This window comes from Osmerus eperlanus, chromosome 5 (genome assembly GCF_963692335.1).
Source record: "Osmerus eperlanus chromosome 5, fOsmEpe2.1, whole genome shotgun sequence".
NCBI classification, from domain to species: Eukaryota; Metazoa; Chordata; class Actinopteri; order Osmeriformes; family Osmeridae; genus Osmerus; species Osmerus eperlanus.
The window spans coordinates 15,424,642-15,563,237 of NC_085022.1; the positions used below are offsets into that span (position 1 = coordinate 15,424,642).

Below are 138,596 nucleotides of genomic sequence, written 5' to 3' on the forward strand. Positions count from 1 at the left end.
CCCAAAAAGGTGATTAGGCCCAATTCCAGACTAAACAGAACCTTGAATGCAGGTCCCCCTTTGCAAAGACTTGAGTCTAAAAAAGAGGATTAAACTCATGGCTATGATCATTGAATATGACTGTCCATTGACTTGACAGTATGTCATGCATGTGTAATGTAAGGAGACTGGAAAAGAGGTTCGAATCCATCCATCATAAGGAGGGGGGTTTTAATCTGTACTGCAACAGTTTGAATGTTTGAGCTGGAGGTTCTGAAGGCGATGATCCCAGCGTCTTACCTCCAGGGGGTACCCGACTCCTCCGAGGCCGTGTTCGGAGCCCTCGGACGAGGCGTTGCAGCGGCCCCAGTGGAAGGTGATCCGGCCCACCTTGAACCTAGACCGCAGCCCCCCTCCGCTGATGTAAAACTCCCCGTCTACATTGACCGCCACTGCAGGGAGAGACACCCAACAGGGGGGGGGGTCAAGTGAACCCATAATCCCACCCAGGGAAGGCATATTCATTTCACATGCACGCACTAAAAAAGGACGCACATCTACGACCCTTTCAGACGCGCACACGCAAGAATTGGGAACAGACAAGATCAAACAGTATGACTCAGTCAGCACTTTGGAGGCACACTGACAATAAGGCTTAGCTTACACTGAACAATTACCACGACTGTATAATGAACATAGAGGGGTGTTACATTTCATAGCACTTAAGGAAAGAGAAGATAAGAGGCCTTGTACCTCCTCCAACCAGAAACTGGTAATTGTATCCCGACCCTCAAATGATAATGTGTACAATTAGGGAAATATGTGTGAGTCAGTGCCTCATCTGGTGTCTAATATTCCACCAAATTGAACGTAACCGAAGAACAAAGAAAAGGGAGGGAGGGGAGGAAGGATGGATAGATGAGTACAAGGAAGGACTCTTTTCTGTATGGCTGGCAGAAGACTGATGTGAAAATCCTAGCATACAGCCATAGTCACACAGGTCACAAACACAGCATGGACGGCAGGTCTCTGTCAGACAGTGTCCGTAATTGGTATCATCTACGTCAGTGTTAACCAGTGTTCCTCACCGGTCTTCCCGTCGTTCTGGATGATGGTCTTGTCGGTGGTCTCCCGCTCCCAGCCTTCAAAGCTCAGCTTCTGGAACTGCAGCTTGACCTGCGCCAGCTCCTCCTCAATGTTGATGGGAGACTGCTTGGCATTGTTGCATGATGGGTACTTCTTGGCCCAGTTGTTTTGGTTGAGAGTTCCTGGCATAGTGAGAGAGCGAAAAGGAGAGAGACCGAGAGAAAAAGGAGAGAAAGAAAAGGGAGAGAGAGAAAAAGGGGAATGTTACACTTAAATGATCAAATATTTGCACTCATGGATAGGCCTATAGCCAATACATGTTGAACTATTAAGATCTATTGCAATGAGTAATTCTATGTTTGAATTAATAAACAGAATTTTTTTTACGTCAAGCAAATTTATTTCCACACAACAGACTGACCCTAGACACCAGCTTCTGCATCAACCCCACCTAAAGCCTACTGTGCAAAACATGCTTAAAAATGTGGAAACTCTTGTCTAGGTGCAGCGCTAGTTTGGCCATTTGGACAGCAAACTGCTCCCATCCTCCTCTCACTCCCTAATTAGGTGCTGACCAGTTGCAGGTGTGCGGCTCTGGTATAGTCTACGCCAACGAGCTAACCACCTCCAGGTGTGACTGCAGGCCCTAATAGTGCAGTTAAACCTTTCCAAATTAAAATATTGAAGGGTCAATATGTTACCCATTGAAATTGCTTGGAAAGTCTATTTCATCAGGCCTCATTTCCCAAGATTTATTTTGTAAATGTCAGAAGTCAGTTAGCCTAATGTTCATTTCCAGGTCAATACGGTGACGGTTTGTTGCAGGGTCATAACATAATGACCTAAAGGTTTTCAAGTCACTGAAAGCTGGAAAGTCATGGAAAGTTTAATATACATTTACCTATACAACATCTAGACAAAAAACGAAGGACTAACTGCAAGCTTTGCTTTCAAAAAAGCTTTTGGATAAAATGCTGGCTAACACCTACTACCCATCATGCTTAGCCTATACTTATATTTCATGTTATGACTTCAAGACTATGTGGGCATAGGGATCTAGTATCTACAGTTCAACATCTGCTCATGGTTATTCTTTACTTTGAATGTGGAAACTGTTTGCAGGGGTCCTTGCCATTTGATCAAAAAGGCATGTCTACAGGTTACAATGTTACAAGGCAATAGTTTTCTTATAAAATAGTATGCTGACTTTTGCTGTTTTAATGGTCTTTTATTGATTCTCATTGCATCATTTCATACTTTGATAAAATACAATGTTACGAAAACTCGTACAGACAGCACTGTTTAGAGCTGTATACAGTTGAATTGAATGTGTTTAGGTCGTGTGCGTAACATACAGTTCAATGTAGCTTATTGCTGCTACAGTGAATAGTGAATAGTAGGAGCTCAGCTTTGCTTGATGATTTAACAGGAAAAAGTTTATTTTTCTATTCAATCAATCAGTTTATTCAAACTGTCATTTGAACAAACCATTATCATCTCAGCTGGACATGGTGATCGTTTGTTCGCATATTTCCAGCAATTTTACAATTACGTAATTACTGAAAAATTGTGTGATTTACACCATCTGGTTTTGGGATGAACTACAGTACTTACCTTCCATTAGCGTATAAACACACACACACACAGGTACATACATGATTGTCAGCGTCTGGTCAACATGTGGGAAGCATTGGGAAACAATGGTCGTGAACAAGGTCAGATTTGCAAGTGGGTCAGAGCAATTAGCATATCAATGCTGGCTTCCACTCCCAGTGGATGGGATCCCACCACACTGTTGGTCAGCTGGGACCACAACTGAGGCTCAACTACAGGAGAGATGTTATCATACCTAGTAAAATGTAAAGTATAAGTGTGTACTCAGCCTGATATCCTGAAAGGGGAGGGGTCTGGGGTTTATATTGTACATTAACAATACACAGATATCATAGTTCTCTCACTTTCTCTCACTCTCCTGGATTACTGAATATTCTAACAACCAGTCCCAGTACAACCACTATACTACTTCCCAAATATGTACTACAAATCAAAAACAACCAAGACCAAACTAGAACATCGTCACATCTTTATTTCATTCTTTACTACATCCCCTCAGACAAGTTTAGACTCACACCTGTTGCTGGCACTGTCATATACCTTGACTGAGCCCATTACCTACAGGGCACATTTTGCCCTCCAAATCCTATTCTTTCTTCTGTTTAGATTTTACACAAAGAATGATTCTTTTTTACAATACTGTAACGCCACAGGGGAGTATGGCTTACGGAGCAGACAGAATGATCAGTCTAAGCTACTGATCTTCAGGGTAAAAGGAAAGAAGGAGTCTATTCATGTTGCCTGTCATGATGAGGTGTTTACAGTGTTCATGGTTGGTTTTGCTGTCCCAGCGTAGCTTCAGAAGAAGGAAAAAGACAGAGGGAAAGAGGTGGGGAGCAAAGGAGAGACAGAAAGAGGGGGAGTCTATTGTGTCTCGCATGGCCTATTGTGGTTTGAGAATGAGAGGAAGCAGGAGATAAAAGGAAGCATCACTGACAGCAGACAGCCTAGGGAACACCCAGCATACTCCCACTCAGGGCTGTTAGCCCTGCCAAATATTGTGAAGGAAGTTTCTGAGAGGTGCTTTTCTTGTGATTACGTACATATGTGTGCATCTTTGAATTGCGCACTTTGATGTGTTCTTTCACAAATATCCACTTTCTCAAAGCCCACTGCATGACACAGACACACTCCCAGACACAGACGCCCCCAGCACACGTCTGTGTTGAAGACGTTGAGGCTGAGGGGAGCCACACTGCAGGGGGCTGGTTGGGCTTTCATTGGGGCTCTCTGTATTGCGCCTTAACAAAAAATGTAAAAAATGTAGTTTGGAACTGGTCCAAGTACGCATCCCAGACAGTCCCAATACAGACAGGAACACAACAACATGACTGCCCACTAGTTGAACGAACTCAACTCAAACTGTTATGACTGAAAAAGTACTTATGAACCACAAAATGAAATCAATAGGTGGTTACAATTTGCTCGAAACCAGCAACATGTCGGTCGAATGTGTCGCAGAGGGTTCGATCAACACTCGCATGTTCGTGGGGCACGACAAACTGCGTTGCAGTTATTATTGCTGGACCTATTACTGTATAAGGACAGTCAATGGTTGGGGGGTTACAGGCGTTGGGAATGGGGGGGGGGGCGGGGGGGGTTATAGGGCACAGGGGTATCATTCGGGTGGTATTGGGAGTGGGTAATCGGGCCAGTGAAAAACAATTTCCCCTGTCTGCCCGCCTGTGTCCGCTCATCCCCTGTAGAATGGCCCCATTGTTGTCCCAGCCTCCTACCGTGTCACCCACTTTCAGTTAGTTGTGACGCCAACCAGGGGTGAGAAGGAGGAAGAGAGTGGGGTAGAGGGTGAGAGAGAGGGGAAGTGGGGGGTAAGAGAGATAAAGAGTGGGGTAGAGGGTGAGAGAGAGGGGAAGTGGGGGGTAAGAGAGATAAAGAGTGGGGGTTCAGAAAGGAGTGGGGGGTGAGAGAGAGAGAGAGAGAGAGAGAGAGAGAGAGAGAGAGATGAGAGAGAGAGAGAGAGAGAGAGAGAGAGAGAGACAGTGGGGGGGTCAGAGAGAGAAAGCATGTGTGTGGGGGGAGATTAAGAGAAAAAGAAAGAGGAGTGAGGGCAGCGACAACAGATGGAGAGAGAGAGAGAGAGAGAGAGAGAGAGAGAGAGGTACTTGAGAGCAACAGGAGGAGAAAAGAGAAAAAGGGTGATGGATTCAGGCGGGTGTGAGGCAGAGAAGAGAGTGAGCGTGGGTGCCATGGAAAGACGAGGTGCGGGAGAGGTACATCGAATGAAGAAAACCACAGAAGAACGAGGGAGTCTGGATTCGAGTTTTCCTCATGTGCCAGGCAGAGACTGAGGGATGGATTTGGATCAAACATCGCTGCCTGTGGCTGTATGTAAATATTCAAAGTAAACGTCCATGCCAAAATATGTATCTCTTTGGTTGGTTCATTTTGTGGCACCGCAGACTGTTTTGGCAACACTGTTGTTGAAAAAATCACCACACCAATAAACTATTTCAAGCCCAAATTGAAGAACATAGTTTTTTGCTACGCACACTATTCCACCAATGCCAAAACAGGCACTGAATTACAAATATAACACTCACAAACAAGACACGCCAAAAACATGTCCCCAATGCACAATGCAGTTTTTTTTCTTGTGAGTACAGTAACATTCCCAAGGCAAAACGCCCTAACCTAAAAAGAGTCTCTTTGGCGTGCAGAAAAATTGATAAAATAAGGAGATGGAGAGAAATTCACTGGGTTTTGAATTGGCACACCTTTGTGGTCATCATTAATGGAAGGGAAATAGCTACCAGCTTGTTTACATTTTTCATATTTTACCGCCAAAGCATGCTACTGTGTCTAAATAAACCCAGAAATGCTTGGTAACATAAGCCTATATCATAAATTTATAGTTACGTTTTTAAGAGGAAAGGACACTAGTATTATTACAAGGCCACTTTTAAGTGAGCCACCAACCACTAACCATAAACCTTACTAGATTCAGAAGAACAAAGGATTCTCGGAGGGAGAACATTTTGAAATGCAAATCCTGAAAATCGGCAGAGGGCGAATTTGGAGAGGGATCCGATAATCATCTCCTCTGAGAGAGGGGGAGACACGTGAATGTTTGCAACATAATATTTTCAAATAGGCTCTTTTTTGTATTCATATAATACGTTTTATGGCCTCTGTATTCAAACTACATTCATGAGACTGAACTTTTCTTAATGACCCGGAATTGTATAAGTACTGTAGACTCTAAAAAATTAATTTAAAAAATACTGTACATATTTTAATTCCAAGATAAAAATACAAACACTGCTTTTATGCACCCCATACACACGCACGCACACACAAATCCTCTCTACAAAAGACAGAGAGATATTAGGGATGTTCCCTCAGAAGGAAATACTAGTCTCTTTTCCCTCTCTTTTGAAAAGGAGAGGTAGAGCTTTTATGACTGGGGGCTATTTTTCGACACACGAGACACATTTAACCACCTCCGTTACAAGGCAAGACCAGTCACGTCTTATAGGCTTGGTGAAGGCCAAAACGGGTCTGTGTCCCATGCTGATAGAGGGAGAGCTAAGCCGTTCTGATATTTCCCACAGGCATAGACACGACTTCCTTAAGTATCTGTTGATAGTGGTCCCACACACGCATATACCATAGGGCAAGCAAGCGGGACTACAGTTGATTGAGGGTGTGATGACCTACCACTGCACCAAACAGTACAAATAATGCATCTCCATTCTGAGCAGGGAGAACCAACATGTCCAATATCTAGCAGCTGCAGAGACAGGTGAGTTTCTGGTATAGTGGGTCAAATAAGACTGGAAAGTCGTAACTTTGAACAACCTACATCAAGCACTTGTTCTACCTTTGTCACACATACACACACACACACACACACACACACACACACACACACACACACACACACACACACACACACACACACACACACACACACACAGAGGATTATTTTATTTTGCTTTGAGGTCACCAAGTGACTGTCCACAACACATCAAAGTGGCACCTCCATTAAAGTTCCACTTCAGGCCACCTGGGGGGGTTTTTGAAACAGAAGGGCAATCCAATATATAGAGGAAAAACATCAATAAGCCAAAGCTCGAATCCTTTGAAGATGACTTGAATCTGAATCTTTACACGTGATGGACCACACTAACATATCTACTTTTTCCACTGTAGATCTATCATCCACGATTTCCCGTCTCAGCTCCAGATTGAATCGGACGGGGGTGCATTTGGTTTGGAGGGGTGGGGCGGGGTTCAGAAGATCCTTCGATTGAAAGAGTGCAAGAGTGATTCTATATCCAAACTAGACCGGGTGTTATCTTTACTCACCTGCGTAAGACCAGTCAATGTCTTCAGAGAACTTGCGCTGGTTCCTGTAGCCGTAGCCTTTAACCACTTCAGCTGCAACAGAGACAGAGGCAATATATCAAAACAAGTTCTGTTGACTTCCAAAGATTTAACATTGTTAATTTTAGGATTAACAATATCAACAAAACAATTGGTGCATTTTGTCAGGCTTTCAAAACATTAATATCCATGTTGGGATTAGGAGGTTTTGAGTTTGATGTGATCTTGTAATGCTTTTAGATTTGACCACTGATCTTCCAGGGATTAAAAAGGGAAACATCATGCAAGGGCCAATTCTGAATCTTCGAGGATAAAAACATCAAATGTCATATTTATTGTATTGTAGTACTCTTCAAACAAACACCCAAAACAACTCTGCTGGCTCAAGAACAGCTGGTCTTAAACCATTTTATTTTTACTAACACCAGTGAATTCTTAACCAGATTTTGTTTTCAGACCTCTGCTTTGAAACCACACAGCATAATGGTGTGGATTTAGTATCATTAAAATGAGACACGCTTTGCTGGAGTCCGGGAGATGCAATTGGGGCTGGAGCCCTCAAGGAAACAGGTCATTAAGGAATAGTCACCGTCAGGACCAAAAATGACTCATTAGTCTAGCTAGTACAGTAAATGCACAAAACCCCTGTTACTGTAGCTATAGTGTGTTACACCAAACGCTGCAGCAAGCATTAGGCCTACACGGAATGAGCGGTGAGAACTTCACCCCTTTGTAGGAACCAACAGCATCTTGCTATCCAGTACCCAACCAGTTAAACATTTTCCCATGAGGTTCACATGGACTAGCAATATGGTTGTGCAGCTTTACAACCACCAAGATCCAAGTGAACACTCCGCACCACACGTTGGATTTAATGTGAAATCAAATGACTTAAGATGTCACGAACCAATTCATGACCGGATTTGACTGCTACAGGACATGCAGTCACGCAGTTTTTGTACAAAAGGGTACTCAATGTAGAATGAATCTTGTTAAGATGCAAGCTGGGCTTGCACATTGACAAAACTGATAATACAGCTGGTCAAACTCTGGCTGGCTACAGTACACCATGAATCAATCCACCTTGGGGGACGGGGGACCCCCCCCCCACAGTACAGTATACAGATCTGTAGTCCTACAGTGTACTATACAGTATAAACGGTAGTACTTAAGTACAGTATACTAACCAAACTCCTAACCCTGTCTTACATTTTAGTCAAGTCTTTGGCATGGAGGCTAAATGTCAAGTTAAGGTTTCCTGTTCATAGTGGGATGCTGATTGGGCTACTGCATTTTCACCTTTCTCCAGTGACCACAAATAACTTCTGAACGGTGCCAGCTTCCGCCAGTTTACTTTGCACATATATCTGGTACAGAAGTTCAAGGTCTCCAGATGACTTCCATTCCTTCTCTCACGTCTTTCACTCTCTCTGCGCTTCACGCACACTCGCTGCTTTTCACATTTCCGTATCAATTCATTCCTCTCAATCAACTATTCTTTCTTCATTTAGAGATGAGAATTTGACAGTGTCAGTCTTTCACCTCCCTTTGTCTCTCTCTCTCTCTTTCCTTCTTGCTGATCCAGGCATTAGCTCTCACAGTACAGTGCGCTGTGATTGATGGTGTGTGTTCTGGTTAAGAGAGAAAGGAGACTGCTAAACTAACCTTAATCTTTTTCAATGGAAATGGAAACTATAGAGTTTCAACAATGGCTTTGACATGAAACACCTGTCTTGCTTCCCTGTAGGGCTGTTCAGTGAATAATATTATTTTACACTGTTTTTTTTTTTTTTACAGTGTATGTGTGTGTGTTTGTGCAGTAAGTAAAGGGCACCACCTCTGTGCTTAGTATCAACAGTGGATAATCATCCAGGATCTATTTACTTCTGCTTTGTCTCCTTATTGTCTCAAATGAATCACCTTACCTTTCCTCTTTCAGGATCAGTTGGCACCAGGTAAGCTTAAGAATAGAAAAGACCTGGTATGTAAAATCCTACGTAGACGTAGGAGTCAGAAACACTTTTTCTTAGTTGTGGAATTTTGCAGACAATAAAACAATCGAAAGAATTGAATGTGTTTCTGTCTCTTTCCCAGTCCGGCCACTTTTTATGACCTCAGACTGATGTGCCTATCTGTGGCTGGTTCAATCATGAACATTCTTGACAATCCTTTCACATTCTTAGATCCTTCTTAGATATTTTACAGATTCACCAAACACTTAAATGGAAAATGAAGTCCACTTTGTTGACAAACAGCCAAATCTTATGCTAATATGTACACCCACCATATTATACCATCCTTAGGGCCAAGATTTTGTTTTGGCTGTGTGCAACAAGCATGGGCCACACAGCAGCAGATGTCGGTGGTACATTTAACACACATTATTTTAAAGATTGGCAGTGTTTCAGATTTCGACAATTAAACAGTTGTGAATAAAAGTTGCTGCTTTTTCCCTTCTCTATTTACAAACCCAACCCAGATTCAGGCTGAGTTGCTCGTCTTACAGTTCGAACATCGGTATCTCAACACCACACTCCCACTAAGTTCAAAACAAGACAAAAGTTTGAAATGTTGGAGTACCTCCTTGTAAGACAGTCTGACACCTTAAGTAACTGAGAGCAAGCTGCTCTCCAGGAGAGTGTCCTAACTGCTAGACAGTTCCTCATGGCGACGTCTCACATACAACGTCCCCCTGATTGCCTGTCTGGGCTACGGCCTCTTAAATTTCACTTCAATCAGCGAAGGCTTTTTTGTGCCGCTTCCAGCTTATGCCAGGACCACGTTTAGGGTTTCCTGTCTGTGGCGTGTACTTTTTTTCTCTTTTTCTTTTGTCGAGGTAGACAAACAAAGCACAACGCACATACATGTAGAGATGAAAGGGTCTCTAGGCTTCGGTTACAGGCAACCTTGGTCATCACAAAGAAGACATTGGAAGAGACTGGGTCGGCTATTGTGGCAGAGGCAACAAAGACCACACCTGCTCAGATGAGTGGGCCCATGCTTCGAATGAAATATTAATGCACGTTATAAACAAAAACGTTGTCTACAAAAATGGGTCAACTATCATGACCACTTCATCACCTGTTTTATCTAACAGCTTCATTCTGCTTCCTTTATTAATACCAAATGACATTCAATATCTGATATTTTGACATTGTTAAGACAGGCAGTGCAGCTCCACATAATTTAAAGTTGGCCACTGGGTTTGTGTTGGTGAAACATGAATAGATGCTGACAGTCTCATTGTACAGTGGTCATGAATAACCAAAAGGTTTACTTTGAACAAGTAGTCAGACCAGTTGAGCGATGAGAAGTAAGGAAAGAACTGCAGTATCACTGTACTGCTCTGACACTACACCTAAAACAAGCCTTTTAACCATAATGTAACTGCAATTACTTAATTAAATTGCAACTCCCCTTTCCCTACTGGAAACAGATCTCTAGATCATGTTTAATTGATTGCCGCTCAACCACAGCATCGACAAACCCTCTGAAGCATTCAGAAACACTGAAGGATTAGGTTCACATGTCGACCAAAGGTAGTGAATTCATACAAGAGGCTTTTAAAGAGCACTCGCTAAGCATGTGGAAACCCTTCACACAGTATTTAGACCAAACGTACACTAACAGACTAAGGAGTCTAACCCCTCAGTCTGTTTTCGTGCAATCGGCAGCATGTTAGACAGAGCGAGACCACTACCACACCAGTGTTTATCATTCGGCGACCGGGCAGACCTGTCTGTGTTTACGTATTTAAGAGGGGTTCTGGGCCTGCGAGACATCCAGTTATCCAGTCACCCAGTCGTCTGGTGAGTAAGAGGATTAACTGAGCTCTGGGAGAGACTGGGCAGGCCCGTGGAGAGGGGGGGTGGGGGGGATCATGAGGGATCGTGACCGCAGCCCAAGCCAAAATGTGTAGCACCCACCCCCAATCCCTGATGCCAGGCACAGGGGGTGTCTGAGGGGTACGGGTGGGGGCAGTGCCCACTTCTCTGAGGGGGAGCTAACTCTGTCCTGGCTCCTGAGGGCTCAGACTGCATGGTTGGACCCCGACAAAAGTCTGGTTTCTTTCAAGGTTTCATCTTTGTTCCTTTACTTCCCTTCCTTTACTCTCCCTCAGATTAAGTCTGGTCCCTAAAAGGCATTAGCTTATCCAAGTGAAATTATCTCAGCGTTAGTTGTTGGTAAGAACCGATGGCTATCTCCCCTGACATTGTCAACGAGGTATAATGATGGGAAAGGCCATAGAACATCCTGTACTGCATAACAGACTTTTTGGAAGTTGAGTCAAAATGTCACCCCACCCCCTCACACACCCCAATTGGCCACCATCACCAACCCATCCCCATTCCGGATCTGGAAACGAAGGAAAGAGGTTGAAAATCCCCTATGGAGCGATGCCACCCAAACCAACAACGGCCGGCATCAACTCAAAAGGGATTACCAAAGACTGAGAAAGACAATGTGGCATTTTGCTATATTGAAAAAAAGCAGGAAAGATGGTCCTCCCAAGGAAGTTTGTGTGTGTGTGTCCAGCTGCTGATCCGAGATCTCTAATGTGCCACAGTTATTAGCCGTGTGAATGGCTTTGTCCACAGCCTAAGCTGTTAATGTGGATGAACAGCTGGACACTTACCACAAGGCTACATCTCCAAAGGGGAATGGAAGATCTTCCACATTAAAATGTTCCCATAGCCTAACCACTGGGGACCTACACCCTAATACGTAAAAATGGTTTTAAGAAGAAAAAAAAGAAGCAAGCTAAACAATATGTATTTATGGCCTTACAATGATGCTAGATTGTCACAATGTGCTGTACATACAAGACTAACGCTAATTATTCTTCAATCCAATATCTCATCATTTACATTGAAAGCACAGAAGTTGTACACATACTATCCATGTTGCTAAGTAATTTAATCCACGATGCTTGTGCATATATATATCTAGCACACATATTTACATTAATATTCAACAAAAATTTGACTCAACCACAAATGAAATCATGAAACTGTTGTGACAACAACAGAACAACAATCGAATCCATATATTCCTTGACAATGAGCCAGCATACAACAATCATCTACAATAAAATAAAAACATAAACCTCTTCCTGATCTACTGTGGCTGTTTAACACGGGTGCAGACAGAGTATGAAGGTAAGGACCTAAGGGACCTTGTCCCCAGAGATGCTTCCCAGGACCACAGAAATTAGATAAATGAAAACCCCACTTCACACAGAGACATCAGACAACCGCCGGGACAGAAAACAGAGAGGATGTAGTCTGGGATTAAACTCTGCATTCAGATTTGAATGTTCTTTTCCTCTAAATCACCTGTGGTAAATCACTGACTGACTTCTTAAAAAAAAAAAACCTGCTTAAGTATTATCTGAAGCCCCACTGCCAACTTTACCAAGGCTGTTAGTATACGCAATGGTAGCACGCGTAGCTGCATAAATGAGACTGCTTTTCATTGAGGTTGTGGATGAAGACGAGTGGAAATATCACAGGTCTCCTGTCACCCATGAGTTGGGTCAGTTGCTTTTGTGCGTCTTCGTGGGCGCATGTTGTGAGACTGGCATGCTGGCGCCCCATCGAGGTTGGCACTCCCTCTGATTGTGCCCAGTTAGAGTGGGCCTGGAGAGTGTCCGGGTGGCATGGGGACACCACACCGTGTGTGTGCCAAAGACGAGGGAGGGAGAGGGGATGTGTGAAATGAGAGCGGGAGGGAGTTACGTTGCGAGTTCTCACTTTTAATTGCCATTTTTGCTTCCAGTCTTTTTGTCCTCCACCAGGTCCTATCTATCAGGGTGATGAGACAGCGAGGCTCAGTGCGTGTGTGCTAGTGTGTGCCGATGCGTGCGAGAGGGAGCGTGCGTTCATTTCATGCAAGTGTGGTAGAGAGAGGATAAAGGAGAACAACACTGTGATTGCGGGTGAGTGCTGGATGCGTAGACACGTGTACAATAGTCGATTCAGCATAATGATACACCCAGGGAGAGAGTCTCCCTGATTGAGGATGAGTAATGCATCTGGCCGTTTAAGGTTTCCATCGCCACCCTCCTGGACTCGGACCAAAACACGCAGCCAGACGGACAGGCCATGTTTGTTTAGACAGTCCGTCTGATGAGTCATTTCAACGTTTTGGAAAACGTTTCAACCGAACTGCATGACAATGAGGAGAGGTAGAGGTCAGAACACTGGCTGGTCATTTCCCACTATGGCTGCTCTCGTGGTTCAAATCAGCATGCAAGAAACGTGGCTTCAAAGTCCCAAGAAAACAAGAGGAACCCCATACGGCCACCAGCCAAAGTGACTTCCCCTGGACACTGACAACATTGCCATGGTCACAGATTGAGTGTGTTTCCTTTTCCAGCCGGTCTAAAAGAGAGAACAGCTATGATCGCCCTGTGTACCCGTTTTCTCCTTTTCTTTCCAAAGTGTGCACACATGCTATCTTTCGGTTGTCCCATTTCAAGCAGCTACCACTTAGACCAGCTCACAGTAACATCAGTGGGTGCTTCCTGTGAAGGATGGAAAAGTCTTTTTTTTTGCTCCGGTCAGTGCTTCCTCCGCCAAGCATTGCTAAACATTTAGAGTGGGATTTGGGAGGTTTTAAACAAGACGCTTGTACTGACCTAGTTGTTTAGAGGAAGAGAAAGATTGAGCGGGATCAAAAGAAGATGGATTTGTCATCACGATTTAGGGAAACGTTTTTTTTTTTTTTACCCAACCATTATACACCCTAAAGAGGACGAAACTGAACATAAACACTGATGTATAGAGTCTGGTTCATGGGCAAAGACATTTAAAAGCACTGTAAAATATCTTTAGTGTGGTGGGCTCTACGATATGAACATCCCTGGGGATATAAATACAAAGGAAAACTGAGGGGGGTTTTTTCCTACTAAATCCACAGTAAATCTCATTCAAATTACACAAAATGTCTTCCTAAGGCAAACTAACCCCACTAAGAAAAAATCCAGACACAGAACACAGCTTCTTCTCAGAAGTCCACACCCACCACACTTGAAACTTAAAACAAAAGAATCTGCCTACTTGCACCTATTTTGTTTTTCTGTCATTTCAATAGAACGTATCGAGTAATGATAGAAGGTGGGAGAAAGAGTCATCATTGTGACATTGGGACTGTGCTCACCATGAGACAGAGACTGAACATTGACACGATCTTCCTCAGTGTACACAGGAGTACACGGGCTCATTCATTGACGGTATCTAAATGCTAAGCGGGGTTCGAACATGATAGCACTCCGTATTCTAATTGAGAAGATCCGATCTGTGTGTGTGCATGCGTATGTGTGGTTGTGTGTGTGAGCGAGCGCCTAGAATGACATACAGGACTGTGTGAAGGACTGTCTGTGAGCCATCCGGAACACCATTATCAGGACCATCTCTGTCTTTTCTTGAGAATATTATTGGCTGAGCAGTGGACTGCAGACCGAGACAGTCACTGTCCTGACATCCATCTGAAGGGTTAAAAGGTAACCAGATTAAAATGCTAAAAGTTATCATCTTAATCTCCTCTGCTATGTTTAGGTTGAAAAACATCTCATTGAGTGGGCACATATGATATAAACTTTACTTTCTAACAAATGTTTACATCCATGTATGTGCATACTTACATAGATACACACACAACCTGCAAACCCGCCATGTCATTAAAATCGGAGCATGATAAATAACCACTGACACCAGAAATTGTGTTTCCTGTTCCATCAAAGCACATGACAATGGGATGAACCGTTGAAGAGGCTGTCTCACTTCATCAAAGTGTCGGCTTCCCACAACTGTGGCAAATCATTTTAACCAGATTTCCACATGCATAAAGGATTCGTTCTGAACATGGGACACCATTTTGGCTTGGCTTCATGTAGATGTGGGCCTAATCTAATAGAGCACACAGATTATGCCCTATGTCGTCCAAGGATAGGAATAAACACAACTGAAGAGTGACAAACCACATCAATGCCAGATGTTTAAAGACAAGGTTCAGTAACAAGTAACAAGGTCTGTCACATATACATGCATACAGTACCTCTAACAAGTACTTTAAAAGGATTTTCGCCTGATCTTTTCCAACGACAATCATCACTACATAATTACCCATCGTACACCATTTTAGGACAAAGAGATTACTAATGTTATACTTGTCAAAATAACCAATTCAAATGTAACTTAAACCCACTTTAAGAAACCTAAGATTCCTCCTGTCGATCGCTGAAAGGTCTCTCACATACAAATACAATGCTTTTTCAAATAGGATGAGATTGGATTGCATCCCTTGCCACCCCCTCACATGCTGCAAACACAGAGGGAGGTCTAGCAGGATGCTGCCTGCCTCAGCCAAGCATGACTGTGTTCCAGCAACACCCTCTCCCAGGGTCCCCCCTCCCCACAGTTGACATGGGCTGACACAGGTGACCAGTGGTGCAAGGAGGACTGTCATGTTCTGCTTGTCCCTCCAAGCTTTTGATCTGCTAGCCCTTTTCTAGTCTCTCTCTGGGCCTTCCTACAGCCTGTCTTCCTTCTTTCAATATCATCGTCTTTCAAGGTTGATTTGTTTGTTATTATGGTCCGAGCTACACTGGTATGCCGCTAATTGCATACTTCCTTAACCTTTGTATCTGAGCAAACTTGACAAGTCCTCCCTGGTGAACTTCATGCTAATTGTTTTTTCACCTGCGTTTATCTAATCTGGTTGTCCCTTGTAAGTCCATCCAGGTGTGTGTTGGCACTATTAAAAACTCATTAACAATCAGACATTTCATCGTAATATTGCCTCAGGGAGTAAGTCTATTTTGAGGGATAACCTAATTGAAAATGAACAGGATCTGGGAATGGGTGGGGGCTTGAAAACTGATGGAAGGAGGATGGGGGTTCTGGTTCTACAGGAGAGCATTGTTCTTGACTAACCTTGACACACTTCTCGGGGAACAGATATCAAGCTCTCATACTGAATTGATTCTGGAAGTCTGAAGTTGACAAGTCTCAGGGTCTTATTTTTCAGACTGTGAAAAATCGATGACAAGACGTGACTGTAAGAAAACCTCATGCTGACTGAGCAATTTATCTTAATACACCCATTCAAAATGTACAGGGTCAAAAACATCTTCTAAGTGAAATCTTCATATTCTTGGCTATCTATCGTGACTAGATGAGACTAGTTGGATGGTTTAAAGGCTACTCCAGATTTACCCAAGCATGGGGCTGGACCCCTGGGGCTGGGGCTGCATTAGCACCGGACACCCGCTGTCTGGTACCCCCCACCAGCTGAGACCAGCTGCCACCATCCACTCTTGTCCTGTGCCAGTCGGCCAATGGGCAAAGAATGGGCACACTGAAAGGGGAAATGTATCATTAGATTTCAGGGTGATTGTCTCATGAGTGCTGTACCTAGCTGAACGCCCATCAATAAGGGAAAACATGAAACAAACAAGGCATTAAGTTTATATTTTTACGAACCTGCCCATTGTTGGTGATGCACAAGGTGTACAATGTAGAGAGGGAAATTATATAAATGTTTTATACCATTATATATTTGGGATTAAAAATGGATGTCTAGGAAACCGCTTGGTCAGGGGACATATTTTATGGCTAGGATAATACATTAATTACCAGACTAGACTGTAGAATCGAGATATTACACCTCTAACAGACCCTTGATAATTGTATCACAAGATGAGCGATGAATGGAGGAAAAGAAGTGGGAAGTGTCCTCAAAATCCAATAACAAAAAAGCACCCTTACCAATTGCAATCCTCACACAAGCTCACCGGGCCTTTTTCCTTTGTCACTTTGAGATTTCAGATTCAATGTCCTCAGACAAGGGCCATCGATATCGAGCACAGTTAAGAGAGACCACACACTAACAGGCAGCTGAAGAGAGAGAAAACGAGAGAGAGAGACAGAGAGAGAGAGAGAGAGAGAGAGAGAGAGAGAGAGAGAGAGAGAGAGAGAGAGAGAGAGAGAGAGAGAGAGGAATTGTATAGCTCTCTACCAGCCACTCTAGGGAAGTCTTGTGCTCTTCAATGGGCTAACGGTGTGAGCAACCCTTTATCAAGGGCACGATGGGCCCCTTTATCAAGGGCACGATGGGCCACCCGGATCTGCTCCGTCATCCAATACAGCCGTCCAGAGTTGGGAAGAGGACCAGGCTGGCAGCATGCCAGGCAGAGGAAACCAGCAGTGCCTGGTTGTCACGCCAGACGAGATGGTTGGCTAACCAAGAGAGACCCCCCCCCCCCAAAGAGAGAGAGACAAACGAGGAGAAGAAGAATAGGTAAGGGGGTAGAGACTGAAGTTGGAGGAAGCAGATGAGCAGAAAGCCTGAAAAGGGGAGAATGACAGAGGAGAATGAGAACAATTTAGGGTGAGATTAAAAGTGAGACGCGTGGGGAGGGACAGTGGGTTGAAAAAATCAGATGGAACTGTAAAAAGAGAGTGCAGGGAGGGAATGTAAAGAGAAATGAAGACTCTGTGGAGGAAAAATGGGGGGGGGGGAGAGGTAGAAAAAGACTGACACAAGACTAATGACAACAGAAGTGCTGCTCAACCTCTCCATAGCTCTTTTAGTGGTTTGCCGTGGGTGGGGTGGATGCAGAGGGGTCAGGGGTGGGCCGGGAGCCAGCCCACTAGTGTGTTGCCGTGACAGTTTCATGCCGGTCGTGACTCGTTGCGCTCTCACACTTCCCCTCCAGACACAGCATGAAAGCGTCCTGCCGACCACCAGGCACCGCCTGTGCCATCCCGGCTACAAACCGACTCTATGTCTGATGTCACGCACATAGTCACTTACCCCCCCCCCCCAACCTCCTTGTTGCTGCGTACTCAAACACATTGTCTTACTTCGCTGCTACACCCCCACCACCACCACCCACCAACACACATCAATCTCACTCTCACAAACAAATCTTCCTTCTGACAGCATAATTCGCAGAGGGCGCAGAGTTGGGGTGGAGGACAAGGGAGAGGAGCTGCAGCCCCAGGCGTTAGCTGGATGTCTCCCCCTGTCAGCCCAGCCCTATTCAGCTGCTGCTGCTGTAGAAAGAGGGCCAGCTTGGAGGATTCAGTGTGGCCCCTGTGCATGCTTGAATGAATGCTGTTGAGCCTAATACCGACTAATCTGGTCATCAAATACTCCCGCTGCCACCGATTGGAAATCTGCTATGCTTTTTACCAGCAACCAGGGGGTGGCTAAGAAAGTCTATGCCAAGACGGTCTGGCTAGGGGGTCATACAGCTCCCTCATAGTCAGAGACAGAGAGAGGGGGGGGGGGATTTGACAGAAAAAGAGAGGGGCAAAGTGAGGCAAAGAGAGACACAGAGGGAGAGAGGGAGAAAGAGAGGGAGAGAGAGACAGAAAGAGAGAGAGAGAAAGACTTGGTCAATAAAGAAGAGGACACAGGAGGAAAAAAGCGTTTAGAGAGAGAGGAAGACAGGAAGCACTACACAGATGGGGACAAAAATGGTATTATGCCTCAGCAAAACCAAATGTACTGCTGGTCACAATGGTAACCATGTTGTGCAGATAAGTCATTCTAAAACTAAAGCTAGTTTGACCCATTTACCGCAATTGTTTCACTAGATTATGCAAATAAACTGATTAAGCAAAATGTGATGTGTGGTCTCAAGTGTATGAAAGCGTCACTGAGCAGGCAAACTACCAGGAGATGCTATAACTCTGAGAAGAAATGTTTTTTTTAAATGTACTGGTTCCGCTATCTTATGAGTGGCGGTTGTACCAGAATGCAACACCATCCAATCACAGGTGGACTTCACAAGAAGTGAGAGGAAGGGGAGGGTCCCACAGAACCCCCACTGACAAACCCCGCACCCGACTGACTGACAAAGTATGATGACCATCTGCCACAAACCTCCCTGCTCCATAACAACAGGACTAGGGACTTCCTCTGCACACAGAGACAGAGGAGGGCAAGGTTGGCGATGCCCATTGAAAAATGTCCTGTCTTGTAAGAAGGACAGATGGCAATGGAGCCTGTGTGGCATTCACTTCACCCGTGTGTCTTTTTTTTCCCAACCATCCATTCCTCTGCTGCCCTATCCATCTCCAGCAAACGGGCACATCCTTTGTGCTCCTCGTTTCATCAAAGCCTCATTTAAAGACCCTAGCTGAAAAGGAGGGCAAAAAAAGAAGGGATGGGAAGAGAGTAAGGGAAGTAGTGGTGGTGGTGGCGGGGAGGAGGGGGTGGCAGGGGTACATGTGGTGAGGCATTGAGCAGGTACCAACCCATTTTATTTCCCAGCTCACAAGCCCAGTTACAAAAGAAGCTTCCCGTCTTTTAAGCAAACTGGCTTTCGCCAGCTTTCTTTGTCTTGCAACTTTCCCAAAAGATTAAACCAAGCATATCCTTGGTCTCCTCCTTGGCACTTTCACGCAGTGAAAGCCACAGTAAAGCAGAGGAGCAGGCCAACTGGAAGAATTAAAAAGAATAAACTTTTTTCACTTAGTACTGACAGAATATACATAAATTGTTGATTAAAGTATTCAGCTGTATTGTCATCTGACCTTGTGGTACAGCAGCATACTGATAACCTAGTCCAGTTTCTGCATTCTTCAATTTAAATGACAATACCAACAAAACAACTGTGAAAATTGTGTGAAACGTGAGTGTGATATCTCAAGACATTAAGACCTTTAGAACTCCTAAGACTATAGTAGACAATAAAACCTGTTTTAGCTAATAGGAAGACATCATGTTTTACAATAAAAACCTAAACGTTAGCCTCAACTGGTAGTTTCCAAGCATTTTGAGGCGATCAAACTATTCATAAAAGTAGCACCATTCAACTAAACACTGCAAGGCCCCTTGCCAAAAAAAAGAGCGCTTGATTTACTAATAACAGTCAGACTACCGTGGCGAAACCATCTTTTCATGCTTGACAGGTTCAGTTGGACGTGACGGACCAAATAGATAGGCGAATCTCGACTGGTGAGAACATATTAATTTCAAGACAAAGATGACGTTGCTTCACCTGATAAGTGTATGCAAGCTTCACAATTGAACTTCGCCTATTGGAATCAACGACTGTCTTATGTTAATACAATAGCCTACGTCAGAACTGATAAACTAAAAACATGATATAGTTACTGTAAATCCTAAAGTTAATTCTGCTAGCAGTGCTCTCTAGATCAATAGCGCGTGACGCACCAGTTTTAACCTGAATTTTGCACCGAAAGAAGACAATTCGTCAATGAGTGAATCCCAATAATAATGCTAAAGATAGCCTAACCCGTCCCAACAACAAAAAAATATGTATGAAATGGTCGCCTTTTCATAAACAAGAATCTTCAAGCGCACAGCCCACAGTTCCAGAGCTGTAGCTGTTGGAGTAATTATCAGAGCTGTGTTAACAGCACACAGCTCTGATAATTGAGCCATAGCATATAATGAAACGGTACACAAAAACACAGCCAAAGCATATTTTGTCATTAATGGAATGAAAAAGTAAGTGTCTTTACCTAATTGACAGACCAGTAGAAGTGCCAGTAAAGTAATGCGTCTTGAAGTAAATGTTTCCATGTTTTTTGTTGTTGTTTTTTTTACTTCGTAAATATTAGATGATACGATACTTAAAGAACGTGTACGGTTGTTGGGAAAGGTACTCCCGATTAGTCTTAGGGTTTCACATTTGATTCATTCTGGTTTAATTGCTATCGCCCTTGTATTCGTTTCTCCCAACGCATCTATTTCAAGGTATCTCCGGTGCGGCTGGTGCTTTTCAGAGAGTGACGGGCGGTCGGTGAATGAGAGGGGCAATGTTTGAGGAGATCGCGCGCCTCCCATAGACCATAACATCGCACGAGATGAGGGGAAAAAAGGTTCACGTAAGCAATAAGTGAAAGACTGCCTCAAATTCAGTCGCTGTGTCACATGTTTACTTTTACAAGTTAACAAATGTTTAAAAAATAATATTTAAAAAAGTGATAGGCTACTTTATGTTTGCAATTTTCTGATAACTGTAAAACACAAATTGAATCAGTTATCAGAGCTTTTGGAATTATTTGTATACGTGAAAATAAAAAATCACTTGCACTTGATTCGTAGGTACAGCCTACAACATTTTGTGAAGGGAAAGAAGGAGCTATATGGTGCCAATACAGAGCATAATTGAGGACGATTTGGAGGGAGGACTACTTTTTGTGAGATGGGGGGTTTAAGCTAATGACCTTTTGACTTCAAGGAGTGGGTTAAACTCTGCTGAAATGGAGACAAGCACATCACCAGTGACCCTGAAAGCACAATTCAGTTAGGGAATGTGGGACAAGTGCATGATGTGTGTGTGAGAGTGTGTATGCGTGCGTGTGTGTATGGTAGTTGTGATATGGGAACATCAGTTAAAGTGGAGGGGGGTATAATTTAAGGCTTGTGTGGCTCAACAAAATGGCTAACAATCTCTTTTGAGGATGGGGAGGGGTGGGGTGTTGACTGCGTCATTCACAACTGACACTGAACTCTGAGGCCACTTATACTTAAGCATTATCACGTGAAGCTAAGACTACTCAATTGTTGGTCGACTTTCATAGACGATATACAAGACATTAGAGCTGAAAGACCACATAAAATAAGGCAAAAGCAAAACCCTTTTTGGATCTTCTTTATTTTATCTTCTCCCCCTCAGATAAAAAGACTAAACATCCACAAAAAAAGAACATGTCCCAAGCAAGTGTGCACTTGATTTCAGTTTTCATCCATTTGGGGTATTTTCAAGTTCAATAAGGTGAACCCCCCCCCCCCCCCCCCCCCCAACACACACACAAACCCTCATACCCTGAGAATGTATTTGCATAATTTGTTCAGGATTATCTTTAATTCATGCAGAAGCAGCTTCACACTTGTTCCTCACATGTTTCCAGAGGGCCTAATAAAATTACTTTTATACCCATAGAGCTCCCATTGTGTGTGTGTGTGGTGTATGTGTGTGTGTGTGTTTCTCTCAAGAAGCTCCTATAATACTTAGGGCAACTCTGAGTACTACACAACTTTAAATCTGAAGGAGTTGAACTGAAACTTCATGTCTGGGCCCTTCCATGACCCTTCTGAGAATATTTTCATTCTCTCTCCTCAAAATAATCTCAAGCAATGCTCCAGGAACTAGTGCTGCAAGCCAACAGTACAGACATCTGAAAAAGCTACTTTTCCCCAGGAAAATACCACCCAGGAAAGGAAACATTCATTTTCAAACTATACACATAGAGTTTTAAAGTATTTCTTGGAGTGGAAAATTGCCCTTGATTGTCATTGAGTTTTGGGGCGAGTGGGTAGAGAGACACTGGGTGTCCATCAGTAAATCAATACAAGAAAGGAACTTGATATGATATAAACTCATCAGAGTGAGAAGATGTGCTTTGTTGTATGTTTTCTCACTCTCACAGTGCTGGTAAACTAGTATAATCGAGAAATAACTCAAATAAAGGAACATTTGTAGTTCCGTTAACAGGTCTTACTGCAACAAGTAAACTTTCTATTCTGAAGCTCCTCCCATGGATGTTACAGGGGAAACTGTAAACTTCAAACAAATCAAGAAAAACACTTCCCGAAGGATTTTCCTGTTCAGTTTTCCAGGGCATCAGATAAACTAGATAATATGTCATTTATGCACATTTTATTGTCTAATAAATCTGTGCTCTCAATCATTTAAACTCTTGAGTGGTGGAGGGCATCAATGATTAAGTAAGCACACAAAAATAACATCAAATGTACTCCATGCCAAATAAATTGAATGTAAATATAACATATTAAATATTACAAATATATATAGTTCAAATTTATGGGTAATCATTTAAAAAAGTGAATGTGAATGAGAGTAGTTGAGAACGCCTGTAAACTAAAGGGACACAGGGCAGAGATGAAAGGAAGATATTGGCTGGGTGGTGGGGGCCATTTTAGGGACAGACCTGGCCAAATCCAGCATCCTCATGCCCCAGATTTAGCTGTCCGACGATCTAATAGGAATTTGGATGTGCTGTGTTGCTGCCAAGGTTGCTGTGTATGGTCCAATCAGTTCACAGGATGTGCTACAGCAGCCAATCAACTGCCCCTGGGTCAAACTGAGGGAAGGTTTGGAGTTTTTCTATGTAATAATCACCACACTCACAACTATTAATATTAGTCTGCCCCTCAGTTATTACCAATCATTATCAACTACTAAAGAACCACCAACGGATTTTCAGTCAGAATAATGGTTTGTCTTTAACCGCTGAAATACTAGTATATATATTCTGATATTTCTGATTCTGATTTATTTATTCAAGGGTTATTCACTGTTTATTTAAATGTCAACATGTTGTAACTACTCAGCATATGTGTTGGTAAATGCTACTATAATAGTGATTCCTCTGTCTTTTGCTCTATACATGACACAGTTACACAGGTCTTTTCTGTTATTATGTGTTATCGCCTGCTTTCTAATGTAGTCTCTGTGGGGATTAAGGTAACGAGGTCACATCGCAAATTACAGAGGGTTTAACATTTACTCCCCCTGCCCCTTGTTTTACAAGCACACACACATATGCCCCCCCCCCAACACACACAGACTCACACATACATGCCCATACATCCACACATAATTTGACCTACACAGACACTACCCTGTAATGTTTTCCATCACATCAGAAGGAAAGAGCATGACACTAGTATCATTATTGACAAAAAACCCAAGTGCCAATAACCCACTAGGCCAACCAGTAACACCATAGATCGATGACTTGTCATTGTTGATGGCAGTTAGCCTTGACTGTGACTGAGGAATGTGTTTGGCTGCTGGTGACCATGGTATAGACCACCTTTGACATACAGTAGGCTAATGCATCTCAAATGCTCAGAGTCTTCCAAACCATAAGTGAGTCGGTAGGGGCAAGCATGTGGAAGTAGAATTGTTCACTTTCTGCATGGAAACCAACATTGGCTGCTGATACAAAAAAGGGATTTTAAGTCTTAAATAGGTTATCACTATGTATCATGAAAACTATAATTACGTACTGATCATTCAGTTAGCCAGCAACACACACCAATAATTTGGATTTGGTGGTCATGGTTGTGGACTTGAGTGGTAGAGGTATTAACTTGATGGACCAAAAATGTAGAAGATTGTTTTAGGATTTTTAAATGGGATTTTTTGTAATTGTCTTCCCCTTTTCACCCTAGGCTGGAAATGTAGGCCAACATTAAGCAATTAAGGCCTCATTAGTGGGCCCTGAGTAATAACCCATGTTTCCTCATAAGTCATAAATAATTCACAGCAATTTGCTTCTAGGTGCTTTCTCATATAGCAATAACAACATATTTGCATATCCCCTTTCTAACTGACCTTTAAATAACAATGTATTGACATAGCAAACATAAAGTCCATATTCTTCAGACTGCTATGTTTTTTTTGTTGCATGATAGGCCCAAATGAGTTGTAAGCCATGGTAACCGTTGAGTCTTTATGAAGATTAACTGTTTTTATGGTGGTCTTTGTGTGATTTGTGAGTCCCTCCGTTCTGCTTACCAGGTTCAAGGCCTGGGAGTGGAGGCCAGGGTGGTGGAGAGCTTTCTGCATACCACACCAGAACAAAATGCTCCTTCAGCCACTCCAATGGAGGGGTTTAAATCAAAAGGGACTCAGAATGACATCAGGTTCTTTGGGTCCACTCTCTGCCTCACATACGCACAAACGCACACACATGCCCGCGCACGCACACACACACACACACACACACACACACACACACTAGGGTACTGACATACCCCCTGCTGTTGCACACACACACACACACAGATATACAGGTTTTCTGAGTCCAGAAAATGCACACAGTCACTCAAAAACACACACGCCTAGGTTCCCCCAAGTCCATAGACAAGAGAAGAGAGGGTCAGTAAGCAGTCTCTCAACTGGACCTCTTTGACATGGCCGTCCCTCTCTTGTCTGTGCCACTCTAGGCGCCTGTTCAGGGACAGACGATGTGCAAAAAACACATTTGTACACGCACACACACAGACACATCCACACACACACACACACACACAGAAAATGAACAAATAGAAGTGTTTTTAGGACACGCAAGGTCCTGTCGCAGATCACCTTCATGGAATTTGTTGAATCCCTACAATTGAACTGGCATTCAGGTTTGGTCCCACACAAAACTGTCTGCTGGTATTGCTCAGACACTCACACACATTTGGTGTCTCTCATTCACACAGTCACTCACGCCTCTAATGAGTTGCCATTCATGCTCACTCTCACTTCTATTTGAAACATATGTGCCTTTATACTACAACACACGGACAACCACTGACACACACATCAGCAGCTCAGCATTCAAACTCAAGGGAATGTTCTTGGAACACAAACAGTCAAATTTATAGAATAGGCCATGAGCACAATATGTCATCAAGGACTTTCTTTTCTCTGATAGTGTGCTTTTTTCTTTCTGTCTCTCTGTTTGTTGCACATTAGATTTGATGTCTGCTTTCATCGAATGAGAAAGGAGAAGATAGTATTTCAACTCATTGCTTTGGCTAAAGCTGATTGCAATGTTGCTTCAACACGGTACTGGATTGGAAGATGGGTACTTGTTGACTAAGTTGAGAGCATGAACAGAAATAGAGTTCCTGACACCAATGTGTGTCAGACCTCACATTGTTCTTCTCCTGTACTAATAAAAAGAGCTTGTAGCCCTAATCATGTTCATTGCATACACCTCAGGCATAATGACTGCTGCTAATTAGGGAATATTGATTGATGCTAGTTTTGCTGTTGGTGACAAATGGGGCCTAGTTAATGACAGTGGTATCTGGGCCATATTCAGAATGCTCCTAACCCTTTCCCCCCACTTCCTAATCTCACAGTGACTAGATTGAGACAGGGTAGTGTGTTTTAGACTTATCTGATGCCCATACAGGTATGTCAGATTAGAAACCACTCCTGATGAAGGAAAGAGGGAAAGACTTGGAGGTGGACTCATTCGGACAGAAGTGTCTGCTAAACAACAAAAAATGTGGGGTAGGTGGAACAGGGTCTTGAACATACAAAAGAGAGCAGCTATTTGTTATTTAGTGTCACATTTGTATCCTGTGAAGTGGTTGGAAACAGATTGAGGTGGGAGCAGAGAGGTTGTCCTTGTTTCTAAATAATCAGATCGACTTTGTTTGGGTGAAAGTGCTAACCAACAACTCTTAAAAACAGTGTCAGGGGAGTCGATTACTGTTTTGTAGCTGGTTTCACCCAGTAAACAGGTTTAAATGCAACTCATTCACTCATAAAGCTAGTTGGAGCATACTTTAAGGAAAGATACAGACGTCCTAATTAGATTGATTATCTAACTCAACGACTGTGTAGACTGGATTCTCTTAAACTTTCACACCAGACAGATTCAAAGAAATGTTTGCTTGCTACTTAAAGCACAACAGGGCCACCAGGACACTGCCAGCGACCAAAAAATCCACACTGACTCCAAACTGCTTACACAGTGTTAAGAAAGCTGGTCGGCTTTCATGTACGCTGTCTACAATTGAGCAAAAGGGGAGCCAGGCAAGTCCAGGGAGAAACACTAAGCAGTCACTAAGAGTTTCCTAGCAACCCAGTAAGTGAGAGAGATGGTCCGAGAGGAGAGTGAGGCCCAAAAGTTCGGAGTTTGCTAGACTAATGATGAGAGACTAAAGGAGGCGTGTCTTGAAGTGCAAAGTCATTAGCTACTTTTTACAATGCGAATGCAGCCTTGTTATGTATGCTCTGTACATTCTCACTGACAGCACACACACACATGCACGTGAGGCCAATTCCCATGGATATGTTTAAGAAAACATGCACACACATATAGGATGGATTTACATAAACTAAAGTTCTGCATATGGCACTTATTCATCCATTCTCTTGTTATACTGTATCTATCCTCTCTCCTTCTGTAACATGTTGAATAGAAACTGAAGAAGAAGAAAAAACATCTCACAATTCTCCCTTTTCTCCCAAACGACCCTCCCAAAGACCAAAACAAAAGCACGAATGCATAATTAATACAGTGAAGCTGTATTTTTAATTGTTGTTCATCTTCAAAGTTGCCCACTTGCATTGTCCACAGGTTGGGTTGGCCGCTTCCGATGGCATTCACTCATTCAGAGAGCTCATGAGTAGAAGCATGGAGTGCACAACAGCCCCAAACTCCCTCTTTCTCAGGGTGTCTGCTCTCACAATAGACTTCCTTAACCCCTGATACAAAAGAGCCAGGCGCATAAAAAAACAGCCAAATTCAATGGCATTCCTTCCCACAATGCACCGGCTGGAATATGCACTTTTTCTCTCTCTTTTGAACCCTCTTCCACTCTGTATAATTTGGAGTTTAGGGAGTTGAGTGAGAGTGTAAGTTGCAAAGAAATAAACACAACAGCGTCTGTTCATGGTGAGATTCAACAATTACAAGCAAGGTCAAGGTGATGAATCCTCAAACCAGTGTTTATCACCTCGCCCCTCCATACTTACGTACAACTCTGTCCCCCTCTGCCTTGTGCACAAACACCTTCCATTGTTGCCCTCAGCGCCCCCAACACGACAACCACCACCAAACCAACAACAACCAGCTTCCCTATCACATCCTCTGTCTGGCCTTGAGGAGATGGTGGTGTTGGATACGAGAGGTGGGGATGTGGGGGAGAAGAGCGTCAAAAAAGGCTGGGAGGGTGCAAGAGCATTGTCACGGTGTACAACGGGCCCCATTGGCGAAGCCGGCAGCTTACCACCCTTAGGCTGTCCGGCCACAATGGTGGCTGGGGGGAGTTGTTGGAGAAGGGTAAAAAGGAGAGATCGCTGTACGTGACACACACCCAAGGCCTAATCCTCTTGCCCCGTACATCTGCGCGGGGCGGTTTTGCATTGCGAATCAAAAGCCAGACCCCTCTTTTTTGTGGGGGGGGGCAGAACCCCCCCCCTTTCTGTCTCTTTCACTGTTATTCCTCACCAGAGAAAGGACAGCCTTTTGTCTAATTCCAAGGCCTGTAGTGTAACGAAGCTGGGAGATTCAGGCAGCCAGTCACTAAATGGACGCCTTGCTTTCAGAAGGCTTACTTTGCTCATGTTAAGTTGGAAGTGGGCTTTCATTTAAGTCTCTGTGGCTGTTTTTTTCTTTGGGTTGAGCAAGTAAAAAGACTTGAGACAAGACATGAAAGCTGCCTCTTCAAATGAATACTATTGACTTTGAAAGCAGTCTTTTCTGTGCTTTCAGGCATGTTTTTGAGGGTCCCAGTGATGCCTTAAAATTGTATTTGTCTGCAGATCTAAAGTATTTTTCAACACCTTCTGTTTCACAAGTTAAATGGGACACCAAAAAATATACTTCCACAATGTTTTATTATCTCTCAGGGTGCCAGGCTTAAAAATTAGGTAGGACTTAGTTGAACTTATCTCAAAACCAGTTCACTCTGTCTTGTTTATGTTACGCGCAGGTATAATTTGTTTCTCAGAGGATTCTCACCTTGAGAGTTACTCTTACTGTACAAACTAATTATGACTATTACACTAATACCAGTTGGTGTTAAAAAATTCATGACTTTTTGAAACCAAACTCCTGCATTATTTAATACTTTTGGCGAAGGGATACTGCAAAACAAATGTGAGTGAAGTGGTGTGTTTACACTGTCTTTGTGTTATTTGACCTACATCTGTGCAAGGAGATCATTTCACAAAGTTATGGCAAAATGCAATAGTGAATTGTAAAAAACGACAACATCCATTACAGATCATTTGACTGTCGTTCTTCAGATTTGTGTTGACAATCCCCGGTTACATTTATAACAAATAAGCCAATACATATTTGTAAATGTGTGTATGTTCATATATGCATACAAAAACCTTTTGTAAACATGTTTAAAAATAAGAAGAAAAGCATCGAATCAGCATGAGAAATGATGAATAATAAACTCTGTACTTTGGTGTGTACTCAATTCTTCAGTAGCACAAAATATTAGGGATTTACCTTAATTCAAGTACTGTCCTCTAGTGGTCATTTTGACAAAGTACAATTAAAGGCCATGTAAGGACACCATCTTCCCAGACGCTGTATACATAAAAAACTTGTACTAAACAAAACTAATACTATAGAAATTATGTTCGATTAATTCTTTGTTCACTGCGATTGAGGGTAGAATATACTCCAGGGTAGAAAAATATACTCTATTACATATTCTGGTTTGGGTATCCATGACAACAACACTTCAGCATTTTCAATGAAACACACGCATGCAGCTAGAATGTCTTTCAGTCAGAAAGTTCCATGGTGGGTTCATCTGAGTTGGGGAAGTTCATGACTACATCGTGTTCTGCAAAGCCTCAGTCAACCACTTTCCTTTCTCCCTCATATAGTCAAATTCATCATATAGTGAAGTGTAGAGGAGTTGTCGCACACCACCTAAGGTCCAGTCTATTTCTTCTAGTTAATGATCTCAGATGTGCAAAGGGAACCAGACAAGGACATGTTTTGGTATGAGATGCAGCCCTTATCATGCTCCCTGGGGCCCATTCAGGTCCAGTCAGCAAGCCCCTGGTTGGACTCTTTTCTAGACGCACAATTGGTGAGTTCAGGCAGAAACTGTCCGGTTCACAGCAGCACCATGAGAATCCAACAATAAAGTGGATTTGCACAAAATCACATCCCAACACAAAGTGTTTCAGTACTTGTAAGTCCCTGTTCTGTTCTTCTATCCTTATCATAACCCTGTATTAAATATAGAGTTCATGCTTTGAAAAAAACTTTGCTAAGCTTCATCTCATGTATTTCAATATAGGCAGAAGTAACTAAAGTGCATGTGAAAGTTGTAAATAATTTGACATGTATAGGGCCTACTTTTATAATGATATTAGTGCTGCCGCCTAGTGGTAAATTTAGCACATTACACCCCAAGGTTAACTGAGGACATACACACAATATGCCCAGAAACTGATAACTGCATTAACAAAAAATATATAATTAACTAGTGAGAGATGCGATTGAGATGCATTTCTCGCTTCCTCTCTTTCACTCTCTAACATGGTACGCATCTTTGATGAAGCAATAGATCACAGCATCAGCAAACTAGACTAGGCCTACTTCTTTTCAAACATCCTAGGCCAGCAAAAGTGACTGTTTTGGTATGCGATGCAGCCCTTATCCTATTGGGGCGCAGCAGGAGCCATTAGATAGGCAAGCCAGTGTCACACTGTGTGGGATGTCACTAGAATGGGCAGGGGGAGAGTTAGTGAGTTGATCATTTGACAGTCACCTGACGGAATTCAACCAGCCTTGTTTTGATCATTTAGGACTTGCCTCTGTAACATTACTCAAAATATATTTGAATTAAGTGTCGGCCTAGGTGTTCTTGTTGGGTAACTTGGAAATTAGCCTTACATCATAGGGATGCGACATCGTTTGAGTTTCCGGGATTGCTAATGCGCGTGCGCAATGCAAAGAGTCCTTGGATGATCCGCCTGCTGTAGGTTACGCAGCTTGTAAAGGGACACAGACAAAATGCAGAGTTGGAATCAGTTATATCGCACTTTGGCAACGGTAAGGGGAAAAAATGCATCACTCACAAGAACAAGTTGTCAGGAATAGACATGGATAGTTCCAGGGTTTACAAAGTATATTTTCAGGGCCAGATTTCCCTTGCAGTCCACCCAGGCCTTGCTAGCTAAATGCTACTAGTAGCTAACTAGCTGCTACCTCTCAAAACCTAGCATACATAAGCTACTAGCCAAACCTTTTGCAAGTAAGATAGCCGGCGATAAAAGTAGATATTGACTTGACACCATTATCTATGAATTATCTTAACATGCAGACTGGTAGCCTATGTTAGCCAAGAGCGGAGTAACACCATACTTGCCTAACTTTGCTAACTGGCTAACTCCTCACAAACAGCGAGCAATGAACTGTCAAGCACGCGAGCTTGTTTACTTGGACGTTAAATCTATTTTGGTCTTCACCAATGCTTGATAAGTTAATCAAGAGTAATGCATTGTAGCTTATACAGACGTTAGTTAGCATGGCGGATTGCCATTTAACTTGGTAATTGTACCTGGGTAGAAGTCAGAACAGTTGTCAACAGTCAGTGTTTCTTAATTTCTGTTCTCTCTTTGAACCTGAAGCGAGGCCAGCACCTTCCCTGCAAACTGCATGGAGCGTCGGTCCTCTCCGTCAGAACATACGCTGACAAAGCACAAAGTAAGCCAACATTCATCACGCCAGGGTTCAGTTAAAGTATCAGCAAATTATACGAGTGAGCAAGACAGCAAATTTCTAGCTAGTTACCTTTCTACATAGGAATACAATTTGACCTGTGAGCTTTTCAGTCCATGTTGAACAGGTTGGCAGAGGACCCTGCACGAGCTCAACTGATTTCTTTCCCTCCTATTATCAGACTCTTGATTATGGAATTATGGTGTGTGCTGGGCAGGAACAAAAGTATGCACACTTAGCTCTAAATACCTTTATTGGAGAGAACTTAACTAGATTCATTGGACTCGCAAGGTGAAGTAGCTAATTTCTGTTATTATGTCAGACTAATAAATGTGTTTTATTCCCCTTCAGTTGATGCTGATGTCACAGTGGTGGGTTCTGGTCCTGGTGGATATGTAGCTGCTATTAAATCAGCCCAGCTCGGCTTTAAGGTAACATTAGGGCATGGGTATAGGATTAGCTCAGTTGTAGAGCACTTCAAATTAATTGTAGGTTCAACTCTCTCTCTCTCTCCCCCCCCATGTCCATTTTGGTTAAAAGTGCTAAATTAGTTGATTATTGTACATTATGCAACCATGCTTGTCCTGAATTTATTTGTATATCTCACCTCGGTAGCCAGTGGTATAGAACTCAATAGTGTACAAATAGCCCAGGCTGGTGTATGGAGTATCAGCAAACATTTCTCAATTCGATAGTTTAAGTAGTAGTTCATATTCCAGTTATCAACATTACTTCCTCTTTTCCACAGACAGTCTGTGTGGAGAAGAATGCGACTCTTGGTGGCACATGCTTGAATGTCGGCTGTATCCCGTCGAAGGTAGCCATTTTTTCTACTCCAGATACATTTTTACATGATCCTTGTTGTACATTTACATTTATTCATTTAGCAAACGCTTTTATCCAAAGTGACTTCCAAGAGAAAGCTTTACAAAAGGGCATAGGTCACTGATTGTAATGTATTATAGTTCAATATTTGATCCTTTTCAGGCTCTTCTGAACAACTCCTACCTGTACCACCAGGCCATGGGGAAAGACTTTGAAAATCGGGGCATTGAAAGTAAGGAACACAGATACGATATCACCTCCATATAACACGTATATTAACACATAATTTACACTGGAGAGCAATGCATAGGTCATTTGTTTACAGCAGTGGCAAGATTTTGTGACTGTAGAAATTAACACGTTGTTGTTGTTTGAATGTTTGAATAGTCACAGGGATTACGTTAAACCTGGAGAAGATGATGTCACAGAAGAGTGGGGCTGTCAAAGCACTGACGGGAGGCATTGCACATTTATTCAAACAGAATAAGGTGAGGTCTCCCTAACCCATGACATCTCTGAATAAGCAGCAATGGAAGTATCCTCATGATGAATTGGGACCGTTTGTCATAGTGTCCCATATAGGCAGGGATATGGAGAATTTGGATGCACTTCCCAATCAAAAGTATTTGTGCAAATATACAAGTTGTCAACAAATATCTGAATATACAATATAAATACATTATATAAATATATGGAAAATGTTCTAAGCTCTCATTTAAAATATTTTCATTAAATTGAAGTATGCACTTCCTGCTTGGGTTTTGTTTGAGAAATTAGAACCTTTAAAAAAAAATTGTATTATCCAAATCAGGTGACTCACGTTAACGGCTTTGGCAAGATCACGGGCAAGAACCAGGTGACCGCCACGGCGGCCGACGGCAGTGAGCAGATTATCAACACCAAGAACATTCTCATCGCCACAGGCTCTGAGGTCACACCTTTCCCTGGCATCGAGGTACGCCCTGTAAAGCTCGGTTCTAGAACGTTCTTCTCTGCTTTTACTTGTTGGGATGAGTGTAGCTCAGTGGTAGAGAAATAAGAGCTCATACCCCCCACCCCTTTGGAGAAAACTTCTGCTACATAAAGACATGGTGTATTGAATACATTACGGCTGGGTGTCACACACATGGGTTCAACCTTCCGTCAGTAAAAGCCCCTCCTTGGGTTCTCCAAAAGTGTGGATGAGTGTGTGTTTCCATGTCCTGGGGGTTAGGATGCAGAGCAGATGGGGTGATTGCATACGTGAGTTTTGTTGAACGTGTCTTTCTCCTGACGCCTTCCCCAGATCGACGAGGAGACCGTGGTGTCTTCTACTGGAGCGCTGTCTCTGAATAAGGTTCCCGAAAAACTCATTGTCATTGGAGCTGGAGTCATCGGCGTGGAGCTGGTGAGTGATGCATCTATACACACACAAACACACACACACACACACACACACACACACCTGCTTTTTGATCTGATCAGCTGGTTTTCAACCCATTTCAATAAATGCTTACTTGTTGAATCAAACTAGTAGACTTCAATGGAAACGAAAGCTTCTACAGGCATGAATGTGCATGCTCCGGTCAAAGCCAACCTCTTCTCCTGTCCTCTAGGGGTCAGTGTGGCATCGTCTGGGCTCCCATGTGACGGCGGTGGAGTTCCTGGGCCACGTAGGTGGCATGGGCATCGACATGGAGATGTCCAAGAACTTCCAGCGCATCCTGCAGAAGCAGGGCATGAAGTTCAAGCTAAGCACCAAGGTGATGGGGGCCACCAGAAGGCCTGACGGCAAGATCGATGTGGCGTAAGTATGGGGCGGGGTCAGGGAGAGGGAAAGAGGGCGGGTGTGTGTGTGTGTGCACAAATGCAGCGATTGTGAGTGTGTGTGTGTGAGAGAGAGAAATCTTTCCTAGGTAGGAATCCATGAGGTCATCATACCGATGTTCAAGGTTTTAGGAAAGGCAGATAACTAGGAGCATACCTCACTGTTCTGACCTGGTTCTGGCTGGTTCTGACTAGTTCCGACCTCTTCCAGGGTGGAGGCTGCGGCCGGCGGGAAGAGCGAGACTCTGACGTGCGACGTGCTGATGGTGTGCGTCGGCAGACGGCCCTTCACGGAGAACCTGGGCCTGGAGAACGTGGGCCTCGAGCTGGACAACAGAGGCCGCGTCCCCATCAACAACCGCTTCCAGACCAAAGTACCCAGGTAGCCCCTTGCCTTTCACAGTCCATTCCTGCTCCCTCAATGCAATACACGATCACCCTCTGCATTCCTCTGCCTTTCCCACTACACCGTCTCTCTCTAACCAACAACCCTTTTTTTTCAAATGAACCCTTCTCTTGGTCCACTGCCTTCATTGACCCGATCGGTTCCTTTTGTCCCCTCCTCACCTCCCGCCGTCTCCCGTCTCCAGCATCTACGCCATCGGCGACGTGGTGGCCGGGCCCATGCTGGCCCACAAGGCCGAGGACGAGGGCATCATCTGCGTGGAGGGCATGGCCGGGGGCGCCGTGCACATCGACTACAACTGCGTCCCCTCCGTCATCTACACACACCCTGAGGTGGCCTGGGTGGGCAAGACGGAGGAGCAGCTCAAAGAAGAGGTGTGTGTGTTTGTGCGTGCGTGCACTGCCCAGGTTTAAAATCCTAGAAGTATGGCGACTACTACAGGGTGTTTGGTATTTGCACACACCCAAAGAAAGCCAAATGTGTTTTGTCAAACCTTTCAATATAGAAACCGTTGGATAAAAAACTAAAACAAACCTTCTCAATTGCTTCCCCCTCTGCCTCCCAGGGCATCCCATACAAGGTGGGCAAGTTCCCCTTCGCTGCCAACAGCAGAGCGAAGACCAACGCCGACACGGACGGCCTGGTGAAGATCCTGGGACACAAGGAGACGGACAGAATGCTGGGCGCTCACATCGTCGGCACCGTGAGTCTCTCCTCACCACTGGCCCTCTCTCATCCGCCTTGTAGCATCCGTTAGCCTGTCAACCGCTGACTCGTCCAGTTCCTGACAGAGGCTAATGGGCTACGTGGCTAAACGGCCCATCCGAGTTGCCCTTAAGCCACCTCGTCGCCACTAAGCCGCGATCAGCTTTTGAGCTGGTTGGCCATTGAAGATTGGGATGATTAGCTCTGCTTGACCGTTTTGGTTTTCCTCCAGGGGGCGGGAGAGATCATCAACGAGGCTGCCCTGGCCATGGAGTACGGAGCGTCCTGCGAGGATATCGCCAGAGTGTGTCACGCCCATCCCGTGAGTGTCGACTTTTGACGTGCACCAGAAGCGGCTGCTGTACACACACATACTCGGGCACACAGTAACATGTACACGGCACACACACACGGGGATATTTGTAGGAGCATGGGATGGGTTATAGGTCAGTGGTAGAGCATGCAGATCAATCTGGTTTACATCCCCCACCCCTTTTAATGTCTGTTTGGATAAGTGTCTGCTAATGAAACCATACGTTACTTTACATGACGTTATCTGATTCTCCTCTTAACCCCCCCCCCCCCCGCCTCCATCTTTTTCCAGACTGTGTCGGAGGCCTTCAGAGAAGCCAACCTTGCCGCCTCCTTCGGCAAAGCCATCAACTTTTAACGCTCGTGACTCACACACCCTGTGTACATAACCGTTTTGTCCACGACCCGGAACCTTCTGTCTGTCTGTCCGCACATTCTATGGGGCTGGGTGTAAATGTCAAGGGTTACGCCTGGCCCCTTTAGCTCCTATGGGGGCTTCTCTGTATACATACAACCAAGTATGCGAAAACCTTGTACCACATTTAGTATGTTATTTAAATGGTCGGAATTAATAAAAGGGGGTTGGGCGGTAAAATAAACTGACTGGAGATCAGTATTTTACTTCATTCATGGAAATAAATTCATTTACTGTTCATGTTTCTCTTGAGTTCTGCACTCAGGGTGTTTATTTTTGCTGCTATAATATAAATATATATCTCCACTGACTTAATACAGGTGTAATTATCTAGACTTTTTCCCTACACCAGTTTCAGAGTAGTGACTATTAACAGCCTTTTAAATGCGTCAATACATTTTTTCAGAGAATGACAGATCATATTACTTAGTAGGCATGAGTGAATGACTGCTGGGTCAAATGTTGAGAGAGAAAGGTCTGTATTTTTACTAGAATATATCAAAACGTAAGTAAGGAGATAGAAAGGTATGCCAAAGGAGCAGCAACAGCTGGCTTTACTGGAGTCGTTTTGCTTGAATTCCAAAATTGGCGTGCGTGTTCTGTCCTTTTTGTGTGGTGTATACATTCTTGCTTAAGTCCTAGCACTACAACACAAATAAATGCAGTTCCCATCATACAATGTAGTGGTTTGTGACTGAGAAGGAGGAGATGGTGGTGGGGTGATACCAGCCAGTTTCCAGAGGGTGGTGAGCTTGTACATCATTACGGGGAGTACTGGAGATAATAGTTGTCATTTCAGACCTACTGTAAGAAGTAGGTTGAGGGTGACCATTTAGGTACTATTTGAACGTGCGTATAACAGGAAACCGATTTGATACTGCTGGAAGCAAAGGTTGAGAGAAGACACAGATGCAATGGTGGGATTTCATGGGGTAATTTTGTTTATCAATTCAACTGGGTGGTCCAAAATGCTGTAAAAACAAAGTTTGCTCATATTTCATGATTTATAAAAAAGTATAAAATTGATCTAATTGAGTTTGGGATATATATATCTTTGCAGTCTTGTGATTAGAAGTAGGTTAAACCTTTACATTCACTCCTTCCGCCGGTACAAATGTAGGACACAGAATAAAACATGCTAATGGCTCTCATCACAAACACACATGACGCCACATGAAAGTGGTATCCTTCCAGTGCTTTTTTTTCATAGAGGGATTCTTTTCATCACTGAAATGTTTTTCTTTTAGGTTGCTGTCTCATGTCCTTCAAACACTTGCTAATACTACCATACAAGGCACTTACCACAGCTGGGGCTGGTTCTTGTCCACTGTGTGTGTGTACGTGTGTGTGGACAATGGTAGCAGGTTGGTTTACATTTTGAAAGTGCAACAAACTACAATTTCTGAAAACGGAGAAGCTCGGAAAACACCTCATACACCCTCATTCTGTGTGTAGTTATTCAACCATGTACACTTTTGGTAGAGACCTGCATATGCATATTATGGCATGGTATTATTCTTATCATTATTGTCAAGGGGCCAAAATTATTTCACATTCCGTGACTCCAGGAAGTAAACATTTTAACGTATTCGTTGATTGTTCCTCGGGGTCAAAAAGCATCTGGTCAGGGGTGCCGATGTACATGGCACCAGCCGCTCACTGTTTAGAACAGACAGGTGCTGTAGACGGTGACTTTGTTGCTTATCTCCTGGAGGAGATCTCTCACAGCCTTCTCCAGGTCTACCAGCTGACTGGCCTTTTCCTCCATAGTCTTCTGGTTCTCCTCGTAGGACTTCTCCAAATCTGCAGAGACAGGAGTACGTTTGACCTCCAGGGCTCACTGTCGTTGCTGGCTTACATTCAAGCAAATATGAATAGAGAGAGGCCCTGCATTCTGTCCTACTGACACATAGTATGGTATTCTAACATTTTAAATGCATGTATTTTACTGATACATGTACGAGATGCAGTATGTGATGACTAATATAGTATTGATTGAAATATACCTGGGCTGTATGTTGTGGGCTTTGTGCCTTGTTACAACTTGGCAACATAGTCACTTACAGTGAACAGGGGGGTGGAGGGAGGGGGGCTGAATTGTAAACATCCTTTATCATTGTCTTTTAGTCATAACAACTCCTTGGTTTGGAGTATCTGGAAAGCTTACCAGCCTGAATTAAAACTAGTCCCTGTACAATAAAAAAACCTCAAAATGCATAATCATGAAATGTTCATAATACATGTCTGTGGGATGTGTGTGTTGGTCTGTGGGTCTTTACCTTTCAGTAGCTGCAGCTTGTCGCTGGCCTGGAGCAACAGGTCTTTAGCTTCCTGCTGGAGTCGCTCCGCCCTCTTCTTGGCGTCGGACACGCCCCCAGCCTTCTGCGTGATCAGGTCGTCCACTGTGCTGTACTTGTTTTTCAGCTCTGTGTCCAAGTCCTGTCAGCACACACACACGCACACACATCAAGTTACACATCATATGAATGTAAAATTAACAGTAAAAAAAACAACAATACAAAAACAGGACCCCTCCAAATGTCAAACCTGAATCCACACACGTGCACACACACACACACGCTGGCGCCCACCTTCTTGACCTCGGCCGCTACTTTCTTGATGTCTTCCGCGTCCGTCTCCGTCTGCGCGGCGCTCAGCGATGTGTTCTGGGCTTTCTCTCTTAGCAGCGTGACGTCTCGCTCCAACCGGAGCAGCCTCTGGGTGGCGTTGTTGAGCTGAAACTCAGAGTCAGCCGTCTCTGACTCCACCTGGATCCGGAGGGGGGAGAGAGGAGGACTTCACTTAAGGGATGTTTCCATGGTGATGCTTCGTCGACGGTTAGCAAGTTTGAGACGCAGGTCCAAGAACATCTTCAGCATTTTGAATATTTCCAGAAAGCCCACACTATGGATTGTTTGTGCTCCAATAAGACCCATGTCACACAGACATGGTGTGACTAGTGAGCTTGGTCCGGTCCTTCTGTTCTAGCAGAAAGTGACTCACCGAGGTCAGCAGGTCGTTGGTTCCTTTGATGTCGGTGGTGGCCTGTTTGATGGCCTCTGCTGCTGCCGTCTGGGCGCGCCCAGCTTCCTCCAGAGCCTGCTTCACCTTCACTGCTGTGTCCCTCACGCCTGTCGCCTCTTTCCTGTGGGTCACACACACACACATAATATATGATATCGATGAGAATGCTAGAAAAGCCGGTATTCAATTCCAGATATGTGTGTGTATCTGAGGTGTGTGTCTGAGGCATGTGTGTGTGTGTCTGAGGCATGTGTCAGCTGTGTTTGTATCTGAGGTATGTGTACGGTGTGTAAGGTGTGTGTTTGTATCTGAGGTGTGTGTGCTTGAGCTGTGTCCGAGGCACGGTGTGAGCTCGCCCATGGTCGTACCTGGCCCTCCGTGCCTGCTCCAGCAGGCTCTCGGCTCTCTGGATGTCGTCGGCGCTCTGGTTCAGGATGGTCTCCACGTGGCTCAGGTCTCCCACCCTCTCCCGGATCTCATTGGTCAGGTTCTGCAGCTGGGCCGGGGTGGTGGGCATCTGCATGGCCAGAACTTCATTAGCCACCGCCTCGATGCTCTCCAGGTCAGCCGCGTCCTCTAGGGGGCGACAGAGGAAAATGTTCATTTAAATCAGTTAACATTCAAATATGAATATCTGGTTCTTTTCCACAAGGTAAATAGAAATGATTCTACACTACGCTAAGCGGCTAACGTACGCGTGAGGAAGTCTCGTATCTGTCGGATGAGGCTGCGTAGCTCCTCGTTGCTCTTGTCCACGCGCTGCTTGGTCTCGTTGGTCTTCAGAAGGACGTCCTGGGCACTCAGCTTGGCCTCGTCTGCCTTCACTTTAGCTTCGGATACCTGGAGGACAGAACACGCACGTCAGCAAACATAGAGCGGTTCAACATCAAGTTGTATTAAGGCCCTTAGACTCAAAGACCAAAACCCATATAGTTTGTATGTGGGAAAGCCAGACATCACTAGATAACTAGAAAATCCTTACAAGACTTTTTGACCATTAGACAAAAAAAAAAGTACAGATGCCCCCTCCTCACCATCTTGGAGAGCTTGTCCACCTCCTCCATGGCGGTGACGATCTCCTGGTCGAAGTCCTTGACTTTCTGCCAGGCGTTGTCCGCCAGGGTGACCAGGCCACTGCAGCCTTCGCCGCCGCACTTCCTCTGGCCATCCGTGTCCACACAGCTCAGGCCGCCACACGGGGAGTCGGAGCAGGCCTCGGACCCGGAGGGGCTGCCGCATGTCTGGAGGGAGGAGGTCAGAGAGAAGAGCTTGTTACGTGATCACACCCAGTTTAGAGCTGTTCATATTCCGTTTGTTTACTCGAGGAGTAACTCTGTATTGTTGGAAGTAAAATGGAAGTCCTCTTTATTGTTTTATCTACATTGAATGAATTTCTATCTTGACTGATCTGAAGATCAGACACTTAACCATACTGTTATTTTACTTGAGTATTTATTTATTTTTTGACAGGAATTGCTTTGAAATATAAAGTCATCGTTGTGCCTTCGATTCCATCACGCTACCTTCTCACTGAGCTCTGATAGGTCCAGAGTCTCCATCTGTCCTGCCAGGTCATCCAATCTCTTGGCATGTTCATCGTGTCTCCGGAGGAACTCCTCTTTGGTCTGGTTCAGTTTGTCCTCGGTGGCTTGCCGTAGCGTAGCTGAGTTTTCCACAGGGTTGCCAGGGCCGCTGGTGGAGGCATTAGCACGAGCCTCGGCCGCCAAGGACTGCAGGTGATACTTGGTGATGCTGTCTGAAGCCCCTGAAAATGCACGTTATACACATATTAGAAACATATTTTCTATGTAGAAACATAGAAAACGCGTTTCGGATTACAAGTGTCTGCGAAATGAATGAATGTACACATTTTGTATCCTTTTTTATCCTATCATAAGAGCTTCAGGTTGCTTACCTCGAACGTCCGAGTTCTTGATGAACTCCACCTGCTCCATCAGCTCCTTGACGGTACGTTCTAGTTTCTGGGCATCCTCTTTGAGGGAGTCCAGTTTGGTGTCGGTGCTGTTGTTGTCTACCGTTAACTGGGCCAGAGTCTCTTCTGTTTGATTCAGCTTCCTGCTCATCTCTGCCATCAGATCACTACAGAACATATACATGTACACGCCATTACAATAAGGTACTACTTACAACAAATTCGTAAAAAGTATTGCTTCCTGGTCATAGATCCTCTGTTGTCTACCCTCTACCTGCCCTTTAACCTCAAGGAGCCCTAGTTGCTGACTCACGTAGCCTGCTCCAACAGCTGCTGGATCTCTGAAAGAGGCTGTGTGGCCGGGTTCTGGGCGAGAATCGTTCTTATGGCACCGGCGCTTTTCTCCACGTTGTCAATGGTCTGCTTGTAGGGTCCCGTGATGCCACTGGCCTTGAGGGTGTTCACCTTGCTGACCAATCGGTGCGTCTGGTTGGTCAGCTGACCCACGATGACGTCCCAGTCGGCAAAGCACTGGTGACAGCGTTGGCAGTCGGGGAACTGGCCGGAGTAGCCACGAGAGCAAACGTCACAGCGTGGCCCGGAGACCCCCTCCACACACACGCAGTGACCACTGGCCTTGTCACACTGCTGCTCGGCAATGCCTCGGGGGTCGCAGTCACAGGCTGGAAGGTAAACATGGTCTTGGTGAGAACCGAAACTGACAAGGAATTCTTAAAAAAAATAAAGGGTTGTGGCTGACTACTCGTAAATAAGCTGTGTTGTAACTGTTAAAACATTGCGAAAATATCCTCAAAGCAGTGAAAGACAGCAGATTATCAGACATCGGCTTGTGATTCCAAAATGAAAACTCTTCACTATTTCATACAGCGTTAGCATTAGCATGTCTTCCCTTCAACCCTGCCCCAGAACAGATTAGCTAGCAGTCAGTCTCCCATTAGAGATCCTGAATAGAGCTGACATTTCAAACAGCCAGGCGACATCCTCAAACTTCGCCTCCACAGCCGCCTGACAGGTTACGGGGGCAGTGTTTCCTCCCCCCTCTCACGCTGACCTGCTTGAAGCTAGCTTTGCTGAGGTCAGACCACAGACCTCATGCGGTCTGTTGGGATCTGCCCAGCCTCGTATCAAAGAGGCAAAGAACCCAGAAAGGAGCTCCTGTGGTTTTATGGGCTCTTGTGTTTATGACTTTTGTATCACATGCTTGTGGAAAAACACATTCTACTCGTTGCAGAAGTTGTATTTGTACAATTTTAATTATTTACTTAAACTATGAGTGCATCTCCATTCTTAGTCGGCCTTGGAGGTTCAACCCACTTGGCATGGAGGTCCACCAAAAGACAATAAGGCTGGGATGGATGGTTGAGGAGGAGGAGTGGAACGGGAGGAGCAGTAACAGAGAAAGAGAAGGATGTTTGCCCACTTCAAAGCTTAGCTGAGGGACATGTGTGGAGTGTGTGGTGGACAATAGGGCCCCTGTGGCCCCCTGCGGTCCCAGCAAACAGCCCCCCAGGGAGCCTTGATGACAGGCATGTACAACCCTATAGGGCCCTCCTGTGTTTATACGTCCTCACGCACACAGACACAGGCACACATTCTTGCGGTGGAGCCACTAACCTACAGAAATGTGTGCTCTATCACTCCATTCCTCCCTCCCTTCAACTTCTTTCAGATGCTTTCAGTCACCTCAGGGTGCTGGGTATGAACAATAGCTGAGGGGAAATGGGACTTAGTCCTGCAGTAATCCTGGTTTTGTACACCAGACACAGAGAGAGGCGAGAGGTGAGAGGAGGTGGGGGATAATGGGCCCCATATAGGGGCACTGCTGAGGGGGAGACCCCTGTGGAAATATGCTGGGAATGTGACCCCTAGGAGCCTGTCGTGAGGTCCTGTCCTTTTGTCTCCTTCAGGGTGTTACCCAGCAAAGTGGAGACTCACTCACCACCACACCCCCCCACCCCTCCACCTGAATGCCCCCCCTTAAGACCACAGCCCTCCCCCGCCACAGATGAAAGCTCAGCTTCATGTTTACTCTAGGGGAGAGCTTTTGACACACAACCTGGTTGTGTGTCAAATCTAGTCCAGGTGCGATAGTGGGGGAAGTAGTCAATATTTATCCTTCACCGCTCCTGACAATATCAACAATGCCCTGAGAGTAGACTAAACACTGTGGCAAAACAAACCTTTTAAATACTCATTAAATTGTCAGATTTTAACGCTTACAAACACATGCATTTCCCTGTGGTATATTCCGAATATATCGCTTTTGCTTCTCAAAAAGCAAAGAATCACCTAACAGTAAGCAGAAGTTTTTGAATGTTTCAACGAGCAGAAATGTGCACCAAAGCCTCAATAACGCTGATCCTTTCCCACCTCTGTTTCAGAAATGTACAGTACTGGGTGTAACAGGCAAGAGCGTTCCCACCCTCTCTCACAGCATCTGTAGCACATTACAGCACAGATAAGATTATAGCGACCGGACCAGACAACGCAGGGAAAATTCCAGCAGTCTTTGCTACATTGGATTCCCATCTGGCTTCAATTGGTGTGTCTGGATGGCAGGGGGTGAGAGAGTGAGGACAGCTCAGAGAGATCCTACATCCTGAATGGTGAGCAGCTGGGGCCGTCTTTAGCTTTGGTCCCACCAACACAACCATTCTCCAAAAACGAGGCAGAAGCTTGGTTTAAGAAACTCTAGGTTGTTATTGTCTTGCGTGTGAAGGTCAATGGTTCTCAGAGTGTTACAGAGAGCATGTGGTGTTCACAAGGGTCACTAGGAATCCAGAAAACTTCCACAAAACATTTACTGGATGTGTCTGAGAATGCTATTCGGTGCCCCCAAAGTATTGTGAAGCAAACAACCAATCCCCCCCCCCCCCCTAAGATTCACGGAATAAAGTATATCAGAGGATATCTATCGATCTTACAAGAAACTCACTCTCTTTTTAAAAGAAAGAAAATCACAACAAAAAATGAGTGTGAGATCTCTCGAATGGCATGTTTTGAGTTAGGACCACAGCCTACAAACAAAATAACCAAGGCCATGTTTTAGTCAGATGTTTGGCAGTTGGGCTCCATCAGATTGAGTAGAGAACTATTGGGAGGGATAGGGGGGTGGAAGTAGGGGTTATTTGATATTTGAAATCCAAGTGTAGCTTCCTGGATTGGCTGGCTTTCACAAACACCCCGCAGACTTCTGTCAACTCATCCCTTTGCTCTCTCTTTCTCTAAAAACACTAAGCTTTCCGGAATATAGCACTCCCCACCGGGACAGTCAAAGCACGAGCTTGAGAAAACCAAGTACAGGAAACGACCAGGCTGTTTCTGAGACTGACAGGGTCTTCTAAAGTACAAGATGAAATAAACGATGAGTCAAGTGATGATACCACGGTGCCGGATATGTTTTAGCATTTTTTGTTGTTGAAGGTACTGATTTTTTTTCAACTCCGTCCAGGACCAGACACATGCAGCTGTGCAAGTCAAGCTGACTCTTGACTTCCCCAATTGCAAAAAAACACAACAATTTCTTAAGTCCCAGTCACGCCATCAAAACAGAGTAAATTACCTTCTGCAGTATTTACCAGTCATTCCCCCTGACAAAACTGACAGTCATCCATGAGAGAATGTGCCGCTTTGAGTATGAGGTGACATTAGAACACACAATACAAAGCTCTGTCAGACCAAGTAAAAAGCTCTACACATACAGTACAAACGCTGTTTAGGAATTTCTTATTTCAGTCAAGTAGATGCAACCACCACAGAGCTCCCTTCATACAGCAACTGTATGCTCAGTAATCTGGAGGCGTTTCTGCTGCAGTGCTCTAATCTATCAGATAATTCGGCTACAGCTGCACTACTACTCTTGATAGCCAAGGACACAAAGGGCCTTTTCTGTCAGCGGGCTAGGCACTACACTGGACCCCCGTCTCTCCTATAGGACCTGGGCCCATCAGGAACAAAGGTGCATTGTGGGGGACGACGGGATATTGGGAGGCTTGGACAGATCCCCCCTAACGCCCCCCACCCGCCCCCCCCCGTTTGCCATGGCAACATCGCCGGTGGGTGAGAGAGCACATCTGGCCATAACATTGCTTTGCGAGGAGACGCCAGGATGCAGGAGGAATTCATGCAACTCCTACTTATTCCTACGATAAGGGGTTAGTGGGCTGGTATTGTCTGGTTGATTGGAGCCCTCCCGCCACCTCTAAACACACACACACACACACACACACACACACACACACACTGACACAGATATACACTCCAGGAAAAACTTTTTAATTCACCCAAGTTCAGAGGATTTTCCCTCCACAGACAGGAAGCAGATTGAAGGGAACCTACCTCTGCATATGACCTTGGGGTCGCCCCAGAACAGCTCCCTGCACTCCCGGCAGGTTTTACCTCCGAAGCCTGGCTTGCAGGAGCACTGGCCACTCAGCTGGGAGAGACAATGAACCAATACTTAATACATGTCTCAAACACACACACACACACACATTCTGCAATACCTCCATCACCCACACACACACACACACACACACACACACACATTCTACAATACCTCCATCAGCAACACATAGACCCACTCATTCTACAATACCTCCATCAGCAACACATAGACACACTCATTCTACAATACCTCCATCAGCAACACATAGACACACTCATTCTACAATACCTCCACACACGAGCTCCCACACAATGCCAACAACCTCACCTCATTGCAGGAGGTCCCGAAGGAGTGATCGGGGTCACAATCGCAGAGCTCACAGCCCCTGCCGCTGGCCATGTTCCAGGTGTCGGGGGCACACTGGTCACAGTGCTGGCCCACCAGGTTGGCCAGACACTGGCACTGCCCGCTGCCCAGGTCACAGTGACAGTCGCCCGCCGAGGGGCAAGTGGTCGGGTTGGTACCGAGGCGGTTGCACACGCACTCTGAGGAAAGAGGGAGAACCCTATTTCATTAGCATGTTAGCACAGTAGCTGCTTAGCACGTTACCTCATGTAGCCTACTGATTGCTTTCTGTAACATTAAGTAAACAGATTGAGATCTGTCATGCAAAGCACGTCAAACACAACCCCGGATAAAAACTGTTAACCCACTCCTGCAGTTCTGCATGAGAGCGTCTCCGTAGTAACCCAGACTGCAGCTGTGGCAGGCCTGGCCCTCCGTGTGGTACAGGCATTTGAGACAGACGCCCGTGTGGCGTCACAGGACCCCGGGTCCTGCATGTCGATGTTGTTGTTGCACTGGCAAGGCTGGCACCGCCCGCCGTTCTCGTGGGGGTTACCATAGTAACCTGGGGCACACTCGTCACACCTGGCACCTGTATTGGAAGAGATGAGGGAGGGTGGGGGAGAGAGAGAGAGGGATAGAATGAGATAGAGTACAAGATAAATGGAGTGAGAGAGAGGGGGGATGAGATAAGTCACGACATATTGCAAAGTAAGAGAGGAAGTTATTCCTCACCACTCCAACCTGACTAGCCTGATCCAACATGTCAACCCTCAACACAATGACACCCCTAATCCTCTACCCATCCAATAAACAAGAACTACCGCCTCGACATGTCCCTCAGTAATAACATCCACCCTGTCACATCAAACCATAAATCTCTCATCCCTCCTTCCCTGACTCTACACATCACAGACACCCCCAATGCCCTTCTGCACTGCGCCACCCCCCCCCCCCCCCTCCCAACGACCCGAACTTCCTGGGAGGCAAGTTTCAACACAACCCCCTCTGTGACATCAGTCGTTCTCCGGCAGCTTAGGGGGGGTGTTGTGGAAATGTCTGCAGCCTGTGGTTATGTGGATTACCTCTGTACCCCGGGGAGCACATGCAGAACACCTGGTTCGAGTCTTGGCGGAGGTAGCATCCGTCGCTGAACTGGCGCCCGCTGCCCGGCCCGTCTGGGCACATGCACGCACGGCAGTGGTCGCCGGAACCCAGCTCGGCATCGCCGTAGTAACCGCCCAGGCACCTGTGAGGATGGAGGTGAGGGGTGAGTTTGGTGCTTGACTGGGTGGGTCAGGTCATGGGAGGTGTCTAATATGTGCTGTTGGTACATACTGTTTGTCAAACATAAATCCATACCAGTCTTAGCAGCAAAGCACGGAACAATTCACATTTGGGCAATTAAGAGCCTGCGACAGTCCAACTGCTTTTTAGAAATGACAACAAATATTTTGGAAGTGTTTTAATTTGAACCCCCCCAGGACTGACCCCCAACCCCTCCTGTCCACCCCACCAAAACCGGACCCCCATGACCCCTACCCCAGGACTGACCCCCACCCCCTTCAGCCCGCCCTAGGACAGACCTTTCACAGCTGTGTCCGGTGGTGTGCTCGCGGCAGGCCAGACACTGTCCGGAGAAGGGGTCGCAGTCCTCGGCGTGGCCGTTGCAGGAGCAGGGCCGGCAGGAGGGGAAGCCCCAGTGGCCTGGCAGGCAGCGGTCACACTGACGGCCGTACGCTCCGGGGACACACGGGCACTGACCTGTGGCCTCGTGGCAGAAGGAGTGCTCCGAGCCCTGGGGGTTGCAGTCACAGGCTGGACGGGGGGAGGCAGGAGGGAGGGAAGGGATATCAGATGGGCAAAAAACTCCCATTTCAGAATCCGAGCAGTTTAGTGTAGGTGTTTGGGTTCATTCTTTTCACAAAATAAACGTAATAATAATATAAAGGATATCCTAAAATGATAATATATGAAAAATACAGTACAACTCACATCTGCAGCCGTTAGGTCCGAAAAGGTAGGTGGAGGGGGCACACTTATCACAGTTTCTGCCAACCACGTTGGGCCGACACTGGCACTGCCCGCCGCTGGGGTCGCACACGGTGCTGAGAGAGCCCTGAGGGTCACACTGGCATGCTGGGAAATGGAGTTGATGAGAGGAGGGGAATTAGAGAGTTGTTAAAGGAAAAACGACATTTCACAGCTAGGTTACATAAATTGACTTTTAAAAACGTTTTGTGCTTCAGAAATATTTCACACAGAAAAGTATGAAGTTGGTCCTATCAAATTCTGCAACAAAGTAACTTACTGGCAAGCAACCTACACATTCTACTTCCATCTAAGTTTGTTTTCAAACGCTGGCTGAGTTGCTTCACAGTGTCAACCCCTTGCATATCTATCACTCTGACAGAAACACAATGTCCTTGTCAGGAGAGGAGTGGAAAGAGATATGAAAAGGAGAAGAGGGGGGTCCAGACATTCCACAGAGGGCTCACGGTCCATGTAGGACAGAGAGGTGAGGTGATATTGGGTCATGTGTGTATGTAGGAAGGAGGAGAGCAGTGATATTAACTGGGTCATGTCATGTCAGGGTGTTTATGGCATCAGTCAATCAAAAAGTGGACTGTATGTGTGTGTGTTCATTGATGTAAGTCTGCGTGTTTCCATGCCTGGGTATGCGTGTCAGTGTGTATTCATGCATGTATCCCTACTAGAGTGTGTGTGTGTGAGTGTGTGTGTCCCCTCGGGTGCTTCCTGCAGTGCGGGTGCTGACATGTTTCAAGCCTCCTTCTGCCACCAGGTTCTCCCACCAACACCAGACTGAAGCTTCCATGCTGTCATCGTAAATCACCAAACTCTCCACAACCCTTCTGACGCTCCTCCTAACCACTGCGGCTTTGGTGAGGAAACCACAGCAATGAGGGAACCTTCTGATCTAAGGTCCACACGCGTACCTGCAGAACCGCTTCCTTTTCTGAAGGCTTTTTTTTAACTATAGGGTAGCAGGTCGGTATTCATTGCGACCGTGCTAAGACTTGGATAAGGTCATTGAGGTACTCTGGAGAGCAGTCAAAAGACAAAGACCGAACCAGACTGGGTTGCAAAGACCTCCGTCAAAGAGCGGAGGAGAAACTTGATGCCAAGCAATTATTTTCAGGAAGGAAAGCCTCCTGAAACAGCCCCTAATTAACAGGTCGGACAATGGGCCATCCATCACCCTGAGAATTTAGACTTGTGTTCATTGTTGAATAATGCTGAGAGCACAAGTCGTATCTATTATAATCATTTCATGCATTTCAATTTGACACTTTTAAATCACAAAACGTAACCATGGCTTCATTCATGCTTTAGTTTAAATGAATTAAATTGTGTAATCTAACCACAACATTTGAAATGCATTCAATTTAATAACATTAAGATATATTCCTTTCTTTTGAAAATTATGTTTGTTGCTTGTTTGGTCTGTTTCAATGTCTTCATCACTTGTTTTATCAAGCAAAAGACAATTTTCGAAGCCTTGCTACGAAATGAAGTTCTTCATACCAGTCTTAACAGCACAGCACGGAACAGGTATGTAATCTAGTCTAATCACCAACCAGCAAAACCACCAATGTGAATGAATCCAGATCCAGCTGCAGCAGATCCTTACTAAAAAAAAGAGCCCAATTCTGAACTCTCTATGAGAGACAAGAGATTTACGAGTGAAGCAGTCTGAGAAAGTTCCTCTGTGGTGCTTTTTAGTGTCAGGGCCCTATAATCATGTTGGGCCCTCAGGGACCAGCTACATGTCCAAACATGTGTGTGTGTGTGTGTGTGTGTGGAGGGGAGCACTGAGAAAATGAGACATAACGTAAGTGTTGACATCAGTCGGAGAATGGAGACAAGGCTGGTGTGTTTGAGACGCAGAAAGCACGATGGTACTGCTGACATAGTGACAGCCAGGACAACAGAGAGGTACAGGGAACAAAAAGGGATGGAAACGTTGAATTTAGAAATGTTGAGGGGGGGGGGGGAGAAAGAGAGATGGTGATAGCCATGACTGACATCACAGGTGATGGGGTCAACATTGGAATGAAATTCACTAATTTCCCCAAAATGTTGTCTGGACTCAGTCAAGTTCTGCCTTTAGTGATTGACAGAAGAAATAGTAGGCTACACCTTGTAGCAAAACAAAGGAAAACACTGACCTTAAAGTAACCGTAGATGAGGAAACAAAAATGTAACCTCACTACCTATGAGATGGTCTCTGAGGTGTCATGCCATGATGAGGTGATCAGAAGGTTGGGGGAAGGGACTCAAACTCACAACCTACCTCTGGCTCCCTGGTGCAGAAGGGCTGAGATGCTGAAGATGAAGTTATGGCAGATGTCGGTGGAGGGGGTCTTGACCACGCTCTGGCTGTTCTCAAGACAGCGGTAGCGCTGGAACGTGTCCCAGGCATTGCTGGTGCCGCTGAGGTCGCCACGGCCCGATTCGGAGAAGATATCCAGGTTCTTACAATGGGGCATGAGAACAATCTGGAAGAGAGAGGAGGAGGAGGAGGAGGAAGAGGAGGGGGATTCAGTTGGCAGGCAGGATCACTCGGAATCTAAAGGAGCTGAATCACCGAGAACCGGGAAGACTTGAGCTACTTCAGGTTCATCCACATGATGGTGATCTACAATGATGACACATTATAGAGCAATGATCTGTGATTGTTAATGACATGACCCACATTAGGAGGCATCAGAAAACTATTTTCAAAAGATGTCCGGCAAATGAGTTTAGCTGTAGAATCATTGATTGAAATACTTAGGATTGTTGAAAATGAAGGGTGCCCTTGACAGACAGGTAATACTGACGTTGTGTGCACAAGTTAGAGAAACTTTCATATCTTGGCTATAACTCATGGAACAATTTTTATTGTGTGTGTGTGTGTGTGTGTGGGCTTACCGAGTCGATGAGAGTGTAGGGAGACTGTACGTCACTGAGAGCGGAGTAGAGAGGAAGGCTCAGTCTCACGGTGTAGTTGAGCCCTGTTTCAAAACACACCGGTCTGGGGAGAACCACATAGCTAGGAGACACACAGAGAGAGAGAGAGAAAGAGAGAGAGAGAGAGAGAGAGAGAGAGAGTAGCATGTTACAAGATACAGCCAAGCACAAATAGACACACACACGACCCCACTTTCTCTGCAATCCCCGTGTCACACACACTCACACACTCAGAAACCGTGTTTACCGTGAGCCAGGGTGGAGAGAGATCATCTGGTTGTCGTCGTCCGGCATGGTGTTGGCACAGCGACTATCTGCCGTGATCACCCCTGGCCTCATCACCGTCATCAACACCTCCTCCCACTGGTCTGGTAGCTACACACACACACAGACACACACAGACAAGCAGCACACACAGTTGTAGGTTATGCACTTTTTAAATATATACGGCATGTTATTATAGGGTATACATGTTATGACTACAGGTTGCACATGTTATGGTTACAGGGTATACTGTTCATGTTCATATATTTAGGAGATATTAAGTCAGATGCTATGGTGAAACTGTGTGTGTGTTTGGTGAGGGAGGCAGCAGGTGAGTCCTGAACCCACCTGGGGCTCGTAGCGGATGAGGATGTCGTACTCCATGGAGTGGGGGACGTCGTCGATGGAGAACTCCAGGAAGGCCCCCTCGGGCACGTTGACGAACCCCACGCCCGTCCAGGTGGGGCTGCGGTCCTGGGGGTGTGGCCTCTGGACCACCGTCACTCCCTGGAGAGGTGGAGGGAAGGGAGGGAGAGAGGAAGTTAGAGAAGGGGATAGAGAGAGGGGGGGGAGTTAGAGAGAGGGATGGAGGGGGGGAGATAGAGGGCATTCTAGAGGGGGTTGAGGGAGTTAGAGAGAGGGGTGGAGGGAGTTAGAGATGGGGGTGGAGAGAGGGAGTTAGAGAGAGGGATGGAGGGAGCGAGTGATTTACATCAATCACACAGAGGAAAGGTCAGAGGTCACTCACGGGTCCGAACTTGGCATCCTCTGCTTCGTAGGTGTAGTGGTCCAGGGCTATGAAGTAGAAGCCTGACTCCACCTGGTCACAACGCCGGCCAAACATGTGGTCTCTACACACACACTGACCTGTCTCCTGGGAACACCTGGAGAAGAGAGGAGAGGGAGTACAAATAATAATGATTTTCTTTCGTATTTAAATAATTGTTTAAGACAATACATTTTTACCACTCATTTAGTGAAATTGGAATTCATAGCGTTCTGAAACGTCATTAACATTTCCAGGTTCAAAATTAAACTCTATAATTTCATCAAAATGATTAAAACTTGACAATTGAACAATTTATATATAAAAAGTGAATCAAAGTTCGAGGACTGGTCCTGATGAGAGGAAGGACTCACTCGTTATTGACGGCCCCGCCCAGGTCACAGTCACATGGCCTGCAGCCGTCCATGTCGTTGCTGAGGCCCCAGTGCTCCGGCTGTGGAACACACACACAGTCACACAGTCACACACACAGCGTACACACAGACACACACACAGTCACACAGTCACACACACAGCGTACACACAGACACACAGCGTACACAGTCACACACACAGCGTACACACAGACACACACACAGCGTACACACAGACACACACACACAGCGTACACACAGTCACACACACAGCATACACACAGACACACACAGTCACACACACACAGTGTACACACAGTCACACAGTCACACACACAGCGTACACACAGACACACACACAGTCACACAGTCACACACACAGCGTTCACACAGACACACACACACACACACACAGTGTACACACAGTCACACACAGACACACACACAGCGTACACACAGACACACACACAGTCACACAGTCACACACACAGCGTACACACAGACACACAGTCACACAGACACACACACACAGCGTACACACAGACACACACACACACAGTGTACACACAGTCACACACACAGCGTACACACAGACACACACACAGCGTACACACAGACACACACACAGCGTACACACAGTCACACACACAGTCACACAGTCACACACACAGCGTACACATAGACACACACACAGCGTACACACAGTCACACACACAGTCACACACACAGCGTACACACAGACACACAGTGTACACACAGTCACACACACAGCGTACACACAGACACACACACAGCGTACACACAGTCACACACACAGCGTACACACAGACACACACACACAGCGTACACACAGCGTACACACAGTCACACACACAGTCACACACACAGCGTACACACAGACACACAGTGTACACACAGTCACACACACAGCGTACACACAGACACACACACAGCGTACACACAGTCACACACACAGACACACACACAGTCACACACACAGCGTACACACAGACACACACACAGCGTACACACAGACACACACACAGTCACACAGTCACACACACAGCGTACACACAGACACACACACACACAGCGTACACACAGTCACACACACAGCGTACACACAGTCACACAGACAGCGTACACACAGACACACACACAGCGTACACACAGACACACACACAGCGTTAAAACAGAAAACAGGGTTTTAAAGGACGTGTCGTTAGAGACCTCCCACCATGTTCTCCAGCTGTGCTGGGAGACTAGGGTTAGCCTCTCACATCCTGCTGGCTGTTTGGTGCCCCGCACATTTATGACCTTAGTGTGACTGAAGTAATCGGAGCCAGAAAACCTCTTACTGCACTTGCAGCCAGCCAAACCATATAATCTGTAATTGTGTGTGTTCTTCTGTCTACGAAGGTGTGTTGGGTTAGAAAGAACACCTGTGCAGCTGTGTTTAATTTGTGTTTTTATTTTTTCTATGTCTTGTATATGTGTTGTAGCCACGAATATGTGCTATTCATATTTTGCGTCTGTCTGCATTCATGCAGGTGTGTGTATCTGTGCATCTGTGTGTATAAGTATGTGTGGGTGTTTATGTAAATGCGTCTGGGTGTGTGTGTGTGTGTGTATGCATGCATGTGTGTGTGTATGCATTTGTGTGTGTATATGCACATGTGCATTTGTGTGTGAGCATGCATGCGTGTGTGTATGCATTTGTGTGTGTATATGCACATGTGCATTTGTGTGTGCGCATGCATGCATGCGTGCGTGCGTGTGTGTGCCCCTCACCATGCACTGGTCACAGTCTCTCCCAGAGGCCAGGCGTTTGCAGTAACAGTCTCCAGAGTCGGTGTCACATGGGCTTCCTCCGGGGACAGTGCCCAGGGCGTTACAGGTACAGGCTGGGTCACACGCAGGGAGCAGATAACACACAACATCAGCGAGAGTGTGTACTGGTATGTATACTACATGATCCATGTCCACGGCACATACACTTAGACACCATCCTGTGGTTGTATATGGTTTTCTAAGCTCTTTGTGTGTGTCTCCGATATTGTGTGTATCTTACTGTGTGTGTGTTGGGGGGGGGGGGCTATCTACCAGTGTGTGTATCTTAGTGTGTGTGTGTTGTGACATCCCTGGAGAATCAGAATTTCCCGCCCGCACAGCGACCGGGGCGAGCGGCCCTAGTCGCCTCACAGCCCTGTCGTAGGCGACAATGACAACCTGGTTCCCTCTCGGGCTGTCACAGTGTGTGTGTGTGTGTGTGAACCCTTACCCAGGCAGCCCAGCGGGTGGTTCGCCAATCCGTAGTGTGCCTGTTTGCACTGGTCGCAGCGCTCCCCCTCCACGTTGGGCTTGCAGCGACACTGGCCTGCAATCAGGCCATAGTGGACATCCGTGCTTTTGTCACAGACACCTCCGTTCAGGGAGCCCACCGGGTCACAGTTACACGCTAGAGTGAGCGAGAGACAGAGAGATAGAGAGAGGGGGGGGGGGGGGTAGGAAGGGAGAGATACAAAGAGAGAGAATTTGAAATGTAACTGTGCACTGGAACAGAGATACATTTTGCCTCAGGGGACCAATGATCATCGAGTCTGATCAGTTTATTGCTGTACAACACTATGATTCACTTTGAGTTTTAGTGAGGAATGCAGAGGAAGAGTCAGCTTGACTCTAATTAAAGAGGAATTTAGGAAACAAAAATACGTGGGGCATTTCTCTGTAGGATGGAATAATAAGAGAACATGTTGAAGGTCAAACAAGAAGAGTTAAAGTTTGAACCGAGTTCTAGGAAGAAAACATTTCATATCCTGCTCAAGATTAATAAGATGTCAGATGTTTGCTAAAAAAAAATTGGGGGGTTGGAATTCATGTCCTTTCACACTATCGCTGGTCTCAAGGACTGGATGCAGTTCTCACCACCTGACGCAAACACACTCCCAAAACACAGAAACAAGTACCCCACACCACACACACAGCTGTGACTAGCTTGCGTGTGTCTAAACACTATTTCGACCCCAGCGTTTCAGTCATGAAAGCAGGAGGGGGGGGGGGGTGAGGTGCATTGTGGGTAGGGATGAAGTCATAGGAGGGGGGGTCGTGCTTCATATCAGCTTGGTGCCGGAGAACACCTCACCACTCAGACAGATGAAGCTACAAGAGGCTTCAAAGCCCAGGTGTTCCTTCTAAACTCCACCAGAGACAGGATGAAAGACCCAGATGATAGGACACAAACACACTCGCACACAAACACACTCGCACACAAACACACTCGCACACAAACACACTCGCACACAAACACACTCGCACACAAACACACTCGCACACAAACACACTCGCACACAAACACACTCGCACACAAACACACTCGCACACAAACAGATGCGCACATAAACGGCCACACTCAAAGGGGCCATTCCTGGTTTCATTGGAGGCTAATGACACCCTCTTTTCATCCGTTATGATAAACATAACCGACGTGACAGAGAACAGAATGGCGTGATGAAGCGTGAGGGTTGGCCTCAAGTAGAGGGGGACAGGTCGGTAGACGGATGGAGGGATGAGACGAGAGGTCAAACAGTGATGAAAACAAGCAAGAGATAGTGTGTGAATGGTATGTACTGAACAGCTGATATGAGCAGAAGGTAAGGTAAAATCAAGTAAAAGGTTTAAATCACTGGACCACCTGTCCCAGATGTTGGGGGGTCATAGCAGGGTTGTTTTTAAATGTGGGTGAGACAGATTTTTTTTTCTAACTGACAATGCGCCCATTAAATATAATTTTCTTTAGTGTGTGTGTGGGGGGTGGGGGATTTGCTGTTATCGTGTCCCACCCACTTTTTTATGAAACCTGCGCTCTGGTTCATAGGTCATAGAGCAGGGGTCGTTGTGAGGAACCCTGTGTTGAGGTGCTTTGTCTCAGAGCTGCTTACGTTCGCAGATGTTGGGGTCCCGGACGTCCCTCTCGGGGTGCTGGTAGAAGAAAGGCTTGCACTGTTCACACTGGCGGCCCATGGTGTTGTGTTGGCAGTCGTCACACACGCCCCCGCTCACGCTCCCCGTGGACAGGTACACGGCCATGTCGAAGTGGCACGAGTTAGAGTGCTGGTTGCAGTTACACACTGGAGAGAAAAGAGGGGGGGGGGAGAGAGAGAGAGAGAGAGAGAGAGAGAGAGAGAGAGAGAGAGAGAGAGAGAGAGAGAGAGAGAGAGAGAGAGAGAGAGAGAGAGAGAGAGAGAGAGAAACAAAGAGAGAAAGGGCGGGCGGGCAGGAAATAGGTAGAGAAAGAGCAGAGAGCAGGGGGGAATGATACATTAATAAAAAATATTTATTCAAGGCAAATACAGTGATTCATTCTGCTAGATAAACAAACCCATCTGGATTCGATCAAATTGTTAAAAAAAAAACACTGTTTGGAGACACGTACTGTCATAACTTGTCTTAAATTATAAGCACCAACACCAGTTTTTAAACCTATGATGGCTTCACACCGTAACTGCAGCCATCTACGTAACCTCCTACTATTGTGAAAGCACTGATTGACTTCTCTCCGGCACTGGATTTGTGGTGGTTTAAAGACACACGAACAACAGATATACAAATCTAATTATGCTCAGCATTCCTAAATATCTCCCTGCCACATGGTCGGGGTCTTACTTTTGCAGGCGTGGGTGTTGCGCCCCTCCGCTGGTCTCCAGGGAAGGTCGTGGTAGAAGTCCTGACACTTCTCACAGTTCAGACCCATGGTGTTGTGGTTGCACATGCAATGGCCGTGGACCTTGGAAGCAGACATGGACAAATACAGTTCAGTGGATTGGTCCTCAGGCATGCAGGTCACGCCTCATGCACAATTGACAGAAGAGAGGGATGAACAACAGAGGTGACATGTTGAGTAGACATAATACGAAAGCACAGGAGCGAAGACAGTCAGCCCCAGTCAGAAAGTAGGCCGAGTCTTCCTCAATCTCCCCTCCAGGGTCTCCAAAGTACCCTGGTTGAGGGATGAAGACGTGTTCGAAACGACTGTCACAAAACGGACATTTTATGGGGACGGAAATGCAGACAGACACAACATAAATATATTTAAACATCACATATTTGTGACTACATCACATATACAAGACATAGAAACGAAAAAACGAAAATGAAAAACAGCTGCACAGGTGGTCTTTCTAACCCAACACACTCTCCCAGACAGACGAACACACACACAAACACAGAGTCTTTGAGGAGACCCCGGGGGGCCAAGCTCTAATAGGGAGACTCCTGTAAGGAACGCTGGGAGACAACTGTTGAGAGAAGCTGCCGATCTACAGATCTCTCTTCTCTTCGCTTCGTCCTCCCAGTATCCCAGCTCCAGATGGCTACAGGGAGTGTTTACGCTCTGCAGGGGCTGTCTTCTGGTCTGTGTTACACCGAGGGAGACCAGCGTCAACACATGGGTAGAGGGGGTCTCTGGAGGATGCGTTGACGTGTCTGAATTCAATCAAACAGCCGCGGGGTAAATACGTCTTGGAAAGCTTGTATTCGTGTCTCGTGCTTCACGGAGTAAAGGCGCTTTTGGTGGTAAGGGACTACTTTGTCTACCTTGGTGACATTTAGAATTGTCGTTGGTGTTTTTGTGCGTTGTGACAATATGAAGTGTTCTTTAAGTCAGGTTCCGTAGCTCCTGACTGGATTGGGTTTGAGGGATACAGATACATCCTTCCTCTCTTTCTCAGACGAGGAGCGGAAATAAAAACAGCTAGGGAAATCCTGCCGAGTCAGATTGCCTGTAAACAGGCCAGAACAGAGACTAAACAGGAAATGCATTGTTGAGCTCATCAACCAGTCAAACAAAACAAAAGACACAAAACTGACCTGCAAATATCCCTTACCTCTGTCTTGACACACACACAGAGACACACAAACCAACTCACAATCCCGGTCCAACTCGAACACAAACAACCAGGGAACACACACAGCACAGACTAATCATTCCCTTCGCAGGAATGGTACAGACATAAAACCTTTGAAGTCAACAGCCTTTCATGGAACTTTCACAGACCAACCAAAGCAATACAGTTAAGCTTGTTACGCAAGCCCAGTAAAATGTCAACTAGAGAGGCACACTGAAACAAACCCATTTTTTGAACAACAAAGACGGCAAAGCCTGATAATGTTGTAATTGGAACCACGTTCACACTTGGCATGTGTGCAGTTCCCTCCATGCATGGCCCATAGTGTGGTCATAGAGACTTGCAAACATAAAAGCGACCACAGTTCACACTCACAAAATTCAAATCAATCTGGTAAAAAATACATTCATAAATAATTGAATTTGAAGAGCTCACCATGCCCTCTACTTCCTGTCCCTTCCCGCTCACAGGAGCACACTCGGAGGCGTGGCCGTAGCAGAAGCAGTTGCCGCGGACGACCATGTCATAGATGGCGTAGTAGTATTTCTCCTTGATCTCCACGCGAGAATCCAGCAGGTTGTCTCCCAGCGTGTGCAGCTTAGTGAACTTCACCCTCAGGTTGGTGATCTTCAGCATGTCTACAGGGTGGAGATGCATTTGTTAGCGCTTAACACTTAGATAGCTTGAAGCGATGCTGTTGTGGTTGGACGTGTCTTGGGTGTCAATACAGTTGGTTTCAAAAGTGACCTAGGCTGTGGGCCATTTTTCCTAACTGGAGAAATACTTTATTTATTTACATATTATTTTTGTGAGGTGTGCATGGCCAAACCTGATTGGTTCTCATTAACACTTACTTTGGATTCTGGGACTGTAAGGATCTTCGATCCTGAACGCAGGGTCCAACACTCTGAAGATGACCTACATCAAACACATAGGTGGGCTTCAATGGGAATACTCTAGCTGTGACATTTACATTTAGTCAGGCGGACGCTTTTGTCCAGAGCAACATACACATAGTGCATGAAGTAAGAGCAGCAAATAATCACTACAAGTGCACAAATCCAACAACATTATACAGTGGTGACAATATGGTGAGGCGCTTTTGCATGTTACCCACAAATTCACTTCTAGCAACTGAACCTATCTGAAAACATTTTGATGGACATCGCAGGTTCACAGTAAACTCCCAAATGTTGTTCATCTTGACCACGCCTTCCAGAGGGAAGAACCCCCCACATCTAGTAGACAGAAGAGCGTACCTCTCCCTCGGTCGACGGCTCGATGTCAGAGTAGCGTGAGTCGCAGATGACGTCGTCCACCTTGTGCATGGGCCCGTGAGACACGGAGGGGAACGAGGCCTCGCAGTCGTAGGCAAAGTACCGGTACACCTGCCATGTCTTTCCAAAGTCAGCTGACCGCTCAATCACCATGGCTGCAGGCCGGAAGGTCTATAGAGGAGGAAATTTTCCTTTAACGCTGTGGTCATATGGGACACACACACTCACAAATACAAAAACACACACACTCATAACTTTGGATTCGCCATTTACTGCTCAATAACAATGCACACATGGACATACACACACACACACACACACCCACAGACTGATGAGACAACTAGTAATTTGTCTGCAAGCACACCTGGAAACTGGCTCACTTTTCCTGAACTAATAACCTGAAGTTATCCCAGATTTACAGGCTGAATACAGATGCAATCTGGCAACATGCTGTACTAGCAAAAGATATATGAGACCAAATCTGTTATTGTCATGAATAAACCGCAGCATGTTTTTACATTGACCATGATGAACTGTAACATGTCAGCAGGCAACAAATTATAATTATTAAGTGTATCCGTTACAGTTTGACAGTAGCATGCAGGGATATGATGAATGCTACATCATAATGCTACTACACAATGACTGTAACCTGAAATTCAAACTTTAAAGCTGGCACATTTGTCAGGAAAATTATTTAAAAAGAAATTACAGCCCAAATAGGTTGAGTTATTAGCAGTTAACCCTAACCTGTCATGTAAGTATACCAGAGGGACTTCAATAGTCTGCCTCAACCCCTAGTGTCTGTTACAGAAGAAGTCTGGTTCTGCAGTAGAGACCCCTGCAGTTGAAGTCTTTCTCTACAATGAGCAGTCTGCTCCAACATTCCTCGGACTATGTGTGTGTGTCGGTGTGTGTGAGAAAGAGACCTCCCACGGGGGCCAGTCTACAGCTAATCTGCAGACGGTCCGAGCATCGCCTTACACTGCCCACGCTCCCCCACAGCGAGCCCCCAGACGCGCTCCCTATTGGCTACCTTAAAGGTCATGATGAGGTGGGTGAAGTGGAACTCCGCCTCCAAGTCCAGCTGGATGGTCACATTCTGAACGCCTGGACAGAAAGACAAGGGGGGTGTAAGCGAGAGGGATTTGGACAGAGGGGAATCACATGGATAGGAGAGAGAAGAGGAAGGACGAGGGAGGGAGGGAGAGAATGGAGTAGAGGAGAGAGAGGAGAGCACAGTAAAGGGGGGGGGTAATGGAGGATAGGAACAGATTGAGTTACAGAAGAGGGACGAAAAGTCAGAGAGGGTGAAACGGATGGAGAGAGGAAGAAAAAAGGGGGAAAACAGAACTCTGAGCGCGCTGAGGTTTCAATAAGCCAAGCAAAACAAATGCTGGAGTGGTTAACTCTACATGCTCCACTTTTCCTTGAGAATCCCGTTAGTATAGAAAATATACAATCCATAAACTCAACACTTCACAACACCGCTCTGCTCATTTCATAGATGCTTCTTTGATGAAATCCTGGCTTGTGGGTTTTATGAAACACTTGAGAGTGGTGAAGCAGCAAGCAGTGAAGCAGTTAAAAGCTCAACTTAAAATCTCTTCCATTTCAGTGATGCATGAAAGGGAAATGCAGTAAAACACTACACTTGGTATCGAGAACTGTGTGAACCATTGAACACAATAGTTCAACCATACGTTTAGCATTAGATCAAAATATGTTCAAATAGCATTCAGTGGCTAAGGCATTTGTATCTTCCTTACTGCATAACCAGACAGCAAAAATCTCTTGGCCCAAGTTCATTTAAAAACAACCCAGACCTTTTCCCAGTAACTCACCAGGGTCCAGAAAACACCAAGGTAACAGTTACTGGTTGTCTGCAGAATTAATGAATTCTTCCCTATCTACTGTATATTACTGAGCCCATCTGCCAAGCTGGTAAAATGTCAGGAAGAATAATCCCACCACATTCCCATTATCCCACTTTCCATGGCCTATATTTTTCCAAGACTCTCCTCAAATGACTTTCTGGCTGCTGGGAATTGTTGATGTTGACTATTTTGTGGTAAGTAGATGAGCTACACCTTGTTATTTGATACCTGTTATAGTTGGGTAGTTTGCGTTCAATCTTTCTAATAACAGACATTGAGGTTAAAAGGTTTTGGCAAATACCCAGTCATGGTCTTCATCCAAAGAAAATTGAAGAGACTCAAATTGAGAAGAAATTGAGACTCTCGGAGCTGGTTTCAGCTCATTTTGCTAAACAACGCGTATTACGACACGCTAATGTCTAACTCATTAACTGTAATGACATGGTCTTCCCTGGGCTATGACCGAAGCCACATCCCAGAGTCACCTGAGCAATGATTCCCAGGAGGGGAATTCTAGAGTTTACAGACAGGTCATCATCCTAACTAGTCAGCCATTACTGGGTCGTTCTGTTTGAAGACCTCCCTCCAAGGGTGATTACAGGGAGTTTACCCATGGATGGAGGATAAGAAAAGAAGGAAGAGGGAGGGGTGTTGGGGTGAGAAAAAAGAGAGTCGCCTTTGATTGAACTAGTCTACCAAACACAAGTGTGTGTGTTTGTGTGTGTGTGTGTGTGTGTGTGTTTGGGGGGGGGGGGGTCGAGTGTGGGGTGGAGGACTCACCATTTTCCGACTGCCACCAGGTTTTGAGGCGGTAGGGGGCGAACGTGGTAACAACGTTTTCGACGCGGTGTCCATTGGTTTGGTTGGATTGTTCCACGTAGCGCCCGGTGGAGTCGCAGACAAAGCACTTCTTTTCCTCCTGAGGATGGCGTGGGGGAGGGGGAGTAGAGAGAGGGGGAGACCACGAGAGAGAGAGAGAGAGAGAGAGAGAGAGAGAGAGAGAGAGAGAGAGAGAGAGAGAGAGAGAGAGAGAGAGAGAGAGACAGAGAGAGAGAGGGACAGAGAAAAAGAGAGAGACCCAGGGGTAGTGAAGGATAGAAAGAGAAGGAAAGAGAGGGGGGGAACATGTCAGAGGAATTCTTGGGATACCACACTGATTCATCCCAATCAAAGGAGAGATAAGCGGCGTCTTTGAAGACCCCTATTCATTTTAAAGTCGTTGAAATTGGGTCTTTCATCACCAGTGTGTTCTGTCTGAGCTGACGAGACTGATGAAGGTGAATTAGACCTTAAAGACTTTTAAATGGGAGGCCTGGTTTCATCATGGTAGACTTATCTGGGGGTGCTGTAAATGGAGGTTTCATGTGGCCACCAGACGCGTGTGTGTTTCTGTGTATTTCTGTGTGTGCGAGTGGTGCACGCATCAATTCTAGTGAAGCGTATACTTAGATTTAAACTAATTCGATTTAAACATGAATCCTGCTTGAGCAAATTCCATACAGAGATTAAACTCTTAGAGGTTCAAACACAACTCAAACAATTGAGATATTTAGGTGAAGATTAGGACACCATTAATGCGAAATTATACTTTCTCAGACAACAGTGCATCACCCAGTCAATGGTGAAGAGTTGGAGCTAAATTAATTACATTTGCACTTCAGGGTTTACTGAGTGTCCATGAGGTTCAGATTAATGTACTGGGTATGAATGGAGAATGGTATAGAGATGTCTTTGAAGATTGCTCAACAGGAGTCCCCGGAGTTCTGTTTAAGCGTCTAAATGATCTCCAGCCATGACATGTCAGCCTGTGCCAGTACAATAAGCCCCCATCCACTCAAACTGCTAGCCCAGCAACTTTCAAGTCATTTGAAGACCTTCCAGATGTCTTTTGTTAGTCTCAATGTCAACAATGCTTGAAGGGGGATTTTGACTCTGAGTCAGGAAGTTGTCTAGACATCTCAGGGAGTTGTATGATTCTGAAACCTGTCCTCCCTTGAGCATCTTCTAAACTGTTTGCCCCTACACTCTGATCCTCTCCTACACGATCAGGGGTTTACAAAAACATTGTGTCTCAAAGGAATTGCTTGTATTGACAATAAAAGTCAGTAGGAACAGTTGGAATATGTCCCACAAGCAACTTCCAGACAAAAACTTTACTGTAAAGCGGTTGTAATACGATCTGAATTTCAAATTGCCCTTTTAATTTAGAGAGAGGGTTCATTCTACATCAAAAGAAATGCAGGTACATTTTTAAAGGCGGAAATTGAACAATGCCATTGTTGAACAAATTATAACTCAGTTATAAGTTAACCACACATAGGCTATGGTCTCTAAATAGAAATTTAGACGAAATGAGATTTAGTGTGCTCAACGATTGACCACAGTAGCATTCTTCCCATGCTGCGAGATTCATGTCCTCGGGGTAGCAATTTAATACAGATACTATTTATATTCGAGTAGTTCTTATCTGAAAGGATACACTTCGTGAGAAGTGGATATGTTCCTGAAACAGCCCGAAGGCACCACAAACCGTGAAATCTCAACCGGAGTCCGGACCTACTTTTACGCACAGTTGCACTCTAAGCTCAAAGACTGGGAACTATTTTGCATCGTCTAATTCGGTGTCTCACTGGTCTATCAGCGGTCAAACATACAGAATTGCTGTATAATATAAGCTAACCACTGCCAGATTCAACAGTCTTACAGTTTACCTGTAAGTGACTGACGATACAGAACGGTTCGGGTCGTTGACGCCCGCATGTTGAACTGGCCGACAGCTGGTGGGCTCTGCCGATGAGGAGATCCCCAGTCGCAGGGTAGCAACTCCCCTCGGTACAAACATCACTGAATTCTGGTACCTGTGCAAGAACGCACGTCCCTGCAACTGAATGGAAAAAATTGAATAATTTTCAGACCAGTAGAATGTTTCAATTTACATAATGAAATATAATGAAACATTGTATGTAAGAGGGTGGTAGGGACTAAGAAAAAAATAAATAATGAAGTAAAATGCATGCTATGGTTTCAATAATTGTATCCATAGGTTACTGTAAAACATTTGGAAACAATTCATTTTTGTCAACTGCATCTGGCTAAGTTTTAAACAAGAACGAGTTGAGTCACAACAGTATTCTGTTGGTAGGCTTAATAGTAGTTGAGTATGGTTTTGAGCACATTGGGGTAAGAAAAGACAGTCTATTTTACGTCTAAAACGAGTTTTCAGCAATACATGGCTTCTGAAAATAAGTGAAACTTACATAGCAGGGGCGCAATGTGAAAAATCAACATTTCCGTTGATATTGAGTCTCTTGGATTGTGCGTCCTCTTCTTGTTGTGCGCGTGGGTCCTTAGGTGAGGGTTAACTCCTCTGCATCCCACATCAGTCGTCAGAGCAAAGAGAGAACACAGCCAACTTTATCTCACTCCTTCTTTGTCAAGCATGCGCATAGACTATGTCGCTGGCCCTCCCCCAAATCCCCCCATTTAAACTAAATAACTAAACAGCAGCGCCGACCACCTGGGTCAATTATATACTACTTATCAATCAAATAGGCCTACATTAGATCAAAGTAACACAAACCATCCATAATTGTAGCTATGTGAGATTAATGTCACGAACCTCACAAAGAAAGTTCAAGCACACGATCACTTCTCTGAGGAGAATGTTAAAGGTACTTGAGCAGGATACCAACCCCCACCTCATATTTTCTAGAACAAAGAACATTCCATTAAAGTCAGGAAGTTTCCTCATGCCCCAGGCACAGGTAAAACCGTAGCTATGTATTTATAGCGGAATATTTACTGTTCTGTAGTTCAATCAAGTAAAAAAAGCAGTGGATTTCCACCCCTGCAAAAAGGAATTCAAAAGCATGTCCTATGACTGTAATCCCTGCCCTGTTATTGAGACAATTCAAGCATTTTTGTGCAGTTTTCTTGTATGCTACTAATGATAGGTTCACTGCATCAAAGACTAAACCGGAACATATGCAGAATAAATGGTATATGTGTTGTTAATTGAGCAGCAAATGGTGAACCCAAACCTAGGAGAAAAATAGGGTGGAGGTCTTAATTTAATTATCTTAGAGGGGACAGAGAGGGCTCTGTGAAAACGGATTCAATTGGCTTCTTGAGGCAACGGAAAATACAAAACATCTACCAGTCATGTGGGGGTCAGATGGCTGAGCGGTTAGGGAGTCAGGCTATTAATCAGAAGGTTGTTGGTTCGATTCCCGGCCATGCAAAATGACGTTGTGTCCTTGGCCAAGGCACTTCACCCTACTTGCCTCAGAGAGAATGTCCCTGTACTTACTGTAAGTCGCTCTGGATAAGAGCGTCTGCTAAATGACTAAATGTAAATTGCGAAAAATGCAAACAACCACAAACTATATCTTAAGGAAGCCAAGTCAGGACTTTAAGGCATGTTCTACTCCTCTTTACTGTAAGCTCCAAACAACATTTCAACCACAACGTTTTCACACACTAACTTGACATCAACCGTCTATCCCTGTGCAGCCAATCAGAGAAGACTGTTGCTGTATCACATTTGATCCTTAATCCAATTGACCACTGAACTGCAATCCGACATCCACGACCTACCTGTGGATTCTGCTCCCACAGGTGAGTCTGAAACATGCCCAGGGGGCAGGGTGTGAGTCCTGAACCCCAGACGGAGTCACATTCTCGGGATTGAATGATAGGCTCATCCACCGAGGAAAGGACCACCAAGCCCAAGGCTCTGTTTTAGGCGACTGGCCAATTAAAAGATCAAATAAAAATGGTGGATTAAATAAAAATTCCAACTAAAGATCAAATAGACTAAAGACGGAAAACAGCAAATATCATTGTCCACCAACTCTTGCAGAATGTATTTTGAAACATCTATACCATCTAACTTCCGAACATAATGTACAATTAGTTTGTTATAGTGCCATTGTTTGTGAGACTACAGTAAACACAACCTACATCGATAACAAAATGGTATTGAGCTTGCAGAATCATTGGAGGGTAACAAACTGTAGCCATTAACGCCTGGGTGGAAAATCCATTAACGTGTGTTATGAGCAGTGATTTGGAGCAGTGTGTGTGTGTGTGTGTGTGTGTGTGTGTGTGTGTGTGAAATAGAGAGCATGTGAGAAACAAAGAGAGTGAGAGGGTGGGTGGAACATACTTTATAATGAAAATACTTATTTTGCACAAAGTATCAATAAGAAAAGGTGTGTGATTATTGTCAGTGTGTGTCCCCAAACCCCAAACAGCTTTTTTGTCTGATTACAGAAAGTATGTATGCAAGTGTCCAGTGGTATAAATACATGAGGAACATGGAGGTAACCACACATCCATTACACACTGTCTCAAATATTGAAGATTTAATGCTCTACATACAAAAGACAAAGCTTTCCAGGGAGTGGTAAGTAACCAATAGATACATTCCAAACCTGGCAGGGGAGCCATTCCAAACCTGGCAGGGGAGCCATTCCAAACCTGTTTGTTGGTTTTAATCTAATTACATCTTCAGCTAGCCCTGAGGTGCCATTGGTGGAAGAAGCAAAGCTTTACTTTTCAAACTGTCAACAAATTGGTGACCACAGCTTTGTACAGTGGTCTGGTTTAGCTTGAGACAGTGGAGCATTTTTATTCATTAGCTTCACAAAAAGGTGTGGAGAAATACTGACAAAATGTAATTCAAAAAAATTAAATTAGGGAGAAAGGGCACGTCTCATCTCCTTGATTAGGCCTGCTGTAAATTGTTGGTCACAGATCACACTCCTGTGGTCAAAGAGAGAACTGCGTACTGATCATTTTCAGTGAGGGTGTCGAAAGAAGAAACAACTTCCTCAGATCTGTAAGCTACTCAGGAGCATCTAAACCCCACTTTCATACTTAACCCACCCACTTTGTATATTTATAAAAAATAACTATGGGCAATACCACCTGACACATCTTCAAGTGGTCACGTGGTCTTTGCACAGAACCAGTACTTGTGGTGACAACAGAGTATTGGAAATGTGCTAGTACCACATTCTTTAAAGCCAAAAACCTATTAGAATTCCCAGTGAAGGACCACAAATATCACAAGATGTGTATTTTTGAATGTAATTTTGTTAATACTTTTTACATGTTTAAGTTTGTACATTTAAAATAATTGTATAGATGTAAAAAATAAAAAAAGTTATTTTTGACAGTCAAAGATCCATTTTCGATATCATAATAATACAACCATTTGTGAGGAATGAACACTTATGTAACAAAGGCACTATTATGTCGAGGTTATAGGCAAAATTCCATTGCCAGTATATTAAACATGTGAAGCTGTTGGCTGTGTTGGGGAAGAGTCTTTCCTAGAGTATATCAAGTTGTCTGCACGGCTATCCATCATAACCTTATAAACAGGTGATGTAGTTGTCTATCCGGCTGGCTATCGCCTTGCGCAGGGATTCCACCGTCTCCAGCAACATGGAAACCTCATTAGCTTTGTCCTCTTTGCTCTTGATGAAGTTTAGAATTTTTCCTTCCAAATCTGGAAATGTGACAAAGAGCATAACTCAGACTGTAAAAACTGAATGTTGTTTGAGTATGTTTTGTTATTAAACAGAGTGTGAATGGTTGAAGAATACTACACCTTCAATGTTTTGCATTTTATCTGCAACATCTTTTCTAAGTTTCTCTGCTTCCATTGTAATATTCTTCAGACGTGTACTGGCTATATCTTCAAGGTCCTGGTTGGTGTTTTTCTCCTCCAGTTCTTTAAACAAGTCTTCCACTTCTTGAACTCCCTGTTGAACCGCAAAAGCAAAGTAAAAATAGAAAAAAAACAATGTTGAAAACATTTTGCAGCATATGATTAGAATATTTCATTGGTTGATTGGTTATTTGCCACAAATCCTGTGTTGTCATTGCGGGATACAGAGTGAGGGCGGAACGTACAGTTTCAGCATCTTTGGCATCAGCAAGAGCTTTGTCAGCAGCTCGTTTGGCCTCTTTTGCCTGTTCGCGGTTCATCTCCATTTTCTTTTTCAGCGCTTCAATCTCCTCTGGCAAGTCCTGAAGTCGAGCGGTATTTAGCTTCGCCTCTGTCTCATTCAGTTTGGTCTCAATCTGTTGACCACAATGAACACACAGTGCATTGACCTCAAGATCAAGAGTTGACTGGATTTGTGAATGGATTGGATGAATGGATATACACAATGATGGACAGACAGATGGATTGAGGCAAGGCTGGATGGATCTCATTACCTCTGTGATCTGAGTCTGAGTCATGTTCTTGCTGTCCTTGGCGTCCTCCAGATCTTTGGCAGCCTTGTCCTGGGCATTCTCTGCATCATAAATCGCTTTCTTAATGTCTTTCACGTCAATATTCTTGGTTCTGTTCCTGCAAACCCATCAACAATCCGTCTTTAGAATATGCTTCTGGTTGGTGACATTCAGAAAATCAAATTACGGTTAATATATTCAATATTGACTACACATTGCTAAATCTAAGTGTAGAAGAAACAATTAGAGCTAAAGTACTAGGAAATAATACTAGCTCTTATAAGAACGCTAGTGCTAGAGCACAGTAGCATGTAGTGAAATTGTACTCCATGTGCTAACTTGATTTCCAGGGCCTTCTCCAGCAGTTCTTTGGCGGTTTTGGCTTGGCCCTCCAGCTGTTCCAGATTCTCCTGGAAGTTTTTGACTTTGGAGAGCTTGTCCCGGATGTTCTGGATCATGTCACGGATTTCATCTGGAGTGCCTGGCAGCTGAATGGCTAGCACTGCCTCAGCTAAGTTCTCAATGTCTTCTGGTGCCACCATGTCATCTTTTGGTGAGAAATGTCCCTCAAAGTCAAGTTCATTAAGGTAATTTAATGCTATGCTAGTTTTAGCCACATGTCCTTTCTAGACAAACTCCTTTAAAGGCAAAGAACCATTTAATGTGACTGTCATTTACAAGGACTTAAGGTGGTCATTGGCTACATCATTTCATGTATACCAGTAACCTGTCAGGTAGTCCTCAACCTCATTTCAAGACAGTGTCAAAATGGCTGCCACACTAACCTGTCAGGTAGTTCTTGACACGTCTGATAAGGTCTTTAGTGTCATTCTTCTCTTTCTCAAACTTCTCCTTGGTGTCACTGATCTTTTTCTTCAGTTTCTCCGCCTCATCCTGGGTGTCCTGAGTCATCTGTTTAGCTGTGTTGAGCTGTTATAAGATGGACTAAGACTTAGAGATATAGGCAACTGATTTAAAAACACATAAAGAAAAATACATTAAATGTGCAGTATTGTAAATAGGATACTCCGGAAGGCTAAATAAGACAGAGAGAAAATGTCTTTCATTTTCGTATTTCACGAGTGAGAAAATAATCAGACCTCATTGGACCTAAATTACACACATCACCCAGCCTAGAAAATACCAGTGCAAACTTTATTTTATCTTTCAGTGGACGATGATCTTGCCTTTGCCTTGGAGTCCCGCAGTTTGTTGAGGAGGTTTACGATGTCGTTCTCTACTTGCTCGGCCATTTCCGTGGCGTTTGCGCTCACAGGGACACTTCCCTTGCAGGTGGGACCTCCACATTCCCGGAGCCCCAGGGCATCTCGACACAGAGCACCCCCGCACTCTGATTTGGAACATTCCATGTCGCCGGGTTCTCCACAGATCTACACGGAACATCAACAAGATCAAACAAACTTCTTCTTACAAAGTTTATAACAAACAGAAGTCCCCAAACGTCAGGGTATCTGTCACATGTATTAGAGGAACCGAATGACCAGCTGTCATACACCTGGGAAGCACGGTAGCCTCTGATGGGGTCTCCCATAGCCACCGAGCACTATGACGGATGAATACTTTTGTTCACCAAATCATTCTCACCCATAAATCAGGAATATGACATGTAACCAAATGATATTGTGGCCTCCATATTCTAGATCTGTGGTCCCAATAGTGTAAACATTATAGACACACTTCAAGAATCAATACAGCACTCACCTTTCCATTGAGCCCTGCAACACTCAGGGCTTTGACCTTGTTCTCCAGAGGCCCCATGTTTCCACTCCTGTTGCAGCTGGACAGTTTGTCTTTGATCTTCAGCCGCGTGTCCATGGAGTCTTCTAGAGCCTTGTCAGCAGCCTTCACCCGCTTCTCATCAGCCATGTATTCCTTATGGAGTTTCATGATCTCATCAAGGGCCTCTGGGTCAATTTAAAAATGAAACATACATGAGCTTTGCACGAGCCCCACATGTGAGCATGAGTTATAGAAGTACATTTAGATCAATACTTTTCAATCACATTATGGAAAGTTCTAAATGTACATTTTGATTTCTGAAAAACTGTTGAATGTTTTTCCTTGATTAGGAGGCTTTGGTAAACAACACCCAGTCAACACTTTGACTGGGTAAGCTGCATATGAATTACCTTACTGGGGATAAATAAAGTTGTCTGATTTGAACTGAACAACAACAACAACAGGACAACAAATTACCTTCTAATTCCTCTGGATTAATTTCTGGGTCAGTGGTAAGCTTGTCCCTCAAGTGGTCCATTAATTTTTTGAACTCGTGGCGGATGTTGTCAACCTGGGTGTCCAACAGTCTGGTTGGGTCAATGATGATGGCGTTTGGGTCAATGGTGTCTTTCAGCTTCCTGTGAGGACAGAAACAAGAGGTACAGAAGATTACCCACATTTATTTTATAGAGAAGATTCATATTTCCTCATTTTCATAGAAACATCCCTGAAGATGAAATCAACATCTTATGACGTAAAAAACAAGAATAATAATCTCAGCTGTTGCTGGTTGAACATTATCACTAGAATATGTAGCCTGAGGACTATAACATCAATATTTATTTTAATAAAAACCCAAGCTGTAGGAAGATTTTCCTCACTTGATCATCTGAATCAGTTTCTCCACCTTCTGCACCTGCGGCATGGCTCGTCCCGTCAGGTTCGCCAGCGACTCTAGCGAGGAGTGCATCTGCAGCATGCGCTTGGTCCCGGCCGGCTGCTGGTGCACTCCCGGGCGAGGGATCAACGTGCGCATCCGCTGGGCGGCCCGATGGACGTCGGTGACGTCGTCTTGCCAGAGGGCGACGCAGGGGTGGCAAGGGGCACAGGAGGGGAACACGGAGTCGTACCCGGGCGCACACTCGTCGCAGAAGATCCCGGCCACGCCGATGCGGCACAGGCACTCCCCCGTGAAGGGGTCGCAGGCGGGACGCTCGGTGCCCTCCATGTTACAGTCACAGGCTGTGGTCAGCGGCGGAGACAAGCAGCCACAACACATCAGTAACGAGCAGTGACACTATTATCCAGAAACAGGGGGGTATTCCAGAAAGCAGGTTATGTGACATACCCGGGTAAGTTAACTCCCCAGCTGACACCCAGCGTTGTAGCAACATTGCCAGCAGGTTGCTGCAACATTGAGTGAATCAGCTGGTGGGTTAACTTACCCGGTTATGTTGCATAACCTGCTTTCTGGAATACCCCCCAGTTGTCTCCCAGTGTTTGTTGTTACTTACAGACACATTGGAGGTCAGGGTTCCCAAAGTGATTCTCCCCACACTCGTCACACTGTCTGCCTCCGAACTCGGCACGACACTGGCACTGACCGCTCACCTTCAGAGTTCAAACAGAGGGTTTTGAAAGAGGGTGGTGTTGACCGTAATGTGGAATAGTCGACACAGCTATGCAGAAGGCCCAGTCCTTGCCTTGTCACAGATGTTGTTGAGAGAGTTTCCAGGGTCGCATTTGCAAGGTTGGCACCCTGATGCCCCCTGGATGTTCCAGTAGCCGTCGGCACACTCGTCACACAGCTCGCCCATCGCTCCAGTCCGGCACGGGCACTGCCCTGTCTCAGAGTCACAGAAACAGGGGCTTCCCAGCGGGCACTGGGTCACCTCGGTACCCCGCGGGTCACAGGAACACTCTGAATACACACACACATACACACACACAGGTATTTCAGCACACAAGACACAAAAAAAATGCACACACACTCAGAAACATACGTAATGAAATTTAGAGCGATACGCAACTTTCCGCCAATGTTACTATTACAACTAAGTTGTGTTTGGTCTAGGACTTAAAGGTAAACATACAAGATTGTCTGCTCTCTGACTCCAAGGTAATACATCTCTAACGTGTCTCAACTGTACCTTTGCAGTCCTGGTCCACAGCGCTGCCATAGTAGCCAGGCTTACAGCTCTGACAACGAGGTCCCTGAGTGTTGTGGAGACAATGCATACACTCCCCTGTCACGGCGTCACACGCACTGCTGTCCTCTGGGTAGATGTTGTTGTTACATGGACACTCTTGGCAGATAGCGTTCGGCCTTTCCAGGTCACCATAGAAACCGGGGATGCAGGAGTCACAGCGTGACCCTGGGGGGGAAAGGGGTGATGAGAGTACAATACAAACTCTACACACATTTGAATGCACATCAGCTGGTTTTCCTTTTTTTTTTTTTTTCATTATCATGGAAAGTTTTCATCACACAGATGCTGAACATGTGTGCCCACCCCACACCCCCTACACACACACACACACACACACACACTCCTACCTGTGTGTCCAGGCAGGCAGTAGCAGGTCAGACTTCTGGACTCCGGGTTCTTGGAACAGGAGCTGGCAAAGTGTCGCCCGCTGGCCTCAGTGTCGGGACACAGACAAGGCTCACAGGGTTCCCTGGAGACCGGGTCACCGTAGTAACCCTCCACACACCTGAAACATTTATTTATATGTTGAGTTTCTTTCTTTTAACCAGGAGAAAGCCATTGAAAAATACAATCTTTTGTTTCAGGATCACAGGACCCGGAGACTTAGGCTGCTAGCTTACGATCTAACATGTACAGGCATCTAAGTGTAGTATAAAAAGCATTAAACAACAATACAAAGATAAGTAACTGTATATATATATATACTGTAATTATATAGATATCCATATATAGACAGACAGATGGATGGACGGATGGAATGATATATCCTTGAGGGGTTTAGGTTGGTTGAGGGGCAGTTCTATGGGCGTATGTGAAGCCCTCTGTGGCATTGCTTGTAAAACGGGCTATACAAATACATTTTGATTTTATTTGATAGAGAAAATGTCTCGGTCTTGCTGTGTCCTTCCCTCGGCACCTTTCACAGTTGTCTCCGGCGGTGTGTTCCCGACAGTCCAGACAGGCTCCGGTGTCCGGGTGGCACAGCTCCGCCTGCCCGTTACACTGACAGGGCCGACACAGGGGGAAGCCGTAGTACCCCGGCTGGCAACGGTCGCAGCGGCGCCCCGACACCTCCCGCCGACAAGGGCACTGACCTCTGACCTGGTCGCACAGCTCCGAGACCGAGCCCTGGGTGTCGCACTCACATGCTGTGTGTGTGTTAATGGGAGGGATGAGAATACAGAAATAGGTTTTTCATTCTATTTTGTTCTTCCATGGTAAGGCTTCTTCAAATGTTTTCCACATTTCAAGCATAAATTGGCTTATGACAATATTTATACAACTAAAAACACATGTACTACTCTGGATAGAAACACTAGCTGTCGCCGTGGAAACATACGTCTGCAGCCCTCTGGTCCGAAGCCGAAAGTCAAGGGGGCGCAGGAGTCACAGCAGCGTCCAATCACATTGGCCTTACAGTCGCACACCCCACCAAACTTGCTGCAGTAGGGGCCTAGCGACCCCTGGTGGTTACACCTGCAAACTGCAAATACAGATCCTCATTGCAAATTTTACACAGAATCTGTAAATAACCCCACTATACTGAAATGTACTAAACTTCACAATACATATATGTATAGTATTAGTATAGCCTATGGAATGATCATACTGAAAATGTATTCTATTCAAGCAATATTGCAAAAGTTCAGCTAGCCAAACAGAGGTACAGTTGAGAATTCCTACAGGAAGAGTATGTGCCCATGGGGACAATATGTAACTTGATCAGGTACTTAGAATCTAGGATGACTGGAAGGGTTTGTAACTCGTCCGTTTGAATTGAATCATCCTCTGCCCACTTACCCATGGCCCCGTTGTGGATGCGGGCGGACAAGCTTCCGATGAGGCCCTCGCACACCTCAGGCAGCATCAGCTGCTGGGCCCCCGCCGACAGCTCCACGCAGCGGAGACGCCTGAAGGAGTCCAGGTCACTCTGGGAACAGAAGTCCTGCACAGACGCCATCTTGGGGACCAGGCCCATCTAGAACAGGAAGGAGGCTCGGTGGAGTAGGGTTTGGTGTGACTGCTAGGAGCAGGACCGAGAATTCGGATGTGTCTGTCCTCGCATTTATAAATGCAATGTTTGCCAGTGAACAAATATGAACTCACATGATGTACTTTTGATTATATCACCTTTACTACTTTGTACAGAGAAGCATTTATTGACCAATTCTTCAAAATGTATAATCTTGATGAAGTTACCATATTAACATAAAATCAGCTCAAACTACTTCAGATATTCTTACTGAGTCGACAAGTATGTGTGAGCTTGAATGAGGATCGGAGTTGGGCTGCTTGGCAAAGGTGATGTCGATGTAGTATCTTCCTCCATTGTTCAAACACACCGGTGTATCTATAATCGCAACTCTAAGAGGGACAAAGACTTGTGAGAATGAAAGCAAATGGCTGAGGGTAGTTAACCTTTTCATGTTCCTGTTAAATTTGCCTGAAAACGCCTAAACAGCATACCCAAAGTAAATTGGAAGCTGTTCTTGAACCATTTGGAGTACATGCATGTAAATGATCTCTTTTGAAAGCTGACACTCTGAAGTTATGTCCCCTGTTGTCAGGACCCCTGTCAGTCCTTCTAGTGTTGAGTAATAGAAGCTTGAACACAAGGAAAGTGAAAATTTCTATTTCCGCCTAGATTTTGTTTTGAAAACAGAGGCCTGAAGAGGCCTAGAGGTGGTAGGTATTATCTGGAAGACTAAATTGGACCACAGGTTGAAGCCTTACCCAATTCAAATCAAAAGTCAAACATAATACCACAATATATTCATATTTGACACATGTTTTTATAAGAATACATCCAGGAATTTTCTAAAAGGGTCTTTTGGAGACTCCAAAATGACCCTTTGTAACCAAGGTCAAGGTCAAATAAAAAGGTATTATTTTTCATAATTGTTATCTCTGGCCCATCTCTGGTACTTAGAAATATCATATATAATAGCTAAATCCCTAATTAGTAATACTGAAACACAAAAACTGAAGCATGAACACATTGGAGTGCTTTATCTGATTCCAAGGATTGGCGCACAAAGAACACTGATTCTGTCAACCATATTGCGCAATCGACTGTTATTTTGAAGGCTCCACAGACGCATACAAATGAGGTATTGGCATTTTCAGCTAGCTGTCAGCTACAAGGCTAACGAGCTAATTTCAGAGCCAGTCGAAGCCAGTTCGAGAAATTTGTTTAGAACGAGTGTGGGGGGGGGGGGGCGGGGGGGGGGCAGGACGCACAGACCTAGTTGGCTTTAGAGGGCTGTCAACGGGGCATGGAAGCTCCTATTGGGTCGAACAAGGTGTCAATCAAAAGGGGAGGGTTCAACGGACATTTTGAGACCTTCATTTTGTAAATACTCCGTTGATAAACCGGACAAAATAACACTTTTATGTGAACAAGTTGTTTCTTCCGTCGGCTAACTTGCATAATGAAACAAAGGATAATGGCTATTCATGAACGTAAAACATTGTATTTGGACGAATTACTTTACATGGTTAGATACTTTGAACCCTTGGGACTTACGCAGATCAAGTTTTGATGGCATGATTTGCACACCTGGACCTATTTGAACAACTTAGGGTGAGTACAACTTTTTTCTTTGGCATTGTTGAAGGAATGTTCACCGGAAAAAGACGTTGACTTTGCTTGCTATTGTGACTTGATCTTGAATTGGTTTATTTCAATGGAAGCACAAGAATCGTAGCTTTCCAACGATGTATAACATGTGTAGCGTCTAAAAAATATATTTGTTAGAATTTAGTGCGTCGTAACTGAGGAAGGGGGAGGCAGCATTTTTGTCTCGCGGGCGAAACAGGAGCGTAAACAGGTTAACCAGTAATCACTAGTTAACAAAGTATTCCAGTATTTTTCATTGACAACATTGTTGGTGATGTATTGATGGTGGTGTGGTAAGATTTGTGTCAAACCTGGCAACCCCGGGTAGTGAGAGTGTTTTGGTTCCTGTGGGGTCAGTGGTACAGCCACTGTCTCCAGGTGACAGGGGGAGGATACTGACTGAAGCTACCCAGTCATCCAGAGACTAAAGAAGGTGACCAATGGTAAGAAACTTAGTCAGTAAGACATGTCTTTAAACTCACAAAACAAACCGAGAACTTATGTTTGATTTGATTTCAAGGTGAATATGTTTCTTTTCTAACCTCTGGCTCATAGCGAATCACTAGCTGGTAGTCAAGGGAGGCTGGGAGGTTGTCAACTGTAAACCTAAGACCCGCCCCATCCAGAACCCTGACGAATCCCGGGCCAGTCCATGTTGTTGGCGCATCAGCCGTCCTCTGTCGGGGCACAATCTGCAGAGCCGAGCCCGGGTCAAGAGGAATGGACCTCTGATGAAGCAGAACCAGAAAGAAAAAGAGTGCGGCAAAATCAAAGGTCATGGGTGAAGTTTCAGATACTTTACAATCACTATCTCAGGCTAAAGACACAACTGTGATGCACAAAGCGTTCACCTTAAGCCCAACAATGGCCTCATTATCTTAAATAAACCATTGTTTGAAAAGTACTCTGCTCCATGAGACGGCAGAGGAAAAACGAAAGGTATTAGGATGTTCTGTGTCTGGATTCTGCTGGGAGCAGCTGGTGTTCCTACCCGTTCCTGCCTTCTCCTGCGAGCTCGTCTCTTGGTCCTCCTCACCAGGACGATCCTGCCGTTGCTGATTTTGAAGTCGTAGCCCTGGTCCCGGTAGTACTGCTCACATTTGGGCAGGCCTGTAGGGTTCAGCTGGGGGAAGGACCACACTCACATGTTTTACATACATAAACACACAAACACACACACAAACACTCATGGATTTTTGATAACACACATGTTGAACACTACTAAGCTTTTTCCATTGTCACATCTGGGCAACTGACCAGGGAAGAGGATGTCTGATCCTCCAGTGGAGCAGCATTCTCAGCCTCAAACAGGAAGTAATCCAGAGGAGCAAGGAAGTGACCCGGGGCGGGGTCACTGCAGCTCTGCCCCACCATGTTGGGTAAACACTGGCACTGACCATCTACTGATGAACAACTGTGCACGTGTAGGTAGTATGACAAAGGGGAATGAAGTTCACATGAACTTAAAATGAAATATCATGACAGAGTCTAACATACAATAATACTTAATGTTTAATACATGTCATGACGTCTCAGATCTGTTATGTTCTTGTTGTGTGACATACATGCTGCTGTAGGCTCCTCCCATGTCACAGTTACAAGGTGTGCAGCTGTATACAGTGTTTCCCAGACCCCAGTGACCTGACTGGAGAGAGATAGGGTCCGAACATTCATAACTAACAACCAATGTTCATCAGAAAACAAACAATATTCATAACATGTTAAATTCTCTAGTGAAAACTATTATTTTCCTTATGCCCCCAGAAAGAAAGAAAAAGTGTCTGAGAGAATAAGACAACATTAGTCATCAACGATGATACAGCATTTGTCTCACCACACACTGATCACACAAGGCCCCAGTGGCGAGCTGTTGACACACACACTGCCCCGTTTCCTGGTCACAAGGGTGTGGCGTCAGGACACTACCCAGGAAATTACACTGGCACCCTGACGACAGACAAGCGGAAATTGTGGGAAAAATTAGGAATAAGCCGTTTAGGTTCCCAATGTCCTCATCAATATGCAAAAAGTGATTGACACATTTTTTGCTCCATGAACTGATGTTTTCAATCCCAGTCATACATTAAAGCTGCAACAAATAACAGTCTTCAACCTTTCTATCATCAGAACATTTCACTTGTGTCAGAGAGGCTATGTTGTTTCTTACTCTGGCAGCCGGACGGGTCTTCCTGATTCAGGCCATAGAAGCCGTATTGACAACGGTCACAGCGGTCCCCGTTCACGTTCTCCTTACAGACACAGCGCCCCGATACGGGGTCACACAGGCCGCCGTCCAGGGAGCCGGCCGGGTCACAGTCACAAGCTGCAGAAACAACCAAGGAGACAAAACCTATTGAAGTTCGTGTTGCTTCCACAGGTCCATGCTTAGAGATTCCAGCCTACGTTACAGAGCGACACTTTTGAAAAGAGCGGACATGGCTTTGTTTGTGTTTGTGTCGGCTGGGTGTGTTTGTTTTCATGCATGCATGTTTGTGTCTGACTCACGAATGCACCCCTGGGGGTCTTCTACGGAGCGCTGCGGGTCCTGGTACAGGTACGGTCTGCACTGCTCACACTGGGGTCCTACACGGTCATGGCGACAGTCTTCACACACACCTCCACTAACCCCGCCGGTGGCCTGGTAGCGGGCCGCGTCGAAGTAACACGACTCGGAGTGACCATGACAGTTACACCCTACGGAGGGAGAAGCGGGCAGTAATAGGCAAACATCGTTATGTGGTATTGTCAGTATTTGCAATGTAGAGATTAAAATATGATGTTTACGTAAGGAATATGGTAGGGGATGTGTGCTATGATTGAAATACACTGGATATAGGATCCCTCATGGATTGCAATGCAGAGCAAGTGCACTGATAAATAGTAGCCAACTAGGTTGAGTTTTTTTTTTGGGGGGGGGGGGATTAAGTGCAGAGTAAAAAGTGAGGACATTACTTTGACAGACGTTCGGGCCATTTTGACCACCTGGCCTCCAGGGGGCGTCATTGTGGAAGTCTTGACATCTCTCACAGTTTGCGCCTACTGTGTTGTGCTCGCACACACATCGACCGTGAACCTGGTAGAAAACAATAATGACCAATGTAACAGCCATAGAAAAATGCCATACACTGTTACATTTCTATTTTTCCTGGAGCAGTTGAAGGATGCGTCTAATAAAGACAGTAATTGAACTGCTAACTAATGTCAAACTTGAAATCTCCATCCAGTATCACCCTCCAACAAGGTTCAACCTACATTTATTGTTTCAGCAGACACTTTGAACTAAAGCGACATACAAATAGTGCTCATGATCATCACAGCAGATGATTGCTGTAATGACACACCACTTTTGTGGTCAGTGGCAAAAAGAACAGACTTTATTACCTAAAGGGTAACATCCTTCATCCTCTGCCACCTTCCACACCTTCACCATGACCTTCACCATGCAATTTCCTCCCCCTGCCTGCCCCCTCACCATGCCAGGCTCGTTGAAGACATCGCCCCGGGTGATGTCGACAGGCATACACAGGCTGGCGTGGCTATTGCAGAAGCAGCTGCCACGCACCACCATGTCATAGAGGGCGTAGTAGTACTTATCCTGGGGGTTCCTGCGCTTGCGTCCCAGCAGCGTGTCGCCCAGCGTAAACAAACGGGTGAAGTTCACCCGCAGGTTAGTCATGGTGATCAGCTCTGAGGAGGGATGGGACATGTAGTTTACGGAGGCCACTTGGGCACATGTCGGTGGAGGCATGGGCGAAATGTGATTGGTGGAGAGCGAGGGCTGATGGGAAATGCTGTTTGCTGAGTCCACTTGTGCACATGCGCGTTTGGAAGTTAATATGACAAACCTTGAATATGGGGAGCGTAGGGATCCTCTATATCAAAGCTGGGATCCAACGCCTTGAGCACAACCTGTTATGGAAATCCAGTTTGTGAAGAAGTTTGCTATTGAGTGCACAATAAATGAATGTGTGTATGCCTGAGAGTGACACACATGTCGCTGTGTGTGCATCACTTGCATGAGAATGAATGCGCGTGTGCGTGTGTGTGCGTGTATGCGCGGCGGGTGCATGTGACGGAATGTGCGTGTGTGCTGCTTGAATATATGCACAGTGCATGAACACATGTGAGTATGCGCTTGCGAGGAAACGCGCGTGTCGATGTGCTGCTGTCTGTGTGCGCGTCATCACCTCCCCGTCGGTGGAAGGTTGCGACCCGGAGTAGCGTCCGTCACAGACCACATCGTCCACGCTGTCGGGCAGCTGGGCAGACACCCAGGGGAAGCTGGCTGCACAGTCCTCCGCAAAGTAGCGGAACACCTTCCAGGTCCGCCCGTAGTCCTTTGACCTTTCAACCAACATGGCGACAGGGCGGAAACTCTGGAGAGCAGCAAAGGGGTTTGAACACTTTAGATCCGGGTGCTTGTAATTAGAGTTAGACAATGGGCAACAAGGCTTTACTGATTTAGTAAGTCTTGGTAACACATGTTAACTTTGATACGCATTCTAAAACATTATGCATGTAGCAGGTAAACACAACAGATAATCAATGATATAAACACACAGCTCTAACAGTATCTTTCGAAAGGCGATTCAGGTCCTATTGCGGCAGTTTGTGCAGTGCTTGGATGGTTATTTGTTTTAATATGTCTTTCTGTAAATAGTGTGACTGATAACTAGGTTGGATGTGAGTCTCGGCTCATGTGTCGTTACCTTGAAAGTCAGGACGAGGTGACTGAACTGAAAAATGGTCTCCAGGTTCATCTGAATACTGACTTCCTGAATACCTGCGAATGGGGAGCGATTATGTTCTGATTAGATTCGAATCTTGGTGGCTAGTCTTGTTTCTCAGTACCATTCAAGTGGATTTTGAAGGGGTTCATCTGAGCCTGTGTGCTGGTGGAGAGTTCTCCAGGATTTTGCCATTAGAGCACAATATCCTTTAGTCATTTAGCAGACGCTCTTATCCAGAGCGTGTCGATATCCATCAACAGACATGTATCTGTCTTTTAAATATCCGTTTCAGGTCATGTTTGTACTCGATCCAAAAATGTGAACCGCATAAAGAGCTCTCTGCAAACAAGTGTGTTCCGTTTCTGAGAAGACACGCACCGTTCTCCGACTGCCACCACTTCATCCTGCGCTGCGGCTCAAAGGTGGTGATGACGTTCTCTATCTGGTGGCTGCTGGGGTTGGTGACAAGGCTGTAGGGCTGGCGGGAGTCACATGTAAAGCACTTCTGCTCATCCTGAGAGGAAAATATATACAAAAATAATTCTTAGGTTTTGTTCCTACCCCCACATATATCATGGTTATAATGTTCTGTCCACCCTTGGTCCTGCAGTTCAAAGGTCACTGGTGGTTTATTGCTATTGCCCCTAGCACCACTCAACCTAATTGAAGAATGTGACCTTGGAACATTACTTTGACAGTGACATATATGCAGCTAATAATTTTAGCAAACAGTTTGCAAGGAGAAAAGATTTGAACATGTGATGGAATCACATTTTGGTCAAGCAATTAGTTCTCATAAACCCAAAGCAATGCTTGTGGATGCCTGAACAAGAAGCTTGGTGCCTGCCATTATAGGCATAAATCACACAGAGGTATACATCACATATAACCTCAGTGTGATGGCATGTGAGGACATGTGCTCCCCCAACAAAGTAAATCCCATTAAAATAGCTCAACACACACAATGAGCTGCATAGGATGAGGTCCTGCAACGCCTCATGTGATTTCCCTATTTTGAATATCATAGGAAAACACAACAAAGGGCATATGCAGAATACATTATTGTTGTTAAACTCTTTCAATTCATATGTTGGACACGCCCAATTCTCACCTGCAAGGGGGAGGAGGGGAGTGTGTGTGTGTGGGGGGGGGGGGGTGGGGGTGGATGGCGAGGGAGAGAGTGCTGAGAAGGAAAGTTGAGAGGAAAAAAAAAGTTGGAGAGCAAGAAAGCTGAGACAGAGAGAAAGAAAGTAAATCAATTAAGATAAAGAAACTTGAGATGGAAGTCTTAGACGAAGTCCTGGTGGCATGGAAGCAGAGGTTAACATGGAGGCCCAGTGCACACAACGTAGTGTGGGTGAGGTGGGAAGGAAAACCAAGGTAGTGACCATATAAATGTGGCAGATCAAGACTTGTCTCCAGTGTGAAGCATGTTTAGGGTGAGCCAGGGAGCTGTCATTCCGTACTTGTAGATCCCCAGAGTACGTTTCCTAAAGGAATGTGTGTGTCCTGTATTGTGTCGGTCCTGACTGGAAAATCAGTGTGTAGCTGAAGGAGTGCTGTGATTTTAAGAATATGTGGAAAATGTACGACTAATGTACGACTATTCCTCATGCAAATTCAATGTAAAGCATTATACAGATATGCCTGGTTTGGAGTGATTAAAGAAGTTAACTGACTTAGTCAGTTAGTCTTACTAAATCAATAACAGAGCAACCGAACAGAGCACCCAAACGGCAAATGCAGTCATTCTTAGATAAATGATCCTGTATAAATATAAATATCTAAATAGTTAGAGAAGAGAGAAGAGAGAGAAGAATAAACACAATTATATTATATTGTCTGAGCACAAACATTCATTCATTCAGGGGCATTCATTGGGTATTTCAAAAGCAAGTGCTCTAACCTCCAGGTATCCAATGATGCAGTAGGGCTGAGGGCCACCCAGGCCGCAGGTGGAGGAGGCAGACAGCTGAGCGGCCCGGCCCACCATCAGGTCCCCCAGCTGGGGGTTACAGGAGCTGCCCTCACACTCCCCCCGGGTCAAGGCCACATGTGCCACCACTGGACGGGGAGGAGAGGAGAGGGAGGAAGATGGAGGGGCGAGAGGGAGGGTGAGATGAGACAGCTTTAAGAAGGATGAAGAGAACCTGGATTCTATCATCTTTCTATATATTTTTCAGTCTGTATTACATTTCTCTTTGTGAACCAGTTTTCTTTCACTGTGGGATTCCTTCTTGAGATACTCAAGGATAAACGTTTGGTAGAAAAACCATGAAAAGGAATTGTAGATGTTTACGAATCTATATCTTAGTATTGTGTCAGTAGAGGATTGTCTTTCCAGGGCTCAACATGTAGCAAAGAGGGAGAAATAACAGAGGATCAGGGATGTACAGTACATCATACAGTACATCCTATACGTGTTGGCAGTATCAACACAAGAGCTTGTCAGGTATGCACTAAGGTTCCACATCTAATGATGTTTGTTTTGGAAGGAGTCCTAACATCACAGGTAACAGAAAGATCGCGCTGAGTTCAGAACAAACGAAAGCATGCTACCAACTCCTACACGTGCCACTTACATAGCGCAATAATACGCCATAATTATGTGTGCATTAAAGGTCAGTGCTAAACATGTTTGATAACTACCCAGACAGACAACGCTCTGTTTCTTTTTACTTTCTAAGTAAACAGTTTAAAGAAATTATAGGTTCCTGCACTACTGAAACTATATGGCAAGCTTGGCTGACACCTCTAATTAAGGGAAATAAGCCTTTTAATTAATTTAATTAATTTATATTTTTTATAATTTATATTTTTGTATATATATATATTTTTAAATTTATATTAACATTTGAAACCAGGTCCAAAACATGAACAACTATGAACTGTCTATACATAGTCCACACAAAGATTTCTGCCTTATTTTGGAATATTGGGAACAATTTGCAAATAGCCAAAGGTCTTTTGCTGAGCGAGTGCTAGCATGTGGAAATATTCTCCATCATCAGTGCTCAGCAAGTGATCACATGTCAGATGGGAGAAGAGGCTTCTGGGATTGGTAATGTCAATTGGGCCCTGCTTTCTGCCAAGAGCAAGACGATTCAATCCTTGTTGAAACAAATAGCTTGTGTGGATCTGTCTGTGTGTTTTTGGTGTTATTTTCCAGTTGCCAACCTAGAAAGTGCCAAGGGTGTGACGGGTACCAAGGGTGGGTGGACTTACACACGAACAGGAAGAGGATTGTCTGCCTCATGTTGAGGGTCATCTGCTGCAAGGTCCACATGGTCACAGAGAGAAAGAAAGAAAAGGAGAGAGAGAGGCATGATGAGCTGATTAGAGTTGACTGTGTGTGTGTGTATGCGTTTGTCATCTTTGGGGGGGGGGGGGTGCCTTGAGTCAGTAAATTGTCATCCAAGATATGAAGGGATTCAGTAAAACGTTTAACATGCTGAAATGTGTCTATTAGCATTCAATTATGTTGGCAGAATATCCTATCAGTTCTTGGATTCAATAAAAAATGTTTTCTACACTGTTTACTGAACTCAATAAACAAATGGTCAACTCCAGATTAGTATGGTATTATAAGGTGGTTGCTTGGAGTAGACAGTAGTATCCTGCTATATACCCTATTTGACATGCATCACTCAGTGACCGTAAAAATAAAACTTTGAATGGCTCCTCTATCGGTAACTTGGTAACCACATATTGGAGGACTTTGTGGTTCTCTCATTGAGAACTCCTTACAAAGCCCAGAGAAAACAGGCCAAGAAGTTAAGCTAGGGTAAATACGAACACATGTTTAGGCAATGCAGATGTAAATACAGTGCTGGTCTCACTCCAGCGTGTGCGAAGGCAAACAGTCGGCAGTAGAAACATGTGCCACAAAGTAGGGTGCACTGTGCATCAGCAAGGACACACCAGGAAGTCCCATTACTAAAAGCTTCCAAACTGAACTTGCGATGTCATATCACCTTCAGTAACGTGAGAAAACACTGAAACGCGATCACTGTGCCTGTATAGCGTAGTGTGCTTCTGTGTGTCACCTTTGGTCCTCTGTCACCCTATTTCCATTGTAAGACTAAAATGTACAGAGGTAGCGACAGAATAATATGCCCATGGGAGTGGTTTGGAATGCACAGTACTGTATAGAACCCTGCTAAAACATTTAGCCTCAAGGGACTGATGAACTTCCTAAGAAAGGCATAGGCCCCTTGAGATAATTGTGCAGGGATTTACCATAGGTTTAGACTTGCTGTATGTACTAAATGCGTGTTGCAACTGTAAAAATGCCAGATTGGGCCGTGCAGTGCATAGACATATCTACCAAGAAGTATGTTGTCTGACTGTATGACATAGTGCTACACATTACAGTATAATAGGATTATGGCCATCAATTTTTAAAAATCACCGGAAATCAATGAGTCCGAAATATTGCGGGGGTGTATATGCTGTACTCAGCGTTCAGCTTGAATAAGAAGTCACTTGAGTATCTCACACAACGCTTCTTCCATAAAACACAATCTGGTCTCTCCTTCTGTTTCTCATGTTGCAGTGTACAGCTTCACACCTGTTGAGTGGGAAATGCTCTGTTCTTTTCCCCTGTATTCGTCTTCCAACAACATACTTCAATCGACTGATAAGCATTTGGAGACTCAACTCATCCTAGACAGCAGAACCATATCTCTTTTATCAGACAATCAACATTGCAGTTACTCCAAACGGCAGTAGCAACAGTCAAATCTAGATGTCTCTCAAGAAATATCTGAAGAATCTCAGATCCAAGAAATAACAATGTACTATACCTCAGATACCTGCTATGATATCCAATCCGAAGGTCAGACCATCAATCTGTTACTATCCAACCATCATATGCATGCAGTAAGCTACTGAAAGCAATCCACCTCTAGCATCCACGTTTTCCCGCTTGTGCTTACACTAGTAATACTGTAAGGACGAGACAACACATCGCAACTTGCGATTTGAAACCATTTTCTTTCTCAAACTGTATTGGGATTGCAGAATTACCGCAATAAATATGATCAAAGCAGGTTAGGCAAACATACAGTTAGAACTCACTTGATGACGGTGGATTCAGACTCCAGTGAAAGTAAGACTCTCAGCATGTGAAGGCACACCTGAGCTCTATGGAGAGAGTGGGACAAATGTAGCCTTTGGGTGTGCATATGTCTGAGAGAGAGAGAGAGAGAGAGAGAGAGAGAGAGAGAGAGAGAGAGAGAGAGAGAGAGAGAGAGAGAGAGAGAGAGAGAGAGAGAGATAGAGAGAGAGAGAGAGAGAGAGAGAGAGAGAGAGAGAGAAGGAGGGGAAGGAGTGGTGGAAGGACGGAAGGAAGGAAGGAACAGGATTAGGTTTCATTCAAAGCTGATGCCTCTCTGACTAGGAGCTGGGGTAAAGTAATGTATGACAGGCTGGGGAGGGATTTACTTTGACAAAGACATGGAATGTATTGCTGTAGAAGTAGGCTCACCTGGTCTGTATGTTGTTTCCCTTACTCACACCACCAAACATGCTTAGTACAGCACAGTAGAATGTGCATTTTTCATGCCCTGCACCTGCCCTTCACTGCAGGGCTATGGACAAAATTAAATAAAGAAGATATGGGAAATCACTCTAGATTTAGAGGAGATGTAAACTTTAAAGGTTTACTTAGAAGGACTGATTGCCTAAACAGCGAGACTGAAATGCCTGGATAACATTTAGAATAGAAAGGTGTAAAAATGTAGGTCTGGGATTTTGCATGACTCTTTGAATAGGCCTACATATTTCTAGGACACAAGGAAAACATTTGCACTGGTAAACACATTGCTTTGATTGTAACGCAAAGGATTTGTGTAGATTATAGAAACCTCTGTAATAAAAATACCATGAAACTGTGATTTTACCATAATGTTATGTTGACCTTAAATTGTAAATATAATTAAAGAATTGAGTCAAAACGTTAATAAACGTACATTTCATAAAAGCTACAAATACTAGTTTAACAATGCATCTCATGGGCGGTATGCTTACTTATAGATATGCTTGGTCAGATCAAAGTGCATAAAGCTACAAGGGAGTTCACTGGAACAGCAAAATAGCAATGGGTTTATTATATTTGACCATTGAGGAGCTGCCCTCTAGTGTTTGTCAAGTGCAACTAGCGTATCTTTAATTAAAGTTTTCAAACTGCTGTTGCTTACGGAAATGCATAATTCTTCGAAACTATTCAGCAATAACAAAATAAAAAACATTGCCTATGCTCAGCACACCAAATATGCAAACAAGATAACTTGCTATTTATAATGTTCTTTTATAGTTTGGAAATTGTGCTAACATCACTCATTCTGACTGAATTGCACTTTGGGCTACGTTGCTACAACAACCAATTGACATATTGGGCCATAACTTTTTCAATTAAAAAACTGAAGTATAAACTAATGAAATATATTCTGAACAGATCAATTATGACTTGGGATAGGGTTCTACATTTTACGCACCCATATTGACTCATTGCCTTCTAAAAAGGGAATTAATGTGTGTCTTTTCGAAAAACATAATTTAAAAAGCCATAATCCCAAAATAGACAGCAATTAAAATAAATTATAACCTAAGATACATAGGTAGGCTATATATAAAAATGATAATGGTTCTATAATAGGCCTATAGAGACAGATAATAGACGGGGAGACAGATAATAGACGGGGAGGCAGACAAGGCAAAAGACTGCGCGTAGGCCTACGTTCAATTAACATCCAATTCAGTAACGTTGCCAGCAATGCCAGGTTATGATTGCGTTGCAGGTTGCATTGGAAGAAAATCCGCTGAATTTGTGTAACTCCAAATTGTCGGAATATAAATAGCCTGCGTCGATGTTACTGTATATTGTCTATTTAACAGAAACGTTTTAACCTGTTTTGAAACATTTGTTTCATTACTGACAACAAGTTGTTAGTCTTAACAAACCGCCAAATGAAAACGTGTTGACCTTTTTGATGTAGTCCTATCCTAGGATACTTATGTTGACCGTCAGATATGAAAATAACTAGGCCAATGCCCATGATGAAAAACTTCGAAGAAATTTCGTTCATCAAAAAAAACAACAACTTTAGATTGATAGCATACAAATGACCTAAACTGCCTGAAATAATATCCTTTCTTTACAGAGCATGTAGCCTATAGCGCATTCCTCCAGTGGACGTCGGGGCAATAATGAACGTTTCTGACCTATTTTCTCACTAATTGCAAGGTATTTTAAGTTATAAAAACAAATATTAGTCTAACAATTACGCAACGTCCAAGATTAATGTTCAGGATTAAAGTAGGCTACAGCACTGTTTAGCTAGTAAAATTCAATTCCCAAATGTATAGGTTGCCAGCTTAAACATAGCATACTATTTACTCATTTTTATTAAAAATAATAATTAGGCTATGATGACATTTCATTCTCTTATTAAGGTATAATATGTAGGCTACACAGCTCTCTGAAAAGAGCTGTTGCGACTATTCTTTACTCTAAAAGGCCCATGTCAGAGGGTAAAGTTGACATTGCTGAAGGGACTCCTACCACAAGAGTGAGCTATTTCCCGCGATCTAAAATAAGGGATTTGAATCACGGTTGCAGAGTGGAGAATCATGTCAAAATGCATTGTGATCATAGTTTTCACATGGTGTGGTTGTAGAACTCGCCTGCAGAGATTACCACTGAGTAAAACCTCTCAGCCTGCGGTATTTTGCCATTTCAGTCGGCACAGGGGACTGCATTGCCCTGGCAGCTTATGTTTGACACTGTCAACATGTTGTCAGCATCTTGGTTTTCATGGCATCCAGGCAGACCTTGGGTGTTCCCAGCATGGCCCTGACTGTAGCAGATGAGGCACGACGCAGGGCCCGTCTGGTGAGGGGATACTGGGGCTGCAGGGGGCCAGTTTCCTGCGGGCAGGTGCTATTATGGACCCTTGGTTCACAGCAGGGGTGATGGTGAACACAAGGTGTAAAACATTCACGGTGGCCATCACTGAGGGGAAGGGGGGGAGGGGGGGCTTGTGCTCCCTCTGGTAGCTGAAACTTTAGAGACTGCTTAAAGGGATAGCCACAGCCACAAAACAACAAACACGCACCTGTACGTACTAATTGACCTTACCTTTAATCCTTTCAACTCCTTATTGACTCCGGTCAGTCTGTGTCCAGCTGTATGATAAAGCTTATGTTCCAGTGGCCACTGCACGCTCACAAAGCTTACACCAACGTTTAAACGTTTTCACCTTTAAATTCTTTGTTAACATACAAAGAGGATTTCATTTGCTTTATTCCCAAACCTTCTGGACTAATGCCCAGGGATGATGCGATGACAATGCCAGGGAGGCATTGAGCCTGACAGTGAGCCGCCAGTGAAACACACTGCAAGGCCACCCTGCAGTGCAGCATTCAACACAGAGGGTCACTAGAGGTATGACAACAAGCAACCATCTGCCAACCAGGCTCTCCCACATGCCTGGCATGGCAAACACAGAAGGAAAATGGAACATTAAACCATGATAACCCTGTGTTTGTCTTTGTTTTGCCGTTTGCACCTCATTGCATTGGACCATGCTCTGGTTTTACTGGAGGATATGAGCTAAAGGAAGAGAGGGGGTTTTCATTTGTTTTCCAAATGTACTTGTCCAGTGAGATGCCTACCACATACTTTCTTCAGTTTGTATAGCTGTAGTTTCATAAATAATGTATTGAACACCATTTGTTTGTTATCAGCCGCTCGGCTCGTTGAAACCCTTCACTGACAGTAGAGGGTGATAGATGCAAGGATATGAGATAGGGCCGAGTGGTACCGTAAGAGACATGAAGCATCCCTCACAAGTTAGGAAGATTTCTGTAAACTTTGGCTTTGAGATCTCTAACGCTTTTTTGAAACACTCAGTGAGAGCTGTACAAGCCCAAAGGATTGCTTTTAATTCAAGTAAAGTTCCATCATGTTTTTATTTATCTTGATTCACAAACAAACTTCCATTGTTTTGAGATAGCAGATGGAACTTTGTCTTCTCCCTCTGATCACAGTGATGTGATCGAATAGGTTTCGTGCATGCAGGTGAAGTTGTTTGTAACGTGCATGTTTTTGTGTGTGCACTTCTAATTTGCCTGATATGGCCACCAGCTGTTGAAGGTGATTCTGGAGGCAGTGAGGAAAGGGGGAGAGGGCACAGGAAGTGCGAGGCAGGGGGGTGAGGTAGTACAGGTTCCCAACATCTGGCTGAGTCCTCAGGGTTATCCTTGGGTGGATCTCAGACTGTGACATGCCTAACCATGCCTTACGGCGATTGCATTATAGGTCCAAAGTCACAGTCAATAAACACTGACATACAGTATGAGGCCCTAGTGGTACAGTACTGGTGTGTGTGTGTCTGTTGGGATGTGTGTGTGTGTTGCAAACATACATTTCTTGAACTCCAAGCCCAGTGTTTTTCTTTTCAGTGGAACAACTCATTACAATGTGAAACTTAATGTTAAAAAAATGTTTCTTTTCTTTTTTTATCGTACAGTGTTTCTATTATAATGCTATATTGTCTCCACCACTGCCACATCCACTGTTGAGGACTTCATTTCTCAACCTGCAATAGCAGAGCTTTCTTCTGCTTTCCAATAGGACAAACGAACAAAATAAGATCTGGGATTGGAAATCATATAATCTGGACCCCACGATATCATATAAATGTACACAAACTATATTCTACTCGTTTAGATATCTTACAGGGAGTGTCAGGTGTCTCCTATTGTTACTTTTCCCACTTAGGAATTATGGAAGATAGTCCCACCTCATCTGCAATTCATCACTTTTTTCCAATAGGGGGTCAATTTTTTACACCACGAGGACATGTCCTCTTAGTTGTTGTGTGTGCAGGCACTAGTCACATTCAGCATAATACTAGGACTTACATCATCAAATTCAATTGTCTGAAAGTCTTGGGACTAGAAGCCAATTGTGTGGAAGCCACACACACTTTTCAATCTGCCTTCTGAACCTTGCCACTGACTGAACATACTTCTATAATGGCTGAGATGTTTTCTGTTTATGGAAAAAAGTTGGAGTGGGGTTGTAACCATGCAGGGGGCTGTTTTCATTTCATGGTACAATTACTTGTAATACACAAGTGTTACATAAAATGTTTTACTTTGTCAAGTAAATGGTTTTACAACTGACTGATACCCAAAACATGGACTTAGTTTAAAAGCTAAAGAGATTAAAAGCCCTTTCAAGTGCTGTATAGAGCAAAGCTTTGAACACTCGCTTTCCACTCCTGTGCATGTTTGATGTTGTTAGCCGCTGCAAACAGTTCCTCCAAACATGGATCAAGGGCAAATATTGTGTTCTGAAAGAAACAAACTAGAACTGAATTTATACAATTAATATCTTGAAGATAGCCTCGGATATAAGCTTCTTTGGTGTAGATATTGTGAAGCGCCCATTGTGAACACCGTTTAACTGGCTATTGACTATTTCGTGCTGTGAGAGAATATAAATCGTATCCGCTTACATAGGCCTATATCAGTGGTCTTCCATTTCTACTATAGCCTACTCTAAAATAACTACATTTAAAGACGTTAAATTACATGGATGATATTTGCGATTTTACCGAGTTTAAACGAATACCCAGAGCACTTGCTGGCTCGAAATAAGATGTGGTTCTTTACTTGGCATATACATTCTGAACGATTATGGAAAAAAACTGTTTGGAGTAGCAGTGGTCAGTTGTCCATTATAAAACTATCTTTAATTAATAATTCTTCACAGCGCTTTGTAGCAATGCAATGCAATGCAATGTAGGAATGCAGCAGACTAACCGAATAACACAACATCCTCTGAAAATACAAAGCCTAATGATTCAATAGCATTTTTAAATTCCTAAATAACGTTTTTTTTAACCTGTGTATAAAAAGCTATTCCTTATGAATGTTTCGTTTGACATTCAAAGCTAAACAGGCCCAATATCATTTCCCCGCCACTTACGTTTTCTAGTGTGTTGTAATAAATAGATGTCTAATTATCTTACCAGATGTATTGCATGTTAAATATGTGTCATACCTTTCTTTAGTTCGTATGTTAAATCTTTACAAATATCAAGCTGAGTTTGACTCCTGACTTTACTGTCTCTCGCCATAGCCTCTGCTCTCTGTAACATTGTTTGATGTATTCCGTTTAACTGCGTCGCTGTATGGGAGGTTTGTCCGGGGTTACTGTGGAGGTGTCCAAAAGCGCCATAGTTCGAGTAACCCGTGAAGAGCGGGGACGTGTAATAAACGTGTCTAGAGAGCGCCGCACTGTGAGGAAAGGCCCGCGATGGTGAGGCAGCACGCACGGTGATGTCAGCGCGATGTCCAATTCCCATGGTCTGGGAAGTGTCGCTAATTCCTTTACATTTGTCCGACGAAGTTGCAATTTCAGCGAGCGACCACAGTTTGGGTTTGGGGGCAGAAGGGGGTGCGTGAATGACCGAGGCTGCATTGCTCGGAATAGGATCAAAGGTGCGCCTCGGTGATGGACTGGCAGGGCTGAGTGACTCTGATATCCTCTCCACTCCAAGTTGCACAGTCTGGGGGGACTCTGACACAGGCCCCAGTCTTTCAGACAGCCTCCTATCACCATGGTCTTTTATATCCGAATCTGTTGGCGCAACGTGGTCCATGTTACTGTCCTCCTGGTATTTCTCAGAAGCGATTCCCCCCGGACTTGGGTGGTGTCCAACTACAAGCAAAAAGATAAGGTCATGTCAGGATTACACTAATGCGATACGTAATTGCAAAAAGTGGCGACAGTTATAAATAGTATAATTTAATTACAAATATCTTATCACAATACTTGGCCTTAAGGTAGCCAATACTTTTATAGAATATTAATTAGATATGAATAATATTAGGCTAAATGTATCTGTGTTAATGTGTTACCAAGGGGCATAAGACCATTTTAATAAGACTATTTGAACAGGATCCAAAATAGTTTTTACGCACCTGTTTCTTTAGACCCAGTTTCCTCAGGGTGTTTTAGCGGTTCTTCATCCTCATCATTTCTCTCCAGGTCAATGTTGTCATCCTCCTCCTCATCTTCACTTCTGTTCCTGGGGGTCCATGTCATTTTATTCTCTTTCTTTAACCGCCTCCTGGCGTTTGCGAACCAGGTGGATACTTGGGTCAGAGTCATTTTGGTGATGATGGCCAGCATGATCTTCTCGCCCTTGGTCGGGTACGGGTTCTTGCGGTGTTCGTTTAGCCATGCTTTGAGAGTTGCCGTCGCATCTCTTGTTGCATTTTTACGGTATGCTGGGTCTCCATATGCATAAGGCCCTAGGGCCCCACCAAAAGGGTGATATTCTAAAGAACCGGTGATTCCTGACGACGGATCATATGCAGAACCCTTAAAAAGAGAGAGCATGTATTTTTTTTAACTGCAGATCAAAGTTTCCCATTATCATAATCGTGTGGGTGTTTAGGTTGAGATAAGACAAATGTAACCTTGCAATTATAAAAAAAACAGGTATGCTAAGCCAAAAAAACGAATAGAGTAGCGTTTAACACAACTTTTTCGCCAAGGCGTAGCCTATTAGACATCTTATAATAAGAACAGCGTTAAAATTTGCATATAGCATGATGTTATATACCAACAATTCGTCATATTCAATAGCCTACACATTTAACTTCAACGATATGTTAATTACTTATTAATCAGCAGGGTTGACGTTTTTATTTTTAACTTTTACGCACCGCTCACATTTGGGTTTCACGGATTTTACGGCATGCTGACCTTTTACTGCATTGTTTAACATTACAGATTTTCCATAACTTTCAGATACCACGAATAATTTGTAACTATACTCACCACAAACGAATTCAATGAAGCTGCAGTTCTAGGCTCCCCGCTGTACTGAAGGTGAGAGTTGAAACCAGGCGACGAACTATTGAACGCAGATCCGGCATACGGCGCGAAAGCTGATCCTGAAGACAACCGTCCAAGTTCCTCTGTCCTTGGTCCTAACAACATACTCGGACTAAACGTGGGGCAGGAATGTAGAGCCAGCGAAACCGACGGCTGGAACAGAAAGCCCTGAGGATACGCCATAGTGACTTCCAAAAGTTATCCACTCTGGACTAGTGCGCTTTCGCCCAAGACGCGCACACAGACGAGATAAGCATTAAGAAAAACACATCTGAAGATTCTGATTTTCCCTCAATGTGCACGTTTAAGTGTGACAAATTCAATCATGTAAGTACCATTTCAAACGGTTTCTGCTTGTTAGATTTTTGGAGCTGCCAGTTGGTTAGTCGACAGCAGCTCGCGAGCGCAACGCGTTGCGAATGTCACCCTGCCAGATCCTGGAAATTGAGAATTCTGAATCGAACGCGCTCCTCCTGAAAGGGGAGTCAGCGAAAGAAGAGCAGCCTCATTGTATTATTGTCAGCTCCACCCCCGTCAACACACACACCCGCGCACACACGCACTGTTAGTAGAGTATACGTAGTTTCAAGACTGATATTCATATGATCATATTAACAGTGTCCATTTATGCGATGACTCGGTGTCAAAATGTAATTGACTCAGGCTGTATGCCAATAGTTTTCTTCCAATTATTGATCACCCTGGCGTTAACGATTCCACCCGCTAACCGAGAGGGTTCGCTGTTTGTCCTGCCAAATGATGATTCTGACCTGGCTGTCAAACTTTGCCATATGTACTGAAACCAAATCGATTGCAAAAGGTAATACAGGCTTCGTTTTTGAGTGAATTCATTTTGTTATATATTTTTGGGGGATCTGATCTTTCTTTGATAAATGATCATCTTATGATATCAGGCCAATGCAAGCCAACACCAAGGTAGGCACATCAGCAGTAGAAGTTGCTGGCATTGACTCTTCTTTGAGGTAGCCTACTCACCGGTCTGGACCAACTGAAATACCTACTGGACTTCTGGAGACAATAATCACAGATCTGTAAGCATTGTGATGCACTCAGAGAAGATTAGTGAAGATAATAATCCTTACACTCTAAAGATCTATAAAGATCTGTGCAACTGTTACTGCAAACTATTCCTCAGTTGCTGGCAAAAAAATATGAATACCTTAAAATTGAAACTAGGTCACAACGGTATATTTATATCAAAAACTCAATTTATATCAACAATCCACTTCATTATTAATCTAAAGAGTGGCCTTATTTTAATTACACAATTACATATTAAGTACAATATGGCAACAACTATAGAGTCATAAGGGTTTAGTGATATTGTGATGTCTTCATCTGTAACCATACTATACAACACTCTCTGTAAACATGCGTGGCACCAGTGTTAAGCTTCTTTGCAGTTACTATAATTAGAGTGTTACTTAACGGACATTCAGTCTGCCTATGACAGGAATGTCTATGGTCAGTCATCAGTCAGATACACTGTCTTTATTCACACATGAACCTTTTGGAAATGGATCATAGATTTTAAGTAAAGGTGAACATCTTTTGGTAATTGCTACTCCTATCAGCCACCCTATAGGTACTCTCGCTTGGATCGCAGGTAAGTTTCCAGGTAAGCTTTCTTTTGCACTACATCTACAAATAGACAGACAGACTATGATCATAACTGGTGTAGAAAGCTTCGTTCTAGATCATTTGTTTTACCTGGAAAGTAATAATCGGATTTTAAGATTTGTTCCCTTCATGTCATTATTATGACATATCAGTCATCTATTTACGCGTCGCCTACAACAGGAATACTCGGTGAATTCCTGCACCTGATAGATTTGAATAATGTTCTGTTTTCTGTTTATTTAAACAATATGGAAGAGGCAGACTTTGCAGGCCACTGAAATATTTCGACTGTTTACGTCTGCAAGAGAGGCTTTGGATAATATAAACAAAATACAAACTAACGACACAAATTAGGCTACTGGAGCGGTGTCAATAAGCTGTGGAGAAGGGAGTAGGCTACCTTGATTTGAGAAGGAGTCAATAACCTCGGCCACTAAACGAATATTGATTGGGCATAATGAAGCTTGAGTAATGTGAAGACGCTCCCCTTAAGGAGGCTCTCTGAGCGCATCTCAAGCATGACTGCACTCCGTACCGCTGCCGGGTGAAATGGTGCAGGTGACGAGCGGATCGTTTTATGGATCATAGGCAGTTTTCTTGCCCGCACACCACAGATGGGTTGAATAGATTAGAAATGGCATTTTCACGCTTTTTAAAACATCCCTTCATTAATGTGGTACTGCAGTTGAGGGAGGGGGGGGGGGGGTGAGCCTGTAGGCCCTTAGGTTTGAAGGTTGTGTATCTGTGTGATACAGCGGTTGACCATTATTTTAAATGAGTAAGCAGTTATGGATGTGTTTTAGTATGAGTGAGGTATCCTTAATTGAACACAAATTATCACACCGACTATGCATATTTTCCTTTAATGCATATTTAACATGAACAAATGTGAAATCAGAAAGCTATCGTGGTGTTGAATTGCATCACATGGAAACAGTTTAAATGAACAAAGTTGAATATTTAAGGAAATACAATCTTCAATTTCATCATCTACTCATCTTTCTCTAAGGCATAATATCTCTTTTGTGAAGATAAATTCACAGATGAAAGGGATTGGCACTCTCCTTTTTATATTCATCACAAATTAGCTTAGCCCTGGGGGCACAACAGTAAAGGTTACTTGTAGACAATGTTTGATTAATTGAAAATACTCCTTTTTTAATAGTTATCTAAATAAGAAATGTAGTCATGAACTTGAACATAATTATTTCCCATGAGCATTACTGTAAAGCAATTCTTTGTAAACGAAAAAATAGTAGCCTATTACAAGGACTAATGTTGGTTTCCTCTTTGATTGACTAGAAGGGAACATGTAAGTGTATGCTAATTTGTTCTTGTTTGCACTACATTGGCAGGTAACACAGAACACCATGATGGAATCCCATACAGGAAGCCCACCCTGGGTGGTGGACCCAAGTTCCCCAGATTGTGGCAACGAGGCCCAGCCTTCAACGGCAGAAAAATTCCTCGATAGACTGAACATTGAAGATCAGAGTCCAATGCCAGTCCAGCAAAGACTGCCTGATATAGCACACGTTCAAGATTTGCTACGACTGAAAAGTAATGATGAGGATTTTGAGCGAGACCATGACATACTCAAAGTGCTACACAACCATCAAACACAGGACAAGGAAACAAAATACCCTTTAGACCAGAAACAAAAACAGGAAAGAGAAAAACAAAGCAGTGTTAAACAGGAAGTAGAAGAACAAGAACTGGATCAAGGAAAACTTCAGTATCCCGTAAGACCAGATAATCAGGACCACCGCCCACCTAAATACCAAGAGACACTGTATAATCTAGAACTGGGCCACCATGACAAAGAAAGACTCCACTATCCAGACTTGGATTCAGACCAAGAAAGAGTTCATGATCCAGAGTTGGACCAAGATCAGGACCAGGAAAGTCTTGATGCTTTAGTAAAAGGTCCTGTAGAAGATGATATTCAGCATGCCTCACACCAAGATCTAACTCAACAACATGACCAAGCATTAAGTCCAGATACTACACAGATTTCTGTCCAAGATCAGTCAAACAACCTGGACCAAGTTCCATCTGAGAACCAAGACACTGAAGGCAAAGTAGACCACGACTACACACAGCTGCATGAGCGACATAATGGCCAGGCACACGATCTAGATCTTGGTATAGTTAGAAATTCTGACCCCTCACCTTGTATTGATACAACCCAACAGCAGGACCAAAACAAACAGCCTGTAACAGAACAAGTGTCATCCATCGGACCTTCCTCGCCCGACCCAACGAACCCTGACCAGGAGCCAGTCACTGATAAGCCTTGTGGGGATGAGACTGGGGAGCCAGGTGGCGGCATCCCAGCCGTGGTGATCACTCAGGCACAGGAGGTGAGTAAGACACAAGGCCTGATGGGAAATATGCACATCTCGCCCTCATCTATATTCATAGGTTTCAACTGTTCCCTCTCGACACAGGATCACACTGGCAAATGTCTACTCTTCTGCAACCTCTTTGTTTTCACCACTCGCAGGTAGCCCTTTCTTCTTCACATTTGCTGGCTTTGTTCCTTGTTTAAGCGATGCCTCTGATCAAGTTCAAAGCCCACGTTTTCTGACAGCTTTTTACACCAATCTGGGTCTTATTCAGTTTCATGAAACCACTTTCCAACTCATAACTCAATATTTCACTCTATTTTTCATATTTTACCCAGTTTCTTAGGTTGAGGCTGCTAATTATGCACTCACGTCCTGGTTTCTCATATCACATAGTTGATTAGAGATGAATGAACATCTATGATACATTGGTGAAAGAAAATATCATGGCCTGAATCCTGAAGCTTGCTGTTTAATAGGCATGACACCTTTTCCCATTCAATGTTAGTTGTTCAAACTATATTTTTCACTCATTACTGTGTTACTACACTCTGTTAGTTGGGTGTTGCATGTTAGTATACTAAAATACAACAGTTTCATTGCAGTTTTTGTATGTTAATGCTCCAGCTCTAAGGTCTATGTCTCCAGCCCCTTTGTACACTGTAAATTCGTTGAATCTGTCTGAATGTTCAGAAAGCAAAACATTGACATGTATTTGATAATTGAATAGTCTGGGTAATTCAAGCTTATTAAATACGAAAGTACATCTATATGCAAATAAGTGAAAATATTGGGTATCCACTCTGTCACAAAGCACTTTGGCTACATACTGTAACTGTACTTCTGAATCTGTGAGGCTTATGGCTGTGCCGGGGGATTCTGAAGGAGTAAACATGTGAGAATTTAACTCTCTTACAGTGCTCCTGTGATAGATTCCATTACCCACCCTTGTGTGTACATGTTCACTGATCCGAACCGCCTTCAAATAAGTTTCCTCAGAACCCATCCCGCATATGGTGGAGGAGCACTTAAACCAAATTGACTTTAGCGATCTGAATTATGAAGATACCGATATCATGCATAAAGTTATTTACCCCTCAGAAGAATTCGAATAAGTAATTCCCTTGGATTGCGATACGGGGGGAACTAATATGAATGCAAATAGGATTAGGCTCCTGCATTAGTGTCTGATAAACAATTTACAGGCCTGAGTGTTCACTGGGGAATACACACACTTTCCTGCAGAGGAAATAGGAAGATGCCAATCCAGAAAGAGGAAGAGAGAGAGAGAGTGACGGAGAAGGAGGGAGGGAGAAGCATAAAGGGAGAGAGAGAAAGAAGGAAAGAGAGAATGACAGAGAGAGGCAGGGATAAAGAGAGGAAGAGAGGTTTAGAGAAAGGGAGGGAAAGAGAGAGGGCACTTCTGTATACCCCTGCTCAAAGGTCCTTATCTCAAGTAACCCTTGAGCCCCTGGCATCATTAGGTCTGACTGTGCTATTATGTCCTGTATCAAATATCTACAGTTGGCTCACCTTCGATATAAGATGTTTTACCTCAGCTTTTAGATATTGTGCCATTTTGCCCTCTAAATCTTGAATAATATTTATATTTTATACATTAAAAAGCAATGCTAACATACTTAGCCCATCTCATTGAGTTTTACGGCACCAATAACTATGGAGATGTCAAAGAGATCATGAAGAAGATCATGAATATTTCTGAAGGCAGAAAGCTATTTTGGTTATGATTATGGCCCACTGTGAGGTGTGTGCCGTAACAAGCTTTATAAAGACAATAAAGGTTAAAAAAATCTTCAGTGAATGTATTTATATTCAAGATTGTGACAAACCCAACAGTATTGGGAAAACTTAATGGGATAACATGTCTATTCAAATTTGGCATGGCATTTTAAAACAACACAGCAGTGCTGTGTGCTGTCCTTGAGTAGCACACTATGGCTGTCACTGTCATTGTTCCCTTGTTGCTACATCGTTGTCAAGCCACTGTGAAATCCCTGCTCCCTTGCCTTTGATTCGGGATGTACGTCGACAACGGAACTTGCTTAGTTATTGTCTTCTCCTTCCTGCTATCTCCGTACACTGCCCTCGCATCTACTGTTGTGTTGTTAAATGAACATGGACACTTCATTTGTCTGTACTTGCTAATGGCCTATGCTTGGCAGATAGTCAGCGTCTTTGATGACACACATATGACAGTCACTGTAACCAATTATAGTCCCCTCTGTGTCATATGTGTTAAAACCTACTACCAACACCAGCCTTCTCATCTGAAAACCCGTCGCTTGATAGCAAATAATTTACATCTTGTTTTTAGAAAAAATAAACGTCTGGACAGTGTGGTATTCATGTACTTTTGCTCCAAATGTTGTTTTACACTAAACAGTCTGCAATGCAAAGTTCTGAGCATGTACAATACAATGCCTGCTATTTACATGCCACGCAAGTGTATCTTTTACAGTTGTTTTCAATGAGTTCTGGTAATTATAACACAAAGCTTTTATGACAAAAAAGCTTTTCTTTGATAGTATTTTCCTTAGCAGATTGTGCATGTGTTATTATTTAATTGCAATAACTTGAAAGAGTCCGCTATTTGTGGCATATAAGAATTTCATAATGATCAAACACAGTGGCACTGAGAGACTATTAACTGAAATCAAACATATTAGAGTGATTTGATTTATCATTTATTTCACTGCACTTTTATTAGCTCTGTGTGCATCAATGTGTATTTGTGTGTTGGGCTATTGTTTGTATGATCATCATTTCAACAGTCAGATCTCTAGTATATCTGTGTGTGAGCGTATCAGCGGTTTTGGTGTGTCCGTTTATCTGAGAGTGTGTGAGTAAAGGACAATAGTGTGTGGATAATTAGCTCTCGAGGGACGTCAGTCTTAAACAGTTAAAGGACAATCACAACTTTCAGGGGGACCCTAATTGCATCCAACAAGCAAAGCATTCATTTTGTACTCAAGATAGTGCCTGTGAATGCAACTTTCATAGAGGCAGGCAGACATCTTGTTGAGTCGTAAACACTTTCTTATATGGTAATTCAGTAGCCGCTCAAAAGCCTTTTGAGAGACAGGACTCTTATTGGAACTGATGCTGATACCCTATATCATGTTTTGTGCTTTCTCTGAGGGTCTGGATAGTTTGTATTTGGATAGCATGTGAAATTGGATTTGTTAGTATTTAGATTGGTACAATAATTTCATGGGTGGGTAAATGTTTTGTAGGAGTATTTCTGGGAGAGAGATAAAGAAACGGCAACAGAGAAAGAGATACTGAGACTGGGCAAGTGGGTTTGTATGCATTTGAATGCGTGTATGTGTGTGTGTATGTGTGTGTGTGTGTGTGTGTGTGTGTGTGGGGGGGGGGGCGGAGGGGGGGAGGACGCTTTGTACATATGTGACTACCCTTCTATAAAATATGCTTTTGTGTCCCATTGCCAGGCACGAGAACTTGCACAGGTCAAGCCTGGGGAACCAGAAGCAGCAAGGTTGAAGGGACCAGAGAGACCACAAGATCTGATAATACCTGCAGTATCAGTGATGGCTACAGGCCCTAATCCCATCCCTATCTCCAGCCAAGGTCTTAGCCCTCATCTCAGCACTATGACCAGCTTTAGTCCCTTCCCTAGTCAAGGTCGTAGTCCCAGCCCTTGTCCCAGCCTCAGTCCAGGTCCTAGTCCCAGCCCTTGTCCCAGCCTCAGTCCAGGCTCTAGTCCCAGCCCTAGTCCCAGCCTCAGTCCAGGCTTTAGTGACTGTCCTAGTCCCAGCCCTATCACCAGCCCTTGTCTCAGTGATGCAAGTGACGGAGTTGACATGGCCTGCTCTGATTTGCTGTCCCTGAGAAGTGACTCTGTTTCCCTGTGTGCCAGCGAGGTGACCATCTCTTCCAGGGTGAGCAAACACAAACACAATGATGGCGTACAAACCTGCAATTTCCCCCCTACACAAACACACACACATACCGATGACACACACAGAGACACCTAACAGTACATAGAGTTCCTCTTACTTTATCTTGTGTCTTACTCACTGGTGCTTGACTGAGCCCTTATAGGTGTAGAAGACCTATGTTTATAAAGTGAATCATGAAGGCTTTCATGGCCCTAACCACAGCCAGAGGATACAGTAGCTGTAAAAGATCGGCGAAGCTCCTGCACAAAAACTCCTCCATTTGGCCAAGTTGTACCCTTGTAACCGAACAACAGATATTCCCCTCTTAACAAAACGATCATGTCTCACCTTAGAGCTATCAAGTTTCATTATCGTCGAAAAAGGGCCGCTTTATCTGGAGGTCAGATTGGAATATGGGACCTCTTGGATGAGCACCAGGGCTGTATAGTTGTTTCAGACGCCAGGCTAGATGCTCTAGGAATCATAATTCCCTTGACCTTTCGCGACCCCACAAGGCTTTGACAACGAGGGGCATGCTACAGCACAGACGTCGCCTTTTCATGCCTGTCGTCTTCGTCCAAATGGGTTTTTCATTTCTCAAACAATCATATGTTCGTCGGGCTGAATGGAAGGGCAGATTGCATAAGCTGGGGTTCTCTGGGTGAGATAAGAGCTTTTTACTCCAAAAGCGTACAACCCTGGTGTGTGTCCCTACAATGCTGTTATCTTCTTCCACTGTCATTTAGATAAAATAAAATAAAAACTCAGTTGGCGCCCAAAGACGATGATTTGAATGTATCTCACTGGAGAGGCCGGGTTGTGGAAATCTCAATTAATATGTTAATGTGTGCAAGACCTTTCATTAGTTACCACAAAACTGATTAACATGGTGTTCCATAAAAATGGCATGGCCATTTTGTTTCTATGTTGACATGAAACTCTCATGATTTGTGTGGAGGCTGGCTTTCAATTCAAACCCTGAATCGGGGTGCCTCAATAAAGACAAAATCAAACTTTGCTCATGAACAATCCAATAAAGTTGGAAAGGTATTAGAATAATACAATAGTCAACACGTGTCCCATAATGTCTCTTGTGTACTATGATAATCCCCACATACTCAGGTTACACAAAAAATGAGAACCACATGACATAATTGAACCAAAATATACACAAGTGGCTTTAAGAGGCCAATATTATCCTTTTCAATATAGCTTAGTCATGCCTCAGAGAAGTAAACCTCCTCGGCTCTCATTAAAGGAGGTACGGAATCCGTCTTTCTCAGTCTTAATGGTCTTTTAGTCTCTCTTTTCCATCTCAGTAGACTGTTTAGAAACATTTAATTTTCAGACAGAATTATCGAATCATGACTGCGGGGCCAACATTTGATTCTAGAACAATAATTAAAGGGAAGTACCAGCCTCATGGGTTCTCATGCCTTTATAATAAATCCTTTATCGCCGGGGGTGTTCCCTATGTAAATCCCTTAGAAATGGAAATTTGGCTACAAAGACTATTAGATTACATGAAGCACACTGACTAGTACAACACCTTTCTTGATTATATATCAAAAAATTGCCTTTTTGTGCTATTAGTGTGGCTAATAACCCTAATTAAAATAGATGCAAATGTTATGATAGACACAATTGCTTATCACATTGATTGGATGATGAAGGGTTTGTCTTTTTAAGCTTTTAATAAAACGCTTACTTTAGGGACACAAAGATAGTTTTTTCATCATCAGAACCTTTCTTGCCTGCTTTTCGCATTGCAATTCAACAGGGACATACAATAGATGAGCTCATGATAGTCAAGGTGTTCTGTTTTGATAATGAAAGCTTATTATAGTCTCTGCCTCTAATTATGTCAGTAACCCTTGTGTTTCCCTGTTTTCCCACAGTTTATCCCATCCTGGTGCATATTAGGGGTTAGTTAATATATTTAATGGGTCTATCAGACCTGTGAACATTGGGTGAGTAACATAAATATGATTACCACACAATGGTTAAAAAGCTGCAATTGATCTCTAAAAATGGTAATGTTCACTAAAGATAAAAGGGGATATTCTTTAGGCCAAATTCAATTGCTGGACAGTTTTCAAAACATAATTCTCCCTCCTCACAACTTTTCACAAATTCACCTCTCTCTTTCTTACATATTCATAAATCTCTCTCTCCTCTCTCCATCATTGTTATGTACTCTTTTTTTAACTAAATGCCTTGTTTCAGACCCATGGCTTATTAGCCAGGTTGTAGAATTTCATTGCTACCGGTTTTACGGAGTGACCCATGAACACGACCAATTAGGACGCCAATTGAAATACAAAAGGGCCAATCCTGAACTGCGGAAAGATTGGCTACTCCCCCTCCTCTCACCACCACCACCAGCACCACCCCACCCCTTGCCGCCTCCGCTTTGTAGCTGTCAGGGGATCCAAAGGGCTCTTATTGTGTTGGAAGCGAGGGAGGAGAAAGAGATGGGGAGTGCGAAGCGCTCGTGTTTTGACAGGATGAACAGATAGAGGAGTGGAGGAGCAGGGGCAGGCTGGGAAAAGGCTTTGTTATGCTAAGAGCTGGACACTTTGTTCAAGGGGGAAGAGGAGCCCATTCATGTCGCGTCAACACAGAGAAAAGTTGATTTTATTATCTGGTCACCCCCCTGTGTTGGGCGGTGAAAGGGAACTGGATGGTGGTGTGGATGTTGAAGAGAGGGCTAGAGAGGTCATATTTGATCGGCTACTTCCACATTCTTGCATTTGGTTGAAGATTTCTTGCTTTCTTAGAGGCTCGATCTTGTGATGGTCAGACAATAAATCACTTTGAATAAAGAGCCAATGCATTTTAGACACTCCAATGTTCCCAATTAGATTTCAAGTGTTTTCAAGTTTTACACAATGCAAACTCTTCCACCTGCTATAGCTTTAAAGTCTTAGCAACATAATCTTTTCATTGGAATATTTGCTCATTATTTTACCTACAATCAACATGAGCATTTAAAAGCTTTACCTCTCATTCAACTTTGAAATAATAACCACAAACAAATTCCACCAGGTACAAATGTGTGCCGTTTGTGAGTGTTCTTTTTGCGCGTGTGTGTTTCTTAGATTACTAATTATAAAATAGAGGCACCCTCCTTCCCTCTCTCTCCAGGGGGGCATCCTCCTCTCTCCTCAAACAAAGCATTGCTGCTGTGTACATTTCACACAGGGAGCAAGTGTCCATCAGAACAATAGGGGTTTCTACCACGATGCTCTCTCACTGTTCAGTAAATGGTGCTTGTGTACTGTATGTGTGTGTGTTATACTGCATTGAATAAGTTAATTTGAGTGCCTGACTGCTGTTTGGAATTGTACAGGATACATTTAGCCTGAAAGCAAAATCCCAGCAAAACTAATGTGTGTTATCTCTTCATTTTGTTGGTTTTACTGAAGGAAATCAGGCTAAATGCTAATCGCAAACGAGGAGTGCTTGAGGTGTAGGAATTGGGAGCTGATTAGTGAAATAGAAACATGAAACAGATTCATACGTGGTCTGTCTGGAAAAGGGAAGGAATGAAATTGTCAAATCAAGTGTCTCATTAATTAGAAGACCTTTACAGTCTGCTGATCTGACAATGGAAGTTAAATAAAGATGTCAGTTTGGAGATGAAAGGAGCTTCATCTCAAAAGTCTTCTAAAGTGTGTTTTAGGGGGCCTTTGAGAATTCAAACCGTCTTTTTAGGATTTTAATGGTTTCGTTATGTATTACCCCTGAATCTCTCCCTCTGGGACATTCACCACCAGTCTTCAGACTTATATAACCAATCTCAGAATGAACACATGGGCTCGTTTTCATTATGAATATCTCACAACTGTGGAAGTAGAAAGTGTACAACATACTGTTGGCCTACATGGCAAATGGGATTGAATGCGTTCAGCAGTCTAATTTGTTATTCGTAGTTGATGCTAATGCTAACAATGATTCATCATGTGTTGTAGGGTTATAGGGAGCAGCAGGGCCAAGAGGATGATACCAGAAGTGTTGCTGCGTCCTCTGTCATGGTGGGTAAAGCTTTCTCTATCTGCATAGATTTACCCAAACATATTTGCAGACAGTTTAGGTGCTTATCAGTGTGAAACCGTTAATTGTGCGTGGACATGATAGCATCCCTACACCCAGAATAGGTTAGTAAGACATGGGAGAGCTGTCAGTAGCCAAACATCCCAGGATGAAATAGAGACTACCGCCCCCCCCCCCCCCCCAAAACCCACCACTCCTCCACGCCGTTCCCATGGCGATATCCCATAATTGTAGCCGTCCTCCTGCGTGGCGGGACACAGAGCCGTTTGCTGATTGGCTGTGACAGCCTCCTACGGTAGTGGCTGACTGGAGGCAGCGGGGGCTTGAGAGGAACCGGCAGGGGAACCGGCAGGGGACCTCCTATGCCTTAACAACAGGGGAGGAGTGGAGTGGAGAGGGGAAAAGAGTGGGGGAGAGTGTGAGTGGTGGGTGGGGACTGGAGTTTGCCAGGGAAGAAGGAGAGAGAGAGAGAGAGAGAGAGAGAGAGAGAGAGAGAGAGAGAGAGAGAGAGAGAGAGAGAGAGAGAGAGAGAGAGAGAGAGAGAGAGAGAGAGAGAGAGAGAGAGAGAGAGAGAGAGAGAGAGAGAGAGAGAGAGAGAGAGGGGATTAGGAAAGAGAGAGACTGAGAGAGAGAAACTGAGAGAGAAACGGAGTAGGAGAGCGTACAATGACACTGAGGGGATTATAAAGTATAAAAGTACGGGGCAACAGTATGTGGCGACCCTCTCTGCGGGTTGAAGAATAGCATACAGACACACTTAGTCAAAGTGTTGGGTACTTTACATTATGTGTGTATTGTTTCTTCAGTGATCCTTAAATTAACTTGTTTGCTTGTTTCTTTTATTGTGCATTGGAAGTGTAAAGGCTTCTCTAGTTACAGTCATTATCCACATCCTTAGCCCATCCCTCTTCTGTATTTTGTATTGACTTTTATAATCTCTCGGTGGCTCATTTGAGTCCACCTCCTCCCGACTTCTCAACTGACTGGGTAATTGTTTCAGATAAACAGAGACTAGATACACATCCTCCAGTAAAAGCTACAGAGGCAAAACTTTTCCTCCTACATTGTTACAATGCCTAAAGCACGCACGAGGGAGAAAACAACAAAACCCAAACAGGAACACATCATTTAGCAATCTACCTCTCTTTAGATGTATCCCTATCTTTTATGGAATTGTATATTTCAAACCCTCCATCTGAAACCCCCCCTCCCCCCTACACACTTCTTTCTCTTCCCCTCTCCTTCTCTCACTCTCTCTCTCCCTGACTCTGTAAGACTACAACACCCACACTCCCCACAGTGTGTGTTGTCAGGCTGAAGGACAGGCTCCCTGTGCGGTCGAGTGTTTTATAATTAACACGGAGCTGACACCTGAGCTAGCGTAAACAGGTGAGCTGTGTGGATGTCCTGGCAGGCCACTGATTAAACCTGGGTGGCGTTCACAGGGCCCTGCTGGTCAATAAACACCACTAATGGCATCCAAACCCCTGCTCGTGAACCTGGTGGCCCGGAGGCTTGGCTAGAGGACATCCAAGAAAGGACAGGGAGATATGCTAACAGCTAGGTCAATTTGTGAAAAAAATGCTAACTCACCTTGCAATGCTAACTCAAATGCTAACTTACCTCGCAATAATAACTTACCCCGCAGTGCTAACTCACCTTGCAGTGTTAACTCACCTCGTAATGCTTATGTATGGAATATTGCATGCTAATGCTGTTAGCATTGCAGCTGAGTTTAGAGTGCCTTTAAATATATTTGACATATCAAATACAGATTTTTCCTACCTAATTTAAACCTCCACCCATAGTGGTTGCACAGCAGCCTTCCCAGTGAACAGATCCTTATCAAATGTATTAGTGAGTTTGTTTTATCTTCTGAGGATCTTTATTAACTGAACCAACCCAGCGACTTGCCACTGATAACAGCTTTTCTCCCCTGTGAAGATAAATGGGTTGTCTCCCAGACAAGTCACCTGTAGAGGAAAGGTTCATGAAAGATTCAGAGACACAAGACAAGACTTCAGACTGGACTAGTAGTGTGTGTTCCAAATAGATAGCATGTGGGGGAAGTTAGACGTGAAGACGTCTCTGTCTGGTGGTGTGTAATTTTTCCTCTGATGCTCATAAAGTAAGGGAGCTGGAGGAGAACGAGGAATGGCTTGTCCAATGTGTTTACTTTGTCCACTTATGGCCTAGAAAGTCTTTGAATTAAGACTTTACCCTCCAAAATGGCCATGGGGGTTATATCTGCATCGTTCACCCTCACCTCTGTCTCTCTTCCCCACCTAGTCTCTGTTCCACCGAATCCAGATGGAGCCTCTTGAGAAGGACTGGCTGAGGAGTTGTGTCCTGGGGAACACTGCTGCTCTCCGCCAGCTCCTTAGGCAGGACCCCAGTCTGGCCTCCAAGAAGGTACAGTATAGCTACCTACCTACCAATCAGTGATTTGCAATGATCTCAGACACTTTGTGTTTGCTTGAGCTGGCTTGGGAACTGCCATGGACAAGAATGGTTTAAAAGGGTAAATCCCAGGTTTTGAACTGTAGTTGAATAATGAACACATGATGAATTAACTCGCATTGCCGAGTGTAATTCACACCATGTATATAATTGTATAATTTATACAAAGTGGGAGTATGTTGTATATAAATTATAACTGTATCAAATACTTCTAAAATTGTCAGTGTCCAAAACACCTAGCAGTGTGCCTTCAGCTAATGAAACATAAAACAACAATTGACCACAACCACCACTATAGCTCTTCACTGCTAATGTTAACAGTGGAGGTGCCTACTGAAGTTTCTTGAAGTTTTGCCAACTTTCCAGAGTGGCAGAGAGAAGCCACCAGGGAAGGCCTGTCACTGGTAGTAGTGGCCACCTGTAGCTAACGCTAGGTCAGCACAGCTGGATTAGCATCACCGCTTAACGCTAGCAGCGACCTACACAAGCTGAGGTGATACTTTTCTGCCTTTATCCCATGGGCATTTGGCAGCTGAATGTCCCACTGTGGCTTAGCAGGGTGGCATTTTAGCCTTGGCTAGTTTATGCTTAGCTGTGCTGGGATGCACTTGTAGTATATTATACCAAGGTTACACACACACATGCTCAAACAAACAAACACACACACATACTGTAAGCACTCTTGTATACTGTACATTTTAACTCGCAGGATGAGCGAGACTGGAATACACTACACTGATCTGACCTGATCCTTCTGACAGGTATTCTTTGACATGCACGCACACAGACACACAAACACTCACACACAGTCCCCTCTGGTATAAGCATCATCAGATAAAGGGGCTTGTGTTGATGAAGTTGATGGGCATCTACAGAGGTTATTGAGATTGAAAGACAAAAACTTACAGCTAAGGTTATAGCTCCAACGCTTATCGGTCAATCACATTTAGGTCTGAAATGAATTGAACTGTCACACGCTGTCAACCCCACACAGACACAGTTTGTTGACTCGTCGGCATCTCTTGAGACAGCAGACCTTTTGTAAAGTGTTTCACCTCCAGGACGGCTGTCAGATGGCAGAGCTGATAAACCATCCACCTCGTTCTAAAATGAGATTTTATTCGATAAAGGACCTGATGAAAGCCACTGGTGCTTCACATTTGGGGATTTGCCTATGACACAGTTTGTGCTCTTCCTCAAGACCCAGGATTTTCATATTCACTGCAAACATTGTATACTGTAGATTCATAGATTTTAAGATACAAAATCACAACTGAATTAAGGTCCATGCATAATCCTTGCATAATACTTCCTTCCCTCTTTTTTCGTGGTCAAAAAAGGACTTCATCACTGTAAGTACACACTCTCTGAAATGTAAATCTTCTCCCTCTCCCATTAAGTTGTCAGACATGCAGTATAACTGTGTTAACATACTGTAGATATACGTGTCTGTATATATTTCTATATGCTGTATACAAAACAGAGATCTGCCTAAAGTGTTAAATTACAAAAAGGTTTGAGCTAAAAAGTTAGTACCTATATACGTTTGGTTAAAAAAGACATACTTGTATTCAAGTACATACTCACCTAAAATGCATTTTCCTAGGATATCAGTGATTACACTCTCAGTTCTCATTTTATCTGACAGATTGCACTATATACTCTCTCCTATTTCAATGGATGGGTTACTGGTCAATACAATCCCCCCTCACTGACATTTGATAGAAGACACAGCAGATAACAGTTGAGCAGATAACGAAACAATGGTCTTAAGGAAATTAAATGCTTAAACAAACACAACAAACGAGCAGTAGGTAATCTTCTTATAGAAATGAATAAAAGGGGGGGGGGGGGGGGGGAGGGTAGGGTAGGGAGTGAAGGCCCCAATTTCATCAGGGGAAGTTGGGATCATATTAGATTGGATCCATTGTGGATCAGACCCAAGGTGAGAACGAGAACGAGGGATTAGATCTCAAACTCCACCAGGATTGAGATGGAAGTTCATCTGAAAAGATAACCCCCCCCCCCCCCCCCCCACACACACACACACACACACACACACACACACACAGACACACACTTCACCCCCCTTCCACTCCAGAATTGATAATGGGGGAGTTGAGCTCTAAATTGTAACCGCAGGGTATTTGGAGGCATATTGTTGTCTACTCAATATCATGGAAGGAAGTCTAAAGGGCAGGGGAAGTATACAAAATTCAGAGCAAGTTCTGAACATTCTCAAATTACTCGTTCACTTATCCATATAACAAATATCTAGCAACAGTACACAGTATGTTCACTGTCTTTTTGTCCTACATGTCACCCACTCTTTCTCTATAGCTTACTTCAATATCCCTTTTCTTGTTTCCTACTAAATGTAAACCACACTACTTGATGGGTCATCCTGTCTTCTGTATTCTGTAAACCTGGATGTAAACACAGGGGGTGAGTAGCCTTTTTCGTTTGTCATTGTTCATCCTTTCTCTCCTAATCATCTTAATAGGCTAGCAGACCAGACAGAACCTTTTTTTGCCTTGTTTTTTTGTTTTGCCTCAATTAGCTTAGCATTGATAACACACGCGATGCTCTATTACCTCTGTCTAACTGTCTTGATAATAGTTTTAGAGAGTTGCTAATGTCAAAGGTCGGATGTCTAGCTGGTCTTTGAAACAGGGAATATTAATACAAACGTCTGTTCATGTAAATGGGATTCACACGGACGTCCAATTTTCTGGCATGTTTATCTACAAAACTAACAAAAAGCGAACGTTGTTTTGCAAGACACACAGACACTCCCTTCATGTTTTCTGACAGGTCTTGGTTTTCTGACAGGACCTTACTGTCGACAAGGTTCTAAACACTGTCCTACATACACAATGATTCTTTTCATCCCAGACAGTATTGTGTTATTTTCCTTCTTTTTTTCTCGTCAGGCGTCTGTACTGGTGTAATATAAGTGGTCAGAATCTACGTTGAGACAGAGGATCCATGCTAATTAGTGTGTCCAGTGATTTTCATCTCACTTCCATAGACGAGGTTTAAAGCAGCATATACTATCTGGGGGTGTAATGATATTGTAATAACATGGTAATTAATATTTGAGCAAACACTCACCCTGTTTTAGCCTGAAGACAACTGAACAGCTCCCTGTCATTCCCTAAAGATAAGGGATACTGATCATATTTGCATGGAATGACAGTGTTTCATTCTCCCCAAAATGTTAAGATGTGGCTTTTTGTCTTTGTTTTGTTGTAACTTCCTGCCTATTTGAAGAGCAATTTTCACAGTTTTAGATATGGGATTTGTAGATCTGTAGATAAGTGTGTAAGACGATATGTTACAGAGTAAACTGAATCATTGGTCTAAATTTGACAATATGCATTGGAGGATAAATTAGAACATGATGATTATTGGTCCTAAAAAAGATCAGTAACTCTAACTAATATGAAATCTAGATATGTTTATTTTTCCAGAACTATGTTCTTCACTATGGTCGCTCTCCATACTCACATTTGAAACAAACAGCACACTTTTAATGCAATACAAAAGCATTACTTCTCTTGCCACAGTATGGAAACCTTATGAAGGTATGTAGACGTGTTCAAAACAGCCCATATGGCGATACTATGGTAGCCTGTCGTTGAAAAGAAGCTAAAGAAGGCAGATCTGGGATTTCACAAGGCATTCAATGAAAACACGCCTCTATAGACTAACCACTGAGCTTTCTATTCAAGAGCCCTGAAAAAAAGATCCATCCATATGGCTTCGCCTAGAAAATGCTCCCTCAGTTTGTGTAGCCCCTCCATGATCTGCATGGAAGCTGCCATGCAGAAGTAACGACATCAATGGTGTAACCCCTCTCTCCACTTGAGAGAATCACATTTCTTTTCATGCTTCACTTGATCAAAACGGAAGGAGTGTAATTTACGCCTTATTGATGTTCCTTTCCCTGCTGCTTTGAGTGCGGTAGCGTTAACTCATTTTGGGTTGGTGATGTGCCACCCACCAAACAGGCAACAGATGCCAGTCGGCTGGAAGAGGGCGGTTGTTTGGCAATCGCAGGTTTAATGCTGGGTCACTGTCAAAGGGTCCCGGGATGTACAAAATGTACCTCCTCCACAATGGTGTTTTTTTGCAACTTGCTGGCCTGATTTTAAACATCCCTACAAATAACAAAGAAGCCAAAGTACACTTCACATGTAGTAGGTATATTCCTTATTCCCTCATGTAACTTTTCATGTGTGATACTGTGATTACACACATATTAAAAAGCTGTTCCGTGTTTAAGTTTTCGTTTAATTAAAACTTTTCACAATTTTACTTCACAAGTAAAATTTTACTTCACAAGTAAAATTTTACTTCACAAGTAAAATTGTAACTGACAAGTATTGTTTCTTGTTTGTCATAGTAGTTGACAATGTATGTATTTTGTAATCTACAATGGGCTGGCGCATCATGGTGGCCAAACCGGCCTGACTGAGCGATAGAAGATCACCCGACAGGCGAGGCAGGGCTTGGTTAGCACCTTCTAATGAAACCAGCCCTGTTGAAACAGCTTGGCAACAGCCCTGCTTCCCTGAACACAGTGGTCAGTCTGCATTAGCACAAACACCCAGGGGTGCTGCGGTGACCAAAATAACTTCCATTAGCAATCAGGAAGACAACATGTTCTTTTCCTTTTTTTCCCGTCTTCCAAGCAATTGTTCATTCTATGTTTTCTCGCTCTCGGTTGTTTGTGAAGTGGAAAACACTGTTGAGGTGTAATTAAATGGCCGGAAAACAGTGGAAAACAATGTTCTATTTGTTTGATCTAATTTACTGTACTGCAACATGAGAAGTGACAGTGTGAGGAGAATTGTGGTGCTAGAAAAGGAGGGGTTGACACTGTGTCCTTGTAAAGATTGGGGGATGACAGTAGGGGCTGTGGGGTGGTGATGAGGGTGGGTTTGGGGGGAGGGGATGATGAGGGTTAGGGTTTGGGGGGGGTTGGCGGGTTGGAGAGAATAGATGAGCGTAGGCGGGTGGGCGTTGGTGGTCCTGGGAAATGAAACCAAGCAAAATGTTTACAGTTTCTGTAATACAAAATCCAAAGGTCAGTTAACAGGAATGAGATAATGGTTAACATGCTAACATTTGCATGGGGAGTTTGCCCAAATCTGAAAAGGTAGATTATGGGAATACATTGTTTACACAATCCTCAGTGTAATTCTCTGCCAATTTAAAACAGAATAGGCAAAAAAATGTGTCAGGAGACAAACATGGCAAAGAGAACAAGCTCAACTTGTTTCAACTGTTTAGACAGATGTGATTCTTACCAGACAACACTAATACACTTTTAATAATATTGGTTTGAACTGAAAATAAATAACAAAACTTTAATGTTCCTACTCTGCTTTTTCTTGTTTGTCAATCCATCTGATTTGGACATACAGCTTGTAAGTATTACCTCGCCAATAAATAGACTTCGTAGAAATTGTAGCAGGACTGTAGTTTATGGTAGCTATGACTGTTTGTTGCAGCACATTCCATAAATCTCTGAAGAGTGCTACATTACATTTACATTTACATTTAGTCATTTAGCAGACGCTCTTATCCAGAGCGACTTACAGTAAGTACGGGGACATTCCCCCCGAGGCAAGTGCTGCCACACTAATAACAATTATGGTGCAACCAATAACTGAGGCCATTCTCTAAGGAGTTAACTGATTTGTTTAAATGCAAAACATAACAATTAAAGATTTAATAAAATCCAGAAATGGGACAATGGTTTTAATTAAACATCACTTTATAGAAGATCACTTCCTCTTCTGTTCAGGATTGTTAGCCACAAATTAAAGTCAAATGTCAAGTGTTGTATTCAAATAATCCTATATCTTGTCTCTTTCTCTCTCATTCTCTGATAAGGGGTTTATCTCAATTCTGACCATTTGACCGGTTGCAAAAATAAAACTTAACTAGGCTCACAATTTCAGGATTAAATCAGCGTTATTAGACATATGCATCAGGTCGGATAATCCCAAATCTGTGATGGCAATGCCATCAGCCAGAGGCTCTCAAAGGGGTGCTAAAGAAATGGATAAAAACATAAATAAAATAAACATTCATGTTAATACACTCCGTCTTAATTAAAGAATCAGCTCAGAGTGTGGGGGGGAGACAGACGAAGGCTAATTGACTAACTGTGTGTGTATGTGTTTGCCATTTTGTCTGCGTTCTCAGACAGCAATCCATTGGGCAGCTAAACGGGGTTGTCTGGAGGCGGTGGACATGATGGTTTGTGCTGGAGTGGACATCAACGTCAGATCGGTGAGCAGGTGACGGACGGGCAGCAGTACTTAGACGTGGCCTGCTATGACGGGCAGCAGTACCCAGACGTGGCCTGCTATGACGGGCAGCAGTACCCAGACGTCGCCTGCTATGACGGGCGGCAGTACCCAGACGTGTCCTGCTATGACGGGCAGCAGTACCCAGACGTCGCCTGCTATGACGGGCAGCAGTACCCAGACGTGTCCTGCCATGCAGCTCAATAGCCTCCGATAAACACCTTGTTTCAAAAACACACATTCATGAAAACATGGAACATGGGACATGGGTACACAAACGTGTGTCTGTACGTGAGTTATATGACTCCTAAGTGGACTTTTTTTGGTCTTTTTGTCAGATTAATCAAAAAATTACCCATCAGCATTAACATTTAATGCCCAAAGGCTACTCGCAATGCAATTAACATTAATGCTTAACATCAGCCAGGTATTTCCATTCATTACATTTACATTTAGTCATTCAGCAGATACTCTTATCCAGAGCGACTTACAGTAAGTACAGGGACATTCCCCCGAGGCAAGTAGGGTGAAGTGCCTTGCCCAAGGACACAACGTCAGTTGGCATGACCGGGAATCGAACTGGCGACCTTCGGATTACCAGTCCGACTCCCTCACCGCTCAGCCACCTGACTCATTATATTATAGTGGTTCAGTTAAATCATTTGAATACATCCACTCTTCTGTTTGAAATGTACTGACTCCCCACTCACTATCAGTCACTTCCTACTGCTTTTTGAAATTCATTTGGGGGAAGGATTTAGGCGTCTGCTGAGAGACTTGTGTTCCTCTCTCTCAGCCTGAGGCTGAGTTGGTCTTCAGAGTCAATACAAATAGAAAGCATGATGTTTGACTTTCCCCCTTTCTGTCTCTCTCTCTCACACACGCATGCCCTCACACACACACACACACACACACACACACAGCCTTGTGTGCAGCGGTGGATTGATTCGAAGGGGGCAATGTTGTGATTACTTAATGGCTTCCCAGACAGCCACAGGCCTGGAGAATTCAATTTAGCGTCTGCTTCTCCAAGTGTTAATCTCTTCTCCTCACAGCCTGGCCCTAGTTATGATGTGCGCGCTGGAGATAGTGTTTAAGCCCCGGCAGAGCAAACCAAAGCAGACAAGTCACTTATTGGCTCCATAATTACATAATTAACTTTTTGTCTCTAATCGTTACGAGGGTAATGGCTGTGATAAAATGGCCCTCAGCCAGGCAGAAAGCAAATCAAAAATCAATAATCCATAGAGTGGCATCAAGAGGAGAGCATTAGACAAGGTTCTGCTTGTGCTTTGCTGGAGGTGGTTTAAGGCTTTTGTGGACTTTCTGGTAATGAAATTCATATGAGTGTATGTAGGTTTTTATTCCCTTTAGGTTAGTTTTCAGCTGGTGTTACAAAAGAGGCTCTGTCATTTAAGGGACCTGGATTGAAGGACTGTAGACAATGTAGAGTGCATTTGATAGTCTTGATAATCCATTAAATAGATCTGTGTTGGTTTTTGTAATGTGATTGAGCTTAGTCGATCATTTCTGAAAAAGATGAATGCACTATGACATCTCGTCTTCTCTCCCAACTTCTTTGACACATACACATCTTGGTCCCAAAAAAGCATGTAAGTAAAAATAAAATAAAATAAAGAATTGTGAGTACACAGTATTTGTAAAGCCTAATCCAAACATCTTATTTGTTTTTATTGAATGTAAACATTGCATCCATTAATATGGCTTTTCCAATGTAAATTCACCTGGTTGAAGTGTGGAATTGACGCTTTGTCTCTGATTGTGTCTGTTATTCCTTGTTACCTGGATTCGTTCCTGCCTGGTGATCCTCCCACAACATGGGGATGTTCTATGAAGGGGGTAAGTCACTCTGATTACCTTTCTAAATGATTTTTTATTGTTTATTAAATAAGATCATGTAAACCTGTCACGGCAATGATAAATATTCAATTTTGAGAGGAAAAAGGAAGTTCAATGTGAACAAGCTTACATGCATTTTGTAAATACCTACATACTGTATATGCACAGCAAGCTGTTTCATGGTTGAAAGACAGATTATGTTCACTTACTGAACAGAATACTTGTCAAAATACATTTGCAGAGCTGAAGGTTTGGCACCATGTTAGTGCAAAATTGTTGAGTCTGCAGAGTAAAGAGTGGAGTATATGCATAGGCCAGTATCACATAAGCCTCATACAGAGTTGAATTCCCACAGAGATCATATACCTTGATCTTCTTTTAGCTTTGTGGCCCCCTGTGAAATGCCCTTCACCTCCAATTTACACCATAGCTCAAAGTTCACACATAAAAGTGAGTTTGACCTTTCAATTGATGTCTAATACTAAGGTTACAGTGAAGATGGAGGTCAAATGTTTCATTATACTCACCAGAGAAATAGCCGTGTTTACTCATGCAGTCTATTCAACATAGGATTGACTGCATCCAAACAATCTAAATCTATGATATATGTTGCCATGATATGAAGTATGAGAAGTAGAGTTAGATGTTTATGCGATACACTTACACACATTAATATCATACACTACATTATGAGTAACTTACACTCATTGGTTCAAAATGAATTCTCTTTTTTCAAACCAATGCTAATTTGTCAACACACATAGCTGTGACAGATGTGTGTAAGGCTCAGTCGGGGTATAAAATGACAAAAAAAAGCAAGTCAAAGGGAAGAACGTGACAGCCTGACGTTTTAGCTTGTTTGATAGCTTCCCCCTACTGTCCTCCAGATCAAAGCCTCATCGGGCCATTTAAAGTCAGTGTTGTGATAAGAGTTTAGCAGCGCTACGCCAGCACTGCGCACACACTTCCTGTTACAAGCCCATAACTCTAATGAATACTGACTTCAATTGTCCCTCTGTCTTTATATATATATATATATACATAAACACACTGTATATTTTTTTCCGATAACTTCTCCTCAGCGTCAACTGTCAGGTTTGTGAGCGTTGTCTTTGTTCAGTACTGACACATTGAAGAGCCCCCGCTGACTGGCAGTGGGTCCGGTGGGACCGACCAGAGTTAATGTGTACAAACGACAGGCGCAGTAGCCCACAGCGGGTTCTGTGAATCAAGACACTGACAAAATATAAAAGGCAGCTCACGTGTTAAGCTCAAAATTCCATCCGGTTGCTTCTGATATCAGAATCTGGGAAACAATAGAAGATATAAACGACAAATAAATGGCTACTACTTGACTTGTTTGTACCTCTTTATCCTAGTGTTAAACAGTTCATCAGAACGAAATCCCAGTTTGCAGGATCTACCACCAGATTTTGTTTTGTGTTGAATGTTTCAACAAAGGACTATTTGTAACTAGTTAACCTTCCCAATTTAATAGACATTTATATGAAATGCTGAAGCATTGTATCTGGGGATACAAGCTTATTTTACATCATTTTAATAGGGATATGTGTGTGTGTGTGTGCAGGGCTACACAGCGCTCCACCTGGCTTCTATTCATGGTCATCTCCACGTCATTCATCTCCTAATCAACAACTACAGTAAGTAAGAACCCTAAACTAAAAACGTGTTGGATACCAAAGTATAATCATTAATTCATCTGTGCTCAGATTTGACACATTTTGCAACAACAAGACCAGGCCCAAAAGGGTGTAGAAGGGATGAAATCTTGAAACCCCCTCCCAAAAAAATGTTTTGTGGCTCTAATTTATACTAGTGAAATCTAGAGGGAAAGGGGGCGGAATATATAATGAGTCATGCTGTAGAAACTGAAGTCTGAAAGCCTATCTGAGAAACACTGAGACGCAAATAACCTTTTGCCAGACAATAGGCAGAAAAGCTAAAGTCCCAGATTGACAAGGCTTGGACTTTGCCAAACCCCACTGACAAAAGATGATTGTGGTTGCCCCACCACGCCCACCCGGCTAGAGGAGGGGCGGGGTTGGAATATTGTATCTAACGAGGCGAGCCCAAGCTGTAAGTCAATGGGTTGTTTCATTATCAAATCCAGAGGATCCCTGGAGTGGGTTGGCAAGTCAGAAGATACACACACACACATACACACACATGCTCTCTCTTTCACACACACAGCTATTACAGACAGCCATATGCTTAGAGTTCATGTGCTTCATTCACCCAGGACACATATGGCCCTAAGGGTCACAGTCTTCAGACACTCTCTGAAAACAAAAGCATGTTTCCATATGGCTGATGAGAGGGAAGGGCTGTGGTCTGCCAAGCACCCAGTTGCTTTTTTGGGCCTTTCATTCAAGATGGTTGATGACAAGGAGGGGTGGTTTTTGGCCTGTCACTCAAGTTCTCCTGTTGCCGTTAGTCCATTTGTGAGCAGTTTCCTTTGGTTAAAACTCATTGAATTGTTGTTGGCCCTGTCCAAAGAAAAGGCAAACACCATCATGAGTTGACACCTCCACGTCGACCAGCACACAAAGCCCTCCTCACGGCACACATCGCTGTGAAACAAGAGGTTTTGTTTCAAACTGACCTGAGAGTCAGAGCGATTTATGAAGCAAAACTGTTCGTGAACAAAACAAAGCATGTTTTAACCTGGATGCTCTCGGTACCACAGAGAGAGTGAGATTTCAGTCTCTAAGGAGGGGCGAGGGAGGGATGGATGTCTAACGGTGTTTAACAGACACATGAAGGAGTGACGGTGGGAGGAAGCAGGGGGTAATGACCAGAGTCAGTTACACACCGTAACCATTGGATCTGTGTGCAACAGAAACCGAGCCAACATGGTAAAGCTCATTTAAACCCTTGGTGTAATTGTTGTGTTCACACAGACCGATGAACAATAATCTTGTGGTTATACAGTATATCAAATGTACACTATAATTGGTTTACTGTCTATGTATGAACTGTTGTGAAGGGATGCTGCAGGTTTTTTTGGTAAGATCAAATGAAGAAACAGCAATGCAATGTTTTTGTATTTCTGTTATTTCGGATTTGTTACTTTTCTTTAAGCTCTGTATTACTCAATGTACCTCAGTTGTTAGAGGGTTAAGGCAGTTTTGCATCTACCGGCTTGCAATAGCAATCAAAATAGACACACACACACACACTCATATTTATTCAGATTGGACAGGCAGGCTGGCAGATGCAAACCGTCTGCATAGACTGAATACAGAATGAGACATTTTCTCCAAACCGTGGATGCAATGTCATTCATCCTGAAGAGACATTACAGGCTGTTGAGTGCCCTCTGAAAGAATAGAAACTGTTGACCTTTCTAAGGACTGGCTTTCCTTGTTCTTTTTCTCCTTGTATCTCTCTCTCTCTCTCTCTCACACTTTCTCTCTCTCTCTCTCTCTCCCTCTCTCTTTTCCCGCCCCCCCAGCTCAAAAACACAATTCCCTCTCTTCCCATTGCATGTTATCTTAAATAATTACCCGCTGCCTCTCTCTCTGGGAGTCCCTTGGGGCCCCTCTACCTCTCACTGAGCCTTTTGTTTGTGGAGAGGAATGGAGGGAGGGGGGGAGGGAGGGGGGGAGGGAGGGGTCGGAGGAGTAGAGGGGGATTTCAGCCTTCCCTCTCATAGGCAGGATGCTGTTTCCTAATTAGACACCTAGGTATTGGTGACCCTCCCTCACCCCCAAGTCACGCACACACACACACACACTCTCACACTTGGTCAGAAGCATGGGGGTCCTCTGGAACAACAGAGCTGTGATCTAGCACTGACAGAAAACACGCATTAGTAGGATGACCATGTTACTTGCGCACATCGTGCGTTTTTAAAGGATCCCTCTCAGAAGTGGAGTGTTGGTTTCCTCTGAGTCAAAGAGAGGAGCAACTCGCTCGTGTGTGTCCTTGACTGCCCTGGTCTCCTGACACTTTGACACACTTGACACAGAGCCATTAGTGATGTTTGACTGATAGCTGTTAGCATGAAAGATAATGTGTTAGTTGTAATCATGACTTACAAACGATTATTGTAATTTAACACCGGACTATTCCTATATTTGTGTCCCTAATCCAGAGACATCATCAGTGAAAATCTAAAAGAAAAATCTTCAACATTGACATGACTTAGATATTTTATCATTGATGTCTTTATTTAGATATGTATGTCCATGACAGCTGTAAGAGAGAGATTCATTAAAAGCTCATTCATGTCCTTAATGAGTCCAGTCATCAGCAACTAAGTGTGTCTGTCTTCCATCATACACCACTGAGAAATCCGGCCTCTAATTCACAATGACTGGGCTTGAGTTATGGTTGTTGTATAATAAACACCAGGAAAACATCCATGTCTCTCTGTCAGCTGCATGATATTACTTTGGCATGACTTACAAACTTCGAAAACAGTTCAAGATAAGTGAATTTACATAAGATGACCTCATGTTAGCTTATTTTTGTGTAATAAATGCCTCCATGTGTCTTCAGATGCCAAGACTAACATCCGAGACTACCATGGTAAGATGGCTGCCCACTATTGGAGTGGCAGCACCGATGTCTTCAATAAACCAGGGTCCCAGTCAGGTGGGTACTATGACCTCTTGATATCTTGAAATTAAACACAAACTCCCACACGCATTCTTTTGCCTTACTGAATATATTACATTCATGAATGACAGAGCTTCTTCCCTCAAAACGAACATGACTAAGTACTTGATTTAAATTACTTGTGATGTAATTATTATAAATAACATGTAATCTACATTATTAAAATGATGACCAGACCTGAGATATTCCTGTAGAGCAAGTACTATAGCTGGTTGTACCATTATTGACAAGGCTACACGTTTAACAGTGTCTCTTTGGATGGTCTTACAAGTAAGCTGTTCCTTACACAGGTGGTAAGGGGTCCAGAGGACGTAGGATGCAGCATTACGTCCTACCTTCTCTCCTCCTCTCCCGCTCCAGAAGCCAGGAACAAATCAAGCTCGAGTTCGGAACTGTGCCAATAGGCCAGCCACGCTCGCCTTTGTGACAATTCATCTTCACAGTTTCACGTTATGTTTAGCGTATTTAAGACCAATTTGATTGTTATGCAAAGAAAGACATCTGATTGTTTTTCCACCATGTTGCGATGTGAAATCTATGTAGTTAAGTAATGTTGTAGTACGTGTCTTGTTTTCTCTAATTCACAGGCAGACGGTTGATTGCTGACTCTTAGTGATTAGTGCTGACTAGTTCTCTGCGTTTGTTGTGTGTCTGTGATGTAGAATTTTAACTTTAAAAAGTATTCCCAGGACACCTACCTAGTTGTATGCTTTGCTTTGATTCAGAGATTATAAAAAGCTTTGTTTCTCCGAGTTTCTCAGGATTATAAACGGCAACACTAATTGGATGTTTGGTTGTGTGTGGGTCTCCACTTTTCCTTCATCTCCTCAGATCTCATATTAGGCAGAGGAAAATGTCCAAACTGTGTTTGGTTTTTCAATGAAGGCTTTCGCCGAGCACATCTGTTACTTTCTTTCTCCTTTGTTTGCACCCCTCACTCTTTCATTTCCTCCCGATGACCAGTTAGCTTTTCGTAAAAAGTTTGATTTCACGCTGCGATGAATGTAGAATGTGAACAATTTGTTCATATTCTATGGATATGAGGTTGCCTGGCAGTATGAGCACTCCAGAACGAGCATGTTTGACATGCTGAAACATCCACTTCGTCCCCTTCAAGAAGTCTCTGAAAAAAGTTTCCATTAGCCTCTGCATCATCGGTTGCTTTATGACCTTCAACTCGTTATCTACTTTAATGGAGTATGCCAGGGCCATTTGTGTAAATGATAAGCAGGAAATGAGATGGTCAGGGGCTTGAACCAGTCAGCCTAGATTATGAACACTAGCTTCAAATGATATGGTGATTAGCACAGCATTGGGGCGACTGGAGCGTGATCCTAACATTTGCTTGTAAAGATCATGTGCTATTAACGCGTCACTTAAGGTGGCCTGGCACAACATTGCTTTAAAACATTGGGACTGTCTTGATCATAATACACCATGAAATCTATTGTGTCTCCTTGTGGACTGATCTCCGAGGCAGAAGCAGCAAAGAGGGATATTTTGTCACAAGCGAGTAAACCCAATTGCAAAAGACAGTAGGCAGACCGGATCAAAGACCTAAGGATTTTGTAAACGCAGGAACATGACCAAAAACACTAGAAATCCGACAAGGACTGACTGAAGGGGATCAAACATTAATACATATGGAGGGTGACGACAATGAACTGCAGCTTGGTATTTCCTGACAAGACTGTTGGGAGCTGGGGGACCAGGGGAGAGAGTGAGAAAGACAGACGCCCACTCCACAGACACATAGATCCTGACAGAGAAAAAACAATGAAAACTCAGGGAAAACACAAGGGAAGACACTGGGGCGCAGCCTTGGCCGTGACAGTACAACCCCCCACTCGGGGACTGCTGATTTCCCACCAGGCCGACGAGGAACACCGAGCAGGGGTGAGGGACAGGGTGTGGAGGAGGGATCCAGGGGCAGGGCCTGGGGGCCCCGTCGGCGGACGGAGGGGGTCTGGAGGGTGACCAGAAGGCTCAGCCGAAGGGTGGAGTCGTGCAGGGCGTCAACGACAGCCACTGGGCCTCTTTGGAGGTTGGTGATGAAGGCAAAAACCAAAACATTCCAGAGCTATAATACGTAACAGAGTGAAGATGCACAAAGCAATTCAACCCTGCCTCCTCCCTCAGAATGGGAACAGTAAAAGGGGTACCATGTCACTGAGTAGAACCTGCCTAAATTGTCACTTCTTGTAATCTGATTGGCTTTCCTAGAAACCACCAAATCAGGGTTGGTTAGCCATAGTTCCCAAAATCCATTCGCCCTCCAAAACATACTCAACCATGGAGGGCTGTGATTGGTCCTCACCCCTCATGGTTATCTGATTCCTCACTAACACAGGGTCCTTGACAGACAGTGAATAATGAGCAGTGTGTTGGGTCAGAGACAGATAGCTAAATAAAGGAGTAAAGACAGCTTCTCAGTCTTTGCCTTTCTGGGTCTAACTAGATAAGGGAAATCACTATATCAGTATCTTCCATCAGACATATCCATTTAAGATGAAGGTATGGAAAGGGTCTTGTAGAGGAGAGTTCTCAGAGAGAAATTTATGTATTTCTCTATGGGTACAGTCACAACTAACTTAACGGTGATACAAAATTAGTTGGGTCATATGACAGACAAATATTTCTTCTTGGATTCAGTTTAGTTATTATAAAGTCCTATAGTTCTGTCTCTCTAAAGAAAATGAAAACATTTCTATTGCCATGGTAGTTTCCACATTCAAAAACTTCAGAAAATTCTTCTCTATGTAACTCGTAGATACCAGACTTCCACAACAGTGGGTTTTGTGGAGTGTTCCCATCCCTCCTACTCTGACACACAGTCAAATACCCCCTTCATGTCTCTCCACTAATGTCATCTATCTGCATTTAACAACCAGTTTTCCAATGCTGAGACCAGTTTACAGCCCTTAAGTACATTCATTTTGTTACCTTAGCCAATGACAAGCAGTACAGAACTGAAAGAAACTGACCTTTTTTGAACCGAGTAAAAAAAGTGGTGTCTTCGTGTCAATACTTACAAAGGGTGATAGAGGCAGCTGTAGAGACAGAATGGGATGAGTAATGTTTATGGGATACTACAATGCAGTCCTCTGCAGTGGTGCAACAATGTGGTAACCTTTGAACTTCTTCTTGGCCCTAGATGAACTTTGACCCTTATGTTTTACCACAGCTGTCACTGGTTACAATAGCCATTAACAGGATAGCCAATAAGGATCTGACATTGGTCAATAGAGGGCTGGGTGTTTAAAGACCAAGAATGACAACGGAGGCGTTAACTTATCCCTAGCTCATTGTTTGCGCTAAAATGGCTGTCACCCTAGCTTCCAGTCAATGGGAAATGGAGTTTAATGAGTTGAAAAGCCACATGAAAGGGTTGAACATCACAGCTCATCTGAGAAGTCTACTGATGGGCAATATGCTAAGAATGCCTCTATTGTTTATTGTGTTAGTGAGAGTGTGAAACAGAAAAGTCTATATAAATCATTATGAAGGAGGCAAATGAATTTGAAATGTACACAAGTACATGAAAACATACTGGTCAACAGTTCCAGTATACAATGTATAGTTTCCACGATTTGTTATGCAATATAAAATGAATCACAAATGGTAGAACAATCCCATTGCATATTTTTTTTTACAGATTTTTAGACCACTAGTTTCCACTGATTGGGATTAAGACAAAAGAAATTAGTTAATAACAATAACAACCGTAGTCAGTAAAACATCACTAAAAATCTTTGCTGCGTTATTTCAAGACTTGCCTCACAATATACAGTATAAGAACAAATTAAAACATCCCGTTCAACAGGGGTTCAATGGTGGGATCCCACTGAAATGTTTTTATTTGCTTCATGACTACTGACCTCTCCCACCCACCCCTCCCCTCTCATCCAATTCAACGTACCCCTGGTGTTCCCATGACACAGGGCTTAACACTGAACTCTGGCCCGTGAACAGTGTGAGGATGGCAGTGAGAAGTCCAAACAAAATTGGTGTCAAGCTCTCATCTGAACCAACCTCCCCTCACTCACAGATGTCATCTGTTTTCATTTTGGCAAATTATTGTTTTGTTTGAGGTCTTTGGACACAGGTTGACACATTTCCCTGGGAATATACGTGGCATTTCACACCGATAAGGCATACAGCTCTCAATGTAAACAGTACATGAGACCATTACAATCAGCAAATACAAAAACGGTGTACCATTAATCTATCCACTGTACATACGAATGCTTGCTTGTCTGTTTTTTTTTATATTAAAATTTGTATTTGCAAATACGACAAACAACAGCTTCTATGGTAAAGCTGACAGAAGACAAATAAGACGAGAAGGTCAGATAGTGAAATAACATTTCAGTCAAAGCATAAGTTATCCTGGTCACAGGGAGTGTGAAAAATGAAAACAAAAACAATGTACGGGCTGAGCAGACAAAAAGTACAGTAGTATTAGTTAAATAAAACGATCAAACAAAATATCAGTGAATTCAATAAATATGGCATAAAGAATCCGGTTACAATCTCACAATCAGGCTACTAGTTAGAAGTCAGGTGGATCATAAAGTTATCCCAAATCCCAATTGTCCCAGGCTCTTTGCCCCTTATCCTAGCCAGCATAACCTCATATGATGCTGACTCACTCATAAGGAGTTTGCCCTCCTGCATTGTTGAGTTTATGGGTGATTTCCAGTGTCTCATATAATTCTGGCAGAAGAGGCTATCCCAACCATCAGGACTGAATATGCGCTTTTTGTCAGGGTTGAAGTTTCTGTGTTATCTCCCAAAATGCAAAGTCTTGGAGATGTCGGCATGGTTACTCCTGCCCATGTCCCTAAGAATTTGCGTGTCTGTTTTCAACTGCACTGCACTAACAAATCTTTTAAATACATTTCGGACTGCTCCCATTCCCAGAATGTATTCAGCTGTGGTCTCACAACACAAAGACACACTGGATGGCATGTGATAACTGGATTGTATGCACACCAAATCTCACAGTAAACGGATGCAAATTGTTTTTTATATGCAGCAGATTAATAACACTGGAGTACTGGCAGGGTAAACAGTAGGAGGTCTAATTTCTATATTAGACAGACCAGACAAGCACAGTCATCTATGTCATTGTGTGTTTGCTGGAGAGGTCTAGGATGAACTCTGATTGGTGAAGAAGAAAAATCCACGTCATTGGCATCCAATTTGTCACGCAGCCAATAGTGAAGTTTTATCAAAATGAAAATGTCAGAAAGATTTACATAGCAGCAGTGAGGACCTCACTCATGCTGAGACACAATAAGTCTAATGCAATAAAACTGTGATAACAAACCCAGGGTGGATTTGAATAATAAAGAAGAGAGACCCTCTCAAGCCTGGAGGTGTTTAAACCCACAAGAGGCACCAGAACAGACTTTTGAAGGGGTGAACATTCAGGACAATCCCTGTTAAATATGTACTATGATTTTAGAGTTGAAATACAGATTTCACAATGTGTTTTGTAACGTATAACCATATAATACAATTATTATTATTATTATTCATTATTATTATTAATAATAATAATAAATATATAATACATTTGACTTTGAACGTTGGGGAGATTCAAATAAGCAATTGTCAAGAAATTGTATAAGCCGCTGGAACAGAATATAATTGGTGTGAGTAACAATGTTGTTTGGTTATACCACTTTGATTGTTAAGGATCTTTACATTGTTCTAATTTGTTTTTGTCATTTAGTTACAGGACCATGACACACACTATAGAAGAGGTCAAGGATATTTTAAGTCACGATTAAAAGCTTCACATGACCCTAAAAAGACACAACTGGCAAAAAATATGAAAAATTACAAAGCATAGCCCTACAACATTTTTGATTACTGGAGATCAAATGACACAAAGTCAAATCAACACCTCACAAACAATTCACACAGGTTTTTCACTGATGTGCTTGTGCTGAATATGAATGCATGGTAGCAAATATAATTAACCATACAGCACAATGCAGTACAGTGTGTGAGCACCAACGGTGTCCAGCTTATCGCTTAAAAAACTCCCAGCAGGGGTTTCTTCTTGCTCCTTGTGTGGCTCAGTGCTGGGCTAACTCTTACGCTAGATCATGTGGTCAATGGCGTCAACTCCGTGTGACTTAGACTTCAGCCACATGGTTTGTAAATTGAGCCAGGCAGGCTCTGTCAACACTCTTAACATCTACACTGCTATTACACTGACTGACAGACAAGCTATCGATGACTGAGCCTAGTCCGACGCCGTCACAGAGCAGTCCGCTTCCCCTCGTAAAGGTGTGCCCAGCATGTGTCCTCAGAGCCAGCATAATCCCCCATAATGAGCCACAGGCTGCAGGCCTGACGGACAGCACTGATTAAAGATGACAAGCTGGCCTTGGAGGCTGGTACTTACTGCACTGTGACACTCTGAGTGTCACAGTGCAGTACAGTGTCACAACTCAGAACGCCGGCGTGGCTCAGTCTAGTCCCCAGATGAACACATTGTCATCAGTCTTCTCTGGTCAGGTCAATAGTGTAGATAGGACCAGATAATCAGGTTTCATCATCCAGGGACAAAGGCTCTAGATAGTTAGCAACTGGCCAGTTCAGGGTTGGAGGATGATGGGGCCTGCGAAAGGACAGCAGGCCAAGGAAGCTGCTGGGAACCCGACGACATTTTGTCTCATCTCTTCAAATGTGTTTGCTGTTGCTTATCACGGTTTGATTGAGTGGGTGTTGCTGTTCTTCAAACTTTGTGATGTCATTTTATTTAAGTTTGTTTTGTATCAATAAACTGGATGTTTTTCTTATACGTTTAAACACTTGGGAGTGGACCCTGATGCGTTTTTAGCATGGATACGAAAATTCATAATAAAATGTAGAAAAATTTGACTTTGACAGAGACTTGTTCCCTTTGCACCAAATGGAAAGCTATTATGTACAACACTAGCTACCGATGTAATTATCTGAGCTTGGCCACTAACAGTTTCTCAATTCAAGCAGGCCCCCTAAAATACACAGAAACCTTCAAACCGGTATTAACGTTTATGAGATATGACAGGGAAAAATGAAACCATTTATTTCCTCAATAGGAAAGCAATCATAGTACCATTATACTTAGGTTGCCCTATCTGGCTTACGTCTGGTGAAATGCCACCAGATTTATTTCAAGAGCTGGATGCTCCTTCTTGGTTTGTGTTGTTGCAATGATTAATGCTAAATGTCTACTATCTCTATGTAAATACACTGTGAAGTTGTATTACTTACCTGAGCAAAACCGGCAAGAGAATTGATGTGGAAATGAATATAAGTCTGCTACTTGTTTACTATTACAGAAGGGTTGTTCTTGATGAAAAAAATGTATAATGCACAAATCAATTGGTCATCATAATTAAGACTATTATCTTATAACTCAAGCTATCTCTAGTATGAAAAGCTATTTCTCTTAGGTTACAGCATCTCCCGGATACATTGAGTATTCTCTATTACCATCCAGGCACAGCATTAACATACCCTGAAATAGCATGAATACATAGTGGAGAATAATGATGCTGAAGTAACCAGGAAATTGTTTACCAACCAAACAATCAACCTACGCATTCCAAAATGGTGCCTATATTCTTCACCTGAGAGAGTAGAAGTATTTTGACTTGCTAAATAGGGGGATTCTGTCACTGTCAGTGCCCGGCATACTGTGTACAAGACTCACATTCTGAAATATACTCGTCACACTTTATTCACACCTGTTGTTTAGGATGTGGTCGTCAGAGAATACATTTATCACAATGGTAGCAGACTGCACCAGCAGTTGTCCTTCTTACAACACTAATGTTTAGTTAAGACAAAAACATAATAATTTTGAAGCTTTGGGTGAACTATGCCTCTAAACTAAGCCGTTTATTTCTCCTCAACAAAATGTATCCCCTTCAGAAGCATGTGGTCTGCTGTCTGCCTAAATGTATGTCAAAATCTTGAAATTGATCTTCTCACCCCATACAACATAATAGTAAATGTATTACCCCTATTGAAGTCTCATCCAAAGAGCTTACAACTGTAATTAAATCATTAAATTCTTGCCTATGCTTCACAGAGTAGAGCCAAATTGACTTCCAACCAACCTCATTTTCTATTTGAACACCAAATAATGATTTTCTGCCCATCTAATTACAAAGCTCGACATCTGATCAAGTCTGTATCCGGCAGGGAATTATCATATGGGCCCAGTATTAGACCTCATTACCAACTTGAGTGCAAAATTATTACATGTTGTAATTGGATGGGGAAGTTTATCAACAGAGTCTGGTCCAGGCCTGATTCTGTAATGGCCTGGGCCTGGGTTCTCTGCAATCACATGCTTGGTTGGGTCGGCTGCTTACCTCCCAACGTTGTAAGAAAACAAAACAGTAGGCTTATCAAATGAATACTTTTCTCATCTTGTAATGTACCTCGAGGGTTTATATTTTGACCACTGCTAATTACATTAAAAGCTATTATTAAAAGCTGTTTATTCAAGTAATGTGTTGAAAAATCTTGAAACGCCTACAAGAGAATTCATCTATTTGGATGAGATGTGCTGTAATATTAATGTACAGTAGAATCACAGAAAAGAGTGGTACAGCAACCAGCTCTCCAGATCTAGTAATATGGGTCCTTCACAATCACAGTCAAGGGAAAGATGAAGCATTCAAGACTCAATGCTAATGACCTTTGACTCACATTATTAAGTTCAAAATTGCTCATCAAGCAATCATACAGTAATATTTGGTGAGATTTATAAGTGGCTTTTTTGTGTGATAAATTCCTTCTAAATGATTGATTATTCATTTTATCAGAGTTGGGACCAGTCAAGATGGCTGTGTAATCTTCGTATAGGCCCTTCTTCTAACCATAGACACGTAGATAATGAAGATATTGGTCTTCAGGATAATTTTCACTAAGAAGATCAATAATGCTTTAAGATAAGACACATTTTGGATGCTTATCAGAAGTCTTAAAGCCATGTTGATTTGAATAGAAATGTAGAAATGTCCATACCGTAGCATATCCTATTCCAATATGAAACAGTCACCAGAATTGTCCTATACAGCCCTAATACAGACAGCATATAGATAAAGGACATTTCTACACAACATTGTAATCAACCTCCATCTTTTCTCTGTGTCTTGACAAATAAAATTTGTTTTGAGGTGAACTGGCAGTCTAATTTGTCTATGGAACCATCTACTTATTCTAATATTGATCAGGAGTAGAGTTGAATCAATGTCCATCTTGTTCTGGGACCTGTTCCTCTGTAGTACGTTGACACATAGTGAGTCACTCCCTCTGTAGAGTGACTACAACACTAAATCAATGTCTGGTAATGATCGGAGGCAGGACTGGTACTCAGGAGGAGTAGTTATCTTGTGATGAAATTGTTACAAAGAAAGCAGAAACTCTGGTTCTCGCAAATACATGCTTGTTTGTTAGGTACTATTTCATCATATGATTGAGCCTTGAACTGGAACACACGTGTATTGGTCTGCTACAGTGCTTTCGTGCGCTAGATGGACTTATCTTACACTGTTCAGAGGTTTGTACGTTTTTAAGTTGTCACATTTTTGAATGGTACATTTAAAAACAGTGGAACAAACTGCTTTCCATTAAGAAATAAAAATAAAAGGGAGCAAGAATAGTTGGAAATTGCATACTGCAAAAAAGACATAGGTCATCTTGACATTTTTGAAAAACAGTACCATTTCTGTAGTCTGGCAGTGTGCTAGTCCGGACACAGTGTCAGTTTCCCATACTACTCTGCTTCTAGTTTGTCCCCACAGTTACGTCAAGCAATGGCCCTAACAATATGCTTCAAGAGGGCATAAACTTTCTGAGAATATGTTTTTGGTCATTGGAATGTGGCTAACCGCAGAGGAATACCAGTGCATGACTTCAGTTGTAAAACTGGACATTTCTCACAAATGTCATACTCTGACTACAATGGCATCTGATCCTAACTTGAGAACTTTTTAATATTGTTTTCATTACTACGTAACCCGTAGTCTACCTACTGTACACAATACTGCTGCTCACTTGGGTTGCAAGTTCAAAGCCTCTTTTGAAAATTCCTTTTTAGGAGGCCGTTATGCTAGTATTGAAAGAGGAAACATTCCCATATGTTAAAGTCAGACAGCAGGGGGAGAAGAAAGCTTCCATGTATCCTCACAACAAAGCCTTTCATTGTTGCTTGGATAAACTTGTCAGCAGGCTCTTTTATCTTCTTCCATCATACTGTCCGTCGTTATAAATGAAGACAGAGTAGAGAGATACTAAAGAAGAGGAGGAGAGGTGGGGGTATTGATTTGGCTTCATTTCCGAATAAGATTCCTATTCTTCTGTGTTTTATCTTGACTTCTTTTTCCAAGAATACAGAGTTACAAAGTGCTGTACAATGAGAACGTTGAAAATAAAATTATATGGGAGTAGAAGAAGTAAAACTGAAAAACTGAAAATAAAATATACGGCATAGAATCGTAAAATGGTTTCATAAAATCATTAAAAAATGACCCTTGGTTTTGAGTCTAGCTTTCAGGACCACTAGAAGGCCATGGTCAGATGACCTGAGATTTCTATGAGGACAGGGGGCATAACCGTTCAGATATATAAAGTGGGGAAAGCCCAGATAACAAAGTGAATGATCTTAAACACTAATTAAATGGTTGATTAAAGATGTTTTGTGTTGTCTGCCTGCTGCAGCTGTTGAACGTCTCTTGGGAATATTTGCAGTGGAAAATCAGTTACCTAACCACATCTTATTCTTTTCTCCATTAACCCTTGATAACATTACTGACTGTGTCGAGAGGATATAAATGAGCTTGGAAGTCAATCATATACGGTAAGCACAACCCACAATATGGGGTTGTGTGAAGACAGCTGCAAGATTGTTGCTAAAAGGTCAGGCTTCCAGCTTCAGCACACCCATACTGTTAATCTTGCCAGGAAAGAGTGTATGTGGCTCTAGGAACAGGACCGACTGATAAACAAACTCAGACGTCCTCAGAGAACCATTGTTGGGCAAACAGTTCAAATTATTCTGTTGTATCCAACTGAAAGCAGGAAGGCCATGATTCAAGACGGCTAGCTGTTCCAGTTGTTTATTTATTGATGGGGGTCCAGGTCCTGGGCTATGACGTGAAGCTGTGGTCAGGCAGATATGATGTGAGGTATTGAAGCCTATGAAATATTGACCAAAACAATAATGGCACCCTGGACAGTGGAGAGGAAAAGAGAAAATATGAAATTGTTTGCCACTGTTCAAGTGGGAAACAGAAGAAAGAGAAGAAAAAAGAATAGTCTTCAAAACTAGTGCAGTAAACACTAGTGCAGTGCCATTGGTATATATTTTATATACTGTACCTGTGTGACCTATACAGTAGCTAGTTTCCATGAGTTTTTATGAGCATTGTCTGAGAACAAAAAGAGACAGACAAACAGAGATTCCTGTAAAAAGATCTCTTCAAGCATTCATTAATACACATTCGTTTTCAGATTCTTGACTAATACGACAAATATTTGACAATTTGTCGTAAACGTTTTGTTGATTTATCTGTCAGAATCGGACTTTTGCAGTTTGAATAATTTCATTTTGGTTCAAGTGCACTGTAGTAAACATGTCTAGTTACCAGAATGCCATGTAATCAGTGTCGATGCATCTCACAATCAGTGGATTTAACTACGCTATTACTGTAAGTTCATACAGACCTCATTCCCTTGTCCTCATTAGTCCTGAAAACGCACTGGCCGCATGGTACAGACAGGAAGACCAAATCACTTTCCCATGATCAATCACTGCTCTGCTGTCTGACAGTTGTGCTGACAGATAAATGCGTATGCTTCCTAATCTAAAGTAAGACGTGTTTCCTTCATTTGGATAATCTTTGATGAACATGACAAATAACATTTTCTGACTAATAATTGTAATGGGAAAAGATTAATGTTTATCAGAGGAGACTTTTCTATTCCTAATTATAGTGAAACACTTACTGGACAGTACAAACCAAGTTTAAAAGAAACATGTATATTCCTGATGACAAGCCACAAAGTTAAACTTGGAAGCCAGGATGTGATTTTCATTAAGGATAATTAAAAGATCTAAACCCCTTCTTAGCACAAGCATTTAGTGGCATGAGAACAGCATGTCAAATCGTGTTTCAGTTTGTATGTTACACTATGAAATTTGGTTATTTAGTGAATAGCAGAACAAATCTGGAATTTTTCATCTCATACATTGTATTGTCTTTCCCATTTCCCCTAAGTCAAAAATAATAATTTTGATTAGTCTGGGATAAGATAAAAGAAAAATGTTTGTTTTCTTTTCTCAAACCAGAAAATCGAGATAGTGAAGAACTGTCTAATTTCCGTGGTGCCCTGTTGTACTTCTATTGAAATGGCGCTGCAATTTATTCATTGTCTTGACGAAAATGAATCAACAGTACGCCAGAGGAGAAAGAGCAGCTGTATGCAAATGCTTATAATGTGTATCTAAAATCAGGTATGTAGCCCACAGCTCATAGCCTCCTGGACCCTTGTCAAGCCCTACACAATGTTATTTCTTGTCCAAACCAGACAGATTGTGGTCAAACATACTGCGCAACAGCTAGGTCTCAAGCAGGTGCATTTCTATGATAATGAGCTTGAATATTTGGACTTGGTTGGTACAGTGGCACAAACTCAAATTCACAATTTTAAAGTGACTCTGCCTCGTTGACCTTTGTGACAGCATGTGTGACACTGTCTTTACATCGGACTTGTAAATCACCCTGTGTATAATTCATCTTTTAAAGAAATAGGGACGTAGACCGATACAGAGAAAGAGTGAGAGACAGTGAATGGGATTGAGAGGCATAGAGAGAGAGAGGGAGTGAAAGGGAGGGAGATAGATTTGTATTGACGGAGAGGAGTATAACTAGATGACATGGTAATGTGCGGTAATTAGGTTTTTAGAGTCCTGTCACAACATATATATTTCACATGTAAATAAAGCCCATGGTCTCTGTCACGCCATAAGCTGTCTTCATGGGACATTAAGCACCCGCCTCTGACAGGACCAGTAGGGCTCACATGAGAGTCATTTATACAGCAATAGGCATCTGCGTGCGCTGATAACAAATGGCCATTAACACAGTAAGCGTTAAAGATGGTTTCTATGAGCTGAGGTGATAGCTCTGACGGATGTGTGTGGCTACAAACAATAACCCTGCCATATGTGACCACAACATATAGCCTACATGCTAACCTTGTTTTGTTTATTTGACCACCGCCTAATAGGCCTGTGACAGCATGTCACTGTCTCTTTAACTTCTTTTAGGTTAGAGCTCCTCCCTAAAGTCCTTGGGGGGGGTTAAGAGTAAAATTTGTGTGACAACAGGTAAAGAAATGCACCGAAAATGACCACAGTTGAGCACCACTATACCAGTAAACAATAATGGCCAGTAAGACTCGGATATCAAACAGAGTCTTGCCCTGGAGTACACTGTACAACCCAGAAAGAGGACAGAAAGGATGGATAGCCTGTCACTCTATTCCCTCACATCAAAGCCCAATCCCCTTGCTGCCCATTTATTTCTTTATCTAATAGAAAGTAATGACGAAGACTTCTTTGGCAGGACTCAAGGCCTCCGGGTGGAAGAAAACACACAAACACAATAAGCATAAACGCATAAACGCAAGCGCCCGGTCTATTTGGCTGAGAATGATGGTTAGCTTGTTGCTTATCGTGGTGCTATAAATCTCCATGCCTCAGCGAGAGATGAGAATGGTTATCACCTCTTGGCAGGGACGATGTGAATGTTGCCTGACAAAGCAGGTCATTTCCACCTATGATTTATTGATGGCACTGGATGATGGGAGGAGGGGGGGTTATTGAGCAAGACAAGAAATATGGAAATGGGAAAATAAAGAGGTGGAAAACTGGATTGGGGAATGAGAGAGAGAATAGTTGGAAACAAATGTCCTGGAGGATTAAAGAGGGCTCAAATGTAGCTTCACACTATAGTTTGAAAGTAGAAAGTTAGAAGTGCCTTCCTGTTTTCCACCAAATTGCCGTCTTCAGAATCACTTCCCTCATTTCTGATCGAAGTAGGTCTACTTGTTGCTTTTTCCTGTAAACAATGACGAAAGTCGTCGTTGACAACAATGCAGAAACTGACTGGTATAAGAATCCTCCATTTAAACATGTTAAAAACTCTCATCCGCTGGTTTATTCACTGAAATAAGGACCTAATTAGGTGTCTGGAAAAACTCGGAATTCTCGACCATTCATTTGACAATGCTGGCCATCGGTTTGGTTCTGAAAAATAAGTACATATGGTCAATCCAGCTTTTCAGTATGGTTAAAACGATTGCTCTCATTCTGTCACCCACACTATTTAATTACTGAACCACCCTTTTCTCAGGTTATATTTCAAGGCCTTCCTACTAGCATTCATTACCACCACAGTGACAGGAATGGACTACAATAGCCAAAGCCAGCAGTAAATATGATCAGGACTGTCACACAGCACAGTGCCTTCACGCTCAATTGATCATTATCTGCCTTCACATCGACTGGATCCTCTTAGTTCTGGCGAGAACAGGGGGAGCATCCAGCTATTATACCCATAAATTATTAATGTGTGTGTCGTTACATCCCCAGGCAAGTGTGATTTTATTCTTATTGGCATTAATAAGTGGTGAGTAGAGAATCTCATGCGGTCCATTCCCTTCAGTTAGTGAGAGAGGGGAAGAAAGGCTGGTGTGCAGAGTTCATTATAGCCTCAAAACAAACAATGTGGGCCCCCCGGTTTGAGAGGAAGATGGTAAAAGGGACCTGTCACATTCAACTAATGAAATGCTTGATTTGTTTGTTTTCTCTACCGACACACCTCAAATGTCACGTCCGGCCAAAACACCGGCGTCTCATTAGCAGGGCTAATTAACTTTGCAACTGTCAAGCTAGCCGACGCTAACGGAAATGACGGCGGGAGAAAGCGGCGCTGAAGGGTGCTAATAACTCAAGAGGCTAACAACAGCTGACACGGTGCCCACTTGGATGCCGGGAGGAAAAAAGGGAAGCGTTGACATCAAATCGAGTTATCTCGCCACGAAAGAGCAGACGGAAAGAGAAAAGCAGGCAATCTCATCTTTAATGCTCTGTTATTGGCACCAGGGAAGTAGGGCTTTGTTCCCGCTGTTTGCTCTGGCTTTTGAGTCCGTGCTTCCTCTGGCTCCCTCTGTCAAGCCCGGTAAAGAGACCGTGAGTGACTCTACCTAATGATGAATAGTGGCCCGGCGAGGCAAGGGGGATGACTCCCCAGAGAGCCTTGCAGCCCGCTGCTGTGATTTATGACATATTTATCTGCCGCTATCTGAAAGTGCTGTCACCCGGCCAGGAGAATGAAGGAGGAGATGAGGGGATGACTAGGGAGAATTATGCAGCCATAATTGTCAATCATGGCCAGGATAGAGGGCTGAGTGCTGGCTGTTTTCATAACAGAGGTGCTTAAAGCTTTGGTGGAGGGCAGGGGGTTGAAGTTTTCAATGAAAATGATATCCATGATATAAATATATGTGCTTAGATATACACTTCTCAAAGACAAATTAGACCTGCATTATTCTTCACTCCGTCACTGACAGTGGTGATCTCCTTAGTGTAGGCCGGGACCCAGGGCAATCTAGTAGCCAACCTTTACAATGGAACTAAGCTAATAGTGCATCTGCAAATCCCATCCACACTTTCATCAGTCATGTTTGGCTGAAGATGAATTAAGGTACTGTTTGAGAATGCATAGAAAAGTGGGATTGTGTGGATCATGCTGAGAGAACCTTCCTTATCACTGTAGTGTAACGCTTAACTCCAAAGGAGGAAGACCTATCTCTTCAATACGATAGCCTACTGTTTGTTCTAGGCACAAATTCAATGACCCACAAGTGCAATATTGCCCTTTCTAGTGCCGTTGTTTACAAATCACAACCAACAAGACCAATATTGAGGAATGTCAAAATGGAGCTTCTAAAATCGAGTATTGAGAAGTCAATAGCTCCATTGATTTCTATGGCCTCTTGAATCTGAGTGTTAGGATGTTCAGTGGTAGCATTTACCAATGACGGTGGGATTCCACAACCGCCAATCTGCCTGATTAGAGAGAGCGCAGTCAAGCGGAAAACTCATTAAACAATGTATAAGCCTCTTAATCAAATCAATAGCCAAAGCAACTCCAAACTGATAGCTCTTATCAAAACGGGAGTAAAGCTTCAGTAATTTCTCATTTAATTACAAGTCAAAAGCCAGGGCTGGGATTTGGGGTCAGAAAAAAGATGTTTGTCTTCTCGGTTAAAGAGTTTTGTTCTGGAGCATGGGTTGTGGTGAGGCAGAAAAGGTGTTTCATCAGGGCTGTTGATAACATTGTTGAAATATTATATAAACTACTTCACATCACATTAGTATTATTATTTTATGTTTGTGTTGAGGGGTGAGCGTTTCTGCAACTTCTGTGTCTTGAATGAAATTTTACTGTTAGTGTATATATGTGCGCATGTTTGTGAATGTGTGTGTGCATGTGAGTGAATGTTTGTGCATGTGTAAGTTTGTGTGTGTGTGGGGGGGGGTGCTAGTGTGTATGTGGGTATGTGAGGGTCTAGTAAAGTGCTGATGGACTGGGGAACTGGTGCGGGTAATTAACTCACTGGATGTGCAGATGTTTCTAAGGACTCATGGTGTTATTCTCTCTCTTTCTCTCACATGCACACACACACACACATACACACATGCGGGCACACACCAGCATCTGCCTAAGCACCTTCCTTAACGTGAGAAGCTCAATCTTTTCCACTTGACAGCAGTGCAAGTGAAGCCATTTAGTGGCAGCTGGTTCAGCATGGACAGGAGTAGATGGCTTAGAAAGCCTTGTGTGCTTTAATTAGTAGAGGGGAGATTACATGGTCTTCCAACCATGTAGTTTGTCATCAGAATTCATTACGGATTGATATTAGACATTTCTCCACAGTGTCAACAGCAATTTAGAGGACAGCTAAAGTTTTAAGGGTGTGAAAGTTTGGTGGGGAGAGACTATGGCAGTGTAAGAGATGGTCAGCTGAATGAGCTAATAATACAACCAATACCTAATTATTTAACAAACAGGTTAGCCACAGAAAAGATAGCAGATGTATAGTAGCAAAGAAAATGTCAAGTCTAAAACACATATTCTACATGTAACTTTTAGACTTTTACTTTATTTGACAGAGTTATTCAGAATACAGTAGGGGTTTGAGATTTCAGTCTTACTGGTTGAATTTACTGCAGCCTGTCTAAACATATTGAGGTAATTGTGTCTCACTGTTTTGGCTTACAGAACTGTAGAGTACATTCAAATGGCTATGAAAGTATTATCGAAGACAAATGACAAAGAAAGCTGGTGGCAGGTAAAGCACAAAAGGATTATAGGTTGACGAGAAAAGAAGACAAATAAATATTCATCTCACACTTGAAGAAACGACAACAATGCCTCACTCTTGACACTTTTATACTTTAATTACAGAATAAAGAAATTAGTGATTTCTCCTTCTCGATTTTGTCTCTGAAGAAGAAGTGCAAAGGATCTGGTGTCATCCTGAAGCATGAGATTAGACGTCAAGTAGAGATGGCAGCTGTGGAAAGGGTCGTCTTTGATTTCAGTTGCAGTAAACTTCATAGCTTTTTTTTAAAGAACCCTTTGTTGAGATGATTATTGAATATTATTCCACTAACTTGGACACTGAGTCAAAACAACTTTCAGGGGAATCTATCTATCTACCTATCTAGCAATCTATCTAATTATCCACTTTAGCTATATGTATCTGTCTATATATAACATGTTTATGTTCATAGGATCTCAATACTTTCCAAAAGGTTGCTGTTTCTCTTTCAGTTTGTAATTCAATGGAGGCTCAAGATATTGATGCAAAAATAAATGACCTTGTGGCCCATCAAGGCGACATAATGGCTGACTTCATTT

General features: G+C 43.5%; 7 protein-coding genes across 14 annotated transcripts in view; 3 read left to right on the forward strand and 4 right to left on the reverse strand.

Moving 5' to 3' along the window:
- Positions 1 to 20,790, reverse strand: part of ptprz1a (protein tyrosine phosphatase receptor type Z1a) — a 45,793-nt gene extending 25,003 nt beyond the window's left edge. For all 5 annotated transcript variants that reach the window (XM_062461907.1, XM_062461905.1, XM_062461904.1 and 2 more), the window contains exons 1-4: positions 20,529 to 20,790; positions 7,009 to 7,080; positions 1,068 to 1,247; positions 280 to 431 (exon numbers count right to left, since the gene is read on the reverse strand). In XM_062461907.1, the coding sequence (XP_062317891.1) occupies positions 280 to 431; positions 1,068 to 1,247; positions 7,009 to 7,080; positions 20,529 to 20,589 (465 nt within the window). In that variant the 5' untranslated portion in view covers positions 20,590 to 20,790. The remainder of the gene's footprint in view (positions 1 to 279; positions 432 to 1,067; positions 1,248 to 7,008; positions 7,081 to 20,528) is intronic.
- A 9,635-nt stretch (positions 20,791 to 30,425) lies between these two features.
- On the forward strand, positions 30,426 to 35,971 carry dldh (dihydrolipoamide dehydrogenase). The gene is made up of 14 exons (XM_062461924.1): positions 30,426 to 30,581; positions 31,160 to 31,235; positions 31,602 to 31,681; positions 31,999 to 32,067; positions 32,238 to 32,307; positions 32,463 to 32,563; positions 32,887 to 33,030; positions 33,361 to 33,462; positions 33,671 to 33,861; positions 34,093 to 34,263; positions 34,472 to 34,661; positions 34,853 to 34,990; positions 35,225 to 35,314; positions 35,597 to 35,971. The coding sequence occupies exons 1-14, from the start codon at positions 30,543 to 30,545 to the stop codon at positions 35,660 to 35,662; spliced, it is 1,527 nt and encodes a 508-aa protein (XP_062317908.1). The 5' UTR covers positions 30,426 to 30,542; the 3' UTR covers positions 35,663 to 35,971.
- A 99-nt stretch (positions 35,972 to 36,070) lies between these two features.
- Positions 36,071 to 64,273, reverse strand: LOC134021268 (laminin subunit beta-1-like). Its single transcript, XM_062461923.1, is given in 34 exon segments — positions 36,071 to 37,522; positions 37,999 to 38,158; positions 38,311 to 38,487; positions 38,723 to 38,864; positions 39,112 to 39,319; positions 39,439 to 39,583; positions 39,778 to 39,984; positions 40,267 to 40,508; positions 40,659 to 40,843; positions 40,990 to 41,359; positions 45,036 to 45,132; positions 45,412 to 45,629; positions 45,798 to 45,902; positions 45,905 to 46,021; positions 46,515 to 46,678; positions 47,016 to 47,247; positions 47,425 to 47,568; positions 49,745 to 49,949; positions 50,365 to 50,485; positions 50,651 to 50,778; positions 51,016 to 51,174; positions 51,416 to 51,551; positions 51,808 to 51,887; positions 53,599 to 53,711; positions 54,089 to 54,265; positions 55,746 to 55,934; positions 56,470 to 56,590; positions 58,146 to 58,348; positions 58,565 to 58,628; positions 58,970 to 59,158; positions 60,024 to 60,097; positions 61,645 to 61,783; positions 63,576 to 63,748; positions 64,122 to 64,273. Coding segments are annotated over 34 exon segments (5,355 nt in total). The 5' UTR covers positions 64,153 to 64,273; the 3' UTR covers positions 36,071 to 37,382.
- Positions 64,274 to 66,215: 1,942 nt separating this feature from the next.
- lamb4 (laminin, beta 4) lies at positions 66,216 to 85,563 on the reverse strand. The gene is made up of 35 exons (XM_062461925.1): positions 85,494 to 85,563; positions 83,640 to 83,694; positions 82,321 to 82,478; positions 80,793 to 80,928; positions 80,394 to 80,467; positions 79,872 to 80,060; positions 79,530 to 79,593; positions 79,157 to 79,371; positions 78,637 to 78,757; positions 78,190 to 78,378; positions 77,852 to 78,007; positions 77,519 to 77,631; positions 77,250 to 77,329; positions 76,942 to 77,098; positions 76,676 to 76,807; positions 76,227 to 76,412; positions 75,996 to 76,108; positions 74,309 to 74,429; positions 73,866 to 74,043; positions 73,405 to 73,548; positions 72,982 to 73,213; positions 72,413 to 72,570; positions 72,006 to 72,230; positions 71,559 to 71,776; positions 71,370 to 71,466; positions 70,737 to 71,097; positions 70,333 to 70,493; positions 69,838 to 70,040; positions 69,303 to 69,506; positions 68,901 to 69,045; positions 68,455 to 68,662; positions 68,098 to 68,233; positions 67,789 to 67,959; positions 67,484 to 67,637; positions 66,216 to 67,381 (listed from the first exon to the last, which is right to left on the reverse strand). The coding sequence occupies exons 2-35, from the start codon at positions 83,680 to 83,682 to the stop codon at positions 67,245 to 67,247; spliced, it is 5,379 nt and encodes a 1,792-aa protein (XP_062317909.1). The 5' UTR covers positions 83,683 to 83,694; positions 85,494 to 85,563; the 3' UTR covers positions 66,216 to 67,244.
- A 5,413-nt stretch (positions 85,564 to 90,976) lies between these two features.
- Positions 90,977 to 93,783, reverse strand: irx5b (iroquois homeobox 5b). Its single transcript, XM_062460684.1, has 3 exons — positions 93,277 to 93,783; positions 92,412 to 92,814; positions 90,977 to 92,148 (listed from the first exon to the last, which is right to left on the reverse strand). Exons 1-3 carry the CDS (start codon positions 93,514 to 93,516, stop codon positions 91,472 to 91,474), a joined length of 1,320 nt encoding a protein of 439 aa, XP_062316668.1. The 5' UTR covers positions 93,517 to 93,783; the 3' UTR covers positions 90,977 to 91,471.
- A 1,055-nt stretch (positions 93,784 to 94,838) lies between these two features.
- LOC134020542 (mediator of RNA polymerase II transcription subunit 15-like) lies at positions 94,839 to 112,119 on the forward strand. Of its 4 annotated transcripts, none has more exons than XM_062460687.1 (7): positions 94,839 to 94,972; positions 96,330 to 97,337; positions 100,793 to 101,242; positions 105,217 to 105,279; positions 107,588 to 107,710; positions 109,099 to 109,110; positions 110,201 to 112,119. In XM_062460687.1, the coding sequence occupies exons 2-7, from the start codon at positions 96,345 to 96,347 to the stop codon at positions 110,264 to 110,266; spliced, it is 1,707 nt and encodes a 568-aa protein (XP_062316671.1). In that variant the 5' UTR covers positions 94,839 to 94,972; positions 96,330 to 96,344; the 3' UTR covers positions 110,267 to 112,119. The 4 variants fall into 4 exon arrangements, with proteins under 4 accessions (XP_062316671.1, XP_062316672.1, XP_062316669.1 ...); XM_062460688.1 differs by lacking the exon at positions 110,201 to 112,119 and having other exon boundaries at positions 96,330 to 96,716; positions 97,170 to 97,337; positions 109,099 to 109,484; XM_062460685.1 differs by lacking the exon at positions 110,201 to 112,119 and having other exon boundaries at positions 109,099 to 109,480.
- Positions 112,120 to 114,718: 2,599 nt separating this feature from the next.
- LOC134020543 (ankyrin repeat domain-containing protein SOWAHC-like) lies at positions 114,719 to 121,367 on the forward strand. The gene is made up of 4 exons (XM_062460689.1): positions 114,719 to 115,941; positions 117,530 to 117,602; positions 120,466 to 120,561; positions 120,876 to 121,367. The coding sequence occupies exons 1-4, from the start codon at positions 115,933 to 115,935 to the stop codon at positions 121,010 to 121,012; spliced, it is 315 nt and encodes a 104-aa protein (XP_062316673.1). The 5' UTR covers positions 114,719 to 115,932; the 3' UTR covers positions 121,013 to 121,367.
- Positions 121,368 to 138,596: the final 17,229 nt, after the last annotated feature.

Bases quoted from the DNA above. Each gene is read 5' to 3' on its own strand.
- dldh (XM_062461924.1), top strand. From the start codon at position 30,543: ATGCAGAGTTGGAATCAGTTATATCGCACTTTGGCAACG. The intron at 30,582-31,159 runs GTAAGGGGAAAA...TTGAACCTGAAG, and splicing joins TATATCGCACTTTGGCAACG to CGAGGCCAGCACCTTCCCTG. The intron at 32,564-32,886 runs GTGAGGTCTCCC...TATCCAAATCAG, and splicing joins ATTTATTCAAACAGAATAAG to GTGACTCACGTTAACGGCTT.
- lamb4 (XM_062461925.1), bottom strand. From the start codon at position 83,682: ATGACCCTCAACATGAGGCAGACAATCCTCTTCCTGTTCGTGT. The intron at 80,468-80,792 runs GTGCGTGTCTTC...CCCCATTCGCAG, and splicing joins GTGGTGGCAGTCGGAGAACG to GTATTCAGGAAGTCAGTATT. The intron at 78,008-78,189 runs GTGAGTCAGACA...TTGTTTCTGCAG, and splicing joins AGACCCCCAGGGGTGCATTC to CTTGTGACTGTGACCCGGCC.
- irx5b (XM_062460684.1), bottom strand. From the start codon at position 93,516: ATGGCGTATCCTCAGGGCTTTCTGTTCCAGCCGTCGGTTTCGCTGGCT. The intron at 92,815-93,276 runs GTGAGTATAGTT...TCTCTTTTTAAG, and splicing joins CTTCATTGAATTCGTTTGTG to GGTTCTGCATATGATCCGTC. The intron at 92,149-92,411 runs GTGCGTAAAAAC...TTTTGCTTGTAG, and splicing joins AACTGGGTCTAAAGAAACAG to TTGGACACCACCCAAGTCCG.
- LOC134020542 (XM_062460685.1), top strand. From the start codon at position 96,345: ATGATGGAATCCCATACAGGAAGCCCACCCTGGGTGGTGGACCCAAGT. The intron at 101,243-105,216 runs GTGAGCAAACAC...CATGTGTTGTAG, and splicing joins AGGTGACCATCTCTTCCAGG to GGTTATAGGGAGCAGCAGGG. The intron at 107,711-109,098 runs GTACAGTATAGC...TGGTCAAAAAAG, and splicing joins CCAGTCTGGCCTCCAAGAAG to GACTTCATCACTGTAAGTAC.
- LOC134020543 (XM_062460689.1), top strand. The intron at 117,603-120,465 runs GTAAGTAAGAAC...ATGTGTCTTCAG, and splicing joins TCTCCTAATCAACAACTACA to ATGCCAAGACTAACATCCGA. The intron at 120,562-120,875 runs GTGGGTACTATG...TTCCTTACACAG, and splicing joins TAAACCAGGGTCCCAGTCAG to GTGGTAAGGGGTCCAGAGGA.